This window comes from Rattus norvegicus, chromosome 19 (assembly GCF_036323735.1).
Source record: "Rattus norvegicus strain BN/NHsdMcwi chromosome 19, GRCr8, whole genome shotgun sequence".
NCBI lineage: Eukaryota > Metazoa > Chordata > Mammalia > Rodentia > Muridae > Rattus > Rattus norvegicus.
This window is the reverse complement of record NC_086037.1, coordinates 27,972,429-28,115,841: the sequence shown is the minus strand read 5'-3', so window position 1 is coordinate 28,115,841 and position 143,413 is coordinate 27,972,429. Positions and strand designations below refer to the sequence as shown.

At 44.4% G+C, this 143,413-nt stretch overlaps 4 protein-coding genes, 3 long non-coding RNA genes and 1 pseudogene across 8 annotated transcripts; 3 read left to right on the top strand and 5 right to left on the bottom strand.

The window, feature by feature from the left end:
• The first annotated feature begins 1,114 nt into the window (after positions 1-1,114).
• LOC134483584 (uncharacterized) lies at positions 1,115-4,986 on the top strand. The gene is made up of 4 exons (XR_010060385.1): positions 1,115-1,301; positions 2,368-2,527; positions 3,796-3,939; positions 4,571-4,986. It is a non-coding gene; the product is annotated as an uncharacterized LOC134483584 (long non-coding RNA).
• Positions 4,987-17,141: 12,155 nt separating this feature from the next.
• LOC134483583 (DNA-directed RNA polymerase II subunit GRINL1A-like) lies at positions 17,142-17,932 on the top strand (annotated as a pseudogene).
• Positions 17,933-38,190: 20,258 nt separating this feature from the next.
• LOC134483488 (disks large homolog 5-like) lies at positions 38,191-42,912 on the top strand. Its single transcript, XM_063278737.1, has 5 exons — positions 38,191-38,327; positions 39,393-39,552; positions 40,766-40,909; positions 41,542-41,704; positions 42,419-42,912. The coding sequence occupies exons 1-5, from the start codon at positions 38,246-38,248 to the stop codon at positions 42,446-42,448; spliced, it is 579 nt and encodes a 192-aa protein (XP_063134807.1). The 5' UTR covers positions 38,191-38,245; the 3' UTR covers positions 42,449-42,912.
• A 17,300-nt stretch (positions 42,913-60,212) lies between these two features.
• On the bottom strand, positions 60,213-61,760 carry LOC134483487 (uncharacterized). Its single transcript, XR_010060326.1, has 3 exons — positions 61,318-61,760; positions 60,494-60,598; positions 60,213-60,370 (listed from the first exon to the last, which is right to left on the bottom strand). It is a non-coding gene; the product is annotated as an uncharacterized LOC134483487 (long non-coding RNA).
• Positions 61,761-62,014: 254 nt separating this feature from the next.
• LOC134483486 (uncharacterized) lies at positions 62,015-64,180 on the bottom strand. Its single transcript, XR_010060325.1, has 3 exons — positions 63,910-64,180; positions 62,727-62,877; positions 62,015-62,261 (listed from the first exon to the last, which is right to left on the bottom strand). It is a non-coding gene; the product is annotated as an uncharacterized LOC134483486 (long non-coding RNA).
• Positions 64,181-79,615: 15,435 nt separating this feature from the next.
• On the bottom strand, positions 79,616-84,297 carry LOC134483580 (disks large homolog 5-like). The gene is made up of 6 exons (XM_063278817.1): positions 84,135-84,297; positions 82,952-83,111; positions 81,638-81,781; positions 80,840-81,006; positions 80,012-80,117; positions 79,616-79,889 (listed from the first exon to the last, which is right to left on the bottom strand). Exons 1-5 carry the CDS (start codon positions 84,259-84,261, stop codon positions 80,053-80,055), a joined length of 663 nt encoding a protein of 220 aa, XP_063134887.1. The 5' UTR covers positions 84,262-84,297; the 3' UTR covers positions 79,616-79,889; positions 80,012-80,052.
• A 10,551-nt stretch (positions 84,298-94,848) lies between these two features.
• On the bottom strand, positions 94,849-98,831 carry LOC134483579 (disks large homolog 5-like). The gene is made up of 6 exons (XM_063278816.1): positions 98,668-98,831; positions 97,474-97,633; positions 96,865-97,008; positions 96,065-96,231; positions 95,240-95,345; positions 94,849-95,119 (listed from the first exon to the last, which is right to left on the bottom strand). The coding sequence occupies exons 1-5, from the start codon at positions 98,792-98,794 to the stop codon at positions 95,281-95,283; spliced, it is 663 nt and encodes a 220-aa protein (XP_063134886.1). The 5' UTR covers positions 98,795-98,831; the 3' UTR covers positions 94,849-95,119; positions 95,240-95,280.
• A 38,886-nt stretch (positions 98,832-137,717) lies between these two features.
• LOC134483578 (uncharacterized) lies at positions 137,718-141,807 on the bottom strand. 2 transcript variants are annotated; one of them, XM_063278814.1, is made up of 6 exons: positions 141,532-141,807; positions 140,339-140,498; positions 139,730-139,873; positions 138,928-139,097; positions 138,112-138,217; positions 137,718-137,988 (listed from the first exon to the last, which is right to left on the bottom strand). In XM_063278814.1, the coding sequence occupies exons 1-5, from the start codon at positions 141,656-141,658 to the stop codon at positions 138,153-138,155; spliced, it is 666 nt and encodes a 221-aa protein (XP_063134884.1). In that variant the 5' UTR covers positions 141,659-141,807; the 3' UTR covers positions 137,718-137,988; positions 138,112-138,152. The 2 variants fall into 2 exon arrangements, with proteins under 2 accessions (XP_063134884.1, XP_063134885.1); XM_063278815.1 differs by lacking the exon at positions 138,928-139,097.
• Between the last annotated feature and the right edge of the window lie 1,606 nt (positions 141,808-143,413).

The following is a 143,413-nucleotide window of genomic DNA, read 5'->3' as shown; positions in this document are numbered from 1 at the left end:
AGCTTTATATAGGACCCATCAAATTAAGGGTCAATATGCACTGTCATAGCTAAAATGGCCTGGTCAGAAGTGACCACTGGATCACTCTTCTGTAACTTCACATGAGAGGCTTGTGCTTTTTGTGTTTTTTATTTTTCTGTTTTATTTATTTATTTATTTATTTACTTATTTATTTATTGTTTTATATGTTGTCAGGAAGATAGTTCAAGTCATGGATCTGCCCCCAAAATCTGAGCTTTGCTACCAATACTGTAAACAGTATTAGTGTATGCATTCAATAAAATAACTTGGTTTTTTTTTTTTTTTAAGTAGGATAGATGCTTTTGTGTTTTGTGGGGTGATCCATGAAACAGGAGTGAAGATGCTTGTTTCTTACTCTGTCCACTGAGTTATGTCTCTAGGCTTGTCCTACTCCTTTGGCTGCATTCCCCCCCCCACATCTGCTGACTATTTTATTTTTCAGATGAAATCACACGTTATAGCTTAGAGAGGCCTGTAAGCAATACTGCTTTGGTAACTTAGGTGCAGAGAGGAGAGCCCCACACTCAGCCTGAGGGTGCATTCACTGGTGGATCCAATATTTCAGTTTCCTCTGCTAACAGATCAGCACATTGTTGCCAGGACCATAATAAATGCAATTCTTTCTCCTAAGGAATCCGGTGGCAACTGTTAAATGTTAAGCACAAAGCTTCAGGTTGTACCTATAACACACACCCACATCGCAACCTACCCTACAGGCTATTTCTGGGTGTGATTTCATGCACCTGCACATGATGAGACAGGAGACCTCTTTGGCTACTTATAGGAACTGGTGTGATTTCTCAGTAATCTTTAATGGGTAATATTGCTGACTGAGGAGAATTTGAGGTAGGATGAAACATTTCTGTGCAGGGATTGGGGAGGAAGCACTCATTTAGATACATAGCAATGACTTAGGTTTTTCCAATCAAGCCTAGAGCCAAATTTGGCTTTGGAAGCATGTGGTGCTCAGTGGCTATGACACAGGGAAGTCTCCTGAAAAGGGCACATCAGCTTTTGCTCAGTACAGGGAGAACATTAGTAAGGAGGCAAAGTCTGTTCTCGGTGACATCAGCAGACCCTTCGTGGACATTCTATTGTCTCCTAGAGAGACCTTGGAATCCCTGTGATGTCACCAGTATCGTTGTGACAACCAATTCCCTACTTTTTCTCTTAGTGTCCAAAGGATATATCCACAGGAATGTTTGTCCATCTTCTCAGGCGCTTTGGCAGAGTTGATGTTGGTAGAGAAGAGTCTAGAGTGAAGCAAACGAAACCTAAAGGTAATGATGGACACAGGACATGGGGAATGTGGAGTAAGTTCTGGGCAGTGTATGTTGAGCTTCCTCTCAGGGGTGAGTGTGGGGGCCTTCAGCTGGCCTTTATAGCAATGGGCCACAACCACTGGAACATCTCCACAGATATTGAATTCCATGATTATCACAATTCCTGAAAGTCAAGGTTTTCACATTATTAGTTTCTCCATAACCACATGGAGGATATGGCAATGCTTATGCTATTATTGGGTGAACTTCTAGTCTTTACTTTTATAGTGCATTCGGTATGTTAAATAGATATAATAACACCATAAGTAGTCATGGAGGGTATAACTTTTCTGAATTAAACAGGGCATCAATGTACTTCACTTTCATTGCTTCTTTAAATTCAGTGACTATCTGACAGTAGTAAGAGGGAGAGAACTGTGCTCCTGGCATGACCTTATATTTTTAGAACTCCTCTGACTACCTCTGGCTGACGGGGCCAATCTTACCTTCATATATTAGAGGTTTTGTGTGGCAGATATTTTTCTACAGTAGCTAAACTATATGGAGCAGGTAGAGAAAGAGCCTGTAACCTATTGGCACTTCTGGGGCATTTGTCATTTCAGTAGGGGGAATTAATAAGTCTGTTGACCATGTCCTCCCCCTACATGACTTTTTAATGCAAAGTTATTGGACTAGAGTAACAGTGTAGGATATCTGAGTATCCCTGATCAATCAAGTCATTGTGGATGCTGAATTGATGATCTGACTTCTGAAACCAGAGGGGTGAGGGTCCTGAAACCAGGTTGTAGCCTGCGTACCTGATAATAATCCTGGAGAAGGCATCTCTCTGGTACTTGTAAGCCTGTGTGGGCGGGCATGGGGAACACCTGGCTGCTTACATCTCTTGGTCTCTATATAGTAGTGGGGGAACTGTGATCCACTTAGGATGCCTCTTACACATAGACCAAACTCCTTGCAGTGACATTGGCTTCCAAGCATGTTCTCCTGTTTGGACCTCACTGTGGTCTGTGTATGCTCTATGCATTTGCCCCATGCGGGTTCACTTGTGTTCTTCTACCTACAGAGGCCTGCAGACAGATGTCATCCCCTTAAAATGTCCTAAACAAGGTGCAGGCCAATGAGGAAGAGGAGAGGCTGAATAGAGAACTGGAGCTAACTACCAAGGAGAGAAATGAGCTGACAGATCGCCTCCTTTATGTGACAGGTGGATCCATGAGCAAGAGGTATGCATTGCTCCAAACAAACGACCTTGTTCTAAACCTCATCTCCCATAGAGAGGAGATTCAGAACCTGACCCTTACTGAGGAGTGAGATTGAAAATGGACTCTCTGATTCTGCCTGTTGAAAATCTGAACTTGCAATCTGAGTAAAGATTTCAGGGATAAAGTCACTGGAGCATGAGTTCCCAGTGTACAATTGGAAAGCCCTTGACAGGTGGTAGTTTTGCAAGGTTCTAGGTGCTGTGAGTTTGTGGAGAGTGTTTGTACTTGCTAGGAAGGTGACTGAACGCTATCATCTCCTGGCAGCAGCCTTAGGTGACAGGTCCCACAGTGTTCATATCAATGCTTAAGTATAAGGCCTGAGGCTCTGGCCTGCTCCTTCTTGTCTCTGTGCTTTACACTCTGAGACAGTAATGGTGCATGCATTTCTACTGATTCTCATTGTGCTCCTTCCATATTTGTCTCTCTTTCTCATTCTCTGAGTCTGTTTACTTTTCTTTTCTTTTTCTTTCTTTTTTTTTTTTTTTTGGTTCTTTTTTTCGGGGCTGGAGACCTTACTTTTCTTTTCTTGTGGGTGTGCCCCAGTTTGTGTGTCTGTGTGTGCACAACTCTGCATGCATATGCACAACTTTTATATGTTTCTCTATCCCTCCACCTTTGGAATTTAGGGGTCTGTTTTTTGACCTCAGGATTTACCTTTATATTAGTTCCATGGAGGTGTAAGTGCTTTATTTTGGAAGCCCCACTTTCAACAGCACAGTTCTTTGCCTGTGTAGTCACATTTGTCTATACATTTGTATGCCTTGGGCAGATTATAAGTTTGTGGCAATATCTGGTCTCATCTCCAGAATTATGTGTACTGTCTGCCTCTAGAATATTAGTTATTCGGCTTGTAGCATTCCACTTGTCAAAACAGGAAAAATGAAATCAGAGGATTCTGGATGTGTGTGTGTGTGAGTGTGTGTGTGTGTGTGTGTGTGTGTGTGTGTGTGTGGTTGGGTAAGCTCTGTGGCCTAGTCTCTTGACAGCATAACAGGTTTGAATGCAGATCCAGCCCTCCTGATTGAAAAAAGTGAGCCAGGGGACCCTTTATCTGGGTGCTTAGTTTTTGTTGTCCTGGGCACACAATTCCAAGTTTCTGAAGCTGAAGAAGATCCAAATATGTAGAATTCAGAAAGTGTCCTTCCAGGGTTGGGGTAGTACAGGACACAGCCTGAGTTCCTATAATCCTAAACCTCGATGTTCATTGGGATCTATCTTCCTGGGGCCAGCCCATACTTCAGGCCAAATCCATTTTATGAAAACTTGAAGATAAAGGAGAAAGAGGTCATGTCATTACTGCACAACTTAGACACAAAGAACATTGAACATCGTGAGAAATTTCAGGAGCTCAAGAAGGAGATTAACTTCTATCGGTAAGTACTGGTCAGAAGGGCCCATCACTTGTGGACTATCCATTCCTGCCTCTCTTTGTTCTGGACTGGAGAGCCTGTAGCTCTGGGCCCATCTCCTCTGCTGTTTAAATATCACTGTGCCGTGGGTCTTTTGGACTCAGATTCAGTTCCATAAGAGACTGTCAGTTATCACCACAGTGTCTATGCATCTTTAGAAGGCTCTGGATAGAACTACACTGATTCAGGCATCAGAGTGTTATCAGGCCGACCTGGGCCTCTGGGGTCATACCAGGTTTAACAAAGCTCAATGTGTGGACCACATGGTTAGCATGACCTCCCTTGGTTCTACTGTCCTCCTGTGGTTATTTGCCGCCTACTAATTGATGTTGCCCGATGCACTGGGCTCTCATGGGTAGTTGTAGATCCCTTGTTCTTTTGGAGAGACATGGACTCTTATTGGTGCTTGGGTCACAGAAACAATTTATTCTTCCCTGGATTGGCCGTTTGCTGTTTGTGCAGCAGCCTTACATGTATGGAGATGTATTCTATGAAGTCTTTATGGGTATCTGGGTCCTGGTGGACTTTGTGGGATTTGGCAGTTGGAATGGGAGGAAGAGGCTTCAGGATCTTACTATGCAGAGTGTGTTTCCAGCAACCTGCACAGCCGGCTCCTGATGGACCAGGCATGTATGAAGTAGAAGTTGGTCACATTGAAGCAGGAGAGCAAGGAGTTACAGCGATATTTGTTTGAGTTGAACCCGAATGCTGAAGACGAACAGGAGAAGACCAGCAACCTCCAGACCCATCAAAATGTGGTAGGAACAAGCAGCTGAGTCAGATTAACAATGTCTGATACCATTTGCCTATTGGATACATCTTTGCTTCCCCTATCATCTTCCTAATCTCCCCACACCCAGTCAGTCACCCACCTCATGTGATAGAGTTATTCATTGCTCTGTCTATGCAAAGTATTCAGGGATGTTAACCACTCTTCAGAAACTGAATTATGGGCAAGTACACTTCTGTGCCCTTTTTGTAACTGCAGTCCAGAAATGGTGACAGAGGAATAACATATCACATGACTGCATCTCCCTGTCATAGATTGGATGCTATGAAGAGTTTTGAAAGAGTTCTTGGTCGTGTGACAAAGGTCATACAGGGGTCATGTGATGGTTGGAAGCACTTTGTAGGGATAAGAAACAAATGCAAATGGCAAATGAGTCCTGGTCATTGGCTTTGATCTCAGTATCATGTGGCCTTCTCCTTTCTTCCTGCAACCCAGTTAGGTCTCTTCTCCTTTCCCCGTTCTTGGTTTTCACTGGTAGAAGTTTGAGGAGCAGCTTGTTATCCCACAGTACTGTGAGGGTTGTTGGTGACTTTCCCCAGGCTGCAGAGATATCAGCAATGATTTCAGTGAAAAGATCAGTGCTGTCTATCCAATGCAGCTGAAGGGACAGAAGGCAGCAACTTGACAGCTGGTATGCGTGTCCCCACCAAATCAGTGTCTTAATAGCTGCCTTCTCCTCCCAGGTCTCAGGAACTGCAGGAGACATGGAATAGGACAGATCCCAGGAAGACAGCCCCCTGAAGAGTGAGTTTCTCTGTCAGGAGTTCCCTGCTGACGACAATCCTCAACAGTCAAAGACTTTTTTGGGGAGAATATTCTTCTTCTCAGTTAATTTCCTCATTGTATAGAGACCCTAAATTTATGTATCCGTATGCCAGCCTGTCTCGTTGAGGTCTTTCTCCTCTCTCATACCGACAACACCATTTGAGAGACATCTGAGGGGACTGCCTTGACATCTCGTGTCCTTGAGGATAAACAGCACTACAACTGTGTTTCTAAATGTTCATTAAGAAAATGCTGTTAAGAAATATTTTTGGTTATGATTTTCATTGAAGTTTTCTTTTGTTATATCATAGTTATATATTCTTGTTACTGTTTTTCATTTTTATACCATTTTAGTTGTTCATTTTATGCCTGTTTTTTGTAAATTGTATTCCTTATGAATAAAAATTGATTTGTAACTCTTGACTCTTAAGACCATCTTATTCAAGGGTCCTTTCCCCTCCTGTAGACTTAGAACTGACAGCTGGATATGGATCTTTGCATGGTCCAGGCAGCATGAGTAAATAGGGAATTTAAAGCCACTAAGGTGTACACAGGGTGATAGTGTCTTTTGTGTGGATAATGTAACTTTTTTTATGGACACACACTTTATGATGTAATCACTGACATACTACATCCATGCTGTCATGTGTTCTGCTCATCCTAATCTATGTCAGTCTACAACACCCATTCCTTATTGACTGTTTGCCCAGATATTGAGTAACACACACTCATGCCTGTGGAGCTGCAGAAAAAATGACAACTTTCACAAAGGAATATAGAATAATCCTAATCGAGAACCATGTGCCTCGGTTTTTCTTACAATACAGCATTAGTATTAAACCACAAAGATAATGACCATCAACGTCATTTTGGGAAATAGGTTTTTATAGGTGCTGTTTCACTTGATCATTCATATGCTGTGTTTTTTATTGTTGCTGATTATATTTATTTTTATCATGTAACTCAATGGATCTTTTTTTTTCAAATGTATGTCTGGGCCACTCCTGAGTGCATTTCCCTCATGATCCAAAAGAGGGAATAGCATTCCCCATTGTAGATGATTGTTAGGGTCCATGTGGTTCTTCTGAGAGAGCAGCAGATGCTCTAACCTGTGAGCCATCACCACAGCTCCTGTAGGTAGCTTTTGTCCTTCCAGGGCATGTGCTATACTAGATGGACGCCATCATCTCCCATTAAGGAGAGAGATCTCAGGAGATTTGTATGTACAGGTGGTTGAGCAGTGCCTGTTCAATGTGGTAGCCTGCTAGGCATCCACACCGGGCTCTGGTGCCTCCACTGCTCATTGTGCATTCAGGATCACCCTCCAGCATCACTCAGTTTCAATTCCAAACAGAGCTTTCACTTACTATCGATGATCATATAGATTATGCACATCTGATAAAATACAGAAGAGACTAGCCTCCTTCTACAGGCCAACTTGGCATAATGAATTCTTTTGATAGAAAGCAAGATAATTATCTTAATCTATGCAGTTTAGGGAGGACCTCAAGAGCATCCATAGTGAATGCAGACTGCAGCTGTGACCAGATGTTTCTTTTGCAGAGCAGGTCTGTGCAAGCCCAGAACTTAGGTGGGATAGTTCATGTTTCACCTTTTACATGGAAATCTGTGATCGTATTGAGAAATATATTTTCCACGTGACTCATTTACAATTTATGGAATTAAACTGACTTACTGAGAGTGGAGGTGACTCAGAGAGATAAAGTGCAGAAGACTTATCCAGTATGTCTGCAAACAGATGCTGTCTCATTAGGGCTTTTCAATGCTCAGCAGCTGGAGAAGCAAGGGAGAGGCATTGGTGACTCTCAAGCTTAAGTCCTCTAGTCATTATAAGCTGAGCATGACACAAAAAGTCATAGGTATCACACTAGAATCTAGTAACTAGATTTAACCAACCTATCACATTAATGCTATGTTTGGTGGTATTTTTTGCCCTCTTAGGACCTGGAAGAGGCTTGGGGTTTTCTAATCCTACTCATAATTTATTATCCTTCCCAACACTATGGGCTTTGTTCTGTAAATGCTAACAGCGGCATCCAGTACCTAGGATATTTTCTACTGACATGTGTGACGTGAGACAAAACAGTCCCTGTCATCCCTCACCTGAATAAACTTCCTTAGAGGACAGTGTAGTTGGAGGGTCCTTCTTTCCTCTCCAAGATCGAGAAACATTTCCAGTCTTCAGACAAGTGTGTCAGCCATTGTCCAGTGACTGTCCTGAGATGTCCACATTGTCAGCTGAGTGAGGGCAGGGCACGGCAGGGCAGGGCAGGGGATTGGGGCAGGGCAGGGCAGGGCTGGGCAGGGTATTGAGGCAGGGCAGGGCAGGGCAGGGCATTGGGGCAGGGCAGGGCAGGGCAGGGCAGGGCAGGGTAGGGCAGGGGATTGGGGCGGCGCAGGGCAGGGCAGGGCAGGGGACTGGGGCAGAGTCCATGAGATGTCAGTAGGCAACAGGCCAGCTGGGGCTAGTGTGGGTACAGGGCTTCTAGTGTGGGTGTGAGAGGAGGAAATTAGGAATGGTCAGATTCTGATGCAGCATATAGGCGGGAAGCAGCTTAGACCATCTCAGTGCCATATAGGGACATTGTAGACACTGATGGGCAGTGTGGGGATGGTAGGGTCCGATATACTGCTCTCTGCAGGTGTCAGGAGAGCATACAGTGGCTCTGTCAGACTTATGACAATCAGGCAGGCACTGGGTGCAAGTGAGAATCATGGGACAAGCCCTGTCTGCAGCCTGGATTTGGGACATTCCCAGGTGCCCCATGGACTGCAAATAAAAAGGCAAAGGACACAGGGAAGCCAGCAATTCCCATGCACATGACATAAATACTTGTAGATCTTTCTAGAATTTCCATAGACTATCTGTCACTAGTCCTCATTATAGAAGGCACCAACACTCTGCCCTCTACTTCAACTTGGTGAGACAGCTATTCTAACTCCAGCAGGAAGGCCTCAGGGAAGACAGTAAGAACTCGAAGGTGATTCCTTTTACTATTGAAACAGGGTCTTCCTATGGAGCCCAGAGTGGCCGTAGGGTCCTAATGCTCCTGCCTCACAGTGACTAGAATTCCAGTCCACCCTCAAGAGCAGTTGATTCATCACTAGATCAGACTAAGGACATGTGAGGCCCCAGGGTGCTAGGATTACCAGGGTCCTAGTAAGTTTCTCCAGCCTAAATTACAACCTGAGTCAGTGCTGCTATTTGGGACACCGCCTGATGCCCAGTGACATCACACCTTGGAACTCTTTGTCAAACATAAGCTGTTATGGGAATGAAGTACCCACACAATAAAAACTGGTCTGGAGGGGTTGGGGAGGTTGGGGATTTAGCTCAGTGGTAGAGCACTTGCCTAGGAAGCGCAAGGCCCTGGGTTTGGTCCCCAGCTCCGAAAAAAAAAAAAAAAAAAGAACCAAAAAAAAAAAAAAAAAAAACTGGTCTGGATACTCCTAGGTCAAGAATCCCCTGTTGGAAATGCTTTGGACGCAAAATTTTAAATTCTAGATCCTTCTGGCTTTTAGAAGATTTATAAATACAAAAAAAGAAAGATGGGCATAGTAATTTAAGCCAGTGATCCCGGTCATTGGAAACTGAGTCAGGGTGATGGAAGACTGTAAGTTCCAGGGCAACCTGTGTTTCAAGAAAAAAAAAAAAGGCATGGTGAAGATTCCACTCAAGTAGAAAACAAAACGGTTTCACCTGGGCCCTGCCATCCACTGGTCAGCACTCTCATTACCACAGCCACAGGCAGACACTGGGGAACATTTCCCACTGTCTCTCTTTGGGATGCAATCCACCCCATGATTCTATGTGAGGAATCCCCCAAAGGTTGCATCATGTGAGGGACCTAGAAAGTTCCAGGATTGGGAGAATTTAGGAGTTTATAATTAGGGATGATCTACAGCTGTGGCAAAGCCTTTTCCCAGCACATGGCAGCCCTAGGTTTGTCCCCAACAGTAAAAATAAAATCCCCCAAAATAATTCAAACAAAATGTCCTGAAACCTGCGCCCTGACCAGTCTCCTCAAAAGTGCGCAGGAACCTGGGTCCACATTTAGGACCCAGCACGACCTCTGTGACCCGTGAGAAGGGATCTAATATGGGAATTAGTACAGTATGACTTATCCTTGTGGATACCTTTAGTGAAAATAACCACCTGACCCCTGAAAACCCATCTACCTGGGGGGTCAGCATCATGTCACCCAAAAAGCCCAGATCCTAGGGCCAGCATGGGCAGGTGGTGAAGAAAGTTTGTCTCTCGTGAACATCAGTTGCTGCTCCTGACCTGACTCTATCCTCAGGAGACAATATCACCCCAGAAAGTGTGGGTGTCAACGGCTCTTCCCAGGCCAAGGCTGGGATACTGCTTAAGTTCCACAATGCACAGCAGTGCTCACTCTAGAGCTAAATGTTCTACAGCTGAAAGGGGTGGGTGCTCTGCTGGCCACGCCCCTCCCCTGCAGTATTTACTGCACTCAGAGTGGTGCTTCAGATGTGAGGGACTTCTTGAGGCTACTCCCATGGAGAATGGCAGATTCATCAGAACGGGGCACAGGGTGAGTTCAGAGCACAGCTGGGAGGAATTTAGGGATGCCAAGCCATGACTAAGACCAGATCCTGGGCTGACAGGCAGTTGAGCTGGAGAACTGGCATCCAAAGAGTGACTGCCTGAATTCCTCTTAGACCAAAAGCCCTGAAACTGAGCTACTTTGGTGCGTGCTCCTAAGTGGGGTCCCAGACACAGCTCAGAATTGGGGCTGTGCATGGACTTTGGTGCTGGCAGCAGGTGGCTTAGCCATAAAGTGCTGAGCTTTCCCATCTGTACCCACTCAAACTCCTCTGTTTCATTTTAGGTGTGTTTGGTATAGTTTTGAGACAGGGTATCTTGTAGCAGCCCAACTCGCTTTGAGCAACAATGTAACATAAAAATAACCTTGAATTCAGGATCCTCCGACCCCTCTGTCCCAAGTCCTGGAATTAAGACCTCCAGCTGTGACCATTTTACTGTAGCATAGGATCCATCTGTATTAGAGTGAGCTTTGGAAATACTGGAGCTCCGACTGTTCCTTAGAATTCAGGTTTCCTTAATTCTTAGCAGGAGTTTTGTGATGATGCTGATGAGAGAGTCAGGAGTTACACTGGGAGAGGTAACAGTCCTGGCAGCCCTGAGTGCTCAGTGAAAGTCAAGACAGAAGCCTGCTGATTAGCACCTGAGTGAAAGTGGGAGGATTCAGAGTTCAAGAACAGACTCAGTTACATACCTAAGACCATATTGCAACATTTTTGTTTCATTTTTGGCTTGTTTTCTTTGAGACAAGGTGTTAATTTATAGCCCTGGCTGTCCTGGAACTCACAATGCCTCTGCCTCCCAAGGGATGGAATTAAAGGCATGTGCCAACATGCACTGCCACTAATTAATTTTTAATTAAACATGCTGGCACAATCCAGTAATCCCAGTGCTTAAGAGGCCGAGGCAGGCAGATATCTGGCTTCCTGACAAGTCTGATCTACAGAGAGCCTGTCAGAATAGCCAGGGCCAAACAGAGAAACCCTGTCTCAAAAAATAAACAACAAAATGAATTTGTTTTAAAGAAGAGAGGAACTATTTAACAGAATTAGAGGCAGAGAACCAAAAGGTAAAGGGCAGTGCAGAGTCTAGCTTCTGAGATGAAACTGGACACCATGGGGTTAGGGTGGGGATTCTCATCTTGGACTGGGAGACAGAGGGTGACTTCAGGCATGGAAGGCTCAGTCAGTCATTAGTCAGGATTCTCAATCAAGAGGGTGTTGTAAGATCCAAAATGTGTGAGCAGTGTTCTACATGAGACTAGAAGAACCCGCCTACCCATACAAAACAGCCAATGAAGATTAATCACAAGCATACGTCTGGAGGTCCACAAGAGGTTAACGTCCACCTTAGTGTGGATTATTCAGAGCACAGGTGGAGAGGAGTAGAAGAGCTGATGGTGGCTGAGGCAGGAGAGGAGTTCGGGTGTGAATTTGAGCCAGTAAAGGAGCTTGTAGGTCGGGCAGAGCAATGAGAGGTCTAACAGCATAGCTGTTGATATCCTTCAGATTAATTTGTCTTAAGAGCCTCATGCCATAGCCAAGGGCAGGAATAGATCTGACTATTGGGTGGGTGGGCTCACATAGCCCAACAGGTTTGGCCTTACATCTGTGGGATTCCAAGTCTCTCCCTTTAGACACAGCCATGGAGAAGGTGTAGCAGTGAAGGTGCAGATGGCTTTGCAATGCTTGGCTTATGGTTTTGAGTACTTCATGCTCCACAGAGCTAGGGAATGTCCTAGAAGCCAGGGAGGCTGAGCCATGAGGAAGACAGGTCTCCAGGAGAGAGAAATGATAACCAAAGTCACTAAGAACTTCCTGAATCACAGTGTCTGTTAAGCATATATTTTATTTACTTACTTTTATGGGCCTGAGTGTTTCACCTAATAAATGCTTGTGCACAATGTGGTATGTGTGGTGCCCGTGAAGTCCAGACTGATTCCCTAGAACTGCAATTACAGCCTAATAGGAGCCACCATGTGGGCACTGGGAACTGAACCCTGGTCTTCTGCTCTTAGCCACTAAACCAACATTCTCTTCAGCACACCCCCTCATTGTATTGTCATTAATATTTACCCATTTAGCCTTCAGTATTTGAATTAATGAAGATGTGACAAGAGTCATAGTTACCATGATGGTTCAGGCATAGACAGGCAGGCATCTCATTGTATACAAAATATAATTTCTTTCTTTCTTTCTTTCTTTCTTTCTTTCTTTCTTTCTTTCTTTCTTTCTTTCTTTCCTTCTTTCTCTTTCTTTGTTTTACTCTTGGAAACAGGGGTTTTTTGTGTAGCTGACCTGGAACTAGCTCTGTAGAGGGAGCTGGCCTAGAATTCACAGAGATCTGTCTGCCTCTGCCTCCCAAGTGTTAGGATCAAAGGCCTGTGCCACCACCACCACACATCCTTCTGTTTTAAAGGAAAAATGTAGCCCTACATGGCAGCACGAGTTTAGTCCCAGTATAGACATTTTTCTAGAGTTCCTGAAGGGCTTGCTGCCTTCCCCTTTAGCCCTGGCTAACATGAGAGCTCCACACCTATGGGGTTTGCTTCATAAGAGTCTGGAGGATGAGGGTCACAGGCTGATATATCTGTGTACAGCAAAGGATGCGTGGTGAAGGTCAAGTGGGTACAGATCAGCAGGTAAAGGCTCTGCCACCCAGCCTCATGGCCTCAGTTTGATCATGGATGAAAGCAGAGAACTGAGTCCACATTGTGTCCTCTGCTCTCCATGTGCATATCATGGCACAGGAACACCACAAACTACATAAAATGTAAAATGCTGAAATGCTGACAGAAGAGGCCTATGGTAGGCGCCTCCTACACCTGAGACTTCCAACCCCGAAAAGCAGGAGGTAGAGAGTGAGGATGCAGAGTGCACACAGGTCAGGACAAGGCCATGTTACTGAAGCCTCCATGTGTGGTGAGCAGGCTCTGGGGCACCATGAGGAAAATCAGGAGCTTCTGCACTTTAATGAATTACAGGGTTCCATGTTACCTCACATGCCCATGATTTGCCCCCTACTGCAGGGAGAAGCCAACACCAGAAGCCTCCAGCTCCCAGCCCTGCTTTTGCCATGTAGGTTGATCCAGAAGAGCTTGGAAGTCCCTGGACCTGGAGTCTCAGGTGGTTGTGAGCCACCTGACCCGGGTGCTGGAGACTGAACTCAAGTCTTCTGCAAGAGCAGCAAAGACCCGTGCGCTGCCTTGCCCAGCCAGGGCTGTGAAATGATGTTTATTTTCATCTGAACAAACCCAACAACAGTTTAGGTCCCTAGAAGCCACATGAACCTGGATGCAGTAGAGTCTGTCATCCAGCCCTTCCCACAGGGAGATAGGAGCCTAAAGTGGACAGTCTCTAGGATTAGGGGAAGGGCTAGCCTAGCATACACAGCCATGGACGAGAGGTAGAAGGTGAGGACCTGTGCTCAGGTTGTCCCTGACCTTTACACAGGCACATCAGTACCTGTACTCACAGAAACACCATACAGACATAGGTGAGAAAAGAAATAAAACAAACAATATTGAAAATACAATATACTGGGGCTGGAGGGATGGCTCAGTGGTTAAGACCACTGACTGCTCTTCCAGAGGATCTGAGTTCAATCCCCAGCAACCACACTGTGTCTTATAACCATTTCTAATCTCATCTACTACCCTCTACTGTTGTGTCTGAAAACAGGGACAGTGTACTCACTCATATGGACAAAATAAATAGTTTTTGTTTTAATCCTTTTCTAAAAAAAGAAACCCATCTGTGACACATGATCATTGTGTGATTCCAAATGTCGCTAAGTCAGTACAGTCCTATTGCTACATGGTCCACCAGTTGTGTCAGCCTTGGTAGTAGAGTGGCACAGTTGAAAAGATGCTGGTAACAGTGACCAGGCAGCCTAGAAAGCTAACCATGAGCAGAGAAGGCTGTGCTGTGTCCTAGTCCTCTACCCCACACTGCCACCTCATCCCTACGAATAGAGCAAAAAAGAACAGATGAGGAATCTTCCAGGTTTCTTTCTTCTTTGACTTCTTTATTAACCTAGCCCCTGTGCTACATGTAACCTTGTCACATCCTCTGTCCCATCCCTAAGCCCACATACCTGTCAGATAAGACAGGGATCTTGCTTTGGGGAGAAGCTCTGGTCCCTCTCTGTCCTAAGAGGCTCTGAGCCATCGCTGAAAGAGAGTCTTCTGAGGATTGAGGGAAGTCCATAGCCCGTACTCTGACTTCCAGGAAGGTTTGAGGAAGGTGGTCCTCTTCTTGTGGTTCCTCTAGTAGGAGCAGCCCACACTTGGGCCCAGCTCCCACTATCAGGAAAAGACAGGTGGCTCTGGTCTTTGCACAGCTCCAGCGGAATGAACAGTGCATCTCTCCTCTCTCTCTTGCAGGAAGTCTCAGCCTCTGGTGCAGGTGATGTTCCCAAGGCAAAGGAAAGGGAAGTGCAGAGTGAGGACTCCCAGGATCCTTTAAAACATTGTCTGCATTGTCTTCATTAATTTTTATGTTTAATTTTTATTCCATGTGTATTGATCTCATTGTAGGGGTGTGCATTCCAAAGCATGAGTGTTGAAGGTAGAGCAGAAAGCATGGGAGTCACTTTATCCTACCGCATGGGGTCCCAGGCTCTGAACCGGGTTGTTGAGCTTGTCTACAAAGAGCTTTCATACTGAATTTCCTGCTGGCTCTGATTTCAGCGAGAGCGTCTCATAGAGCCCAGATTGGCCAGTAAACTACTGATCATCCTGCCTCAAGTATTGCCATCTAGTTCATGAAAGGGTTGAGTTATTGAAACGAGGGACTGGGGATGGGCAGAGGTGCATGACTGAGGCTATCTCTGCTCAGTGGCATGCCTTTGGGGACTGATAGTTTTCATCACTGAGATGTCATTTGACTGCAGTGCTCCTCTGGAGAGAAGGAATCTCTTTTGCCAGGGCATCAGGCTCTCCAGACAGGCCTGGAAGGTGGAGGTCTAGAGGCCAGGCCTGCATTCCTCTTCAGAAGCTGCATTTACCACTCTGGACAGTGCTATAGCACAGGGTCACATATCCAGTTCTACCCTGAGACCTGCTGATAAAGAATGTCTATCCTGGGACAATGTCTATCATCGGTTCAAGGTGTGGCCCAACCAACTTATTATAAAGGATGATAGTGGTTGGTTGAAAAAGGCAGTAACTTTCTATGAACCATATATTAAGTTTTTATGTATATTAAAATTAACATTGGAAAGAACGATGGTAGGAGAGGAAGCTGGAGGACAACTGCTGCAAATGCTTGCTTTTGAAAATGCTAATGAAGAGTATAGGAGAGCATAATTACCTATAAAGGAGACTGGGGATATTAATGCTTATATGAAGGCATGTAAGTATATCTTCTCTGAAAATGGAAAGATGCATTTTTGGCACGTATTGATCCAGATAGAGTTATTAAATTATACATTGAAATACTCTTGAATATCCTATAGGCACTTTAGCTCAAGATGAGTTGCCTTTAGAATGGATATATATTAAATTTAACTTTAACAAAACATTAACAACATATGAGGAACAAATTTCTTTAATTATTCAGCAAGGCATACAAAGACCTGTTACACTGTGGGGATATGATTGTGCTGATTTTGTTTTCTCATTAAGCAAAAATAAAGTGGAATATTTAATGCAGACGTCTGAAGTTTTTCAATTAGCCATGATTTCTTACACTAGAAATACTGAATTTCATTTTCCCCATAGTAAATTCTGGGATTGCTTAAGAAAACAAAAAAAAAATGTGATACATACACTAATTTCTGTTGATCCATTACCATCTGCCGTTACTGTGTTTACAGATGGCTCCAAGACCAAAGATCTAAGACAGATGGCTTATTGGACCAAAGATAAATTTTGGGGACAAGAATCTTCTTTTGGGTCAGTACAACAAAATGAAGTATTAGCAGTAATTAATGTATTGCCGGATTTTACTCATGATGTAAAAATATTATAGCCGAGTCAGCTTATGTTGTAGTAGTAGTACAGAATATTGCAACTGCTGTTGTTTCTACATCTAAGCCTATATTAAATGTTATTCTCACATATTAAAGGACTATTGTTATTCTGAAACTCTAGAATATTTATTACACATATTAGATCACATCCAAGATTGCCAGGATCTTTAACACATGGCAATCATATGGTAGATCAATTAGTGGCATTTGCTACCCCAGAAGAAAGCAGTCATAATCATGCCAATACAGGATATTTGCATATTAAATATAAGGTTCCCTATTCTGAAGCCAAACAAATTATTGCTAATTGTCGTATTTGTGAGCCTTCACTTATAAAATGTATTCCATCTGAAATTAATCCCAGAAGAATGCAACCTAATACATCGTGGCAGATGGATGGAACCCATATTTCTGAGTTTGGTCGCCTTTCATATATACATGTAAGCATAGATAATTTTTCAAAATTTGTATGGGCTACACCATTGCCAGGAGTATGCACTGCTCATGTTATACAGTATCTATTGGAAACTTCTGCTGTTATGGGACCGCCTTCTAAAATTAAAACTGATTATGGACCAACATATATTTCTTATCAATTTAAACAATTTTGTTGGCTCTTCTGGGAAAATGGCGACTCCTGCGCGTGCTCCAGAGTTGCCGCCGCCACGGGGCCTGCGACCACCAGGGGCCCTGCTGGGGAACCCTGCCTGCGGGGCCAGCCTCAGCCCATGCACAATGTGCTCCCTGCCCCACGGCTTCGAGCCCCCAGTTCCTGAGGATGTGGGGCGGCAGAGTTTGGCTGAGCTGCGGGAGAGGTTGAGGCGCCAGAAGAGACTTTTGCACAAAGAAAAATTCATTTGCAAATTGCCCGACAAAGGTAAAAAGATCTCAGACGACGCCACTGCCAAACTGAGAGCTGCCATTTCAGAAAGTGAAGAGGTCAGAGGGAGAACTGAACTACTTCATCCTGTTAGTGTTGACTGTAAGCTAAGGCATAAAGCAAACACAAGAGTTGATACCGTCATAGACAAGGCTCAGAATTCTGACCTGATGCTTGATACTTCATCATTAGTTCCTGAATGTTCGTCAGTAGACATTGAATCATCGAAAACAACCTCAGAAACTCAGGGACCTACACAGCTCACTCACAAAGACAATGAAGAGACTTTGGAGACTGGCTGCACAGTGAGTACCAGCCCGTCTGTCAGCATCACAGCCCAGGCTCCCCCATCTGAAGTTAATGAACATCTCCCCCAGCATTCAAGTCAAGCGGAAGAGGTTTCCAGCAGCGTCGACAGTCTGTTTATCACTAAATTGCAAAAGATCACAACTGCAGACCAGACTGAACCCTCAGAAGAAAACACCAGCACTGAGAACTTTCCAGAACTGCAGAGTGAGACTCCTAAGAAGCCTCATTACATGACAGTGCTAGAAATGCGAGCTAGAAACCCAGTGCCCCCCTCCTCATAAGTTTAAGACCAATGTGTTACCCACACAACAGAGTGACTCACCAAGTCATTGTCAGAGGGCTCAGTCTCCTGCTTCCTCAGAAGAGCAGCTATGCAGGGCTAGGCAGCATCTTGATGATGTCACAGCAGCTCGCCTTCTTCTGCTCCACCCCCTGCCTGCACAGCTGCTCTCCATAGAAGAGTCGCTGGCTCTGCAGAAAGAGCAGAAGCAGAATTATGAGGAGATGCGGGCAAAGCTCGCAGCACAGAAACTAGCCGAGAGACTGAATATTACAATGCAGAGCTACAATCCAGAAGGGGAGTCTTCAGGGAGATACCGAGAAGTGAGGGATGAAGATGATGCCCAGTCCTTGGACGAATGCTGAAAATGAGCGCTGGGAGATCCCGGGAGTTGACTGTTGAGCTTACATTGTCTCATCCAACTTCCTAACAAGTACCAAGACAGTGTCAGACCTTGTTGAGGGACAGCAGTTGAAGTTACACAAAGGTAGCTACAAAATAAGAACCAAGTTTGTCTTTCAGAAGATGATCTTCACATGCTTGAACAGTTCAATATTTGAACATTGTGTTTGGCCGTATTGTGTTACAGTTTTGCAGTATATTGTGCATTGGTCTGATATTTTACTGTGAGTAGAACACACGTTTTCTTTAAGATATCTGCTTTTTCCTTCTTCGTATTCTTATCGGATAGCACTGCTTACACCCCTTCTGGTGAAATACTTTGTTATTCCAGGCACCTAAAGTGAATTAGGAAGGCCTGGTCCCCTCACTCGAGAAATTAGGGGAGCAGTCTAAAGAATGGTACGCATGCTTGCATGGACACGTTCCTGAGACGCTGGATGTGAAATGCTGCACACAACACTCGGGAACCACCACCACTGTGTCTGCTGCTCTGTCCTCTCTTGGGGCGACTGCTGTGACCTGTGATGAGGTTAAAGAGCACTTGGAAGAAGTGCTGGGTGGGGAGGGTCTTCTGAGCTGGTGTGGGGAGCTGCTCCTGGCTGCCCTAGGCTTGAACTCATTGCCATCTGGGATGATAGGTCCCTGTACAGGACACTCGTGCTTGGTAAGGAAACCGGTGTTTTTCTAAGAGTTACAGTTGAATTGTCAGTTAATTGCTTTTTTTCCTTGTTAAACCCACAGAGGTGTTTACAGGCTGCAGAAACCTCAGTCCTGTATGTGCACATTTGTGCTGTTTCAAATGATTATATGATCATTTCCAGCAAAGATAACAATGTTATCAAAAAGCCTTTGTCTATTATGTGGAACTTGTAAAGGAGAAATAAAATACCAATCAGAGCAAAAAAAAAAAAAACCATTTTGTCAATGATATCATACTGTACATATTACTGGCATAGAACGCCATCCACAAGGACAAGCTTTTGTTGAAAGAGTTCACCATACCCTGAAATGACAAATTATAAAATTAAAAAGGAGGAAAAGAGATGACCTTACACAGCCTGAATGGAGTTGGCATACCAGTCCCAGAGTAATATTGGCATAAGCATTATTTTTTATTAATATTCTTAATCTTAAATTTCATAATTATAAGCTTCATGTAGGACCAATAAAATTAAAGGTCAATATGAGGGCTGCAGACATGACTCCATGGTTAAGAGCACTGACTTCTCTTCCAGAGGTCCTGAGTTCAAATCCCAGCAACCACATGGTGGCTCACAACCATCTGTAATGAGACCTGATGCCCTCTTCTGGTGTGTCTGCAGACAGCTACAGTGTACTTATATATAAATAAATAAATCTTTAAACAGATAAAAAGTCAGTATGAACCTTTGTTGTCTAAAATGGCTTGAGTCAGGGCTGACAACGAGACAGCCCTTCCAGTACCTGCCTATGAGCTAACAGTTTTAGGCTTTATAAACTGACATAGAAAAATGTCCAGGGTCCTAGCCTGACAAATTCTCTGATGATCAGTCTTAGGGTGGGCATTCAAAAAACCATCCCTCTCTAAGTGATGTCAGAGTTTGTGTGGTTTATGGGGCAACTCCTGGACCCCATAAGGCTGGATATTTCAGCTGCTCTTCAGTACATGCAGGAATCCTGAAGAAGTAGGCAAATTAATATAGCAAACTTCCTTCTTCCATGTCCTTGATATGAGCTGCCAGCAGAAGGTGTGGTCCAAACAACAACCAACGGATTGGGTAAAGATCTTTACCAATCCTACAACAGATAGAGGGCTTATATCCAAAATATACAAAGAACTCAAGAAGTTAGACCTCAGGGAGACAAATAACACTATTTAAAAAATGGGGCTCAGAGCTAAACAAAGAATTCACAGCTGAGGAATGCCAAATGGCTGAGAAACACCGAAAGAAATGCTCAACATCTTTAGTCACAAGGGAAATGCAAATCAAAACAACCCTTAGATTTCACCTCACACCAGTCAGAATGGCTAAGATCAAAAACTCAGGTGACAGCAAATGCTGGCCAGGATGTAGAGAAAGAGGAACACTCCTCCATTGTTGGTGGAATTGCAGACTGGTACAACCATTCTGGAAATCAGTCTGGAGATTCCTCAGAAAATTGGACATTGAACTACCTGAGGATCCAGCTATACCTCTCTTGGGCATATACCCAAAAGATGCCCCAACATATAACAAAGACACATGCTCCACTATGTTCATAGCAGCCTTATTTAGCCAGAAGCTGGAAAGAACCCTGATGCCCTTCAAGAGAGGAATGGATACAGAAAATGTGGTACATCTACACAATGGAATATTATTCAGCTATCAAAAACAATGACTTTATGAAATTCATAGGCAAATGGATGGAACTGGAAAATATCATCCTGAGTGAGGTAACCCAGTCACAGAAAAACACACATGGTATGCACTCATTGATAAGTGGATATTAGCCCAAATGCTTGAATTACCCTAGATGCACAGAACACATGAAAATCAAGAAGGATGACCAAAATGCAGATGCTTCACTCCTTCTTTAAAAGGGGAATAAGAATACCCTTGGCCGGGAATAGGGAGGCAAAGTTTAGAACAGAAGCAGAAGGAACACCCATTCAGAGCCTGCCCCACATGTGGCCCATACCTATACAGATATTAGATAAGATGGATGAAGCAAAGAAGTGCAAGCCGACAGGAACTGGATGTAGATCTCTCCTGAGAGACACAGCCAGAATACGACAAATATGTAGCTGAAGGCCATCATTAAACCACTGAACTGAGAACGGGGCCCCCGTTGAAGTAATCAGAGAAAGGACTGGAAGAGCTCAAGGGGGTTAAGACCACATATGAACAACAATTCCAACCAACCAGAGCTTCCAGGGACTAAGCCACTACCCAAAGACTGTACATGGACTGACCCTGGACTCCAACTGCATACGTAGCAATGAATAGCCTAGTAAGAGCACAAGCAGAAGGGGAAACCCTTGGTCCTGCCAAGACTGAACCCCCAGTGAACATGATTGTTGGGGGGAGGTTGCTAATGGGGGAAGGATGGGGAGGGGAACACCCAAATAGAAGGGGAGGGGAAAGGGTTGAGGGATGTTGGCCTGGAAATCGGGAAGGGGAATAACAATTGAAATGTAAACAAGAAATACTCAAGTTAATAAAGATGAAAGAAATAAAAATAAAAAAGAAGGTGTGGTCCAGATTAGAGGTGGGCCTTTCCATCTCAAAAGATCTGAATTAAAGATTTATCTTCTGATCTCCAAGATTTGGAATACAAGTAGGTCTTCTTGCTTCAGAAAATTTAATTAAGAAAAAAAATCCAGTGGTGCTTATGCCTTTAGCCTCAGCATCCAGGAGGTAGAGGCAGGTGGATCTCTGAGTTCAAGGCCAGCCTGGTCTACAAAATGAATTCCAGGACAGCCAGAGCTACACAGGGAATCCCTGTCTCAAAAAAAACAAAGAAGAGGAGGAGGACCAAGAGGAGGGGGTTGAAGAGAGCAAAACAGAAAGAAGGAGGAGAGAGAGGGAGAGAGAGAGAGAGAGAGAGAGAGAGAGAGAGAGAGAGAGAGAGAGAGAGAGATCCCCCTCACAGGGCGTCAAGCCATTTGGCATTAGTTAATTCCAGGTACACTCAAGTTGACAACCAAGAACAGCAATCACATTACCCGTGGTTGTGATCTCACCCTGGTAGGCTCCTGAGTAGGAGGCTGAAGCAGGAGAATTGCCATAAGTCTGATGCCAGCATGAACTACACACGTGTTCCAAGCCAAGCCAATCTCAGCTACAGTTTGAGATTCTGTCTGAAAAATATGAAAGAGAAAGAAAACATAATTTCCTAGAGCAGTGTTTCTCAACCTTCCTATGGCCTCAACCCTTTAGAACAGTTCCTCATGCTGTGGTGACACCAACTACAAAATTATTTTGTCGCTACTTCACAACTGTAAATTTGCTACTGTAATGAATCTTTATTGTAGTGTTAACTATCTGATAGGAGACCCCGTGTGGGTCACGACCCACAGGCTGAGGGCCTTTGCCCTAGAGGCGGTCTTGGCCTAGATTATATAGTTCATATTAAAAGTGGGCTCTCTCAGTTTTTGAAGGTCAAGTATATTCACTTGTACCATCAAAACTTAAAAATTCAGTTGAGCTGCTGGCTGGTACGGTGTGACATCCCCCAGAATACCTTTGCCATTTTGTTCCATGCCTGCCAGCCATTTCATATTGTTGCTGTAACACGCCTGCTGTCACTGAGGAGGAGAAGGGACTTGGCTCAAGGACATGCTGACCACACACCTTGTTTTGTTCTGAATGTTCTGTATGCGGTTTGCTAATCTAGAGAAATTCTACACCTGAAGGAGTGGTTCCCTGAAGTGGACACAGGTGAAAGGCTAAGGCAGATGTGTGAAGGAACGTTTCACTGAGGCAGATGCAGGTAAAAGGATGTTCTGCTAAAGCACGCATGTGAAAGGACATGTGATGAAGGGTTCTGCACTAAGGACACACATGCATTGGTCTGCCTTGCATTCTGTAGTTGAGCTGCATTTGTTGGGACTTCATAGAACCACAGGAAAAACCCTTCTGGTTGGCTGTGTGGTTTCTCGCTGTTTCCTTGGGCTCGGGCTGATGGGCAGACTGATGTCAGCTGAGACAGACACATGTGCTGACGCAGGACACACGCTGAGGCCAGGCCCATGGAGGACACGGGATATTGAGAGGGAGTTTGGATAGAGTTATGCTTGAGTAGCTTGTTGGTCTGGGGTCTCTGCTGATCTCTGCTCGCTTGAGAGCTGCTCTTACTGACTGTGTAGCATCTTGACTGTTTTTGTTCCACTTGGACAGCCCTCAGGATCAGGATCTCCTCTCCCTTAACCATGGCTGCTGTCCTCTTCCTCTCTCCTCTCCATCACACATGCTCTTCATTTATACTATGGCAGCTTCTTCCTCCTCCTTCCCTCCTCATGATCCTCTCTAGCAAAGCCCTCAAAGCTCACCTCCCCCATCTCTCTGCTGTGCAGCTGTTGGCTGTTGGCTTCTTTACAATCACAGTTAACTGGGAGCAGGGTCAGTTATTTGGGTTTAACCAGTCTTGAGTTCTACAAATTAGCATTAAAATACAAGCAGCATTAGGCCAATCCTCTACAGGAGTTTTTGTTTGTTTGGTTGGTTGGTTTGGTTTAATTTTCATTTACCTTTTTACTTGTTATTTTATTTTTGGCTATTTTTTATTAATTAGTTATTTTATTTATTTACATTTCAAATATTGTCCTACTTTCCACACTCCCTTCATCAAACCTTACATTCCATTTCTGCTCAGCTTTGCCTATGTGACAGTGCTCCTGCACCCACAAATATCCATACCTACCTCACACCTCTAGGATCTGCGTTTGGTGGGGCAATAGGCCTCACCTTGAACCATAGAGCATCCTTGCATACACTTTGGCTGGCAGTTTGGCCCCTAGAAGCTTGGGGATTAGGGAAAGAGGATCTGGTCAGATATTAAAGCCAATGATTGCTGCATTCTCTTCTTTTTCTGGTTGTAGGTGAAATTATGTTTGTGTGCTTCTCTTTTTTGAAATTATTGAGAGATGATTAATTTCTTGGTTTTTCTTGGGTATAGTTTAGTTTATTGTCTTGGATTTTCCTCCTATTATCCTCTTTTGTGCTTTCTTAGAGAAAAGTATTGTTTATATTTGGTTTTGTAGGGTTGGGGATTTAGCTCAGTGGTAGAACGCTTACCTGGCAAGCTCAAGGCCCTGGGCTCGGTCCTCCGCTCCGGAAAAAAAAAATTATTCATTAAAATTGTTTTGACAAGAAATATCTTGGTTTCTCCATTTATGGTGATTGAGGATTATGCTGGATATAGGAGCCTGGGTCTGCATTACATCTGCCCAAGATTTTCTGACCTTTAGAGTCTCTGTTGAGAAGTCTGGTGTAATTCAGATACGTCTGAATTTTTTTTTGTTACTGGATGTTTATACTGAAAGAACCCCAAATTTGGGGAGACTCTCGCTCCAGTCTCGGGATGGTGTGCCCCAGGAAACACGCATAGCGGATCTTGATGTAATAACAAGAGGTAGCTTTATTAACAAGATCTGGGGCCGACACGTATCTCACGGAGCCGACCTCGAGCCTCTAAAGGCAGGGGTTTATATAGGGAAAGCCAGGGGATTTCGCGCTGTTACACATAATTGGCTGATTCAAATGGTGCACATTTACTTTTAGTGCGGAGTTACATCAGCAATGAATACGTGTAATCTAGCATCTCAGCAATGTGGGTAGGGTGACTCATCTCACTCAGCAGGGGGATGACTCATCCTCAGGGAGTGAAGGAAGGGGAGGGGGTGGCTCCAGATGGCCAGTGTCCTTGGGGGCTGATAGCCGGGTCCTTGAACCCTATCTCAAATTCTCTCAGGCATGTCAGCACTTTGTTTGTGACTGACTTTTTAAATTTAGCTCTTCAATACCTTACCCCTTTTAATGTTCTTTCTTTGATCTGTGCATTTAGTGTTTTAATTATTGTGTGAATGGAGGAATTCTTTCTGGTATAATTAATTTGATGTTCTGTAAGCTTGTTGTACCTTTATGGTCTTTTCTTTCTTTACCTTATGGAAGTTTTCTGCTATGATTTGTTGAAGGTGTTTACTGGACCTATGAACTCGAAATCTTAATTCTCTTCACTATCTATTATCCTTAGGTTTCGACATTTAATTGTGTCCTGAAATTCATTGATGTTTAGATTCAATGAACCATACATGTTTATCTGAGATGGGTGTTTTGTGCTTTGTGGGTGACCTCCTTTACCCCAACTGTTCTATTTAGTAGCACGTTGGATAATGAGACATGGTCAGCAATGGTGACCTCTTCCCATAAACTATATGAAAATAGGGAGGGGAATTGATGTGTGTCAAGTATTAGTAGTCTCCTGGGTGGTTTTGGTTCCCAGTTGGCCACATGCAACAGTTTCAAAAGCCCAGGTTTGATGTTCCTTGTGATTCCCATGATGATGTACTCAGACATGACAGAAAAAGACCAGAATACACATGAGAGAACTTGATTTCTATAATAGAGAGAACATTACAATGTTATGTTACAAAATATTAGATCACACGGTGATCTCTATGAATGTATTATTTAGTGAAAAACTAGTGTGTGGTATAGCATTGCCATGGCACAGACATTTAAAGAAAAAGTTGTTTGTTTACTGCAAACATGGACTTTATTACCGTATGACTCACCTACCACACACCTTCATTGCAAAGGTAAAACATGCACTTAGGTCCAGAGGAGATCAAGGCATATCTTGAAAGGCAATGAAGATGACTAATGCAATGGAAAGTCTTTGAATTGAAGGATTTTTAAGAAAGTGTGCAGAGGGAACAAGAATGCTCTTCTTCTGAGAGGTCAGTGAATTAGGAAGGATAGTTGGGAGCTTTACTTGACTTCAGCATCTGATTCCTGAGAGTTCATTGGTAATCTTAATGTCTGGAATTTTGTGTTGTAAAACAACACATTGGCTCTGCAGCTTTTGGGAAGGCCCATGGACAGAGAGATCACACCCGCTGGGAACCATTTGTGTGGCCATCACATTTTGGAAAGACACTTGAGAAGTCCTCAAGGAGAAAAGGATGAAAAACTAAATGTCTTCACAGGAATTACCTCAATTCTGACTATGATTTTTTCATATTAGTAATTTATACTTGATTCTTTTTTTTTTTTTTAATTTAAAACAAGAGCCTTCGGTTTTAATCTGTGGTGGTCGTAGAGTCACAAAATGCTTACAATACCTGTATGGCACCAGTGCCGTCTCCGTCTCCGTCCTGCAGATAGGAGAGACACCACGAAGTTCTTCTCAAAGCAGTTTATTCAGGAACCTTTCTTTCTCCATGCAAGCAGCAATCTCCTACCCCCAAGGACACTCCCTACTAAAAACCAGTAACCACGCCCCATCAGTCCAGTCTACATAGTCTCAGTTCATAGGTCCACGCCAAATGGCCTGATCTTGTGTCATGGTGCGCCTGGGCAGCTCTCACGATGGGCGTGGCTTACTTTTGGATGTATGAGGAAGTCAGGTGCTAGTCATAAGACTTGGCAGCAGTCCCGGGCGCCATCTTGGTTTTGCCGCCACACCCGCTCCCCACAACCCGACATCTAACACTATGGGGCTAGAGATTCTTCTTTTAAATGCATCACCATGGACAACTTCCATTTAACCAGCAGGGTCCATGCCAGGCAGACACTGAGCAGGTTGTATGTTCTGTTAATCTCCACAACAACCCAATTCAGCAGAAACACGTCCATTTTACAGGTGAAGAAACCACAGCTCAAAGCAAATGAGTGTCAGGGTCCCCTCAGTCTCACTGGCTGTCACTTAGACCCACATCCTTCTCTGTACAGGGAAGCCATGGGCATGATGTGGCTGTGCAAGCTGACTCTGCTGAGATGATCAATGCTATTCTTGACCCTGGAAGAATTTAAGACAAGGTGACCCACAGACTCCTGGGGTAGATTCTGCCTCTGGGTTCTAGGGTGTGACACAGTATCCCTTGCCATGGGTCTCTACTCATCTGAGGAGTGTGCTCCCATCTGTCAGCTTCTATGGCAGTGGCTCAAATCACTCCTAATGATGCAACCCTTTAATACAGCTCTTCATGCTGTGGTCACCCCCACCATAAAATTATTTCATTACGACTTTGTAACTAATATTGCTGTTCTTGTAAGTCATAATATGCAACATATCTGATAGGGAAAGTATCAGAAAAAAAGGGGCTGGGAAGGGGTCTCGACCCACAGGTTGAGAAACATTGCTCTGTGAAATACTTTTAAAGTAAGGCCTTCTTCTCAGGAGAACCCAGAACAGTTGTCAGAGCAGAGATGCCCTGAACTAGTTACATGATTTAGCAGGCCTTAATGACAACAGAGATTCCCGGCTAAAGGCACAATCTGAAATCACTGTCCCCAGGATATTTCTTGCCTCAGGTTTTCCCCATAACAATGTGAGTCTGCTTGAACATGTCTGTCCAGGAAGCCAGTCCCTGTAGACTGTTATACAGACAGAATGCTAAAGTCAAGAATGGTTTCCCTCTGACGGCCCATAGTCACTTCTCTAGAAGTAAGTTCAAGTCCCCTGTGTGTAAAGTAACATAGTGTGTGAGACTTGAAATGTCATCAGTTTGAGTTGACAAAAAACAATTCTCACTGGAACTGGAAAATATCATCCTGAGTGAGCTAACCCAATCACAGAAAGACATACATGGTATGCACTCACTGATAAGTGGCTATTAGCCCAAATGCTTGAATTACCCTAGATGCCTAGAACAAATGAAACTCAAGATGGATGATCAAAATGTGAATGCTTCACTTCTTCTCTAAAAGGGGAACAAGAATACCCTTGGCAGGGAAGAGAGAGGCAAAGATTAAAACAGAGACTGAAGGAACACCCATTCAGAGCCTGCCCCACATGTGGCCCATACATATACAGCCACCCAATTAGACAAGATGGATGAAGCAAAGAAGTGCAGACTGACAGGAGCCGATGTAGATCGCTCCTGAGAGACACAGCCAGAATACAGCAAATACAGAGGCGAATGCCAGCAGCAAACCACTGAACTGAGAATAGGACCCCCGTTGAAGGAATCAGAGAAAGAAATGGAAGAGCTTGAAGGGGCTCGAGATCCCATATGTACAACAATGCCAAGCAACCAGAGCTTCCAGGGACTAAGCCACTACCTAAAGACTATACATGGACTGACCCTGGACTCTGACCTCATAGGTAGCAATGAATATCCTAGTAAGAGCACCAGTGGAAGGGGAAGCCCTGGGTCCTGCTAAGACTGAACCCCCAGTGAACTAGACTGTTGGGGGAAGGGCGGCAATGGGGGGAGGGTTGGGAGGGGAACACCCATAAGGAAGGGGAGAGGGGAGGGGAATGTTTGCCCGGAAACCAAAGAATTATTATTAAGTATTAAATAAATTAAAAAAAAACAATTCTCACTTCAGATTTACAGCTGACCAACAGTTATTTTCAGGAGAACACAGAGGGTGGCCAGGCCTTCAGAGTCAGATCCCCTCCCTGCCTGGGACAATCCCACACACAGTAGACTTCTGCTTCTCCTAACAGTGTTATCAGAAAATGTGACCTTAAGGTTCTGAAGTACACAATATGCACAAACCCTAAAGTTGTTAGATGGCCGATATGGGGCTTTTCTCTGCTTTAAGATCATTCTGGCCTCTCCTCTCCCCTGGACTGCATTCTGTTCTCTCTGGTCCGTTGATCTTTAAGTACCTGGGTTCAACTCAAGGCCTGGGTGGGGAGGAGGACCTTTTCTTGTAGGAATGAGCATGGATCAAGAATGTATCCCCACTGTGACTGGGCAACAAAGTACCAGAATATCTTCTCCAGTCACAGACCTGGGTCATGTGGGAGCCTACACTGTTTCAAAGGGAGAGCTGGTTGCTTTGTCCTGGAAGAAGCACTTGGGGGTTGACTGTCACTTCTGAACCTTCTGTTCTAAGTCACATCTCAGAAGGGGCACTTTGCTCTAAGTCCTTTGGGGGACTCACCCAGCACTGGGGCTGGAGGATCCTATGGTGTTGCAGCTCTGAGCTGGGAGGGGGAGCTCGCACACTGACTTGAAGAAGCCTGTTTTCACAGCTGATCTAAGTCTGAGGAACAGGTGCTTTTAAAGAAGCATGTGAAAGCATCTCCTGCAGGATAGCCCAGTCTGCAGGGAAAGTCACACAGGACATCGAAAAGTGGATTCCCACCTTCCACGGGGTGGGTGAACCAGGGAGGGCACTGGATGGTCAGAGAGTTTGAGAAAAGCCTGAATTTTCTGAAAGACTTCCAGCACTTTACATCCCACCACTATCCCAGGCTCACATGTGAGGCTCAGCAAATAGCGCCACCTGCTGGGATCCCTGAAAACTAAACTTGGAGTGGAGAACTGTGGAATACACCTCTGGGTAGGGGGAGATGCACGACTCCAGGGCCAGGCCTGGGGTCTGTCCCTTTGGGTCTCCTTGCTTCCCAGAGGCTCTGAGTGCAGGGCCAGGGAGCCCAAATCTCAAATTCTTTGGCCTAAGTAGTGAGAGCCAACAGGGCAGGGCAAGGCAGGGCAGGGATGGGCAAAGGAGGGCCAGGCACAGGAAAGCCAAGCCCAGCCAGCCAGTGGATAGGCTCTGGGCATGAGGGACTGGGGACAGCAGGACCGACCCTCACTCTCCAGGCTGGGCATGGCACCCCAGCAGGGATGTGGAGAGTCCTGGAACCGACAGCCCCTTGTCCTCTGGCTGCATCTGACAGTGCATGGAGGGCTAGAAGTCAGAGAGGCTCCTGGAATCCCCCGATTTCCTAATCACATTGTGCTCACAAGAACACTATTAATCTTCTACAAAATTACAGAGCAGGCTGTATGAAGACTCTCAGCTGACAATGGGGACATAAATTATGAGTATGTGTAGCAAGACCCAGGCCTCTTCCAGGTTCTTAGATATTAACTGAGAACCTCAAATACAGTAGTAATGTGATAGTGTGGTGTGAATCTAGTTACTTTCTCTATTTTGATGTAGATGACTCTTTTTGTGTCATGGTCAGCGTATAATGACTAGAAGACCTAAGCTTCAGAATGACCAAAGACTACATTGCTTCTCTAGCAGCTGAGATTTTAAAAGTCCTGGTGTGACAGCAACTGTTGGTGGACATTCTGGATTATTCCTTCTGTACTTTAACTCTCTGTGTCACTTCCACCATCAGTAAGTTAGTTCAATTCCATAAATTGGAAATCCATCACCTGGAAGAAATACTCTATTTTTTAAAGATTTATTTATTTATTTATTTATTTATTTATTTATTATATACAAGTACACCGTGACTGTCTTCAGACACACCAGAAGAGGGCATCATATCTCATTACAGATGGTTGTGAGCCACCATGTGGTTGCTGGGATTTGAACTCAGGAACTCTGGAAGAGCTGTCAGTACTCTTAACCACTAAGCCATCTCTTTAGCCCAAGAAATACTTTCTGAATATGATCTGAGATTGGCCATGGAAAAAGGGTAGCTTGAACTGTCCCACCTAGGTTCTGGGCCTGCACAGGCCTGCTCTCCAAAAGAAACCTGTGTTCACAGCTGTTGGCTGGCTAAGAAAGATTTCACGAGACGTGATACACAGCCCTCGGACTTCTGCTTCAGTCATCTGCACAATTTTTCCCGGACGATATCCTCATACGTCCAGCAGGCGGGTGATGAAGCTGTCTGCTCTCAGCTCCCCTTCAGCCATCTTGTGGGCACCAGACTCTCCTCCCTGCAACAGGAACAAGGGCTTCTCCATGGTGGCTGCAGCAGCAGCTTGACATTCTCACCTAGGAGGCCCTATGCCTTTCTACCCCAGTTCCAACTCACCTCAGGCCCGGGCCTTCCCCCCATCCACTTCCCACGGAGCAGGGAGAGCAGCACCCACTAGAAATAAAAGGGAAGCCCTTGGTCCTGCCAAGACTGAACCCCCAGTGAAGGGGCTTGTTGGGGGGAGGGTGGTAATGGGAGGAGGATTGAGGAGGGGAACACCCATAGAGAAGGGGAGGGGGGTTAGGGGGATGTTTGCCTGGAAACCCAGAAAGGTAATAACAATTGAAATGTAAATAAGAAATTCCCAATTTAATAAAGATGGAGAAAAAAATAGAAAGAAAAGGCACACATTCAAAACAGAAGAATATGTACCCTAATTTTAAACCACAGCTCTGTCAATTAACTATATCTTTAAGGAAGCTCAGAAAAGCAGGCCAAACAATTAATATTTTCTCGGTTTAAGTATTTGTAATGTTGCATAAATAATAATGTCCGTTTCTTGCTATTGTGGAGGGAATAAAATAGATAATATGTAATCACGGAAATTTTGAAGTACCATCCATGTTTCTGTTCATTAAATCAATCTTCCTCATTTCATTGATCAAATATGTATGTTTTCTGTTTCATAGTTATATGTATAATAAAACTAGTATAAAAACCTTCAGAATTATGTATGCTTTCACTTTTAACAAATTAAATTAGCTATTCGTTGTATTTCAGCTGAACATTTAAATGTTCTTCATATGTCCCAATGCTAGTTTATTAGGTACCTATAAACTTTAAACTCTTTGCCTGAGAGCATGAGTACTATTTAATTACATAGTAACTACACTCAGGCTGTCTTTTTATTAGAACCAATTATATCAGACTATAAGAAAAATTACTTTTGTTTTAAAGTTTGTGTGTGTATGAGTGTGAGTGTGAGTATGAGTATGAGTGTGTGTGTGTGAATGTGTGTGTGTGTGAGTGTGTGTGTGTGTGTCTGTGTGTGTTTGTGTGTGTGAGTGTGTGTGTGTGTGTGTGCAGCACATGACCAAACAACTTTCAGGAGCCATTTCTCTCCTTCTGTCATTTGGGTCCCAGGATGTAACCCAGATGTTTGACTTTGGCAATAAATAATATTACCCACTAAATAAATAAATAAACAAACAAAAAACAAGCCACAAATCAACTTTAAAAGTAAAGGCCAGAAGTTCACAGAAGAGTAGCATTGGCCTTACCATATCCTTTCTTTGGGGATGGGAAAATTAATGTTCTGAAATCCATGACCTTCAGGAAATGTGATATTCATGGAAATTCAATTCCTTTGCAGATGCTCCAGTTGTTGTGGCCAATTGCTAGAAAGGTCAGCTTAAGCTTGCAGGACCCCCACCATCCCTCCCCCCACCCCACCTCCACAGAAAGCTCAAAAGACACTGCCCAGAACTTACTCCACATTTCCCAGAACCACTTTCTTTGTCCATCATTTCTGTGAGACGAAAGGTCAGACTCCTTCACCCTAGTCTCTCCACAATCGACATCCCCCCTCCCAAAACACTTCTAAGACTGGAAAACATGTCTTAGGATGTATCTGCCAGACTCGGACTGAGAGAAACTAGGGCACTGGTTGTCACTACAACATTGGTGACAGAGGACGCCAAGTACTCTGTAGGAGATAATAGAATGTCCAAGAAGGGACAGCTGATGTCATGGGGAGCAGACTTTGCCTCCCTGCTAATGTTCTCCCTGTACTGAGCATAAGCTGAGGTGTCATTTCCAGGAGACTTTCCCGGGGCAGTGCCACTGAGCACCTCCTGCTTCCAAAGCCAAATTTTCCTCAAGGCTTGATTATAAAAACCTTAGTAATTCCTATGCATCTAAATGAATGTTTCCTTCCAAATCCTGCCCAAAAATGTCTCATCCTAACTCAAATTATCCTCCTTCACCAATATTAGCCATTAAAAATTCCTGAGAAATAATACCAGTTTGAATATGCAGTCAAAATGTTCTCCTGTCTTATTATGTACAGGTGCTTGAAATCACATCAAGAAATAGCCTGCATGGAAGGTTGCAACATGGGTGTGTGTTAGGGGAACACTCATGAAGCCTTGTGCTTAGCATTCAAAGGTTGCCACAAAATTCCTTATGAGGAAGACTTGAAATCATTATGGTCCTAGAAACAGTGTGGAGGCCAGTTGGCAGAGGAAAGTGAAACATTAGAGCCACCAGTGAAGACTCCTGTTGGGCCCTACCTTGGTGTTTCCCTCCCCCCTCGCTGAGCCTTTCAGCCTGCTATAGCAAGAAATTGTTTACACCTTTGACAGCTGCTCTTAGCCCCTGATTTGGGGCTGGGATTTTCCATGGCACCCTTCCTCCCCACTGAGCTTTCCTGCTTCTTGTTTTTAAGAAGCTGTTTATGCCCCTGATTGGGCTGGAACTTTCACCACACAGACTTGTCCTATTTTCCTGTTTGGGGATTTTCACCTGCCTTGTTGATTTTCCATGGCTTTTGCCTCTGGTATATGAGGAGATCTCAGTAAAGCCTTGGTGGCACTCGCTAAAAAGGGGTGACCCCTGTACGTGTTTTCTTTCAACCCCACAAACCTACACCCGATATTCACACACTGTTGGCGCAGGCACTGACAATAGGTATCACAATAGAAACTAGTAACTAGATTTAACCAAACTATCACATTAATGCCATATTTCGTGGTATTTTTTTTTTTTTTGCTCTCCTAGAACCTGGAAGAGGCTTGGGGTTTTCTAATCCTACTCATAATTTATTATCCTTCCCAACACTATGGGCTTTGTTCTGTTAATGCTAACAGCGGCATCCAATACCTAGGATATTTTCTACTGACATGTGTGACGTGAGACAAAACAGTCCCTGTCATCCCTCACCTGAATAAACTTCCTTAGAGGACAGTGTAGTTGGAGGGTCCTTCTTTCCTCTCCAAGATCGAGAAACATTTCCAGTCTCCAGACAAGTGTGTCAGCCATTGTCCAGTGACTGTCCTGAGATGTCCACATTGTCAGCTGAGTGTCGTCATCCAGCCTGCCCTGTAATTGTTGTCGATGATTAATAGGGTTCCAGCCCTAGGATTTAATTCAGTGCTACAGAACTTGCCAAACACACTCAAAGCCCTACCTGCCACCCTAGTCCTGTGTGCTCTAGAGAAAGAAAATAAAGAACCACATTGTCTATCAAGTTTCTCCTCCAATAGAAGGAGAATGTGCATCGGGTCTTTTAAGTAACTCTAAGCCCCAGCTTCCCCACAGCTCCCTCCATCGATTTCATTATTGGTGCATTTTCAGCAACGCTCACTTTATTTTTGGTGTGCAAAGAATATGCACCATGTCAGTAAAGTGTGTGTGTGTGTGTGTGTGTGTGTGTGTGTGTTCATCCATGAACTCAATATAAATTATTATCAAATGACCCATAAGACTGTGGAGAAACCTGTCTATGTGCATGCAGAATTATGTTACTACTGTTCCATGGCACCTTGCAGGGAACACTGAAATAGTGGGCCGCTTTAATAGAGCCTAAAACCAGGGTATGCATGGTTTTCGGTGAGATTGTGATGTGCAACACCACAACAGAGATCAGCAGAAGCTTCATTTATTCCATGCTGCTGTTACCAAGAGGAGGCAAAGCCTCATCCCATAGAGAGTCTGGTAGGATCTGATGAAAGGAAATAAATTCAGGGTTGAAATCAAGCCTTTAGAAACAAAGAGAAAAATACAAAGTCAAGGAAAGCAAGAGCTGTCTTTTCTTCCTCTTTTTTTTTTTTTTGAGAAGATCCACAATAGAGACAACCCCTTCCTCAAACTAACAATGCACAAGAGAGACAATACATGAATTAAAAATCAGAAATGAAATGAGGGACATAACAATAGACACCGAGCAAATTCCAAAATCATTAGTTCTTACTCCCGAGGACTTTATGCCAGAAAACTGGAATATTTATTCGATATTGTTGATTTTGTAGACAGATAACAATTACCAAAGTTAAATCCAGATCTGGGAAGGTATCTGAATAATACCCCTAAGAAAATAGATACACTCATTAAAGGTTGCATACATTATATATTATATTGCTTTCTTTTTGCATGATTAAAACCCTTCAAGGACATTTAGCTATGTTATAGAAAGTGTTACTTTTAAAACAAAAGGACAAAGAGAGAAATTGAGGAGTCACTGAGAGACACTTCCCAGACAGGATCAAGGAAAGACGGCTGAGAGATGCAAGCAGGGGCTGCAATGCTGCCCTTGAGAAGAAAATGTTTTTCTCACTTTACCTTACACTATGCTGTACTGTGTCCGTTTTTTGTGGAAGCGGCTCTCATGTTCTCTGGGTTATGACAAGCATATTGTGATACTAGGAAGAGGGGTGATTTGCTATACAGATATTTTAAGGAGAAGCCTTTGCTTAGTCTCACTTCTTTGCCTAGTCTTGCCTCAGTCGTTCCTGGTATCATGGGAATAACGATCTTATTATATCTTGCCAAAAGGGAAAGTGAGGTAATCCATATTCATGCCTGTATAAGGGTTAATAAGCTTGCAGCTGCATGCAGTTGCATCTGCCTTTGCTCTGCATCCCCTGTGTCCTGGTTATTTGTGACCGTACCTGGGCCGCCAACGCACTAGATGTTGACAGGCATCACCCTTCTCAGTGTCAGGTTTATTTTCTTTCTTTTTTGAAATCTATGATGTGGAGGCGTATTACAGCAACAATATGAAATAGCAGGCTGGCATGTATGAAAATTGCTGTGTTTAAGCTAGGTGTGGGGACAAGTCCTCAAAGGGAGCTGTTAAGATGGGAAACAAATAATGCATTTGTTGCTGGAATTGAGTTGCCTCAGCTGTGTTGCTCTGCCTGCTCAGTGTCCATTCAACATCACTCTGTTTCTACAGAGGAACTCAAGGTTTGCCCCAGCCGCCTGTGAGCTGTGATATGGGCAGAGAAAGGCCAGGACACTGTGGTGATTTCCCACTCCTCAGTTATGCTGAATTTTCCACTACTGTACTTGTATACCCAAGTACAGTGTGGTCAGTTATTATAGATATTTGTCATTTCTTACAGAGGGCAACTATGATTGACTACACCCAATTCTATAAAAAACAAAACTCAGGAAACCTGGCCCTTGGCAGCAATGAATCAAGAAATATCTAGGATGGTGGGGCATGAATTCTGCCAAGCAATGAACTCAGATAGGTGGGGTTGTGAGGAAGATGTATGGTTGAATATCCCAATAGATTAACGTTGTATCATCTTGATTTAATCTAAGGACAAAGAAGTGCAGTATCTCTGATGGCTTTCTTCTAAAACCTTGAAAGGTTCACTGGGGTTTGACCTCAGTTCTTCATTCTTCTTGCTGGGGCAGCAACACTCAGGGAAGCTTGAGATTACCATAGGCACAGTATTAGGCTAGAAATGCTGAGTAGGTGATACTAAGTTGTTCAGATGGTGATACCCATTTCATTTGTTCTTAACGTGGACCAAAGGAAAGACAGATCAAGATCCTTAGAATAAAAAGATCATTTCCAGTTTTTTTCTACCTTTCCTGAATGAAAGACTGGTTGGTAGAGAATGGTAAAAATTCAAGAATTGGTAGATGATGCTTTGAATGAAGGGTGGGTTTCTGTGCTGGTTTTAGACAGGTTCTCAATTACCCCATCTTGTTCTCTACGTTGCTCGTCAGGTTCACTTTGAGCTCAAATAAAGCTGCTTCTACTTTCCAAAAGGTAGTCTTACAAAGGGGCCTCCAAGGACTGTGAGGACAGCATTAGCCAATGAGAATTGAGGTGTGTAACCCACAACTATAGCTTTATCTGAAAGACCCTCAGACAGAGGAGACTCTCGCTCCAGTCCTGATGACAATCACCACCCCATGAACACACAGGACTCAGTCTTGATGTAAAAACAAGAGGTTTACTTTGGGATACCAATGCACTGGGGCTCGACACGGTCCTCACGAGGAGGGATGTAAGGAGCCTCAAACAACAGAAATGTACAGCTTAAACCGTCATTTATGATCACACAGTTTCATTAGCTCAGCTATTTCGGTGCCAAGAATAACTAGGCAGATGTTTCTCGGCCTGGGATAAGGCCGTAACCACATCAATGTAGCTATTTCAATAGGAAGGATTTCTGACTTGATATATGTTTTCTTATCCTGGGGTTCCCAGGACAAGGACCAAGGATATCTGTCTTGGTAGGTGTTTCTCTTCTGGAGTTCCCAGGACAAGGCTATAGTGATGTCAGCCTATAGCACAGCTGCATTCAGTACCAAGGATATCTCACTTCTATAGTGGTCAGTCAGCTTCCCAGAGATGTTTCCTGTCTTGTAATTGCCCTGCAGTAAATATGTTCTATACCCTCTGTTCTTATGGTCGGGCAGCTTCCTAGAGAGTGGGTGGGAAATTGCTTTCTGTACTTTCTGGTCTATTGTCTAACGTCTAGGGGCTAAGCGTGGGCCAGCTTAAAAGATTCTCATGCTTACGAAATGGCTGTACTGATATCAAACGGGGATCATTCATATCCACTTTCTTCCAAGTCTACCAGCCATCTCAGATTGTTGCTGTAATATGCCTGACAATCAAGGACACAGAAAAATAACTTGATACACAGCAAGGACATGGCAATCATATCCTGTGTCGTTATGTATGTTCTGGATGAGGTTTGTTAAAATGACAATTTGCACAAAGCTTTATATAGGACCCATCAAATTAAGGGTCACTATGCACCGTCATAGCTAAAATGGCCTGGTCAGAAGTGACCACTGGATCACTCTTCTGTAACTTCACATGGGAGGCTTGAGCTTTTTGTGTTTTTTATTTTTGTGTTTTTTTCTTATTTATTTATTTATTTATTTATTTATTTATTTATTTATTTATTGCTTTATATGTTGTCAGGAAGATAGTTCAAGTCATGTATCTGCCCCCAAAATCTGAGCTTTGCCACTAATACTGTAAACAGTATTAGTGTATGCATTCAATGCATTCAATAAAATAACTTGTTTTTTTTTTTTAGTATGATAGATGCTTTTGTGTTTTGTGGGGTGATCCATGAAACAGGAGTGAAGATGCTTGTTTCTTACTCTGTCCACTGAGTTATGTCTCTAGGCTTGTCCTACTCCTTTGGCTGCATCCCCCCCCACATTTGCTGACTATTTTATTTTTCAGATGAAATCACACGTTATAGCTTAGAGAGGCCTGTAAGCAACCCTGCTTTGGTAACTTAAGTGCAAAGAGGAGAGCCCCACACTCAGCCTGAGGGTGCATTCACTGGTGGATCCAATATTTCAGTTTCCTCTGCTAACAGATCACCACATTGTTGCCAGGACCATAATGAATGCAATTCTTTCTCCTAAAGAATCTGGTGGCAACTGTCAAATGTTAAGCACAAAGCTTCAGGTTGTACCTATAACACACACCCACATTGCAACCTACCCTACAGGCTATTTCTGGGTGTGATTTCATGCACCTGCACATGATGAGACAGGAGACCTCTTTGGCTACTTATAGGAACTGGTGTGATTTCTCAGTAATCTTTAATGGGTAATATTGCTGACTGAGGAGAATTTGAGGTAGGATGAAACATTTCTGTGCAGGGATTGGGAGGAAGCGCTCATATAGATACATAGCAATGACTTAGGTTTTTCCAATCAAGCCTAGAGCCAAATTTGGCTTTGGAAGCATGTGGTGCTCAGTGGCTATGACACAGGGAAGTCTCCTGAAAAGGGGACATCAGCTTTTGCTCAGTACAGGGAGAACATTAGTAAGGAGGCAAAGTCTGTTCTCCGTGACATCAGCAGACCCTTCGTGGACATTCTATTGTCTCCTAGAGACTTCTTGGAATCCCTGTGATGTCACCAGTATCGTTGTGACAACCAATTCCCTACTTTTTCTCTTAGTGTCCAAAGGATATATCCACAGACATGTTTTCCCGTCTTTGTAGGCGCTTTGGGAGAGTTGATGTTGATAGAGAAGAGTCTAGAGTGAAGCAAACGAAACCTAAAGGTAATGATGGACACAGGACATGGGGAATGTGGAGTAAGTTCTGGGCAGTGTATGTTGAGCTTCCTGTCAGGGGTGAGTGTGGGGGCCTTCAGCTGGCCTTTATAGCAATGGGCCGCAACCACTGGAACATCTCCACAGATATTGAATTCCATGATTATCACAATTCCTGAAAGTCAAGGTTTTCACATCATTAGTTTCTCCATAACCACATGGAGGATATGGCACTGCCTCTGCTATTATTGGGTGAACTTCTAGTCTTTACTTTTACAGTGCATTCGGTATGTTAAATTGATATTATAACACCACCAGGAGTCATGGAGGGTATAACTTTTCTGAATTAAACAGGGCATCAATGTACTTCACTTTCATTGCTTCTTTCAATTCAGTGACTATCTGACAGTAGTAAGAGGGAGAGAACTGTGCTCCTGGCCATGACCTTATATTCTTAGAACTCCTCTGACTACCTCTGGCTGACGGGGCCAATCTTACCTTCATATATTAGAGATTCTGTGTGGCAGATATTTTTCTACAGTAGCCAAACTATATGGAGCAGGTAGAGAAAGAGCCTGTAACCTATTGGCACTTCTGGGGCATTTGTCATTTCAGTAGGGGGAATTAATAAGTCTGTTGACCATGTCCTCCCCCTACATGACTTTTTAATGCAAAGTTATTGGACTAGAGTAACAGTGTAGGATATCTGAGTTTCCCTGATCAATCAAGTCATTGTGGATGCTGAATTGATGATCTGACTTCTGAAACCAGAGGGGTGAGGGTCTTGAAACCAGGTTGTAGCCTGCGTACCTGATAATAATCGTGGAGAAGGCATCTCTCTGGTACTTGTAAGCCTGTGTGGGCGGGCATAGGGAACACCTGGCTGCTTACATCTCTTGGTCTCTATATAGTAGTGGGGGAACTGTGATCCACTTAGGATGCCTCTTACACAGACCAAACTTCTTGCAGTGACACTGGCTTCCAAGCATGTTCTCCTGTTTAGACCTCACTGTGGTCTGTGTATGCTCTATGCATTCACCCCATGCGGGTTCACTTGTGTTCTTCTACCTACAGAGGCCTGCAGACAGACGTCATCCCCTGAAAATATCCTAAACAAGGTGCAGGACAACGAGGAAGAGGAGAGGCTGAATAGAGAACTGGAGCTAACTACCAAGGAGAGAAATGAGCTGACAGATCGCCTCCTTTATGTGACAGGTGGATCCATGAACAAGAGGTATGCATTGCTCCAAACAATCGATCTTGTTCTAAACCTCATCTCCCATAGAGAGGAGATTCAGAACCTGACCCTTACTGAGGAGTGAGTTTGGACATGGACTCTCTGATTCTGCCTGTTGAAAATCTGAACTTGTGATCTGAGTGAAGAATTCAGGGATAAAGTCACTGGAGCATGAGTTCCCAGTGTACAATTGGAAAGCCCTTGACAGGTGGTAGCTTTGCAAGGTTCTAGGTGCTGTGAGTTTGTGGACAGTGTTTGTACTTGCTAGGAAGGTGACTGAACGCTATCATCTCATGGCAGCACCCTTAGGTAACAGGTCCACATTGTTCATATCAATGCTTAACTAGAAGGCCTGAGGCTCTGGCCTGTTCCTTCTTGTCTGTGTGCCTTAAACACTGAGACAGTAATGGTGCATACATTTCTAATGATTCTCATTGTGCTCTTTCCATATTTGTCTCTCTTTCTCATTCTCTGAGTCTGTTTAATTTTCTTTTCTTGTGGGTGTGTCCCAGTTTGTGTGTCTGTGTGTGAACAGGTCTGCATGCATATGCACAACTTTTATATGTTTCTGTGTCCCTCCACCCTTGGAATTTAGGGGTCTGTTTTTTGACCTCAGGATATACCTGTATAATAGTTTCATGGAGGTGTAAGTACTTTATTTTGGAAGCCCCACTTTCAAAAGTACAGTTCTTTGTCTGTGTGGTCACATTTGTCTATACATTTGTATGCCTTGGGCAGATTATAAGTTTGTGGCAATATCTGGTCTCATCTCCAGAATTATGTGTACTGTCTGCCTCTAGAATATTAGTTATTCGGCTTGTAGCATTCCACTTGTCAAAACAGGAAAAATGAAATCAGAGGTTTCTGGATGTGTGTGTGTGTGTGTGTGTGTGTGTGTGTGTGTCTGTGTGTGTGTTTGTGGGTGTGTGTGTGTGGTTGGGTAAGCTCTGTGGCCTAGGCTCTTGACAGCATAACAGGTTTGAAAGCAGATCCAGCCCTCCTGATTGAAAAAAGTGAGCCAGGGAACCCTTTATCTGGGTGCTTAGCTTCTGTTGTCCTGGGCACACAATTCCAAGTTTCTGAAGCTGAAGAATTCAAATATGTAGAATTCAGAAAGTGTCCTTCCAGGACTGGGGTAGTACAGGACACAGCCTGAGTTCATATAATCCTAAACCTGGATGTTCATTGGGTCCTATCTTCCTGGGGCCAGCCCCTACTTCAGGCCAAATCCATTTTATGAAAACTTGAAGATAAAGGAGAAAGAGGTCATGTCATTACTGCACAACTTAGACACAAAGAACATTGAACATCGTGAGAAATTTCAGGAGCTCAAGAAGGAGATTAACTTCTATCGGTAAGTACTTGTCAGAAGGGCCCCTCACTTGTGGAATGGCCATTGCTGCCTCTCTTTGTTCTGGACTGGAGAGCCTGCAGCTCTGGGTCCATGTCTTCTCCTGTTTAAATATCACTGTGCCGTGGGTCTTTTGGACTCAGTTTCAGTTCTTTAAGAGACTGTGACTTCTCACCACAGTGTCTATGCATCTTTACAAGGCTCTGGATAGAACCACACTGATTCAGGAATCAGAGTGTTATTAGGCCAACCTGCGGCTCTGGGGTCATACCAGGTTTAACAAAGCTCAATGTGTGGACCACATGGTTTGCATGACCTCCCTTGGTCATACTGTCCTCTTGTGGTTATTTGCTGCCTACTAATTGATGCTGTCCCGATGCATTGGGCTCTCATGGGTAGTTGTAGATCCCTTGTTCTTTTGGACAGACATGGACTCTTATTGGTGCTTGGGTCACAGAAACAATTTATTCTTCCCTGGATTGGCCATTTGCTGTTTGTGCAGCAGCCTTACATGTATGGAGATGTATTCTATGAAGTCTTTATGGGTATCTGGGTCCTGGTGGAGTTTGTGGGATTTGGCAGTTGGAATGGGAGGAAGAGGCTTCAGGATCTTACTATGCAGAGTGTGTTTCCAGCAACCTGCACAGCCGGCTCCTGATGGACCAGGCATGTATGAAGAAGAAGTTGGTCACATTGAAGCAGGAGAGCAAGGAGTTACAGCGATATTTGTTTGAGTTGAACCCGAAGGATGAAGATGAACAGGAGAAGGCCAGCAACCTCCAGACCCAGCAAAATGTGGTAGGAACAAGCAGCTGAGTCAGATTAAAAATGTCTGATACCATTTGCCTATTGGATACATCTTTGCTTCCCCTATCACCTTTCTAATCTCCCCACACCCAGTCAGTCACCCACCTTATGTGATAGAGTTATTCATTGCGCTGTGTATGCACAAGTATTCTGGGATGTTAACCATTCTTCAGAAACTGAGTTATTGGCAATTATACTTCTCTGCCCTTTTTGAAACTGCAGTCCAGAAATGGTGACAGAGGAATAACATATCATATGACTGCATCTCCCTATCACAGCTTGGATGCTATGAAGAGTTTTGAACGAGTTCTTGGTCGTGTGACAAAGGTCATACAGGGGTCATGTTATGGTTGGAAGCACCTTGTAGGGATAAGAACCAAGTGCAAATGGCAAATGAGTCCTGGTCATTGGCTTTGATCTGGGTATCATGTGGCCTTCTCCTTTCTTCCTGCACCCCAATTAGGTCTCTCCCCATTTCCCCATTCTTGGTTTGCACTTGTAGAGTCTGAGGAGCAGCTTGTTCTCCCACAGTACTGTGAGGGTTGCTGGTGATGTTCCCAGCCTGCAGAGATATCAGCAATGATTTCAGTGAAAAGATCAGTGCTGTCTGTCCAATGCAGCTGAGGGGACAGAAGGCAGCAACTTGACAGCTGGTATGCATGTCCCCACCAAATCAGTGTCTTAATAGCTGCCTTCTCCTCCCAGGTCTCAGAAACTGCAGGAGACATAGCATAGGACGGATCCCAGGAAGACAGCCCCCTGAAGAGTGAGTTTCTTCCTCAGGAGTTCCCTGTGATGACAATCCTCACAGTCAAAGACTTTTTGGGGGAATATTCTTCTTCTCAGATAATTTCCTCAATGTATAGAGACCCTAAATTTATGTATTCGTATGCCAGCCTGTCTGGTTGAGGTCCTTCTCCTTTCCCATAATGACAACACCATTTGAGAGACATCTGAGGGGACTGCCTTGACATCTTGTCCTAGAGGAGAAACAGCACTACAACTGTGTTTCTAAATGTTCATTAAGAAAATGCTGTTAAGAAATGTTTTTGGTTATGATTTTCATTGAAGTTTTCTTTTTGTTATTTCATAGTTATATATTCTTGTTACTGTTTTTCATTTTTTATACCATTTCAGTTGTTCATTTTATGCCTGTTTTTTGTAAATTGTATTCCTTATGAATAAAAATTGATTTGTAACTCTTGACTCTTAAGACCATCTTATTCAAGGGTCCTTTCCCCTCCTGTAGACTTAGAACTGACAGCTAGATATGGATCTTTGCATGGTCCAGGCAGCATGAGTAAATAGGGAATTCAAAGCCACCAAGGTGTACACAGGGTGATAGTGTCTTTTGTGTGGATAATGTGCCTTTTTTTATGGACACACACTTTATGATGTAATCACTGACATACTGTATCCATGCTGTCATGTGTTCTGCTCATCCTAGTCTATATCAGTCTACAACACACATTCCTTATTGACTGTGTGCACCAGATATTGAGTAACACACACTCATGCCTGTAGAGCTGCAGAAAAAAATGACAACTTTCACAAAGGAATATAGAATAATCCTAATGGAGAACCATGTGCCTCAGTTTTTCTTACAATACAGCATTAGTATTAAACCACAAAGATAATGACCATCAACGTCATTTTGGGAAATAGGTTTTTATAGGTGCTGTTTCACTTGATCATTCATATGCTGTGTTTTTTATTGTTGCTGATTATATTTATTTTTATCATTTAACTCAATGGATCTTTTTTTTTCAAATGTATGTCTGGGCCACTCCTGAGTGCATTTCCCTCATGATCCAAAAGAGGGAATAGCATTCCCCATTGTAGATGATTGTTAGGGACCATGTGGTTCTTCTGAGAGAGCAGCAGATGCTCTAACCTGGGAGTCATCACCACAGCTCCTGTAGGTAGCTTTTGTCCTTCCAGGGCATGTGCTGTACTAGGTGGACACGATCACCTCCCATTTAGGAGAGAGATCTCAGGAGATGTGTATGTACAGGTGGTTGAGCAGTGCCTGCTCAATGTGGTAGGCTGCTAGGCAACCAACTGAACCCCAGCCCTGCTCCACCTGCATTCTTTGAGGCAGAGTTTCTATAGCCCAGGATGGTCTAGAATGCATCATCTACCTATGTCTTTTTTCCACTAATGCTAGGATGAGGAGCATATGTCCTCCACACCCTTCTTTCCAAACAATGAACATGCTCATGGTCTGGTTATCACATGGCCATGAGGGAGGTAAATAACACTCAGCCAAAACAGAGGCGCATTCCACAGTCACACAGACAGCCTGGACAGATCTGACACGATCAGCACCAGGTTTGACTGCCACTACTTGAAGCAAGGTCCTCCAGTGTTAGGACAACCATTCAAACAGCAAAGAATGAACCTGTTCCCAGCATCCGAGGAGTGGGACACCCAGAAACCCATGTGTCAATGTGGCCATTTGGAAAATGGAAGTGGGGAGGCAGGGAAGCAGCCAGAACTGGACACAGTTGCAGGGACCCAGGCAAAGAGGGAATATTGGGGCAGAGTCCATGAGATGTCAGTAGGCAACAGGCCAGCTGGGACTAGTGTGGGTACAGGGCTTCTAGTGTGGGTGAGAGAGGAGCAAATCTAGCAATGGTCAGATTCTGATGCAGCATAAAGATTGGAAGGAGCTTAGACCGTCTCAGTGTCGTATAGGGACATTATAGACACTGATGGGCAGTATGGGGATTGCAGGGTCCCTTATAGTGGTCTCTGCAGGTGTCCGGGCTCTGTCAGACCTATGACTATCAGGCAGGCTCTGAGTGCAAGTGAGAGTCACGGGACAGGTCCTGTGTACAGCCTGGTTTGGGGACATTTCCAGGTGCCCCATGGACTGCAAAATAAAGGCAAAGGACACAGGGAAGCCAGTAGTTCCCATGCACAGGACATATACTAGTAGACCTTTCTAGAATTTCCATAGACCATCTGTCACTAGTCCTCACTATAGAAGGCACCAGCATTCTGCCCTCTACTTCAATTGGTGAGACAGCTAGTCTAACTCCAGCAGTAAGGCCTGAGGGAAGACAGTAAGAACTCACAGGTGACCTCTTTTACTATTGAAACAGGCTCTTCCTATGGAGCTCAGAGTGACCGTAGGGTCCTAATTCTCCTGCCTCACAGTGACTGTAAATTCAAATCTACCTTCAAGAGCAATTGATTCATAGCACAGGGGGATGATCAGACTAAGGCTATCTAAAGGCCCCAGGATGGTAGGATTACCAGGGTCCTAGTAAGTTTCTCCAGCCTTAATTACAACCTGAGTCAGTCCTGCTGTGTGGGATATCGCCTGCTGCCCAGTGATATCACAACTTGGAATTCTTTGTCAAATATAAGCTGTTATGGGAATGAAGTAGCCACACAATAAACACTGGTCTGGATACTCCTAGGTCAAGAATCCCCTGTTGGAAATGCCTTGGACCGCACCATTTTACATTCCGGATCCTTCTGGCTTTTTAGCAGATTTATAAATACAAAAAAGAAAAATGGGCATAGTAATTTAAGCCTATGATCCCATTCATGGGAAACTGAGTCAGGGTGATGGAAGAATGTTAGTTCCAGGGCAACCTGTGTTTCAAGAAAAAAAAAAAGGCATGGTGAAGATTCCACTCAAGTAGAAACCAAAAGGCTTTCACATGGGACCTGCCATCCACTGGTCAGCACTCCCATCGTCACAGCCACAGGGAGACACTGGGGAATTTTTCCCACTGTCTCTCTTTGGGATGCAGTCCACCCCATGATTCTATGTGAAGAATGCCCCAAAGGTTGCATCACATGAGGGACCTAGATAGTTCCAGGATTGGGAGAATTCAGGAGTTTATAATTAGGGATGATCTACAGCTATGGCAAAGCCTTTTCCCTCCATATGGCAGCCCCAGGTTTGGCCCCAGCAGTAAAAATAAAATCCCCCCAAAATAATGCCAACAAAATATCACGAAGCCTAAACGTCTGACCAGTCTCCTCAAAAGTGCACAGGAACCTGACTCCACATTTAGGACCCACTATGGCCTCTGTGACCTGTGAGAAGGAATCTAATATGGGAATTAGTACAGTATGACTTATCCTTATGGATATCTTTGGTGACAATCACCACCTGACCCCTGAAAACCCATCTACCTGGGAGGCTCAGCACTCATGTCACCAAAAAAGCCCAGATCCTAGGGCCAGCATGGGCAGGAGGTGAAGAAAGTTTGTCTCTCGTGAACATCAGTTGCTGCTCCTGGCCTGACTCTATCCTCAGGAGACAATGTCGCCCCAGAAAGTGTAGGTGTCAATGGCTCTTCCCAGGCCAAGACTGGGATACTGCTTACGTTCCACAATGCACAGCAGTGCTCACTCTAGAGCTAAATGTTCTACAGCTAAAAGGGGTGGGTGCTCTGTTGGCCACGCCCCTCCCCAGCAGTGTTTAGTGCACTCTGAGTGGAGCTTCACATGAGAGGGACTTCTTGAGGCTACTCCCGTGGAGAATGGCAGATTCATCAGAACGGGGCACAGGGTGAGTTCAGAGCACAGCTGGGAGGAATTTAGGGATGCCAAGCCATGACTAAGACCAGATCCTGGGCTGACAGGCAGTTGAGCTGGAGAACTGGCATCCAAAGTGTGACTGCCTGAATTCCTCTTAGACCAAAAGCCCTGGATCTGAGCTACTTTGGTGCGTGCTCCTGAGCAGGGTCGCAGACGCAGCTCAGAATCAGGGTTGTGCATGGACTTTGGTGCTGGCAGCAGGTGGCTTAGCCACAAAGTGCCCAGCTTTCCCATCTGTGCCCACTCAAACTCCTCTGTCTCATTTTAGGTGTGTTTGGTATAGTTTTAGACAGGGTATCTTGTAGCAGCACAAACCTGCTTTAACCAACACTGTAAGGTAAAAGCAACCCTGAATTCAAGATCCTCCAACCCCTCTGTCCCAAGTCCTGGAATTAAGACCTCCAGCTGTCACCATTTTACTGCAGCATAGGATACATCTGTGTTAGAGTGAGCTTTGGAAATACTGGAGTTCGTTAGAATTCACGTTTCCTTAATTCTTGACAGGAGTTTTGTGATGATGCTGATGAGAGAGTCAGGAGTTAACACTGGGAGAGGTAACAGTCATGGCAGCCCTGAGTGCACAGTGAAAGTCAAGACAGAAGCCTGCTGATTAGCACCTGAGTGAAAGTGGGAGGAATCAGAGTTCAAGAACAGACTTAGTTACATACCTAAGACCATATTGCAACATTTTTGTTTCATTTTTGGCTTGTTTTCTTTGAGACAAGGTGTTAATATATAGCCCTGGCTGTCCTGGAACTCACAATGCCTCTACCTCCCAATGGATTGAATTAAAGGCATGTGCCAACATGCACTGCCACTAAATAATTTTTAATTAAACTTTCGGGCAAAATCCAGTAATGCCAGTGCTTAAGAGGCCGAGGCAGGGAGATATCTAGTTTCCTGACAAGTCTGGTCTACAGAGAGCATATCAGAACTGCCAGGGCCGAACCGAGAAACCCTGTCTCAAAAAATAAACAATAAAATGTGTTTTTTTTTTAAAGAAAAGAGGACAGCGGGGGGGTTGGGGATTTAGCTCAGTGGTAGAGCGCTTGCCTAGGAAGCACAAGGCCCTGGGTTCGGTCCCCAGCTACGGAAAAAAAAAATAGGAACGATTTGTCAGAGAATTAGAGGCAGAGATCCAAAAGATATTGGGCAGTTCAGAGTCTAGCTTCTGAGATGAAACTGGATACCCTGGGGTTAGGGTGGGGATTCGCATCTTGGACTGGTAGACAGAGGGTGGCTTCAAGGATGGAAGGCTCAGTCAGTCATTAGTCAGGATTCTCAATCAAGAGGGTGTTGTGTGATCCAAAATGTGTGAGCAGTGTTCTGCATGAGACTAGAAGAACCCGCCTACCCATACAAAACAGCCAATGAAGAGTAATCACAAGCATACGTCTGGAGGTCCATGGAGAGGTTAATGTCCACCTTAGTGTGGATTCTTCAGAGCACAGGTGGAGAGGAGTAGAAGAGCTGATGGTGGCTGAGGCAGGAGAGGAGTTTGGGTGTGAATTTGAGCCAGTAAAACGAAGCTTGGAGGTCGGGCAGAGCAATGAGAGGTCTAACAGCATAGCTGTTGAGATCCTTCAGATTAATTTGTCTTAAGAGCCTCATGCCATAGCCAAGGACAGGAATAGATCTGACTATTGAGTGGCTGGGCTCACATAGCCCAACAGGTTTGGCCTTGCCTCTGTGGGATTCCAAGTCTCTCCCTTTAGACACAGCCATGGTGAAGGTGTAGTAGTAAAGGTGCAGTTTGCTTTGCAATGCTTGGCTTATGGTGTTGAGTACTTCATGCTCCACAGAGCTAGGGAATGTCCTAGATGCCAGGGAGGCTGAGCCATGAGGAAGACAGGTCTCTGGGAGAGAGAAATGATAACCAAAGTCACTAAGAACTTCCTGAATCACAGTGTCTGTTAACCATATATTTTATTTACTTATTTTATGTGCCTGAGTGTTTCACCTAATAAATGCTTGTGCACCATGTGGTATGTGTGGTGCCCGTGAAGTCCAGACTGATTCCCTAGAATTGCAATTACAGGTTAATAGGAGCCACCATGTGGCCACTGGGAACTGAACCTTGGTCTTCTGCTCTTAGCCACTAAACCAACCATCTCTTCAGCACCACCCACCAATTGTATAGTCATTAAGATTTAACCATTTGGCCTTCAGTATTTGAATTAATACAGATGTGACAAGAGTTATAGTTAACATGGTGGTTCAGGTATAGACAGGCAGGCATCTCATTGTATACAAAATATGAATCCTTCCTTCCTTCCTTCCTTCCTTCCTTCCTTCCTTTCTTTCTTTCACTTCTTTCTTCCTTCCTTCCTTTCTTTCTTTCTTTCTTTCTTTCTTTCTTTCTTTCTTTCTTTCTTTCTCTTTTTGTTTTACTCTTGGAGACAGTGTTGTTTTTTCTGTAGCTGACCTGGAATTAGCTCTGTAGAGGAAGCTGGCCTAGAATTCAGAAATCTGTCTGCCTCTGCCTCCCAAGTGTTAGGATCAAAGGCCTGTGCCACCACCACCACACATCCTTCTGTTTAAAGGAAAAATGTAGTCTTACAGGTCAGCATGAGTTTAGCACCGGTATAGACATTTTCCTAGGCCTCAGGAGCTCTAGAGTTCATGAAGGATTTGCTGCCTTCCCTTTAGCCCTGGCTAACTATGAGAGCTCCACACACATGGGTGTTTGCTTCATTAGAGTCTGGAGGATGAGGGTCACAGGCTGAGGTAACTGTGTAGAGCAAAGGATGCCTGGTGAAGGTCAAGTGGTTAAAATGCTGAAATGCTAAGGGAAGAGGCCTATGGTTGGCGCCTCCTACCCCTGAGACTTCCAACCCAGAAAAGCAGGGGGTAGAGAGTGAGGATGCAGAGTGCACACAGGTCAGGACAAGGCCATGTTCCTGAAGCCTCCATGAGTGGTGGACAGGCTCTGGGGTACCATGAGGGACATCAGGAGCTTCTGTACTTTGTAGAATAACAGGGTTCCATGTTGTCTCATATGCCCACGTTTTGCCCCCTGCTACAGGGAGAAGCCAACACCAGAGGCTTCCAGCTCCCAGCCCTGCTTTTGCCATGTAGGTTTATCCAGAAAGAGCTTGGAAGTCCCTGGACCTGGAGTCTCAGGTGGTTGTGAGCCACCTGACCCGGGTGCTGGAGACTGAACCCAAGTCTTCTGCCAGAGCAGCAAAGAACTGTGTGCTGCCTGGCCCAGCCAGGGCTGTGAAATGGTGTTTATTTTCATGCTGAACAAGCCCAACAACAGTTTAGGTCCCTAGAAGCCACATAAACCTGGATGCAGTAGTGTCTGTCATCCAGCACTTCCCACAGGGAGATAGGAGCCTAAAGTGGACAGTCTCTAGGATTAGGGGGAAGGGCTAGCCTAGCATACACAGCCATGGACGAGAGGTAGAAGGTGAGCACCTGTGCTCAGGTTGTCCCTGACCTTTACACAGGCACACACACCTGTACTCACAGAAACGCCATACATACATACGTGAAAAAGGAAATAAAAACAAACAATATTGAAAATACAATATACTGGGGCTGGAGGGATGGCTCAGTGGTTAAGACCACTGACTGCTCTTCCAGAGGATCTGAGTTCAATCCCACACATTGTGTCTCATAACCATTTCTACTCTCATATACTACCCTTTACTGTTGTGTCTGAAAACAGGGACAGAGTACTCAGATGGACAAAATAAATAATTTTTTAAAATCCTTTTCTTAAAAAGAAAAAAAAAACTCTTCTGTGACACATGATCATTGTGTGATTCCAAATGTTGCTAAGTCAGTAAAGTCCTATTGCTACATGGTGCACCAGTTGTGTCAGCCTTGGTAGTAGAGTGGCACAGTTGAAAAGTTGCTGGTCACAGTGACCAGGCAGCCTAGAAAGCTAACCATATGCAGAGAAGGCTGTGCTGTGTCCTAGTCCTCTACCCCACACTGCCCCTCATCCCTACGTACAGAGCAAAAAGAACAGATGAGGAATGTTCCAGGATTCTTTCCTCTTTGCCTTACTAACCTAGCCCTGTGCTACATGTAACCTTGTCACATCCTCTGTCCCATCCCTAAGCCCTCATAACTGTCAGATAAGACAGGGATCTTGCTTTGGGGGGAAGCTCTGATCCCTCTCTGTCCTAAGAGGCTCTGAGCCATCGCTGAAAGAGAGTCATCTGAGGATTGAGGGACGTCCATAGCCAGTGCTCTGACTTCCAGGAAGGTTTGAGGAAGGTGGTCCTCTTCCTGTGGTTCCTCTAGGAGGAACAGCCTACACTTGGGCCCAGCTCCCACTATCAGAAAAAGGCGGGTGGCTCTGGTCTTTGCACAGCTCTCCAGCTGAATGAACAGTGCATCTCTCCTCTCTCTCTTGCAGGAAGTCTCCAGTCTCTGCTGTTCCCAAGACAAAGGAAAGGAAAGTGCTAAGTGAGTGTTCCCGGGATCCTTTAATACATTGTCTGCATTGTCTTCATTAATGTTTCTGTTTAATTTTTTATTCCATGTGTATTGATCTCCTTGTAGGGGTGTGCATGCCAAAGCATGAGTGTTGAAGGCAGAGGAAAATCCATGGGAGTGACTTTATCCTACCGTGCGGGGTCCCAGGCTCTGCTCTGGGTCATTGAGCTTCTTTACAAAGAGCTTTCATGCTGAATTTCTTGCTGGCTCTGATTCCAGGGAGAGCATCTCATAGAGCCCAGACTGGCCAGTAAACTACTGATCATCCTACCTCATGCATTGCCATCTACTTCATGAAAGGTTGAGTTATTGATATGAGGAACTGGGGATGGGCAGAGGTGCATGAAGGAAGCTATCTCTGCTCAGTGGCATGCCTTTGGGGACTGATAGTTTTCATCACTGAGGTGTCATTTAAGTGCAGTGCTCCTCTGGAGAGAAGGAGTTTCTTTTGCCAGGGCATCAAGACAGGACTTGAAGATGGAGGTCTGGAGGCCAGGCCTGCATTCCTCTTCAGAAGCTGCAGTCCCCACTCAGGACAGTGGTATAGCACAGGGTCACATATCCAGTTCTACCCTGAGACCTGCTGAGTCACATGCAGTTTGTGCTGAGAAGCAAACTGGGGTCTCCTGCAAGGGCAGTGAGTGCCTCTCAACCACTTACTCATGCTTTCCTTAATTGTACACTCGAAGTGGGGCGGGCATGACACATGTGGGGGTCAAGCACAAATCAGGCGAGTTTTTTCTCTTTTTGTATCAGAGAGGGCCTGAGGATCAAACTCAAGCCCTCAGGATTGACAGTGATGCCTGGACCTGGTGAGTTCAGGGTAGGGGATGAGGGTTTAGTCCTAGGGATGGAGCCCAGGACCTCACATACACTAGGCAAATGCCTAATCACTGAGCTACATCCCCAGCAGATGTTGGTTGCAAGAGAACTTGGGCCCTCACCAAGCCAAAGGAGCACTCTATCACTTAGTGGCCCCAGCCTGGTAGTCTTGTTTGTAACCTCTGCTGTGTTTGCATGCTGCCTGAGCTTATTAATATAGCCACATCCTCAGGGTGACAAAAACTTCATGGAGACTCCCACTGTCATATACCTGAAGACAGGTTTCAAAGAGAAGAGGTAACCAGTGCAGAAGTCTCACAGTGTTCGTGTGAAGTACATGGAATATAAGTCCTAGATGACAGAATGCTCAGAACACTGGTGTCCCCACTGTTGGAAGTAACCAGGACCACAGATCCCAGTCTTTCATCACACCTGAAGACCCCTAGCTGGCATGGTGGCACATACTTCTCATCCCAGCACTTGGGGGGCTTAGTCAGGAGAATCTCCTGAGAACAGGAGTAGGAGGACAGCCTGGCCAACCCATCAGATGTTACCTGCAGGTCTAGTTCCAGACATAATCCTAGCATGCAGTCATCCCCGGCCATGCAGGAAAAGTATCATGGCACACCAGGAAGCCAGTGAGGCCCATGTTGCTTGACTGGGCAGCTACTTGTTAGCCATAAGGACTAGGGCTCAGAGTGCCCAGAGGCTGTGAGACTGAGGGTTTCAAGGACCCAGCAGCAGGCCAGATGGTCTCAGCCTGGACTCGATACTGAAGAAGGAAGGAGCCCTGAGTCCTGGGCCAAAGCTGTTAGTAGCCCCATGACCTGGGCTGCTGGTGGCTGCTGGGGTCAGGAGCAGTGTCTTGGTGGGTCCTGCTGTGGTGAGAGAGAGCAGCAGAACTTCTGGAGGACAGAGAGGGAGCAAAATAGAATGGGAAGCCAGTGTAGAGATCTCAGAGTGTTTGTGTGAAGCAGAGCTAGGAAGTGGGTTGCAGGGGCAGGGGAGCAGCAGGCTGTGCCTGTAGAGATGAGTCAGCCCAAGGGCAGAGTTGTCAGAGCCCAGCAGCATGGGGTAGGGGAGTATCTCAGGGGAGGGGCTCCTGTCCTCCATCAGAGACTGTAGGGCTGGGCCTGAGAGGCAAGGGGAATTAGGGATGAGGGAGAGACTGGAGAGATGTGGGAAAAGAATGCACCTAGGAGTGAAGCAGGGCCCCCAATGTGGGATGGCTGAGGCCCGACAGAGTTGGATGTTGCTGATCCTACATTAGGCCAGGCCAGAGGGCCCAAGCTCCAGCAGCCAGAAAGGAAGCCAAAGTGTCTGAGGAGGCCTGCATCAGATTGAGTCTCATGAGGGTCCCACCAATGGCCAAGGCAGGATTTGTTGAAAGCAAGGTTGTGGGTATAATTGTCCTCACCTCGGAAGGGAATAAGTGGCCATGGCTCTCACAGGTACTGACGGTGCAGGGACAGGAGACCTATGGACTGACCTTACTGCCACAGGGCGGCTGAAGGCTCTTGTTGCCTTCAGTTTGTGGTTGTATTAACCTGGTAGCTTCATTTCTTGAGAAGCTTGGGTGGATGAGGTGTAGCAGATCAAGGTCCAGCTGAGAGGAGGGATCCAGAGTGTTCCATGGTTGGCAAACATGTTCTGAGATCTGGCCTGTGCACTCAGGCCAGTGTAACTGTTTGTCTTAGCTGCAGGCTCAAGAGGGTTGAACTGACCCAGGATCAAACACCACATGTGCCCTGTGTTTTCCAAGCATTCTCATAGTTGCAAGCTCTGGGCGAACTCACATGGACTTTTCCATCATTCCCTGAGCTCTAGGTGACTTGGATGGATCATGGAGATATCTCTAAGCCTATGCCAGCACAGCAGTGACATCATGGCAGTGTCCTCTAGGGTTCCAGGACTGGATCTTTTTTTTCTTTCTCTGCTGATATAAGGAATAAGACATCCTATAAAACAAGGCCAAGCTTTCCTAGAGTTGAAGCCCAGAACACACAAGACTCCCCCAGGGATGGGCCCATCCAAGAAGGTGTGGGATGTTTTGTGGCTTAGGTTGTTTCACGGTGAGTGAGAAGTGTCTGAGACGCACACATGTAGCTGCTTGGGAGCTGGGGAGGTCATGGGACCCCCTAGATCTGATTCTGCAGATGACTGTGAACATCCATGTGCTGGGATCTGAACTCTGGTCCTCAATCACTGAGCCATCCCACTGGCCCCTGTCTGTCCCTTCCTAGAATGTTTCTGTATTTCCTCCTACTTGATGCCTTGATGCTGTCTCCTAGCCCAATGGCCTATATACAAGATGAATTCTATAAATGTCTTATAAACACTAAGTATCCTGTGAAGGGTACTAGTGCCCTGTTCATAACAGGAAGGCTGAGGAATCCAGTCTGCAACAAAGAGAAGGCCGGTGCTTTTCCTGTCATTCAGCATGAAGGGCCAGTCCTGCTTTTCACTGCAGGGTCCTGGTTATGCAATGGGTGTTCCTGGTGCAGCAGTTGTATCCTATGACACACGATGTGTCTCCTGCAGGAGGAAGAGTGGTCGAGTCACAGTACCTGCAATATGACAAGAAAACGAAAAAGGTGATGAAGTCCTTGACTCCCAGAGCCACTGGGAGTGGTTGAGGTGGAGGGCAAGTAGGGAGACAGTGGAATCCTGGAGGACACTGTTGGGGCCTTTACCAGGTGCCTCTGTGACATCCAGGCTTGGACACAGGGATGAGTCTGGGTAGTCTAGCATCAGCATATGTCAGTCTCCATGGTCTACGGCCCCTGCACCTCTTCACTGCTCCTCTTGCTTTGGAGACCTCAATTTTGCCAAGCCTTTTCTTCAGGACCATCCCCTGAATCATCCAGTGGCTCCCAAGAGACAGGCACTGACAGCAGACATTTGGTATGGATCACAGGCGAAATTGTTATGGGGCTTTTGCCATCCTACCCAGAATGCTGTGAAAGGCCCCACTTTGGTGGTGTTCACTTCTGGAATGCCCTGTGTGATAGTTTCAGCTGTGAATAACAAGGCTAGCAGTTTCTACTGCTGCCCACACAGGCCTCCAGCACCCTGAAAGCTGCAGTGCTCACCTAGAAGGGAAGCACATTCAGGACAGGGAGAGCCCTGAGGAGCTCAGTCAGCTTCCTGGTCATCCCTGCAGGGACACCTCACCCCTGCAGTGTGGTCATCCCCGCAGTGACACCTCACCCCTGCAGTGTGTGGTCATCCTCACAGTGACGTCTCACCCCTGCAGTGTGTGGTCATCCCCGCAGTGACACCTCACCCCTGCAGTGTGTGGTCATCCCCGCAGTGACACCTCACCCCTGCAGTGTGTGGTCATCCCTGCAGTGATGCCTCACCCCTGCACTGTGTGGTCATCCCTGCAGTGATGCCTCACCCCTGCACTGTGTGATCATCCCCGCAGTGACACCCCACCCCTGCAGTGTGTGGTCATCCCTGCAGTGACACCTTACCCCTGCAGTGTGTGGTCATGCCCGCAGTGACTCCTCACCCCTGCAGTGTGTGGTCATCCCTGCAGTGATGCCTCACCACTGCAGTGTGTGGTCATCCCTGCAGTGATGCCTCACCCCTGCAGTGTGTGGTCATCCCTGCAGTGATGCCTCACCCCTGCAGTGTGTGGTCATCCCTGCGGTGACACCTCACCCCTGCAGTGTGTGGTCACCTCTGCAGTGACACCTCACCCCTGCAGAGTGTGGTCATCCCTGCAGTGACACCTCACCCCTGCACTGTGTGGTCATCCCTGCAGTGACACCTCACCCCTACAGTGTGTGGTCATTCCTGCAGTGACACCTCACTCCTGCAGTGTGTGGTCATTCGTGCAGTGACACCTCACCCCTGCAGTGTGTGGTCATCCCCTGAGTGACTCCTCACCCCTGCACTGTGCGGTCATCCCTGCAGTGATGCCTCACCCCTGCAGTACAGACCTTTGGGCCTGTGGCCTTCAGGTTCCGGATTATCTGTTAAACTCAGTTCATAATCAGAATGTTTTGTGTTCAGCCTCTGCCTGGACTGTACTCCAAGAAGAGTTCAAGGGTTTCTGTGGCAACATCTAGCGATCAAGCCTGAGCAAAAGGATTCTCACATCACCCTGCAGGCAGATTCCCATAGTCATCCCTAGTCCATTTAAGCTGCTGCTGAAGATGCCTTGAAGGCATAGCCACAGCGACCCCGTGTGTTCAGAGGTGATGTTTTCGTTCAGGAACCTGATGCTGAGTCTTCTAACCCAGCAGGCGGTCCCTGCATCAGGCTGGAGTCTTGAGTTTCTGTGTTGTCCTGATACCACCTGCTGTGTTCTCCTGGGGCAGAATGGATCTCAGAAGGTCTGGGCCAGTCTCACTGGTTGAGGATTCTTGCAAGGCCTCATCTCCAATTCCTGAGGGAAGGTGTAGGTTAGGAGAACGCCTGGATTTGAAATTCAGTGTTTTCAGATTTCAGGATTGGATGAGGGGTACTCAGCATGTGCATGTGTCCATGTCTCTGTATGCATGCACATGCAGCACATGCAGGCCAGGGATGGACACCAGCAACCTTCCTCAGTCACCCTATGCCTCTCACACAAAGGAGCTCTCACACAGAAGCTGTGGCTCACAGATGAGGCTGGTCAGGCTTAGAGTCCCAGAGATTCTTCTGCTGTGCTTCAAAACTTTGAGTGTGTGTGTGTGTGTGTGGGTGTGTATGTGTGTGTGTGTGTGTGTGTGTGTGTGTGTGTGTGTGAAAGAGAGAGAGAGAGAGAGAGAGAGAGAGAGAGAGAGAGAGAGATTCTACCAGCTTGTACAACCACGCATGCACATATGGATGCCAGAGGGAAATATCCGGTGTCTTCCTTTTCGAACAGGGTCCTAATGAACTATCAGGTCTCTATATCTTAATATCTAGCAGGGGTCCCAGCGTGAGCATAGCCAGGGCATACACATGCTTGTCTGTCAGGCAGGCAAGAGGCAGAGGTCTTGTTCTATTTTTCATGGTTAATGCTCTTAGTGCCCTTGAGGGCCTGGCTGACACCTGCCTGGAGACGGCTGGATCTGATGCTGGCCTAGACAGCCAGGGCTATTGATGATGGATGTCCAAAGTGGCCCTCATTCTTGGCAAACTTCTCTCTTCTAGTCTAAATGTGCTTGGGTGTTTAATGCAAGGACTGGGTTTTAGTTTTCCTCTTCCATCCTGCTGCCTCCTTGTTTTCTCCAGCGTGTCACCTGCCCTAGTGAGGAAAGAGAAGTGTGTGAACCACAGCACCACCCGCCCATGCTTCTGCTTGCTGGTCTGTGGTATCTGTTGATGGAGAACCGTTCCTGTGGCGGTCCTGTTGCTGTTTGTGAGTTTTGAGGATTTACGCCAGTGTAGTAATGTGCATAGTCACCCTGGGAAACCCCACAGGAAGTTGGTCCCCAGGTTTCAGCACACAGAAGCACAGGCCAGAAGAGATGCCCAGGTGTTGAAGGAGGTCCGGTAGATGTGCTGTTCGTTTCCTGTGTCTGATGCATGATTGTCCCTTGCTTAGTAAAATGTACACACAAAACTCTTTAAGTGTCCCACTGACCTCTGAGAAAGAACATCAATGGGAAGATGGCTTTGAACTCTTAACTCCCTGTTCCTGTCCTCATAACAGGTTTCTGTAGCAACCAAAGGAGAGAAGCCACCTGAGGGAAGGAAGTTCAAGACAGTGCCTAGGAGCAGAAGTAGGGTCTGGCTGTAGAGGGGACAAGTGGCTGGGTATAGGGACTCTAGGATCAGAAAAGAGGTTGCCTGGCATCTCCCAGAGCAGTGAACACAGCCACGCATAGTCATGCTCAAAGGCCAGTCTGATCCACACAGTCCCTCATTTCCCAGGTGATTATAGATTGTGTCAGGTAGCAATTGAAAACTGGCCACTATGGGGTCTCTGTAAGAAAGGGCGTGATTCAAGTGTTTATTAAGGTATCATGGGATCAAGAGTATATGAGGGAATAGCCATATGTACACAGAACGACTTGCAGATCCAGAGAGCAGGGAGGGAATAGTCAGGAGCTCCTGCTTGCTGCTGCCTTAGGGGTTCTACAGAAATCCCAGTGGCACTTGGGAAGTGGAGGCCATATCAATTGGGGATTGTGGCCACAAGGGGAGAGTGAGACCAGCCATGTGCTGTGGCATCAGAACACTGACCAGCGATGACAAAATGGAACATAAAACACTGGTTGCTCCCCTTTGATACTGCTGACTGCTGACGTGGCCAGGGGCCATCCGGTTCACCAAAGGCTCAGGCAACAGTTGTCTCACCACTCACCAAAAGTCAAAGAGTGGCCCAGCTCCACAACCAAATGTGTGCCCACATTGCAATGGCTCCGGTACTGTTTCACCTCAGCTGCAGAGATCTCAGGATCCATGAGTGTAAAGCACGCACACACCCGAAAGAGACAGTCTTAGGGGTCTTAGGCAGCACTGAGGGTGGTGAGCCTCTGCCTCATGGCTCAATGGCCCCGAACTTAGCATTGTTTGGGCACAAGAGAGCAAAGTGATGGGGACAGACAACCTGCAGTCTACCATGCTGGAAGGGCATGACTAACACTGATTGATCACATCCATGTGACTACTGAAGCTTTTCCTGCTCTCTGTAGTGGTGATCTTACAGAAACCATGCACACCCGGTTTAGACTGTATTAAAGTAGCCACCATTTCAGGGTTCCCTGCAAGGTACCATGGGACAGTAGTAGCATGAGTCTGCATGTATCTCGACAGTTTTCACTAGGGACCAAACACACACACACACACACACACACACACACACACACACACTTTACTGACATGGTCACATTCTTTGCACACAGAAGAAAGTGAGTAGTAGTGAAAACACACCAATCATGGAATTGATTGAGGGAGTTGTGGGGAAGCTGGGGCTTAGAGTTACTTAAAGGCCCTATGCAGGCTCTCCTTCTGTTGGAGGAGAAACTTCAAGTGCAATGTGGTTCTTTATTTTCTTTCTCTAAAGCACAGAGGGCTAGGGTGGATCACAGGGCTCTGAGCATGTTCGGCAAGAACAGTCACACTGAATTAAATCCTAGGGCTGGAACCTACTAATCTTCTACAGAATTACAGAGCAGCCTGGATGAAGACTCTCAGCTGAAAATGTGGACATCTCAAGACAAGCACTGGACAATGGCTGACAGACTTGACTGAAGACCGGAACTGTTTTGCTATCTCATAGGAAAAGAAGGCCCCTCCTACAACACGGTACTCTAAGGACAGTTTATGCAGGTTAGGCATGACATGAACTATTGTCTCATGTCACAGATGTCAGCACAAAGTATCCAAGGTATTGTATGCCAATGGTAGCATCAACAGAACAAAGCACACAGTGTCATGAAGACATAAATCATGAGTTTGTGTAGCAAGACCCAAGCCTCTTCCAGGGTCTTAGATAGTAACTGAGAACCTCAAATACGGTAGTGATGTGATAGTGTGGGGTGAATCTAGTTACAACTAGTTTCTATTGTGACACAGATGACTCTTTTTGTGTCATGTTCAGCTTATAATGAATGACTAGACCTAAGCATGAGAATAACCAAATACTACATTTCTTCTCTAGCTGCTGAGCTTTTAAAAGCCCTGGGGTGACAGCAAGCTTTTGTGGACACTCTGGATTATTCCTTCTGTACTTTAACTCTCTGAGTCACCTCCACTCTCAGCAAGTTAGATCAATTCCACAAATTGGAAATCAGTCACCTGGAAAAAATACATTCTCAATACGATCCCAGATTGGCCATGGAAAAAGGGTAGCTTGAACTGTCCCACCTTGGTTGGGCTTGCACAGGCCTGCTCTCCAAAAGAAACCTGTGTTCACAGCTGCAAGCTACATTCACTATGGATGCTCTGGAGGTTCCTTCCTAAACTGCTTAGATTAAAATAATTTTCTTGCTAACAGTCAAAAAACTGATTATGCCAATCTGGCCTACAAGAAGCTAGATTCTATTCTGTATTTTATCAGATGTGCAGAATACATATGGTCATCACTGATAATAGGTGAAAGATCTGAGCTAATATGAGAACTAAGTGATACTGGAGGATGATCCTGACCCACAATGAGCAGTGGGAACACCAGAGCCCTGTAGGGATGCCTGGCAAGCTAACTCGGAGAGCACGCACGGCTCTGTAAGTTCCCTGTGAACACACATCTCCTGAGATCTCTCTATTTAATTGGAGGTGATCCTGTCCACCTAATACAGCACCTCATGTGGAATAACAAAAGCCACCTGCAGGAGCTGTGGTGATGACTCACAGGGTAGAGCATCTGCTGCTCTCTCAGAAGAACCACATGGACCCTAACAATTGGGTAAAGTGTGTCAGTGATTACATCATAAAGTGTGTGTCAGAGACACAGACACATTATCCACACAAAAGACACTGTCACACTGGGTATACCTTGGTGACTTTGAATTCACTTATTAGCCCAGGCTCCATGGAACATGCAGAGATCCATCTCCACCTGTCAGTTCTAAGTCCACAGGAAGGGACAGAACCCTTGAATAAGAAAGATGGTCTTAAGAGTCAAGAGATAGAATTCAGTTTTTATTCATAACAAATACATTTTTACAACAAAACAGGATTAAAAAGAATAAAAATATTTAAAAATATTTGAAAGTAAAAATAGTAACAAGAACATATAAATATGAAACAACAAAAAGAAAACTTCAATTAAAATCATAACAAAAATATTTCTAAAAGCATATTCTTAACGAACATTTAGAAGCACAGACGTATTGCTGTTTCTCCTCTACCATACATAATGAAAGGCGATACCCCAAGTTGTCTCTCAAGTGCTGTTTTCTGAAGAAGAAAGTGAGTAAGACCTCAATCAGTCAGGATGGCTTAGTGGTATATAAATTTATGGTCTCTAAGAAATGACAAATTAACGCAGAGGATGAATACTCATCCAAAAAATGTTGTTACCATTAGGATGTTGGTCATCAGGGACTCCTGAGAAAGCAACTTATTCTTCAGGAAGCTCTCTTCCTGGTGTGTGTCCAATTCCAGGTCTCTTGCACTTTCTGAGACCTGGGAGAGGAAGGCAGTTTTTCAGACACTGATTTGGTGGGGAAATGCAAGGCAGCTGTCAGAAGGCTGCCTTCTACCACCTCAGTTCTATTGGACAGTCGACATGGACCTTTTAACTGATATCATTGTTGCTAACTCTATGGGCAGGGCAAAATCTCCAGCAAGCCACACAGTAATGTGGGCTGCCAATCTGGGACCCAGACTTATACCAGTGCAAACCAAGAACAGGGCAATGGGAAAAGACCTCATCGGGTTGCAGGAAGAAAGGAGATGTCCATATGTCACCAAGGTTAAAGCCAATGACAAGTACTAATTTGACATTTGCACTTCGTTCTTATCCCAAAGGTGCTTCCTACACAAGAGGTCACATGACCACAGAGTGTCAATTGTTCAAGAACCAAGAAATTGTACAAAACTCTACATAGGATCCAATCTATCACATGGATATGCAATAATGAGATATGTTATTCATCTGTCACCATTTCTAGACTGCAGCTTCAAAAAGAGCAGCAAAATATGCTTGCACAATAATTCAGTTTCTGAAAAGTGGTTAACTTCCCAGAATACTTGTGCATAGGCAGAGCAATGAACAATTCCATTACATGAGGTGGTTGGCTGGTTGTGAGTGTAAATTAGAAAGGTCGTAAGAGAAGCAAAGATGTATCAAATTGGCAAATTTTATCAGATATTGTTAAGCTAACACATCTGCTCGTCCCTACCTGATAATGCTGGTTCTGGCCGTTGATGGTCTTTATCTTTCTTGTTGAAGTCAACCAAATATTTCTGGTTCAGTGCACAATCAAGATGTCCCTCCTTGCTCTCCTGCTTCAGTGGGACCAACTTCTTCCTGCATGTGTTCTCCATCAGGAGCTGGCTGAGCAGGTTTCTGGAAATACAGTCTGCATAGTAAGATCATGCTGCCCCTTTCTCCCATTCCTACTCCCAAGTCCCACTAACTCTACCAGGTCCCACATACCCATGAAGACTTAATAAAATGCATCTTGATACATATAAGGCTGCTGCACAAACCATAAAGAGTTAATTCGGGGAAGAATAAATTGTTTGCTTGTCCTGACACCAATTAGTGTCCACACCAATGAGAAAGAACATGGATCTACAACTATCCATGAAAGCCAAATGCATGGGGCCAACATCAATTAGTAGTGGGCCAACACCTTCAAAGGAGGTCAGTAGAACCAAGAGAAGGTCATGCTAACCATGTGGTCCACGCACTGAGTTTTGTAAAACCTGGTGTGACACCATAGGTCCAGGGCAGACTAATAACCTTTTGCTGACTTCAATCAGTACTGTTCTCTCTAGAGCCTTCTGAAGATGACTAGACAATCCTGGGATGAGGAACAGTCTTTTATGGAACTGAAAACTGAGTCCTAATGACCCTGGAACACTGATGGGTAAATAGCACAAGAGATAGAACCAGAGCTGAAGACCGTCCAATCCAGAACAAAGAAAGTCAGAAATGGCCATTCCACAGGTGATAGGCTTTCTGACCAGGACTTACCTAGAGAAGGTAATCTCCTTCTTCAGCTTATGGCTGTTCTCATGGACCTCAGTGTTCTCCATCTCTAAGTTGTGCAGAATTGACATGACCGCCTCCTCCATTCTCTCCAGGTCTTCATAATATGGATTTGGCCTGAAGTGTGGCCTGGCCCCAAATGATAGAATACAATGAACATCGGCATTTAGGAATATATGAACTCAGGGTGGGTCCTATATTACCCCAGGCTGCTGCCTGGATCTTCCAGCACTCAGTCCCCCGCCTAGCAAGTACAGAGACTCACCATAAACTCACTGCAATTACAATCTTGCAAAGCCACCAGCTGTCAAGGGCTTTGCAAATGCACACTGGGAACTCACTCTCCCTGACTTTATCCCTGAATTCTTCATTCAGACCACAAGTTCTGCTTTTAAATAAATGGAAGCAGATGAGTCCATTTTCAATCTCACTCCTCAGGAAGGGTCAGGTTCTGAATCTCCACTATATGGGAGGTGAGGTTTAGCACAGGGTGGTTAGGGAGGCACAGCTTTCTAGAACCCAAAACCTTAATAGGATAAGAAGGTGACCTTGCAGACCCAGGAATGAAACAAGAGCATTTGGAGTGATTCATACCTTTTCTTCATGGATCTCTCTGTCAGAAACCTCAGGCGATCTCTCAGGTCATTTCTCTCCTAGGTAATGAGCTGCAGCTCTTTAATCAGCCTCTCCTTTTCCTGATTCTTGCTTAGTTCAGTGCCAGGGGATGATGTTTCTCTCCCAGAGTCTGTAGGTAGAAGAACACAAGTGAACCTGCATGGGGAGAATGCAGAGAGTGTTCATAGACCTCAGTGAGGCCTAAACAGGAGAACAGGCCAGGAACCCAGTGTCACTGCTAGGCGATTGGTCTATGCTTAAGAGACCTCCTCAGGGGATCTCAGTTCTCCCACTACTCTATAGAGACCAAGAGACGTAAGCAGCTAGGTGTTCCCTATGCCGGACATCAGGTGCTTACATGGACCACGGAGATGGCTTCTCCTGGATTATTATCAGCTGAACAGGGTACAGCTTGGTTTCAGGACCCTCACTCCTGTGGCTTCAGAACTCAGATGATAAATTCACCATCCACAAAACTTGAGTGATTGGAGACACTCAGATGTCCTACCCTGATACTCTAAGCCAACAACTTTGGATTTAAAATGCATTTCCAGGGAGGATAGGTTCAACAGACTTATCAGTGTCCCTATGTGAAATACCAAATGCCCCAGAAGTGCGAATAGGTTACAGGCTGAATCTTGGTCTACACATTCCAAATAGTTTTGCTATTTTAGAAACATGTTTGTAACACACATCTCTAATATTTAAAGCTAACGATGACCCTGCCAGTTAGAAGAAATCAGAGAAGGTCTAAGAACATAAGGTTATTGCCTGGAGCACAATCTCTCCCTGTTACTACTGTCAGATACCCACTGTATTTTGAGAAGCAATGATAGTGAAATACATTGCTGCCCTGTCTAAACTCAGAAAAGGTGGACCCTCCATGACTACTGATGGTGTTATTATATCAATGTAACAGAACAAATGAACTGAAAAGTAAAGACAAGAAGTTCACAGTATAATAGCATTGGCCTTACAATATCCTCCCAGTGGGGATGGGGAAACTAACGTTCTGAAATCCTTGACTTTAAGGAATTGTGATATTCATGGAAATTCAATTCCTTTTCAGATGCTCCAGTTGTTGTGGCCCATTGCTAGAAAGGTCAGCTTAAGCATGCAGCCCCCCTGACAGGAAGCTCAAAATATACTGCCAGGAACTTACTCTACATTCCCCGGAAGTGCTGTCTTTGTCCATCATTACTTTGAGACGAAAGGCCAGACTCCTTCACTCTAGTCTCTCCAGAATCGACGTTCCCCCTCCCAAAACGCTTGCGAAGACGGGAAAACATGTCTTAGCTTGTAACCGCCAGACTCAGACTGAGAGAAACTAGGGCACTGGTTGTCACTACAACACTGGTGACATCACAGAGGATGCCAGAACTCTCTAGGAGACAATAGAATGTCCAAGAAGGGACAGCAGATGTCATGGGGAGCAGACTTTGCCTCCCTGCTAATGTTCTCCCTGTACTGAGCATAAGCAGAGGTGCCCTTTCCAGGAGACTTTCCTGGGGCAGAGCCACTGAGCATCTCCTGCTTCCAAAGCCAAATTTTCCTCAAGGCTTGATTATAAAAAACCTTAGTAATTCCTATGCATCTAATTGAATGTTTCCTGTCAAATCTTGCCCAAAAAATGTCTCACTAACTCAAATTGTCCTCATTCACCAATGTAAGCCATTAAAACTTCCTGTGATTTCACACCAGTTTGAATATGCAGTCAAAAGTTCTCTTGTCTCATTATGTACAGGTGCTTTAAATCACATCAAGAAATAGTCTGCATGGTAGGTTACAACATGGGTGTGTGTTAGGGGAACACTCATGAAGTCATGTGCTTAGCAATCGACAATTGCCAGAAAATTCCTTAGGAGAAGGAGTTGAAGTCTTTATGGTGCTAGGAAAAGTGTGGAGACCAGTTGGCAGAGGAAAATGCAATATTGGAGACACCAGTGTAGGGAACCTCATGCTGCTTGTGGAGTTCTGCTCTTTGCACCAATGTCGCTAAAGGAGCACTGCTCACAGGCCTGAGTAAGATATACCATGAGCTTTTATCAGAAAAATTAAATACACAAGAGATATAGAGGGTGGCACAGAAACGTCTAAAATGAGGCTATAAACATCATTAAGTGGATAGAGCAAGGTCCCAGCACCTGTACACTGGGAAATGGCCACCCCACCAAACACAAAAGCATCTATCATAGTAAAAAATGAATACTTTATAGAATGCACACACTAACATTGATTGATCACATCCATAGTTCAAATTTTGGGGGCAAATTCATGGCCTTAACTATCTTTGTCTCAACTTATATAGCAAAAAATAAGAAAGAACGAGAAAAGAAAAAGTCAAAACTAAAAGCTCAAGCTTCTCATATGAGGATTGCAGGAAGTGTTATATGGGAGTCAGTTCTGATTAGGCCATTTGAGACAGAACAGTGCATAGTGACCCTTAATGTGATGGGCCCTATATAAAGCTTTTTGCAATATTGGAATTTTAACAAACCTCATCCAGAACGTACGGAAGAGGCAAAGATGTGATCAGCATGTGATCACCATGTCCTTACTCTGTATCAGGTTATTATTCTGCATCCTTGATTGTCAGGCATATAACAGCAACAATCTGAAATAGCTGGTAGTCATGGAAAAACATGGCTAAAACTATAGTTGTGGGTTACACACCTCAACTGTGAAAGGCTAATGCTGTCTGCACAGTCCTTGGAGGCCACTCTTATAAGCCTATTTATTACAAACTGAAAGGAGGTTTATCTGAGCTCAAAGTGATCCTGGCCAGCCAGGTAGAGGGCAACATGTGATACTTGAGACCCTGTTTTAAACCAGCACAGAAATCCACACTTCATTCAAAGCATCATCTACGAATTCTCGATTATTTACCATTCTCTCCCTACCAGTCGTTCTGTTTGGAATGGTAGAAAACAACTGGAACTTTCTATTCTAAGGACCTTGATCTCTCTTTTTTTAGGTCCACATTAAGAGTGCATACAAATGGACATCACCATCTGAACATCTTAGTATTATCTACTCTGTATATATAGCATAATACTGTGCCTATGACAGTCTTAAGCTTCCTTGAGTGTAGTTGCCCCATCAAGAAGTGTGAAGTTCTGAGGTCAAACCCCAGTGATGCTTTAAAGGGACTAGAAGAAAGCCATCAGAGATACTCCACTTCTTTTCCTTAGATTAAATCAAGTTGACACAATGTGAACCTGGTGGGCTATTTAACCATGCATCTTTCTCCCAACCCCACTTCCAGGAGTTCAGTCCATGGCAGAATTCATCCCCCACCATCCTAGATATTTCTTTGTATATTTCTACAAGAGCCAGGTTTCTTTTTTTTAATAGAATTAGTTGTAGTCAATCAACTGCTGCCCTATGTGAGAAATGATTAGTATCTATTGTATCTTACCGCACTGTATTTGTGTATTGTGTGTACAAGTACATTATTGGAAATCCAGCATTACTGAGGGATTGGAAACCAGTGCTGTATCCTTGCCTTTCTGTGCCTAGTCCTGGATCACAGGCAGCAGGGGGCAGACCTTGAGTTCCTCTTCAGGGACAGAGTGATGTTGAATGGGCACTGAGCAGGCAGAGAAACACAGCTGAGGCAGCTCCTTTCAGTTATCAAACACATCATCTCCTTCCCATCTTAAGGGCTACTGCTGAGGTCTTGCCCCCATACCTACCTTAATAGCAGCGAATTTGTTACACAGCAGCCAGCTCTTTCCTATTGTTCTGTAATATGCCTCCACATCATGGATGCCAAGAAAAACACTAACAAAGAACAAAAAACTCTGACGTTGACCTGTGTGGTGCTGGTCACATACCGTGTTATGTTCTGTATGTTATGAGGTTTGTTAATCTTAACAAGTTCCCCAAGTGTATTCTTCACATAGGACCCAATAGATTCAAGGAAAATAGGAAAAATTATGTGTAAAATGGCCTGAGTCAGGGCCCATAGACCGAAGCATTTCCAACACTTGTGCACGAGCCCATGTGGATTTTGCAATGAGCGGGGCCTAGCAATGTCCAGTACACAGTTGTGAGCTGTTGCTCTGGTTGAACTGTATTGGTGTGTGCATTAATAAACTACACCTATTTAAATGAATTCAGTGTTCCTGTGGTTTGAATCCACACCCCTTGACACCAGATCTTCCCTTATGCATCACCTGGGAAAAAGGCTAAGTTTAGGAAAGGTGACGTCTTGCCATAAGTTATGTGACAAGAGGGATGGTGAATGATCCCTTGAGATAAGAATCAAGGTTTCCTCTGTGGTATTTAGATCTATACTGGCCCTGTGCAACAGCTTCAAGAACCCATTTCTGATTTTCCTTGGGATTCCCGTGATGATGCACTCAGACATGATTGGAAACAACCAAAACGGTGGTCAGACTTGATTTATAAAATGTAGGTAACATTGCAAACTTATGTTGTAGGATATTTGATCATATTGTCATCCCCAATATTGTGTTATTTACTTAGAAAAATACCTTCTGGATGTGTAGTTCTGTACTAGCACCAATATTTAACCCTAGAGCTATTTTTGTTTGTTTGTTTGTTTGTTTTTTGTTTTTGTTTTTGGATGAACAAGTACTTTCCTATTTTGTGGCCCAGCCCTAGCTCTTACTTCTTTGCACAGTCATAGAGAGCCCTCAAACATATACTCAGACAAAGCCAGGGGAGTGTATAAAAGGGCCTAAGGCAATACCACATAATGACATTGAAAGTGGGCTCTCTTCTTGATCCACGCCTCCAGCTCTCCTGACATCTACATGAATTATAACTCCTAATGCAGTGTAAATGATGTCTGCGCTATTGCTGAAGGAATCCTGAGAATAACAACTGTAAACATCCCACCATGGATAGAATTTGTGGAAAGAGGTGACTGGCAGACAACAAGAGGGCTCTACAGTTAAAGGGGCTTGCTGTCAAGTCTGATGAGCTTGACTCAATCCCCAGGACCCATGTGGTAAAAAGGAGAGAAACAAGGGCCCAGCTGTCCTCTGGCTTCCACTCATGTGCTTACATGTATGTGAGTATATATGTATATGTCTGTATGTACGTGTGGATATGAATGTGTGTATGCATGTATGTGTATACGTGTATATGTATATGTGTGTATATGTCTGTCTATATGTGTGTATAGGTGTATTTGTATGTGTGTATATGTATTGTATGTGTGTGTATGTGTGTATGTATATGTGTATGTGTGTATGCATGTATGTGTGTATGTGTTTATGTGTGTGTATGTGTGTGTGCATGTGTGTATGCATGTAGGTGTGTATATATGTGTGTGTCAGCATGAACGTGTATAGTCATGTATATGCATGTGTTTTCATGTACGTGTATTCGTGTATATGTACGAATGTATGTGTGTATATGTATGTATGGACACACAAACACACACAATGTTAAAACATCAAAAGCTCCTTGGAGTATTCACCGTGCCTGGATAAGTGGTGACCATGTGGGGGAAACACATGTCCATGTAAGCACACCTGTTCACATGTGCTGAGCAATGCCCACCCTGGTCTTGAGCTCACTACCTGCCCAACGATGAGTTTCTGCCCACCTGGTCTTCTCAGAGCCAGGTGACAATTGTTCCTGCCATTCCAGTTCTGTTCCAGTTTCTCATGCCACAAACCTTCTAGCTTGAATCTCACCTACTGACGCAGGAACCTAACAGCCTCCAACCCAGTGAAGTAAGTAAACTTCTTCTTGACATCCTCCGGCTTGGTGTCCCCCATGAGTCACAGGGAGGAAGGATGGCATGCACCAAGGAGAAGGGCCATGGGCAAGGAGGACAGGATCATAAGTCAGTCATCACTGACACCAGCAAAGTGTGTGCTTCAGAGCTGGCTCTGCTCACTCTTGTCCCAGTGGCAGGACTTAAGAGTGGTGCATACCTGTCACCCAGCACTCAGAGACGTCTGAGGCATGAGAACCAGGAGTTCATGGCCATCTTAACTAATGGTGAGATCAAAGCCAGCCTGGGCTGCATGAGACTCAGTCTCAAAGCAGGCAAGGAGGAACTTGCTATATTTGAGCAAGGCAGCTGGAATCCTCCTGGGTTCTAAACATTCACTGCAATACAGAAAGATGCTAGGGCTAGTGTGGCAGAAAGTAGGAGACAGAGAAGCCAGGTTAACCCTCCCTAATCTTCTCATGCTGTGTGAGCTATGAGTAGATGGTGCCCTATACACTGTGGACAGGATGGTCTCTCAGACGGTTCAGAAAGCCATGGAGGACTCCAGCAATTCTCCACTTGGGTGTCACTTGAGTCTTATATGTGTGTGTTTACAAGCCAAAATATAAGATCCATAGGTGACTGTGTAAATTCAACATGGCACAGCCATGTGCTGGAATATTATTCAGCCTTACATAGGATTCAGATTCTGACCCTTGAACAGGAATGAGAATGGTAGCCATTCTCCTAAGTCAGACCTCCAGGCAGTGCAAAGAAAAACTAACACTGTATGACACCACTGAGGGCTGCAGTGTCACCAGTTATATAAAGACAGAAAGCAGGAAGGTCTACAGAGCTCCAGGGGTGACATGGAGTGGGGAGGTTGGAGGGTAGGTGTGTAAGTGGGACTGAGCCTCAGAGGAGTCAGACATGGCTGCAGAATATGCATGTGGCTGCCTCCCATACCTGTGAGTCCTGCCTCCTCAGAAAGGCAAATACAGCAAAAGAAAGGAACAGAGGGGACAGGCTCTGACCACCTGTAGACACACACAAATGACATAACAGAATGTGCACACTGATGCCTTGCTGCAGGAGCAGTTGAGCATCCAGAAGGGTTGAAAGAGGCTGGAAGGGCTGAGCACGGCACTTAGTTCAAGGACATAGCTTTAGGTCCTGGGGAACCTACGGTACCCACGCCCCATCCTGCTGATACTGAGGGACATCGCTGACATTCAGGGTGATGGCCGGGCTGGGCTGGGGAATAGGTGTCCACTCTCACCTGCCTCAGCTTGAAGATGCGCTGGGTGAAGTAGGACTGCAACTGCTTGTTGGATTCATTGATGCAAATCTGCTGGAAGCTATTCTGTTCAAAGTCCTCAAATCTGAATATGGCCAAGACACCAATGGGCAAGCACTGGGAGACAAGGTTTGGTTATAGCCGGGGCCTCCTGGAAAGATTAGCCCTCCTGAGAGGAGTTGCAGCAGAGGTGGTGTGTTTTCCTGACGTGTTTGGTACCCAGTGTTTTTTTGCCAAGGGTTCCTTTATTACTTCTTGATGGAACCAGGCCTGCACATATCCAGTAAGCATTGGGGTGGAACCTGGGCTTGGTGCCCACATGCTGGCATCGCTGAGGGTGAAGCCTAGCCTATCACACTTCCAGACACCGAGTGCAGATGCCTGGGTTCCTATAGAATGGCGGTTCTTACCCTTCCTAACACTGTGACTCTTTATTTCAGTTCCTCATGTCGTTGTCATCCCAACATAAACTTATTGGAGAGCTACTTCATGAGTGTAACTTTGTTACTGTGAGGAACTGTAATGTAAATGTCTGGTGTGCAGGAGCTCTGATGTAGAACCCACAGATTGAGAGCAGCTGCTGTAAAGGATCAGAGTCCCCTGCCAGCCCTGGTGTTTGCAGAGATCCCCTGGGTTCCTAGTCTCCATGGCTTTCCCAAGGACAGGGTTTATTCTTGGCCATCTCAGGGCCCGGGACCTCACAGAAACAGCCTCTCCCATGTCCTTCCTGTTGAGGAGAGCGTGGTTGGTCCTCAGCACAGACCAGTCAAACAGGGCGCTGTATAGACACTTGGCCAGGGGTCTCCTGCAGTTATGGCCTCTGGACAGAGGGGTTTCTTCCCTGGGGTGGGGCAACCATGCCAGGTACAGGCAGTGATGCTCAGAGTCAAGACCTAGTTTTGTCTTATTTTCATAGACAAAGTTGCCCAGGCTGGCCTCGAACTTGCCGTGTAGCCAAGGATAATTAAACAACTGATCCTACTGCCTCTACCCCCCATGGCCTGGCATTGCAGATGAGTGTCACCAGAGCTGGTTTGTCACAGCTGCTATACGGCTCTAAGTCAGGTGCCTCATGTGCAGGAGTGTTATGACTGTGCCATCCCTACCCTGCAACCAGGGTTTTCACCTTTCTCCTGCTGAAGTCTGCTTAATCCTACCCTGGACCCAGGACACAGCAGCTGTGGGAGACTCAAAGCCTGGGGCTTCAGCACAGCATGGGTACACAGCATGGCATGCAGCCTACACGGCTGTGAAAAAGCCAAGGAAGTGCTTCTCAGCTCACCCCCTGTAGGAGTGTCTAGTCCATCCTTCTCTCCATGGACGCAGACATCTGCTTCCAACTGCCCGACATGTCCCTCTGGTTTTGACTTTCCTGGATGCCATGTCAATGCCACCACACAGAGTGCTGCCTCTACTGGGGACACACACACAACCTCTCTGGGGGACATCTGAGCCAAGCAGGGATTGGGTGCACTGCAGAGAGGTCAAGTCATGTCGTGAAGTACCTTGTCCCACAAAGGCTCACTGTTCAGGGAGTTGACTGGAAAAGTAAGCTTATGCCCCTGGGCAGGGTTCCCCATAGGGAGTGTCCCACACCCTGCTATCAGGTCTATTCCTGGTGCCATGCAAATTCAATTTGCAAGACCCAATGCTCTGGAAATGTCAAGAGCTAACGGAAATGTACCAGGAAGTGCACACCACAGCAAAGGGAGAGGATGGCACAGAGACCTATGCTATGGGTTAAAGGGCACGGAAAGGCCACCTCGAGCACAAGGGTCAGTCACCTCTTTCACAAACAAGGCAAAGGTCAATGCTCTCAGCTCTGGGAGCCTAAAGCGCTCTGTGGCTCCTAAGCCCTGCAGCTGCAGCCAGAAGCAAAACTGAACAGGATGTAAATGCTGAGGATGGCGATGTCAATAAAACTTTATTTACAAATCCAAACTGGTGGTGGTGCTGGTGGTGGTGGTGGTGGTGGTGGTGGTGGTGGTGGTGGTGGTGGTGGTGGTGGTGGTTGCGGACTGGTTCATTTCAAAGCATGCTGGAGTGGCATGGCCACTGAGCATCGGGAAACACAGAAAGGAATGCTACCAGACGCAGGGCTCCCAACACCCTAGACATCGACCTATGGCACTGGAACAGGGTCCCTGAAGGTAAGTCTGGACAGTCAGATAAGGTAAGTACATTTTATTACAAGGAAATGGGACAAGATAAATCTTCTCTTCATCTCGCTATGCTTAAGCATCTTTAAAAGTGCAGGGAATTCATGTCTATCAGTCTGGTTTAGAAAAGTGTTTAGAGACAGCAAGAGTAAACTCCATGGTTCCCTGACGAGGGTTCCAGGGATTCTGATATCTGGGTCAAAGTGGAAGTTAAGGTGAAAAAGGCTGTCAGGCAGAGCAAAAAGATTCCAATTTCTGGTCTCTTTGGGCTGTAATTTTTACTGTGTTCAAGGCCATGAATGCAGACAGGGTAATAACGAATACAGAACAAGAAGCTACAGCTTCATTAAGACAAAACGTAAGTAAAAGTTTTGCGCTCTGCACCATTGCCTGAAGCAGGTTTTTCTAAGTCGTTTCCCGAGGATGGCATGTTGACCATTAGATTCACAAGATGATAATGACGAATTCACCTGCCTTTTCTTTTCCTATAATTAGGCCAGCATCGATTCAAGGTGTGGCCCAACCGACTTATTATAAAGGATGATACTGGTTGGTTGAAAAAGGTAGTAGCTTTCTATGAACCATATATTAAGTTTTTATGTATATTAAAATTAACATTGGAAAGAACAATGGTAGGAGAGGAAGCTGGAGGACAACTGCTGCAAATGCTTGCTTTTGAAAATGCTAATGAAGAGTACAGGAGAGCATTATTACCTATAAAGGAGGCTGGGGATATTAATGCTTATATGAAGGCATGCAAGGGTATCTTTTCTGAAAATGGAAAGATGCATATTTGGCACGTATTGATCCAGATAGAGTTATTAAATTATATGTTTAAATACTCTTGAATATCCTACAGGCGCTTTCGCTCAGGATGTGTTGCCTTTAGAATGGGTTTATATTAAATAAAACTTTAACCAAACATTAACAAATAATGAGGAACAAATTTCTTTAATTATTCAGCAAGGCATACAAAGACCTGTTACTCTGTGGGGATATGATTGTGCTGCTATTGTTTTCCCATTAAGCAAAGATAAAGGGGAATATTTAATGCAGATGTCTGAGGTTTTTCAATTAGCCATGATTTCTTACACTGGAAATATTGAATTTCATCCTCCCCATAGTAAATTGTGGGATTGCTTTAAAAAACAAAAAAAATTGATAAATACACTAATTTCTGTTGATCCATTACCATCAGCCCTTACTGTGTTTACAGATGGCTCTAACACCAAGATGGCTTATTGGACCAAAGATTAATTTTGGGGACAAGAATCTTCTTTTGGGTCAGTACAACAAAATGAATTATTAGCGGTAATTAATGTATTCCAGGATTTTACTCATGATGTAAAAATATTATAGCTGAGTCCGCTTATGTTGTAGGAGTAGTACAGAATATTGCGACTGCTGTTGTTTCTACATCTAAGCATATATTAAATGTTATTCTCACATATTAAAGGACTATTGTTATTATGAAACTCTAGAATATTCATTACACATACTAGATCACATTCAAAATTTCCAGAATCTTTAACACTTGGCAATCCTATGGTAGATCAATTAGTGGCATTTGCTACCCCAGAAGAACACAGTCATATTCATGCCAATACAGGATATTTACATATTAAATATAAGCTTCCCTATTCTCAAGCCAAACAAATTATTGCTAATTGTCCTATGTGTCAGTCTTCACGTATAAAATGTATTCCATCTCAAATTAATCCCAGAAGGATGCAACTTAATACATCGTGGCAGATGGATGGAACCCATATTTCTGAGTTTGGTCGCCTTTCACATATAGATGTAAGCATAGATAATTTTTCAAAATTTGTGTGGCTACACCATTGCCAGGAGTACGCACTGCTCATGTTATACAGCATCTATTGGAAACTTTTGCTGTTATGGGACTGCCCTCTAAAATTAAAATTGATAATGGACCAACATATATTTCTTATCAATATAAACAATTTTGTCAACGATATCATATTGTACATATTACTGGTACAGAACACAATACACAAGGACAAGCTTTTGTTGAAAGAATTCACCATACCCTGAAATGACAAATTATAAAATTAAAAAGGGGGAAAAGAGATGGCCTTATGCAACCTGAATGGAGTTTGCAGACCAGTCCCAGAGCTATATTGGCACAAGCATTATACGTTATTAATTTTCTTAATTTACCACAAGGTGAAGTTATATCAAGAGCAGATAGACACTTTGTTGAACTTCCCCCCAGAAGGCATGGAACAGACAGTATGGATAAAAATTGCCTGGGATGCTGAATGGCAGGAAGGGACATCATTGTATATAGGGGAGAGGGTTTTGTCTCATTACAGGATGGGAGACTATTCTGGTTACCTGGGAGATGGATCCAAGCACAGAATAATAAGAACTGCTCTCTACCCTCAAAGGAATCCAGTTAAACCTGCTACATTTTCTCCTGATGGATGTTCTCAGGAGATGAGGAGGTGTCCTCCATTACTGAGGCCCTGGCTTCTCTTAGTGTCCACAAACAACAATGGATAAGGATCCGTGTAGTGACAACCCTATTACCTATATGGTGTAAGGTGAAGCGATTAAGCACTGAAAGGAATAATTTTGTCCCCTTCAGGAAAGTCCTTTACTTCTGAGCACTTATTCTTAGCAATGTGTGTTTTAGTCATGGTTTCTTCTGCTGCGGCCAATGCCAGTTATCGGGCTTATATTGCTTATCATGATGAAATTCTACTACTTTTCTGTTAGTAAATATATGGATAATGACACAGAACATGATTGGAAGTTAATTCAAGCCTATTTAGAGGGTAATGAAAGTGCTTCAAAAGTAATTAATGCCTTGAAATATGATGTTCGAATGTCTTTTGGTAAACAGCTAGAAGATACTACCCCTATGGAAATAGCGAAATTATTGGCTGATCAATTGACAGGATTAGATCCCAAGGCTTGGCTTCAAAGGATTTTCCATAGCTTGGGAGGAGCTAGTTTTGCCATAATCTTATGTACATTATGTATTATGTTGCTTTATTTTTACATGACTAAACCCCTACAAGGACCTTTAGCTATGTTATGTAAAGTGTTACTTTAAAACAAAAGAAAAAAGAAGGAATTGTTAAGACATAGAGATGCAGCTCCCAGGCAGGGTCAAGAAAGGCCTGGTGACAGATTCAAGTAGGGGCTGGAATGCCGCCCTGGAGAAGAAAATGTTTTTCTCACTTGGCCTTAAATTATGTTCTGCTGTGTCCCATTTCTGTGGAAGTGGTTCTAACGCTCTCTTGGTAATGGTGAGTATATTTTGATTATAATAAGAGAGGTGATTTGTTATATGAATATTTTTAGAAGAAGCTTTTGTTTATTCGTTTTTCTTTGTTTAATCTTCCCTCATTGTTCCTGGTATCCTGGGAATAATGATCTTATGGTATCTTGACACAATGAAAATTGTAGTAATGCATATTCTTAGCTTAATAAGGATTAATAAAGCTTGCAACTGCATGCAGTTTCTTCTGCCTTTGCTCTGCACTCCCTGTGTCCTGGGGTATGCGACCATACCCAGCGCCCCAACTCACTACACATTGACAATGGGTCACCCCACAAAACACAGAAGCATCTACCTTAGTCAAAAATGGACATTTTATTGAATGCATACACTAACACTGATTGATCACATCCATAGCTAAGATACTAGGGGCAGATCCGTGGCCCCAAATACATTCCTCTAAACCTATAAAGAAAGAAAGAAAGAAAGAAAGAAAGAAAGAAAGAAAGAAAGAAAGAAAGAAAGAAAGAAAGAAAGAAAGGAAGGAAGGAAGGAAGGAAGGAAGGAAGAAGAAAAAACACAAAAAACTTAAGCTTCTCATAGGAACTTCGCAGGAAGTGTTGTCTGGCGGTCAGTTCTGATTACGCCATTTTAGATGAAACAGTGCATAGTGACCCTTAATGTGATGGGCCCTATATAAAGCTTTTTGCAATATTGGAATTTTAACAAACCTCATCCAGAACATACAGCAGAGGCAAGGATGTGATCACCATGTCCTTGCTCTCTATCAGGTTATTTTTCTGTGTCCGTGATTGTCAGGCATAGAACAGCAACAATCTGAAATAGCTGGTAGACATGGAACAAAGTGGCTAAAACTATAGTTGTGGGTTGCACACCTCAACTGTCAATGGCTAATGCTGTCCTCACAGTCCTCGGAGGCCCCTCTTTTAAGACTATATATTGGAAAGTGGAAGCAGGTTTATCTGAGCTCAAAGTGAACCTGGCCAGCCAGGGAGAGGGCAACATGGGATACTTGAGACCCTCCCTTAAACCAGCACAAAAACCAACCCTTCATTCAAAGCGTCATCTATTAATTCTTTATTATTTACCACTTTCTCCCTACCAGCCTTTCAGTCTGGAATGGTAGAAAAGGACTGGGAATGTCCCTTCTATTCTAAGGACCTTGATCTCTCTTTCCTTAGGTCCACATTAAGAACACATGCAAATGGGTATCACCATCTGAACAACTTAGTATCATCTACTCAGTATATCTAGCCTAATACTGTTGTATGACAATCTCAAGCTTCCCTGAGTTTCGCTGACCTAGCAAGAAGTATGAAGTACTGAGGTCACACCCCAGTGATCCTTTCAAGGGGTTAGAAGAAAGCCATGAGAGATGCTCCACTTCTTTGTCCTTAGATTAAATCACATTGACACAATGTGGGTGGACTATTTAACCAGACATGTTTCTCCCAACCCCACCTTTCTGAGTTCAGACCTTGGCAGAATTCATGCCCCACCACCCTAGATATTGAGTTTAGTGATATGTAATTATTATTTAAACCTATGTATTAAATTTTGTCATTTTGTTAATTTTTGTGGTTTTCACAGTCTTCTTTGATTAACTTTCCTAGTTTTATTAATTTATCCCCTGTGTTCTCTGGTGTTTTGTCCTTCCCTTCAAACTAAAGTATTCCTTTTAGGATCCGCTACAGAGCTGTCTTACTGGTTACTCATATTGTGTTAAATTTATTTTTAGTGTGCATTAGTCAGCACAGTAGCTGTGCAGCTGCCTGACCTCCATGGACCAGATCTACTTTCCAAACAATAAGGCTCAACTCTTACAGGCTATGTAATCACAGTTAACTGGGAGCAGGGTCAGTTATTTAGGGGTTAACCAGTCTTGAGTTCTACAATTAGCATTAAAATACAAGCAGCATTAGGCCAATACACTACAGGGGTTTTGTTTGTTTGTTTGGTTGGTTTGGTTTAATTTTCATTTACCTTTTTATTTGTTTTTTATTTTATTTTATTTTATTTTTGGCTATTTTTTATTAGACGGTTATTTTATTTATTTACATTTCAACTGTTGTCCTGCTTTCCACACTCCCCTCATCAAACCTTACATCCCTTTTCTGCTCAGCTTTGCCTATGTGACAGTGCTTCCCCACCCACACATATCCATTCCCACCTCACACCTCTAGGATCTCCATTTGGTGGGCAACAGGCCTCACCTGAACCATAGAGCATCCTTGCATACACTTTGGCTGGCAGTTTGGCCTCTGGGAGCTTGGGGATTAGGGAAAGAAGATCTGTTCAGATATTAAAGCCAATGATTGCTGCATTCTCTTCTTTTTCTGGTTATAGGTGAAATTATGTTTGTGTGCTTCTCTTTTTTTAAATTATTGACAGAAGATTAATTTCTTGGTTTTTTTGGGGTATAGTTTAGTTCATTGTCTTGGAGTTTTCCTCCTATTAGCCTCTGTTGTGCTTTCCTACAGAAAAGAATTCTTTAAATTTGGTTTTGTCATGAAATATCCTGGTTCCTCCTTTTATGTTGATTGAGGATTATGCTGGATATAGGAGCCTGTGTCTGCATTACATCTGCCCAAGATTTTCTGACTTTTAGAATCTCTGTTGAGAAGTCTGGTGTAATTCAGATATGTCTGAATTTATTTGTTACTAGATATTTATACCTTACCCCTTTTAATGTTCTTTCTTTTTTTTTGGTTCTTTTTTTTCGGAGCTGGGGACCAAACCCAGGGCCTTGTGCGTCCTAGGTAAGCGCTCTACCACTGAGCTAAATCCCCAGCCCCTTTAATGTTCTTTCTTGATCTGTGCATTTAGCGTCTTAATTATTATGTGAATGGAGGAATTTTTCTGGTACAATTAGTTTGAATTTCTGTAGGCTTGTTTTACCTTTATGGCCTTTTCTTTCTTTACCGTACGGAAGTTTGCTGCTATGATTTGTTGAAGGTGTTTACTGGATCTATGAACTAGAAATCTTAATTCTCTTCTCTATCTATTATCCTTAGGTTTCAACATTTAATTGTGTCCTGAAATTCATGGATGTTTTGGATTCAATAAACCATACATGTTTATCTGAGATGGGTGTTTTGTGCTTTGTGGGATGACCTCCTTGACCCCAGGCTGCATGAAGAATCTCAGCTGACAATGGGGACATAAATTATGAGTATGCGTAGCAAGACCCAGGCCTCTTCCAGGTTCTTAGATATTAACTGAGAACCTCAAATATAGTAGTAATGTGATAGTGTGGTGTGAATCTAGTTACTATTCTCTATTTTGATATAGATGACACTTTTTGTGTCATGGTCACCTTATAATGACTAGAAGACCTAAGCTTGAGAATGACCAAAGACTACCTTGCTTCTCTAACAGCTGAGCTTTTAAAAGCCCTGGTGTGACAGCAACTGTTGGTGGACACTCTGGATTATTCCTTCTGTACTTTAACTCTCTGTGTCACTTCCACCATCAGTAAGTTAGTTCAATTCCATAAATTGGAAATCCATCACCTGGAAGAAATACTCTTTTTTTTAAAGATTTATTTATTTATTTATTTATTTATTTATTTATTTATTTATTTATTTATAGTATACAAGTACACCGTGACTGTCTTCAGACAGACCAGAAGAGGGCATCATATCTCATTACAGATGGTTGTGAGCCACCATGTGGTTGTTGGGATTTGAACTCAGGACCTCTGGAAGAGCTGTCAGTGCTCTTAACCACTAAGCCATCTCTTTAGCCCAAGAAATACTTTCTGAATATGATCTGAGATTGGCCATGGAAAAAGGGTAGCTTGAATTGTCCCACCTAGGTTCTGGGACTGCACAGGCCTGCTCTCCAAAAGAAACCTGTGTTCACAGCTGTTGGCTGGCTAAGAACGATTTCACGAGACGTGATACACAGCCCTCGGACTTCTGCTTCAGTCATCTGCACAATTTCTCCCAGACGATATCCTCATACCGCCAGCAGGCGGGTGATGAAGCTGTCCAGAACACCAGAGCTCTGTAGGGATGCCTGGCAACCTAACACGTTGAGCAGGCAAGCTCAGTAAGTTCCCTGTGAACACACATCTCCTGAGATCTCTCTATTTAATCATAGGTGATCTTGTCCACCTAATACAGCACCTCATGTGGAATAACAAAAGCCACCTGCAGGAGCTGTGGTGATGACTCACAGGTTAGAGCATCTGCTGCTCTCTCAGAAGAACCACATGCCCCTAACAATTGGGTAAAGTATGTCAGTGATTACATCATAAAGTGTTTGTTGGAGACACAGCCACATTATCCACACAAAAAACACTATCACACTGGGTACCCCTTAGTGAGTTTGAATTCACTTATTAGCCCAGGCTCCATGGAACATGCAGAGATCCATCTCTAGCTGTCAGTTCTAGGTCCACAGAACCCTTGAGTAAGAATGATGGTCTTAAGAGTCAAGAGATAGAATTCAATTTTTATTCATAACAAATACATTTTTACAACACAGCAGGATTAAAATGAATAAAAAATTTAAAAATATTTGAAAGTGAAAAATAGTAACAAAACACATAAATATGAAACAACAAAAAGAAAACTTCAATTAAAATCATAACAAAAAAATTTCTAAACATAAGCATATTCTTAACGAACATGTAGAAGCACAGACGTATTGCTGTTTCTCCTCTAGCACACATAATGAAAGGCGGTCCCCCAAGCTGTCTCTCAAGTTGTGTTTTCTGAAGAAGAAAGTGAGTAAGACCTCAATCAGTCAGGCTGGCTTAGTGTTATATAAATTTAGGGTCTCTAAGAAATGACAAATTAACTCTGAGGAAGAATATTCATCCAAAAATATTTTTACCATTCAGGATGTTTGTCATCAGGGACTCCTGAGAAAGCAACTCATTTTTCAGGAAGCTCTCTTACTGGTGTGTGTCCAATTCCAGCTCTCTTGCACTTTCTGAGACCTGGGAGAGGAACACAGTTTTTAAGACACTGATTTGGTGGGGAAATGCTAGCCAGCTGTCAGAATGCTGCCTTCTACCACCTCAGTTCTATTGGACAGTCGACATGGACCTTTTAACTGATATCATTGTTGCTAACTCTGCAGGCAGGGCAAAATCCCCGGCAAGCCTAACTGGAATGTGGGCTGCCAATATGGGACCCAGACTTATACCAGTGCAAACCAAGAACAGGGCAATGGGAAGAGACCTCATTGGGTTGCCGGAAGAAAGGAGATGTCCATATGTCACCAAGGTTAAAGCCAATGACAAGTACTAATTTGACATTTGCACTTGGTTCTTATCCTGGAAAGGTGCTTCCTACACAAGAAGTCACATTAACACAGAGTGTCATTTGTCAAAGAACCACGAACTTGTTCAAAACTCTGCATAGGATCCAATCTATCACATGGATATGCAATAATGAGGTATGTTATTCATCTGTCACCATTTCTAGACTGCAGCTTCAAAAAGATCAGCAAAATATACTTGCAATATAATTCCATTTCTGAAAAGTGTTTAACTTCCCAGAATACTTGTGCATAGGCAGAGCAATGAACAATGCCATTACATGAGGTGGTTGGCTGGTTGTGAGTGTAAATTAGAAAGGAGGTAGGAGAGAGCACAGATGTATCAAATTGGCAAATTTTATCAGATATTATTAAGCTAACACAGCTGCTCGTCCCTACCAGATGATGCTGGGTCTGGACGTTGCTGGTCTTTATCTTTCTTGTTGAAGTCAACCAAATATTTCTGGTTCAGTGCACAATCAAGATGTCCCTCCTTGCTCCCCTGCTTCCGTGGGACCAACTTCTTCCTGCATGTGTTCTCCATCAGGACCTGGCTGAGCAGGTTTCTGGAAATACAGTCTGCATAGTAAGATCAGGCTGGCCCTTTCTCCCATTCCTACTCCCAAGTCCCACTAACTCTACCAGGTCCCAGATACCCATGAAGACTTAATAAAATACATCTTGATACACATAATGCTGCTGCACAAACCACAAAGAGTTAATTCAGGGAAGAATAAATTCTTTGCTTGGCCCGAGCACCAATTAGTGTCCACATCTCTCAAAAAGAACACAGATCTACATCTATCCATGAAAGCCCAATGCATGGGGGCAACATCAATTAGTAGTGGGCCAACACCCTCAAAAGAGGTCAGTAGTACCAAGAGAAGGTCATGCTAACCATGTGGTCCACACACTGAGTGTTGTAAAACCTGGTGTGACCCCAGAGGTCCAGGTCAGCCTAATAACCTGCTGACTTTAATCAGTGCTGTTCTATCTAGAGCCTTCTGCAGATGCCTAGACAATCCTGGGATGAGGAACACTCTTTTATGGAACTGAAAACTGAGTCCTAATGACCCTGGCACACTGATGTGTAAACAGCACAAGAGATAGAATCATAGCTGAAGACTGTCCAATCCAGAACAAAGAAAGTCAGAAATGGCCATTCCACAAGTGATAGCCTTTCAGACCAGGACTTACCTAGAGAAGGTCATCTCCTTCTTCAGCTTCTGGCTGTTCTCATGGATCTCAGTGTTCTCCATCTCTAAGTTGTGCAGAATTGACATGACCGCCTCCTCCATTCTCTCCTGGCCTTCATAATATGGATTTGGCCTGAAGTGTGGCCTGGCCCCAAATGATAGAATACAATGAACATCAGCATTTAGGAATATATGAACTCAGGGTGGGTCCTGTACTACCCCAGTCCTGGAAGGACACCTTCTGAATTCTACATAATGGGATCTTCTTCAGCTTCAGAAACCTGTTTTTCTGCGTCCAGGACACCAGAATCTCAGCATCCAGATGGAGGGCTCCCTGGCTCCCTTTGTTCAATCAAGAGGAAATCTGCAGTCAAGCCAGTTAAGCTATCAAGTGCCTAGGCCACACCTCTCCATGCTCCCCCACCCCAACACAGCCAGAAACCTGTGATTTCTTTTCTCCTGTTTTGATAACAGACCATATATCAAAACAAAATTATAATCTGCACAAAGAATAAAAATAAACAGACAAACGTGGTCACATAGTCAAAGAACTGTGTTGTTGACAGTGGGGCTCCCAGAACAGAGCATTCACATCACCATGAAGGTGTTACAAGTAAATACTCAGGCCAAGACATAGACCCCTAGATTCCAATGTGGAGGGAAATAAAAACATTTAAAAGTTGTCCATATGCATTTGGATGTATGCACACACAGACTCACAGACTAAGACACACCCAAAAAAAGTGAAATGTAAACAGAGTCAGAGAAAGACAAATAGGGAAACAGAGAGCACTGTGAGAACTAGGAGAAATGCATGCACCATTGCTGTCTCAGAGGGCAAGACACACAGACAATAACAAACAGGCCTGAGCCTGAGACCTTCTAGTCAAGCATTGAGATGAACAGTTTGGGACCAGGCCCCTCAGGCTGCTGCCTGGATCTTCCAGCACTCAGTCCCCTGCCTAGCAAGTACAGAGACTCACCATAAACTCACTGCAATTCCAATCTTGTAAAGCCACCAGCTGTAAAGGGCTTTGCAAATGCACACTGGGCACTCACTCTCCCTGACTTTATCCCCGAATTCTTCATTCAGACCACAAGATATGCTTTTCAATAAATGGAAGCAGATGAGTCCATTTTCCATCTTGCTCCTCAGGAAGGGTCAGGTTCTGAATCTCCTCTATATGGGAGGTGAGGTTTAGCACAGGGTGGTTAGGGAGGAACAGCTTTCTAGAACCCAAAACCTTAATAGGATAAGACGAAGGTGACCTTGCAGACCCAGGAATGAAACAAGAGCCTTTGGAGTGATTCATACCTGTAGTTCTTGGATCTCTCTGTCAGGAACCTCAGGCGATCTCTCAGGTCATTTCTCTCCTCGGTAATGAGCCGCAGCTCTTCAATCAGCCTCTCCTTTTCCTTCTTGGCCTGATTCTTGCTTAGGGCAGTTTCAGGGGATGATGTTTCTCTCCCAGCGTCTGTAGGTAGAAGACCACAAGTGAACCTGCATGGGGAGAATGCATAGAGTGTACATAGACCACGGTTAGGCCTAAACAGGAGAACAAGCCTGGAACCCAGTGTCACTGCTAGGCGATTGGTCTATGCTTAAGAGGCCTCCTCAGTGGATCTCAGTTCTCGCACTACTCTATAGAGACCAAGAGATGTAAGCAGCCAGGTGTGCCCTATGCCGGACATCACGTGCTTACATGGACCATGGAGATGGCTTCTCCAGGAGTATTATCAGCTGAACAGGGTACAGCTTGGTTTCCTCACCCCTGTGGTTTCAGAACTCAGATGATAAATTCACCATCCACAAGACTTGAGTGATTGGAGACACTCAGATGTCCTACCCTGATACTCTAGGCCAACAACTTTGGTTTTAAAACGCATTTCCAGGGAGGACATGGTCAACAGACTTATCAATTCCCCTATTTGAAATACCCAATGCCTGAGAAGTACCCATAGGTTACAGGCTGAATCTTTTTCTACACGTTCCAAATAGTTTTGGTATTGTAGAAACATGTTTGTAACACACATCTCTAATATATAAAGCTAACAATGACCCTGCAATTAGAAGAAATCAGAGAAGGTCTAAGAACATAAGGTTATTGCCTGGAGCACAATTCTCCCTGTTACTACTGTCAGATGCCCACTGTATTTAAAGAAGCAAAGATAGTGTAGTACATTGCTGCCCTGTCTAAACTCAGAAAAGTTGGACTCTCCATGACTCCTGATGGTGTTATTATATCAATGTAACATACCAAATGAACTGAAAAGTAAAGGCCAGAAGTTCACAGTGTAATAGCATTGGCCTTACCATATCCTCCCAGTGGGGACAGAGAATCTAAAGTTCTGAGATCCTTGACTTTCAGGAATTGTGATATTCATGGAAATTCAATTCCTTTTCAGATGCTCCAGTTGCTGTGGCCCATTGCTAGAAAGGTTAGCTTAAGCCTGCAGACCCCTGACAGGAAGCTCAAAATATACTGCCCAGAACTTACTCCACATTCCCCAGAAGTGCTGTCTCTGTCCATCATTACTTTGAGACGAAAGGCCAGACTCCTTCACTCTAGTCTCTCCAGAATCAACGTTCCCCCTCCCAAAACGCTTGCGAAGAAGGGAAAACATGTCTTAGGTTTTAACCGCCAGACTCAGTCTGAGAGAAACTAGGGCACTGGTTGTCACTACAACACTGGTGACATCACAGAGGATGCCAGAACTCTCTAGGAGACAATAGAATGTCCAAGAAGGGACAGCTGATGTCATGGGGAGCAGACTTTGGCTCCCTGCTAATGTTCTCCCTGTACTGAGCATAAGCAGAGGTGCCCTTTCCAGGAGACTTTCCTGGGGCAGAGCCACTGAGCATCTCCTGCTTCCAAAGCCAAATTTTCCTCAAGGCTTGATTATAAAAAACCTTAGTAATTCCTATGCATCTAAATGAATGTTTCCTTCCATATCTTGCCCAAAAATGTCTCATCATAACTCAAATTATCCTCATCCACCAATGTTAGCCATTAAAACTTCCTGAGATTTCACACCAGCTTGAATATGCAGTCAAAAGTTCTCCTGTCTCATTCTGTACAGGTGCTTTATATCACATCAAGAAGTAGTCTGCATGGTAGGTTACAACATGCGTGTGTGTTAGGGGAACACTCATGAAGTCATGGGCTTAGCAATCGACAATTGCCAGAAAATTCCTTAGGAGAAAGAGTTGATGTCTTTATGGTGCTAGGAAAAGTGTGGAGACCAGTTGGCAGAGGAAAGTGCAATATTGGGACCACGAGTGAAGGGAACCTCATGTTGCTTATGGGGTTCTCTTCTCTTTACCAATGTTACCAAAGGAGCATTGCTCACAGGCCTGAGTAAGATACATCATGTGCTTTTATCAGAAAAATAAAATAGTCAAGAGATATAGGGGATGCACATAAACGGCTAAATGGTGCTTATCCTTTAAGTGGATAGAGCAAGGTCCCAGCACCTGTACACTGGGAAATGGCCACCCCACCAAACACAAAACCATCTATCATAGTAAATAATGAATACTTTATAGAATGCACACATTAACACTGATAGATCACTTCCGTAGTTCAAATTTTGGGGGCAAATTCATATAGCAACTTATATAGCAAAAAATAAGAAAGAAAGAGAAGAGAAAAAGTCAAACCAAAAAGCTCAAGCTTCTCTCTCATATGAGGACTGCAGGAAGTGTTATATGGTAGTCAGTTCTGATTAGGCCATTTTAGATAGAACAGTGCATAGTGACCCTTAATGTGATGGGCCCTATATAAAGATTTTTGCAATATTGGAATTTTAACAGACCTCATCCAGAACATACAGAAGAGGCAAGGATGTGATCACCATGTCCTTGCTCTCTATCAGGGTATTATTCTGCGAGCTTGATTGTCAGGCATCTAACAGCAACAATCTGAAATAGCTGGTAGACATGGGAAAACGTGGCTAAAACTATAGTTGTGGGTTACACACCTCAACTGTCAAAGGCTAATGCTGTCCTCACAGTCCTTGGAGGCCACTCTTGTAAGCCTATGTATTGGAAAGTGGAAAGAGGTTCATCTGAGCTCAGAGTGGACCTGGCCAGCCAGGGAGAGGGCAACATGTGATACTTGAGATCCTGTCTAAAACCAGCACAGAAACCCACACTTCATTCAAAGCATCATCTACTAATTCTCGATTATCTACCATTCTCTCCCTACCAGCCGTTCAGTTTGGAATGGTAGAAAAAAAAACTGTAACTGATCTTTCTATTCTAAGGACCTTGATCTCTCTCTTTCCTTACGTCCACATTAAGAGTGCATACAAATGGATACCACCATCTGAACATCTTAGTATTATCTACTCTGTATATGTAGCATAATACTGTGCCTATGACAGTCTCAAGCTTCCTTGAGTGTTGTTGCCCCATCAAGAAGTGTGATGTACTGAGGCCAATCCCCAGGGATCCTTTCAAGGGATTAGAAGAAAGCCATCAGAGATACTCCACTTCTTTGTCCTTAGATTAAATCAAGTTGACACAATATGAACCTGGTGGGCTATTTAACCATGCATCTTTCTTCCAACCCCTCTTTTCTGAGTTCAGTCCATGGCAGAATTCATTCCCCAACACCATAGATATTTCTTTGTATATTTCCACAAGAGCCAGGTTTCTTTCTCTTTTCTTAAATAGAATTAGTTGTAGTCAATCAACTGCTGCCCTATATGAGAAATGATTAGTATCTTTTGCAACTTACCACACAGTATTTGTGTATACAAGTACATTATTGGAAATCCAGCATTACTGAGGGATTGTAAACCAGCACTGTGGCCTTGCCTTTCTGTGCCTAGTCCTGGCTCACAGGCAGCAGGGGGCAGACCTTGAGTTCCTCTTCAGGGACAGAGTGATGTTGAGTGGGCACTGAGCAGGCAGAGAAACACAGCTGAGGCAGTTCCTTTCAGTTATCAAACACATCATCTCCTTCCCATCTTAAGGGCTACTGCTGAGGTCTTGCCCCCATACCTACCTTAATAGCAGCAAATTTGTTACACAGCAGCCAGCTCTTTCCTATTGTTCTGTAATATGCCTCCACATCATGGATGCCAAGAAACAAACTAAGAAAAACAAAAAAATCTGACATTGAACTGTGTGGTGCTGGTAACATACCCTCTTATGTTCTGTATGTTATGAGATTTGTTAATCTTAACAAGTTCCCCAACTATGAGTTTCACGTAAGACCCATTAGAATCCAGGAAAATAAGAACAATTATATGTAAAATGGCCTGAGTCAGGGCCATAGACAGCAGCATTTCCAGCACTTGTGCATGAGCCCATGCGGATCTTGCAATGAGCTGGGCCATAGCAATGTCCAGTACACAGTTGTGAGCTGTTGCTCTGGTTGAACTGTATTGGTGTGTGCATTCAATGAACTACACCTATTTAAATGAATTCAGTGTTGGTGTGGTTTGAATCCAGAACCCTTGACACCAAATCTTCCCTTCAGCAGCATTTAGGAGAAGAAGCTAAGGTCAGGAGAGGTGACATCTTGCCATAAGTTATGTGACAAGAGGGATGGTGAATGATCCCTTGTGATAAGAATCAAGGTTTCCTCTGTGGTACTTAGGTCTATACTGGCCCTGTGCAACAGCTTCAAGAACCCATTTCTGATTTCCCTTGGGATTCCCTTGATGATACACTCAGACAGGATTGGAAACAACCAAAATGGTAGTCAGACTTGATTTAAAAAGTGTAGGGAACACTGCAAACTCACGTTTCAGGATATTTGATTACATTGTAAGCCCCATGATTTTGTTATTTACTTAAAAGAAAATATATGTCTGGTGGTGTAGGTCAGCACTAACACAAACATTTACCTCTAGAGCTTGTTGGTTTTTATTGATAGAGAAACTGCACAGAATTGCTATAGGGACCTGTGTCTTAGGTCTGTTTCCCTAGTATATCCTCTACATCTCTCATGATGGTGATCCTGTTTCTGGCTAAATGTATGTCTGTTTACTGGGGAATTGAGTTTAGTGACATGCAAATATTATTTTTTTTTTTTTGGTTCTTTTTTTCGGAGCTGGGGACTGAACCCAGGGCCTTGTGCTTCCTAGGTAAGCGCTCTACCACTGAGCTAAATCCCCAGCCCCCGAGTATTTAAAACTATGTATTAAATTTTGTCATTTTGTTAATTTTTGTGGTTTTTATTGGCTTCTTTTGATTGACTGTCACAGTTTTATTAAATTATTTCCTGTTTCCTCTGGCATTTTATCCTTCCCTTCAAACTAAAGTAATCCTTTTAGGATCCTCTACAGCGCTGTCTTACTGGTTATACACATTGTGTTAAATTTATGTATACTATGCCCTAATCAGCACAGTAGCTGGGCAGCTGCCTGCCCTCCATGGTATCAGATCTACTTTCCAAACAATAACGCTCATCTCTTACTGACTGTGTAGCATCTTGGCTGCTCTTTGTTCCACTTGGACAGCCCTCAGGGCCAGGCTCTCCTCTCCCTTAACCCATGGCTGCTGTCCTCTTCCTCTCTCTTCTCCATAACACTCGTTCTTCCTTTATTCTTTGGCAGCTTCTTCTTCCTTCTTCCCTCCTCATGATCCTCTCTAGCAAAGCCCTCAAAGCTCACCTCCCCCATCTCTCTGCTGTGCAGCTGTTGGCTGTTGGCTTCTTTATAATCACAGTTAACTGGGAGCAGGGTCAGCTTCTTTGGGGTTAACCAGTCTTGAGTTCCACAAATTAGCATTAAATACAAGCAGAATTAGACCAATACACTACAGGGATTTCTTTAGTTTTGTTTTGGTGTCAGTTTTCTTTTACCTTTTCACTTTCTATTTTATTTTCGGCTATTTTTTTATTAATTGGTTATTTTATTTATTTATATTTCAAATGTTTTCCCTCTTTCCAGACTCCCCTCATCAAATCTTACATCCCATTTCTGCTCAGCTTTGCCTATATGACAGTGTTCCCCCACCCACACATACCCATTCCCACCTCACACCTCTAGGATCTCCTTTTGGTGGGGCAACAGGCCTCAGGGTAGTCAATGGCCTCCCACCACATGGATTCCACTTAAGTCACTCCTCTTCTACACAGTTACCTAGAACCATAGACCCATCCTTGTATGCACTTTGGCTGGCAGTTTTGTCCCTAGGAGCTGGGGGGTTGGTAACAGAGGGTCTGGTTAGATATTAAAGACCAATAGTTGCTGCTTTCTCCTCTTTTTCTGGTTTTGGGGAAATTATGTTTGTGTGCTTCTCTCTTTTTTTTTTAAATTATTGTGAGGTGATTAATTTCTTGGTTTTGTTCTTGGGTATAGTTTAGCTCATTTTCTTGGAGTTTTCCTCCTATTGTCCTCGGTTATGCTTTCTTAGAGAAAAAATATTGTTTAAATTTGGATTTGTCATAAAATGTCTTGGTTTCTCCATTCGTGGTGATTGCGAATTATGCTGGGTATAAGAACGTGGGTCTGCATTACATCTGTCCAGGATTTTTGGCTTTTTGAGTCTCCGTTGTGCAGTCTGGTGTAAATCAGATAGGTCTGAATTCATTTGTTACTGGATATTTATACCTTACCCCGTATAATATTCTTTCTTTTATGTGTGCATGTAGTGTTTTAATTATTATGTGAATGGAGGAAATTTTTCTGGTTAAATTAATTTGCGTTCTGTAGGCTTGCTGTACCTTTATGGCCTTTTATTTCTTTACCTTATGGAAGTTTTCTGCTATGATTTGCTGAAGATGTTTACTGGACCTATGAACTGGAAATCTCAATTCTCTTCTATGTCTCTTATCCTTATGTTTGGACTTTTAATTGTGTCCTGACATCCATGGATGTTTGAATTCAAAAAAGCATACATATTTATCTGAGATGGGTGTTTTGTGCTTTGTTAGTGACCTCCTTGACCCCAACTCTTCCATTTAGGAGCACGTTGGATAATGAGACATGGTCAGCAATGGTGAATTCTTGCCATAAAGTATATGAAAATAGGGAGGTGACTTTATGTGTGTCAAGTATCAGTAGTCTCCTGGGTAGTTTTGGTCCCCGGTTGTATGCAACAGTTTCAAAAGCCCAGGATTGATGTTCCTTGGGATTCCCATGGTGATGAACACAGACATGACAGAAAAAGACCAGAATACACAGGATAGTACTTGACTTATGTAATAGAGAGAACATTACTAAGTTATGTTACAAAATATTTGATCACACTGTGATCTCCCTGAATGTATTATTTAATGAAAAAGTATTGTGTGGTATAGCATCGACAGGGCACAGACATTTAATGCAAGAGCTCTTTGTTTACTGTGAACATGGACTTTATTACTGTTCAGCTCACCTACCTCACACCTTTACTGCAAAGCTAAAGGGCACTTAGGTCTAGAGCAGATCAAGGCACAACTTGATAGGAAATGAAGATAAGTAGGGCAATGGAAAGTCTTTGAGTTAAAGGATTTTTAAGAAAGCGTGCAGAGGGAGCTACAATGCCCTTCTTCTGGGGGAACAGTGAATTAGGAAGGACAGTTGGGAGCTTTACTTGAATTCAGCATCTGATTCCTGAGACTTCATTGGTAAAATTGATGTCTGGAAATTTTGTGTTGTAAAACAACACATTGGCTCTGCAGCTTTTGGCAATGCCCATGGACAGAGAGATCACACCAGCTCAGGACAATCTGTAAGGAAATCAGGTTTTCTTAAGTCACCTGAGAAGTCCTCAATGAGAGAGGAAAGAATGGGCAGCACCATAAGAGAAGGTTTTAGGATCTCGTACAGTGCTACTCTAGATGCCTTGAAAATAGAAGCAGAAAATGTAAAACTAAATGACTTCCAGGAATTAGCTCATTTCTGTTTATGATTATTTCATATTGGAACTTTATACTTGATTTTTTTTAATTTAAAACAAGATGCTTTGGTTTTAATTCAAGGCTCTCTTGGAATCACAAAACCCTTACAACCCCTGTATGTCTCCTGACATCTAACACTATGGGGCTCGAGATTCTACTTTTAAATGCATCACCATCGAGAGCTTCCATTTAACCAGCAGGTGTCCATGCCAGGCAGACACTGAGCAGGTTGTATGTTCTGTTAATCTCCACAACAACCCAATTCAGCAGAAACACGTCCATTTTACAGGTGAAGAAACCACAGCTCAAAGCAAATGAGTGTCAGGGTCCCCTCAGTCTCACTGTCTGTCACTCAGACCCACATCCTTCTCTGTAAAGGGAAGCCATGGGCCTGATGTGGGCTGTGCAAGCTGACTCTGCTGAGATGATCAATGCTATTCTTGACCCTGGAAGAATTTAAGACAAGGTGACCCACAGACTCCTGGGGTAGATTCTGCCTCTGGTTCTTAAGGTAGGACACAGTATCCCTTGCCATGGGTCTCTACTCACATGAGGAGTCTGCTCCCATGTGTCAGCTTCTATGGCAGTGGTTCAAATCCCTCCTAACGATGCAACCCTTTAATACAGCTCTTCATGCTTGGTGACTCCCAGCACAAAATTATTCCATTACTACTTCATAACAAATATTGCTACTCTTATAAGTTATAATATCTGATATAAATTTGTGAGTGGTTTCACCCCACAGGTTTAGAAACATTGCTATATATATATATATATATATATATATATATATATATATATATATTTTTTTTTTTTTTTGAGAAGCCTTCATCTGAGGAGGACCTGATGCAGGTGTGAGAGCAGAGACACCCTGACGTAGTGACAAGTTTAGGAGGCCCAAGGCTGCTTGACTTAATGGCAACAGAGATTTTTGGCTGAAGGCACAATCTGAAATCACTGTCCCCAGGACATTTCTTACCTCAGTTTTCCCCCATTACACGGTGTGTCTGCTTGGACATGTCTGTCGAGGAAGCCAGTCCCCATTGTCTCTGATACAGACAGAATGCTAAAGGTGAGAATGCTTTCCCTCTGTTCGCCCCAGTCACTTCTATAGAAGTAAGTTCAAATCCCCTGTGGGTAAATGTGTGTCTCACATAGTGTGTGAGACTTGAAATTCATCCATTTGAGTTGACAAAAACCAACTCTCACTTCAGATTTACAGCTGACCAACACTTAGTTTCAGGAGAATGAAGAAGCTGGCCAGGCCTGCAGAGTCAGATTCCCTCCCTGCCTGGGACAACCCCACCCACAGCAGACTTCATCTTCACCAGGAGCTGTTATCAGAAAATCTGACCTTAAGGTTCTGAAGTCCACATATGCACAAACCCTAACGTTGTTAGATGGCGGATATGGGGTTTTTCTCCCATTTAAAATTATTCAGGCCTCTTCTCTCCCCTGAGATGCACTCTGTTCTCTCAGGTCTGTTGGTCCTGGAAGGACCTCGGTTCAACTGAAGGCCTGGGAGGGAGGGGGAGGACCTTTTGTTGTAGGAATGAGCATGGATCAAGAATGTAGCCCCATTGTGACTGGGCAACTAAGCTCCAGAAAATCTTTCCCAGTCACAGACCTGGGTCATGTGGGAGCCTACACTGTTTCATAAGAAGAGCTGGTTGCTTTCTCCTGGAAGAAGCACTTGGGGGTTGACTGTCACTTCTGAACCTTCTGTTCTAAGTCACTTCTCAGAAGGGGCACTTTGCTCTGACTTCTCCATGGGACCCACAGAGCACTGGGAGTGGAGGATCCTATGGAGTTGCAGCTCTGAGCTGGGAGGGGTAGCTCTCACACTATCTTGAAGAAGCCTGTTTTCACAGCTGATCTGGATCTGAGGAACAGGTGGTTTTAAAGAAGCATGTGAAAGCATCTCCTGCAGGAGAGCTCACTATGCAGGGAAAGTCACACAGGATAGGGAAAAATGGCTTCCCAACTTCCCCGGGGCACTCAAACCAGGGAGGATTGTTGAATTTGTTCGTTGTCTATTGTTATATCCCCCTTTTATTTCTAATTTTGTCATTTAGGTATTGTCTCTCTGGTGTATAGTTTGTTTGAGGAAGAGGTTGTCTCTCTGGTGGACCTTCTCAACAAAAAAAAAAAAAAAAAAAAAAAAGAAAAAGGAACCAAAAAAAAAAAAAAAAAGCAAGCAAGCAAACAAACAAACAAACAAAAAACCAACACACAGCTCTTGGTTCCCTTGACTCTTTGTAGTTTTCTCTTTGTTTGTAATTGATTGATTTGATTTGAGCCTTGAATTAATTTCCTGCTGTCAAATCCTACCAGACACTCTATAAGATGAGGCTTTGCCTCACCTTGGTAAAAGTAGCATGTAATAAATGAAGCTTTTGCTGCTCTCTCCAGTGGGGATGACATCACAATCTCACTGCAAACCATGCACACCCGGTTTAGGTTGTATTAAAGTAGCCACCATTTCAGTGCTCCCTGCAAGGTGCCATGGGGCAGTAGTAACATGAGTCTGCCTGCATCTCGACAGTTTCTACTATGGACCCTTCCCCATACAAACACACACACACACACACACACACACACACACACACACACACACTTTACTGACATGGTCATATTCTTTGCACACCAAGAATTTAGTGAGCTGTTATGAAACACATCAATAATGGAAACAATGGAGGGAGCTGTGGGGAAGCTGGGGCTTAGAGTTACTTAAAGGCCCTATACAGGCTCTTCTTTTGTTGGAGGAGAAATTTCAAGTGCAATGTCGTTATTTATTTTTTTTTCTCTAAAGCACAGAGGGCTAGGGTAGATCATAGGGCTTTGAGAATGTTCGGCAAGTACAGTCACACGGAATTAAATCCTAGAGCTGGGACCTATTTAATCTTCTACAAAGTTACAGAGCAGCCTGGATGAAGACTCTCAGCTGACAATGTGGACATCTCAAGACAGGCACTGGACAATGGCTGACAGACTTGTGTGAAGACTGGAAATGTTTTGCTATCTCATAGGAAAAGAAGGCCCCTCATACCACATTGTACTCTAAGGACAGTTTATTCAGGTTAGGCATGACATGAACTATTGTCTAAGGTCACAGATGTCAGCACAAAGTATCCAAGGTGTTGTATGCCAATGGTAGCATCAACAGAACAAAGCACACAGTGTCATGAAGACATAAGTCATGAGTATGTGTAGAAAGACCCAGGCCTCTTCCAGGTTCTTAGATAGTAACTGAGAACCTCAAATACGGTAGTGATGTGATAGTGTGGGGTGAATCTAGTTACAACTAGCTTCTATATTGACACAGATGATTCTTTTTGTGTCATGTTCAGCTTATAATGAATGACTACCCAAGCATGAGAATAACCAAATACAACATTGCTTCTCTTGCTGCTGAGCTTTTAAAGCCCTGGGGTGACAGCAAGTTTTTGTGGACATTCTGGATTGCTCCTTCTGTACTTTAACTCTGTGAGTCACCTCCACTCTCAGTAAGTTAGTTCAATTCCATAAATTGGAAATCAGTCACCTGGAAAAAATATATTCTCAATATGATCCCAGTTTGGCCATGGAAAAAGGGTAGCTTGAACTGCCCAACCTAGGTTCTGGGCCTGCACAGGCCTGCTCTCCAAAAGAAACCTGTGTTCACAGCTATAGGAAGCATTCACTATGTATGCTCTTGAGGTTTCTCCCTAAACTGCTTAGATTAAGATACGTTTCTTGCTATCAATAGAACACAATATGCCAAGCTGGCTTACAGGATCTAGTTTCTATTCTGTATTTTATCAGATGTGCATAATACATATGGTCATCATTGATAACAGGTGAAAGATCTGCTCTAATATGAAAACTAAGTGGTGCTGGAGGATGATCCTGACCCACAATGAGGAGTGGGAACACCAGAGCTCTGTAGGGATGCCTGGCAAGCTAACACATTGAGCATGTACGGCTCAGTAAGTTCCCTGTGAATACACATCTCCTGAGATCTCTCTATTTAATCATAGGTGATCTTGTCCACCTAATACAGCACCTCCTGTGGAATAACAAAAGCCACCTGCAGGAGCTGTGGTGATGACTCACAGGGTAGAGCATCTGCTGCTCTCTCAGAAGAACCACAAGGACCCTAACATTTGGGTAAAGCATGTCAGTGATTACATCATAAAGTGTGTGTCCGAGAAACAGCCACATTATCCACACAAAAGACACTGACACACTGGGTACACCTTGGTGACTTTGAATTCACTTATTAGCCCAGGCTCCATGGAACATGCAGAGATCCATCTGTAGCTGTCAGTTCTAGGTCCACAGGAAGGGACAGAACCCTTGAGTAAGAAAGATGGTCTTAAGAGTCAAGAGATAGAATTCAATTTTTATTCATAACAAATACATTTTTACAACAAAACAGGATTAAAATGAATAAAAATATTTAAAAATATTTTAAAGTAAAAATAGTAACAAGAACATATAAATATGAAACAACAAAAAGAAAACTTCAATTAAAATCATAACAAAAATATTTCTAAAAGCATATTCTTAACGAACATTTAGAAGCACAGACGTATTGCTGTTTCTCCTCTAGCACACATAATGAAAGGCGGTCCCCCAAGTTGTCTCTCAAGTGCTGTTTTCTGAAGAAGAAAGTGAGTAAGACCTCAATCAGTCAGGCTGGCTTAGTGTTATATAAATTTAGGGTCTCTAAGAAATGACAAATTAACGCAGAGGATGAATACTCATCCAAAAAATGTTACCATTCAGGATGTTGGTCATCAGGGACTCCTGAGAAAGCAACTTATTCTTCAGGAAGCTCTCTTACTGGTGTGTGTCCAATTCCAGCTCGCTTGCACTTTCTGAGACCTGGGAAAGAAAGGCAGTTTTTCAGACACTGATTTGGTGGGGAAATGCAAGCCAGCTGTCAGAATGCTGCCTTCTACCACCTCAGTTCTATTGGACGGTCGACATGGACCTTTTAACTGATATCATTGTTGCCTACTCTGCAGGCAGGGCAAAATCTCCAGAGAGCCTCACAGTAATGTGGGCTGCCAATAGGGGACCCAGACTTATACCAGTGCAAACCAAGAACAGGGCAATGGCAAGAGACCTCATCGGGTTGCAGGAAGAAAGGAGATGTCCATATGTCACCAAGGACAAAGCCAATGACAAGTACTAATTTGACATTTGCACTTGGTTCTTATCACAAAGGTGCTTCCTACGCAAGAGGTCACATGACCACAGAGTGTCAATTGTTCAAGATCCAAGAAATTGTTCAAAACTCTACATAGGATACAATCTATCACATGGATATGCAATAATGAGATATGTTATTCATCTGTCACCATTTCTAGACTGCAGCTTCAAAAACAGCAGCAAAATATGCTTGCACAATAATTCAGTTTCTGAAAAGTGGTTAACTTCCTAGAATACTTGTGCATAGGCAGAGCAATGAACAATTCCATTACATGAGGTGGTTGGCTGGTTGTGGGTGTAAATTAGAAAGGTGGTAAGAGAAGCAAAGATGTATTAAATTGGCAAATTTTATCAGATATTGTTAAGCTAACACATCTGCTCGTCCCTACCTGATAATGCTGGTTCTGGCCGTTGATGGTCTTTATCTTTCTTGTTGAAGTCAACCAAATATTTCTGGTTCAGTGCACAATCAAGATGTACCTCCTTGTTCTCCTGCTTCAGTGGGACCAACTTCTTCCTACATGTGTTCTCCATCAGGAGCTGGCTGAGCAGGTTTCTGGAAATACAGTCTGCATAGTAAGATCATGCTGGCCCTTTCTCCCATTCCTACTCCCAAGTCCCACTAACTATACCAGATCCCAGATACCCATGAAGACTTAATAAAATGCATCTTGATACATATAAGGCTGCTGCACAAACCATAAAGAGTTAATTCGGGGAAGAATAAATTGTTTGCTTGGCCTGACACCAATTAGTGTCCACACCTCTGAGAAAGAACATGGATCTACAACTATCCATGAAAGCCCAATGCATGGGGCCAACATCAATTAGTAGTGGGCCAACACCTTCAAAGGAGGTCAGTAGAACCAAGAGAAGGTCATGCTAACCATGTGGTCCACCCACTGAGTTTTGTAAAACCTGGTGTGACACCATAGGTCCAGGGCAGCCTAATAACCTTCTGCTGACTTCAATCAGTACTGTTCTCTCTAGAGTCTTCTGAAGATGCCTAGACAATCCTGGGATGAGGAACAGTCTTTTATGGAACTGAAAACTGAGTCCTAATGACCCTGGAACACTGATGGGTAAATAGCACAAGAGATAGAACCAGAGCTGAAGACCGTCCAATATAGAACAAAGAAAGTCAGAAATGGCCATTCCACAAGTGATAGCCTTTCTGACCAGGACTTACCTAGAGAAGGTAATCTCCTTCTTCAGCTTATGGTTGTTCTCATGGACCTCAGTGTGCTCCATCTCTAAGTTGTGCAGAATTGACATGACCGCCTCCTCCATTCTCTCCAGGTCTTCATAATATGGATTTGGCCTGAAGTGTGGCCTGGCCCCAAATGATAGAATACAATGAACATCGGCATTTAGGAATATATGAACTCAGGGTGGGTCCTATATTACCCCAGGCTGCTGCCTGGATCTTCCAGCACTCAGTCCCCTGCCTAGCAAGTACAGAGACTCACCATAAACTCACTGCAATTACAATATTGCAAAGCCACCAGCCAAGGGCTTTGCAAATGCACACTGGGAACTCACTCTCCCTGAATTTATCCCTGAATTCTTCATTCAGACCACAAGTTCTGCTTTTAAATAAATGGAAGCAGATGAGTCCATTTTCCATCTTGCTCCTCAGGAAGGGTCAGGTTCTGAATCTCCACTATATGGGAGGTGAGGTTTAGCACAGGGTGGTTAGGGAGGCACAGCTTTCTAGAACCCAAAACCTTAACAGGATAAGAAAAAGGTGACCTTGCAGACCCAGGAATGAAACAAGAGCATTTGGAGCGATTCATACCTGTTCTTCATAGATCTCTCTGTCAGAAACCTCAGGCGATCTCTCAGGTCATTTCTCTCCTCGGTAATGAGCTGCAGCTCTTTAATCAGCCTCTCCTTTTCCTTCATGGCCTGATTCTTGCTTAGGTCAGTGCCAGGGGATGATGTTTCTCTCCCAGCGTCTGTAGGTAGAAGAACACAAGTTAACCTGCATGGGGAGAATGCATAGAGTGTTCATAGACCTCAGTGAGGCCTAAACAGGAGAACAAGCCAGGAACCCAGTGTCACTGCTAGGCGATTGGTCTATGCTTAAGAGGCCTCCTCAGGGGATCTCAGTTCTCCCACTACTCTATAGAGACCAAGAGACGTAAGCAGCCAGGTGTTCCCTATTCCGGACATCACATGCTTACATGTACCATGGAGATGGCTTCTCCAGGATTATTGTCAGCTGAACAGGGTACAGCTTGGTTTCAGGACCCTCACCCCTGTGGCTTCAGAACTTAGATGATAAATTCACCATCCACAAAACTTGAGTGATTGGAGACACTCAGATGTCCTACCGTGATACTCTAAGGCAACAACTTTGGATTTAAAATGCATTTCCAAGGGAGGATATGTTCAATAGACTTATCAGTGTCCCTATGTGAAATAACAAATGCCCCAGAAGTGCGAATAGGTTACAGGCTGAATCTTGGTCTACACGTTCCAAATAGTTTTGGTATTGTAGAAAAATGTTTGTAACATACAACCTCTAATATATAAAGCAAACGATGACCCTGCCAGTTAGAAGATATCAGAGAAGGTCTAAGAACATAAGGTTATTGCCTGGAGCACAATCTCTCCCTGTTACTACTGTCAGATACCCACTGTATTTAAAGAAGCAATGATAGTGAAATACATTGCTGCCCTGTCTAAACTCAGAAAAGGTGGACCCTCCATGACCACTGATGGTGTTATTATATCAATGTAACAGAGCAAATGAACTGAAAAGTAAAGACCAGAAGTTCACAGTATAATAGCATTGGCCTTACCATATCCTCCCAGTGGGGATGGGGAAACTAAAGTTCTGAAATCCTTGACTTTAAGGAATTGTGATATTCGTGGAAATTCAATTCCTTTTCAGATGCTCCAGTTGCTGTGGCCCATTGCTAGAAAGGTCAGCTTAAACCTGCAGCCCCCCTGGCAGGAAGCTTAAAATACACTGCCCAGAACTTACTCCACATTCCCCAGAAGTGCTGTTTTTCTCCATCATTACTTTGAGACGAAAGGCTAGACTCCTTCACTCTAGTCTCTCCAGAATCGACGTTCCCCCTCCCGAAACGCTTGGGAAGACGGGAAAACATGTCTTAGGGTGTAACCGCCAGACTCAGACTGAGAGAAACTAGGCCACTGGTTGTCACTACAACACTGGTGACATCACAGAGGATGCCAGAACTCTCTAGGAGACAATAGAATGTCCAAGAAGGGACAGCAGATGTCATGGGGAGCAGACTTTGCCTCCTGCTAATGTTCTCCCTGTACTGAGCATAAGCTGAGGTGCCCTTTCCAGGAGACTTTCCCGGGGCAGTGCCACTGAGCATCTCCTGCTTCCAAAGCCAAATTTTCCTCAAGGCTTGATTATAAAAAACCTTAGTAATTCCTATGCATCTAAATGAATGTTTCCTGTCAAATCTTGCCCAAAAAATGTCTCATCATTTTGTCCTCATTCACCAATGTTAGCCATTAAAACTTCCTGAGATTTCACACCAGCTTGAATATGCAGTCAAAAGTTCTCCTGTCTCATTATGTACAGGTGCTTTATATCACATCAAGAAATAGTCTGCATGGTAGGTTACAACATGCGTGTGTATTAGGGGAACACTCATGAAGTCATGTGCTTAGCAATCGACAATTGCCAGAAAATTCCTTAGGAGAAAGAGTTGAAGTCTTTAAGGTGCTAGGAAAAGTGTGGAGACCAGTTGGCAGAGGAAAGTGCAATATTGGAGCCACCAGTGAAGGGAACCTCATGCTGCTTGTGGGGTTCTGCTCTTTGCACCAATGTCGCCAAAGGAGCACTGCTCACAGGACTGAGTAAGATATACCATGAGCTTTTATCAGAAAAATAAAATAGTCAAGAAATATAGGGGGTGCACAGAAATGTCTAAAATGAGGCTATAAACATCATTAAGTGGATAGAGCAAGGTCCCTGCACCTGTACACTGGGAAATGGCCACCACACCAAACACAAAAGCATCTATCATAGTAAAAAATGAATACTTTATAGAATGCACACACTAACATTGATTGATCACATACATAGTTCAAATTTTGGGGGCAAATTCATGGCCTTAACTATCTTTGTCTCAACTTATATAGCAAAAAATAAGAAAGAACGAGAAAAGAAAAAGTCAAAACTAAAAGCTCAAGCTTCTCATATGAGGATTGCAGGAAGTGTTATATGGGAGTCAGTTCTGATTATGCCATTTTAGATAGAACAGTGCATAGTGACCCTTAATGTGATGGGCCCTATATAAAGCTTTCTGCAATATTGGAATTTTAACAAACCTCATCCAGAACGTACGGAAGAGGCACCATGAGATCACCATGTGATCACCATGTCCTTACTCTGCATCAGGTTATTTTTCTGCATCCTTGATTGTCAGGCATATAACAGCAACAATCTGAAATAACTGGTAGACATGGAAAAACATGGCTAAAACTATAGTTGTGGGTTACACACCTCAACTGTGAAAGGCTAATGCTGTCCGCACAGTCCTTGGAGGCCACTCTTAGAAGCCTATTTATTGCAAAGTGAAAGGAGGTTTATCTGAGCTCAAAGTCATCCTGGCCAGCCAGGTAGAGGGCAACATGTGATACTTGAGACCCTGTTTTAAACCAGCACAAAAATCCACACTTCATTCAAAGCATCATCTACAAATTCTCGATTATTTACCATTCTCTCCCTACCAGTCGTTCTGTTTGGAATGGTAGAAAACAACTGGAACTGATCTTTCTATTTTAAGGACCTTGATCTCTCTTTTTTTAGGTCCACATTAAGAGTGCATACAAATGGACATCACCATCTGAACATCTTAGTATTATCTACTCTGTATATATAGCATAATACTGTCCCTATGACAGTCTCAAGCTTCCTTGAGTGTAGTTGCCCCATCAAGAAGTGTGAAGTTCTGAGTTCAAACCCCAGTGATGCTTTAAAGGGACTAGAAGAAAGCCATCAGAGATACTCCACTTCTTTGTCCTTAGATTAAATCAAGTTGACACAATGTGAACCTGGTGGACTATTTAACCATGCATCTTTCTCCCAACCCCACTTCTACGAGTTCAGTCCATGGCAGAATTCATCCCCCACCATCCTAGATATTTCTTTGTATATTTCTACAAGAGCCAGGTTTCTTTTTTTTAATAGAATTAGTTGTAGTCAATCAACTGCTGCCCTATGTGAGAAATGATTAGTATCTATTGCAACTTACCGCACTGTATTTGTGTATACAAGTACATTATTGGAAATCCAGCATTACTGAGGGATTGGAAACCAGTGCTGTGGCCTTGCCTTTCTGTGCCTCTTCCTGGCTCACAGGCAGCAGAGGGCAGACCTTGAGTTCCTCTTCAGGGACAGAGTGATGTTGAATGGGCACTGAGCAGGCAGAGAAACACAGCTTAGGCAGCTCCTTTCAGTTATCAAACACATCATCCCCTTCCCATCTTTTTTTTATTTTTTTATTATTTTTTTTATTAACTTGAGTACTTCTTATATACATTTCAAGTGTTATTCCCTTTCCCGGTTTCCCGGCAAACATCCCCCTCCCCCCTCCCCTTCCTTATGGGTGTTCCCCTCCCAACCCTCCCCCCATTGCCGCCCTCCCCCCAACAGTCTAGTTCACTGGGGGTTCAGTCTTGGCAGGACCCAGGGCTTCCCCTTCCACTGGTGATCTTACTAGGATATTCATTGCTACCTATGGGGTCAGAGTCCAGGGTCAGTCCATGTATAGTCTTTAGGTAGTGGCTTAGTCCCTGGAAGCTCTGGTTGCTTGGCATTGTTGTACTTTTGGGGTCTCGAGCCCCTTCAAGCTCTTCCAGTTCTTTCTCTGATTCCTTCAACGGGGGTCCTATTCTCAGTTCAGTGGTTTGCTGTTGGCATTCGCCTCTGTATTTGCTGTATTCTGGCTGTGTCTCTCAGGAGCAATCTACATCCGGATCCTGTCGGTCTGCACTTCTTTGCTTCATCCATCTTGTCTAATTGGGTGGCTCTATGTGTATGGGCAACATGTGGGGCAGGCTCTGAATGGGTGTTCCTTCAGTCTCTGTTTTAATCTTTGCCTCTCCTTTCCCTGCCAAGGGTATTCTTTTTCCTCATTTAAAGAAGGAGTGAAGCATTCACCTTTTGATCATCCGTCTTGAGTTTCGTTTGTTCTAGGGATCTAGGGTAATTCAAGCATTTGGGCTAATAGCCACTTATCAATGAGTGCATACCATGTATGTCTTTCTGTGATTGGGTTAGCTCACTCAGGATGATATTTTCCAGTTCCAACCATTTGCCTACGAATTTCATAAGCTCGTTGTTTTTGATAGCTGAGTAATATTCCATTGTGTAGATGTACCACATTTTCTGTATCCATTCCTCTGTTGAAGGGCATCTGGGTTCTTTCCAGTTTCTGGCTATTATAAATAAGGCTGCGATGAACATAGTGGAGCATGTGTCTCTTTTATATTTTGAGGCATCTTTTGGGTATATGACCAAGAGAGGTATAGCTGGATCCTCAGGCAGTTCAATGTCCAATTTTCTGAGGAACCTTCTTCCCATCTTAAGGGCTACTGCTGAGGTCTTGCCCCCATACCTACCTTAATAGCAGTGAATTTGTTACACAGCAGCCAGCTCTTTCCTATTGTTCTGTAATACTTCTCCACATCATGGATGCCAAGAAAAACACTAACAAAGAACAAAAAACTCTGACGTTGAACTGTGTGGTGCTGGTCACATACCCTGTTATGTTCTGTATGTTATGAGGTTTGTTAATCTTAACAAGTTCCCCAAGTGTATTCTTCACATAGGACCCAATAGATTCAAGGAAAATTGGAACAATTATGTGTAAAATGGCCTCAGTCAGGGCCCATAGACCGAAGCATTTGCAACACTTGTGCATGAGCCCATGTGGATTTTGCAATGAGCGGGGCCTAGCAATGTCCAGTACACAGTTGTGAGCTGTTGCTCTGGTTGAACTGTATTGGTGTGTGCATTCAATGAACTACACCTATTTAAATGAATTCAGTGTCCTGTGGTTTGAATCCAGACCCCTTGACATCAGATCTTCCCTTCTGCAGCACTTGGGAAAAAGGCTAAGTTTAGGAAAGGTGACGTCTTGTCATAAGTTATGTGACAAGAGGGATGGTGAATGATCCCTTGTGATAAGAATCAAGGTTTCCTCTGTGGTATTTAGGTCTATACTGGCCCTGTGCAACAGCTTCAAGAACCCATTTCTGATTTTCCTTGGGATTCCCGTGATGATGCACTCAGACATGATTGGAAACAACCAAAACGGTGGTCAGACTTGATTTATAAAATATAGGTAACATTGTAAACTTATGTTGTAGGATATTTGATCATATTGTCATCCCCAATATCGCGTTATTTACTTAGAAAAATACCTTCTGGCTGTGTAGTTCAGTACTAGCACCAATATTTAACCCTAGAGCTATTTTTGTTTGTTTGTTTGTTTGTTTTTTGTTTTTGTTTTTGGATGAACAAGTACTTTCCTATTTTGTGGCCCAGCCCTATCTCTTACTTCTTTGCACAGTCATAGAGAGACCTCAAACATATACTCAGACAAAGCCAGGGGAGTGTATAAAAGGGCCTAAGGCAATACCACATAATGACATTGAAAGTGGGCTCTCTTCTTGATCCACGCCTCCAGCTCTCCTGACATCTACATGAATTATAACTCCTAATGCAGTGTAAATGATGTCTGCGCTATTGCTGAAGGAATCATGAGAATAACAACTCTAAACATCCCACCATGGATAGAATTTGTGGAAAGAGGCAACTGGCAGCCAATGAGAGGGCTCTACAGTTAAACGGGCTTGCTGTCAAGTCTGATGAGCTTGACTCAAGACCCCAGGACCCACGTGGTAAAAGGGAGAGAACTAAGGGCCAAGCTGTCCTCTGGCTTCCACTCATGTGCTTACATGTATGTGAGTATATATGTATATGTCTGTATGTATGTGTGGATATGAATGTGTGTATGCATGTATGTGTATACATGTATATGTACATGTGTGTATATGTCTGTCTATGTGTGTGTATAGGTGTATTTGTATGTGTGTATATGTATTGTATGTGTGTATATGTGTGTATGTATATGTGTATGTGTGTATGCATGTATGTGTGTATGTGTGTATGTGTGTGTATGTGTGTGTGTATGTGTGTATGCATGTAGGTGTGTATGTATCTGTGTGTGAGCATGAATGTGTATAGTCATGTATATGCATGTGTTTTCATGTACGTGTATTCGTGTATATGTACGAATGTATGTGTGTATATGTATGTATGGACACACAAACACACACAATGTTAAAACATAAAAAGCTCCTTGGAGTATTCACTGTGCCTGGATAAGTGGTGACCATGTGGGGGAAACACATGTCCATGTAAGCACACCTGTTCACATGCACTGAGCAATGCCCAGCCTGGTCTTGAGCTCACTACCTGCCCAACGATGAGTTTCTGCCCACCTGGTCTTCTCAGAGCCAGGCGACGATTGTTCCTGCCATTCCAGTTCTGTTCCCGTTTCTCATGCCACAAACCTTCTAGCTTGAATCTCACCTACTGACGCAGGAACCTAACAGTCTCCAACCAAGTGAAGTAAGTAAACTTCTTCCTAACATCCTCAGGCTTGGTGTCCCCCATGAGTCACAGGGAGGAAGGATGGCATGCACCAAGGAGAAGGGCCATGGGCAAGGAAGACAGGATACATAAGTCAGTCATCACTGACACCAGCAAAGTGTGTGCTTCAGAGCTGGCTCTGCTCACTCTTGTCCCAGTGGCAGGACTTAAGAGTGGTGCATACCTGTCACCCAGCACTCAGAGATGTCTGAGGCATGAGAACCAGGAGTTCATGGCCATCGTAACTAATGGTGAGATCAAAGCCAGCCTGGGCTGCATGAGACTCAGTCTCAAAGCAGGCAAGGAGGAACTTGCTATATTTGAGCAAGGCAGCTGGAATCCTCCTGGGTTCTAAACATTCACTGCAATACAGAAAGATGCTAGGGCTAGTGTGGCAGAAAGTAGGAGACAGAGAAGCCAGGTTAACCCTCCCTAATCTTCTCATGCTGTGTGAGCTATGAGTAGATGGTGCCCTATACACTGTGGACAGGATGGTCTCTCAGACGGTTCAGAAAGCCATGGAGGACTCCAGCAATTCTCCACTTGGGTGTCACTTGAGTCTTATATGTATGTGTTTACAAGCCAAAATATAAGATCCATAGGTGACTGTGTAAATTCAACATGGCACAGTCATGTGCAGGAATATTATTCAGCCTTACATAGGATTCAGATTCTGACCCTTGAACAGGAATGAGAATGGTAGCCATTCTCCTAAGTCAGACCTCCAGGCAGTGCAAAGACAAACTAACACTGTATGACACCACTGAGGGCTGCAGTGTCACCAATTATATAAAGACAGAAAGCAGGAAGGTCTACAGAGCCCCAGGGGTGACATGGAGTGGGGAGGTTGGAGGGTAGGTGTGTAAGTGGGACTGAGCCTCAGAGGAATCAGACATGGCTGCAGAATATGCATGTGGCTCCTCCCATACCTGTGGGTGCTGCCTCCTCAGAAAGGCAAATACAGCAAAAGAAAGGACCAGAGGGGACAGGCTCTGACCACTTGTAGACACACACAAATGACGTGACAGAATGTGCACACTGCTGCCTTGCTGCAGGAGCAGTTGAACATCCAGAAGGGTTGAAAGAGGCTGGAAGGGCTGAGCATGGCACTGAGTTCAAGGACATAGCTTTAGGTCCTGGGGAACCTACGGTGCCCAGGCCCCATCCTGCTGATACTGAGGGACACAGCTGACATTCAGGGTGATGGCTGGGCTGGGCTGGGGAATAGGTGTCCACTCTCACCTGCTCCAGCTTGAAGATGCGCTGGGTGAAGTAGGACTGCAACTGCTTGTTGGTGTAGTGGATGCAAATCTGCTCGAAGCTGTTCTGTTCAATGTCCTCAAATCTGAATATGGCCAAGACACCAATGGGCAAGCACTGGGAGACGAGCTGTGGTTATAGCCGGGGCCTCCTGGGAAGACCAGCCTTCCTGAGAGGAGTTGCAGAAGAGGGGGTGTGTTTTCCTGACCTGTTTGGTACCCAGTGTTTTTTACCAAGGGTTCCTTTATTACTTCTTGATGGAACCAGGCCTGCACATATCCAGTAACCATTGGGGTGGAACCTAGGCTTGGTGCCAACATGCTGGCATTGCTGAGGGTGAAGTCTAGCCTACCACACTTCCAGACACCGAGTGCAGATGCCTGGGTTCCTATAGAATAGCGGTTCTTACCCTTCCTAACACTGTGACTCTTTATTTCAGTTCCTCATGTCGTTGTCATCCCAACATAAACTTATTGGAGAGCTACTGCATAAGTGTCACTTTGTTACTGTGAGGAACTGTAGTGTAAATGTCTGGTGTGCAGGAGCGCTGATGTAGAACCCACAGATTGAGAGCAGCTGCTGTAGAGGATCAGAGTCCTCTGCCAGCCCTGGTGTTTGCAGAGATCCCCTGGGTTCCTAGTCTCCATGGCTTTCCCAAGGACAGGGTTTATTCTTGGCTGTCTCAGGGCCCGGGACCTCACAGAAACAGCCTCTCCCATGTCCTTCCTGTTGAGGAGAGCGTGGTTGGTCCTCAGCACAGACCAGTCAAACAGGGCGCTGTATAGACACTTGGCCAGGGGTCTCCTGCAGTTATGGCCTCTGGACAGAGGGGTTTCTTACCTGGGGTGGGGCAACCATACCAGGTACAGGCAGTGATGCTCAGAGTCAAGACCTAGTTTTGTCTTATTTTCACAGACAAAGTTGCCCAGGCTGGCCTCGAACTTGCCGTGTAGCCAAGGATAATTAAACAACTGATCCTACTGCCTCTACCCCCTATGGCCTGGCATTGCAGATGAGTGTCACCAGAGCTGGCTTGTCACAGGTGCTATACGGCTCTAAGTCAGGGGCCTCATGCGCAGGTGTGTTATGACTGTGCCATCCCCACCCTGCAACCAGGGTTTTCACCTTTCTCCTGCTGAAGTCTGCTTAATCCTACCCTGGACCCAGGACACAGCAGCTGTGGGAGACTCAAAGCCTGGGGCTTCAGCTCAGCATGGGTACACAGCATGGCATGCAGCCTACACGGCTGTGAAAAAGCCAAGTAAGTGCTTCTCAGCTCACCCCCTGTAGGAGTGTCTAGTCCATCCTTCTCCCAATGGACGCAGACATCTGCTTCCAACTGCCCGACATGTCCCTCTGGTTTTGACTTTCCTGGATGCCATGTCAATGCCACCACACAGAGTGCTGCCTCTACTGGGGACACTCACACAACCTCTCTGGGGGACATCTGAGCCAAGCAGGGATTGGGTGCACTGCAGAGAGGTCAAGTCATGTCGTGAAGTACCTTATCCCACAAAGGCTCACTGTTCAGGGAGTTGACTGGAAAAGTAAGCTTATGCCCCTGGGCAGGCTCCCCATAGGGAGTGTCCCACATCCTGCTATCAGGTCTATTCCTGGTGCCATGCAAATTCAATTTGCAAGACCCAATGTTCTGGAAATGTCAAGAGCTAATGGAAATGTACCAGGAAGTGCACACCATAGCAAAGGGAGAGGATGGCACAGAGACCTATGCTATGGGTTAAGGGGCACGGAAAGGCCACCTCGAGCACAGGGGTCAGTCACCTCTTTCACAAACAAGGCAAAGGTCAATGCTCTCAGCTCTGGGAGCCTAATGGGCTCTGTGGTTCCTAAGCCCTGCAGCTGCAGCCAGAAGCAGCACTGAACAGGATGTAAATACTGAGTATGGCGATGTGAATAAAACTTTATTTACAAAACCAAATTGGTGTTGGTGCTGGTGGTGGTGGTGGTGGTGGTGCTGGTGGTGGTGGTGGTGGTGGTGGTGGTTGCGGACTGGTTCATTTCAAAGCATGCTGGAGTGGCATGGCCACTGAGCATCGGAAACACAGAAAGGAATGCTACTGGACCCAGGGCTCCCAACACCCTAGACGTCGACCTATGGCACTGGAACAGGGTCCCTGAAGGTAAGTCTGGACAGTCAGATAAGGTAAGTACATTTTATTACAAGGAAATGGGACAAGATAAATCTTCTCTTCATCTCGCTATGCTTAAGCATCTTTAAGAGTGCAGGGAATTCATGTCTATGAGTCTGGTTTAGAAAAGTGTTTAGAGACAACAAGAGTAAACTCCATGGTTCCCTGACGAGGGTTCCAGGGATTCTGATATCTGGGTCAAAGTGAAAGTTAAGGTGAAAAAGGCTGTCAGGCAGGGCAAAAAGATTCTAATTTCTGGTCTCTTTGGGCTGTAATTTTTACTGAGTTCAAGGCCATGAATGCAGACAGGGTAATAACGAATACAGAACAAGAAGCTAGAGCTTCATTAAGACAAAACGAAAGTAAAAGTTTTGTGCTCTGCACCACTGCCTGAAGCAGGTTTTTCTAAGTCCTTTCCCGAGGATGGCATGTTGACCATTAGATTCACAGGGTGATAATGACGAATTCACCTGCTTTTTCTTTTCGTATAATTAGGCCAGCATCGATTCAAGGTGTGGCCCAACCGACTTATTATAAAGGATGATACTGGTTGGTTGAAAAAGGTAGTAGCTTTCTATGAACCATATATTAAGTTTTCATGTATATTAAAATTAACATTGGAAAGAACAATGGTAGGAGAGGAAGCTGGAGGACAACTGCTGCAAATGCTTGCTTTTGAAAATGCTAATGAAGAGTACAGGAGAGCATTATTACCTATAAAGGAGGCTGGGGATATTAATGCTTATATGAAGGCATGCAAGGGTATCTTTTCTGAAAATGGAAAGATGCATATTTGGCACGTATTGATCCAGATAGAGTTATTAAATTATATGTTTAAATACTCTTGAATATCCTACAGGCACTTTCGCTCAGGATGAGTTGCCTTTAGAATGGGTTTATATTAAATAAAACTTTAACCAAACATTAACAAATTATGAGGAACAAATTTCTTTAATTATTCAGCAAGGCATACAAAGACTTGTTACTCTGTGGGGATATGATTGTGCTGCTATTGTTTTCCCATTACGCAAAGATAAAGTGGAATATTTAATGCAGATGTCTGAGGTTTTTCAATTAGCCATGATTTCTTACACTGGAAATGTTGAATTTCATCCTCTCCATAGTAAATTGTGGGATTGCTTTAAAAAACAAAAAAAATTGATAAATACACTAATTTCTGTTGATCCATTACCATCAGCCCTTACTGTGTTTACAGATGGCTCTAACACCAAGATGGCTTATTGGACCAAGGATTAATATGGGGACAAGAATCTTCTTTTGTGTCAGTACAACAAAATGAATTATTAGCGGTAATTAATGTATTCCAGGATTTTACTCATGATGTAAAAATATTATAGCTGAGTCCGCTTATGTTGTAGGAGTAGTACAGAATATTGCGACTGCTGTTGTTTCTACATCTAAGCCTATGTCAACTGTTATGCTCACATATTAAAGGACTATTGTTATTATGAAACTCTAGAATATTCATTACACATACTAGATCACATTCAAAATTTCCGGAATCTTTAACACTGGCAATCATATGGTAGATCAATTAGTGGCATTTGCTACCCCAGAAGAACACAGTCATAATCATGCCAATACAGGATATTTACATATTAAATATAAGCTTCCCTATTCTCAAGCCAAACAAATTATTGCTAATTGTCCTATGTGTCAGTCTTCACGTATAAAATGTATTCCATCTCAAATTAATCCCAGAAGGATGCAACTTAATACATTGTGTCAGATCGATATAACCCATATTTCTGAGTTTGGTCGCCTTTCACATATAGATGTAAGCATAGATAATTTTTCAAAATTTGTGTGGGCTACACCATTGCCAGGAGTTCGCACCGCTCATGTTATACTGCATCTATTGGAAACTTTTGCTGTTATGGGACTGCCTTCTAAAATTAAAATTGATAATGGACCAACATATATTTCTTATCAATATAAACAATTTTGTCAACGATATCATATTGTACATATTACTGGTACAGAACACAATACACAAGGACAAGCTTTTGTTGAAAGAATTCACCATACCCTGAAATGACAAATTATAAAATTAAAAAGGGGGAAAAGAGATGGCCTTATGCAACATGAAAGGAGTTTGCAGTCCAGTCCCAGAGCTATATTGGCACAAGCATTATACATTATTAATTTTCTTAATTTACCACAAGGTGAAGTTATATCAAGAGCCGATAGACACTTTGTTGAACTTCCCCCCAGAAGGTATGGAACAGACAGTATGGATAAAAATTGCCCGGGATGCTGATTGGCAGGAAGGGACATCATTGTATATAGGGGAGAGGGTTTTGTCTCATTACAGGATGGGAGACTATTCTGGTTACCCGGGAGATGGATCCAAGCACAGAATAATAAGAACTGCTCCCTACCCTCAAAGGAATCCAGTTAAACCAGCTACATTTTCTCCTGATGGATGTTCTCAGGAGATGAGGAGGTGTCCTCCATTACTGAGGCCCTGGCTTCTCTTAGTGTCCACAAACAACAATGGATAAGGATCCGTGTAGTGACAACCCTATTACCTATGTGGGGTCAGGTGAAGCGATTAAGCACTGAAAGGAATAATTTTGTCCCCTTCAGGAAACTCCTTTACTGCTGAGCGCTTATTCTTAGCAATGTGTGTTTTACTCATGGTTCCTTCTGCTGCGGCCAATGCCAGTTCGGGCTTATATTGCTTATCATGATGAAATCCTACTACTTTTGTGTTAGTAAATATATGGATAATGACACAGAACATGATTGGAAGTTAATTCAAGCCTATTTAGAGGGTAATGAAAGTGCTTCACAAATAATTAATGCCTTGAAATACGATGTTCGAATGTCTTTTGGTAAACAGCTAGAAGATACTACCCCTATGGAAATAGCGAAATTATTGGCTGATCAATTGACAGAATTAGATCTCAAGGCTTGGCTTCAAAGGATTTTCCATAGCATGGGAGGAGGTAGTTTTGCCATAATCTTATGTACATTATGTATTATGTTGCTTTATTTTTACATGACTAAACCCCTACAAGGACCTTTAGCTATGTTATGTAAAGTGTTACTTTAAAACAAAAGAAAAAAGAAGGAATTGTTAAGACATAGAGATGTAGCTCCCAGGCAAGGTCAAGAAAGGCCTGGTGACAGATTCAAGTAGGGGCTGGAATGCCGCCCTGGAGAAGAAAATGTTTTTCTCACTTGGCCTTAAATTATGTTCTGCTGTGTCCCGTTTCTGTGGAAGTGGTTCTAACGCTCTCTTGGTAATGGTGAGTATATTTTGATTATAATAAGAGAGGTGATATGTTATATGAATATTTTTAGAAGAAGCTTTTGTTTATTCGTCTTTCTTTGTTTAATCTTCCCTCATTGTTCCTGGTATCCTGGGAATAATAATCTTATGGTATCTTGACACAATGAAAATTGTAGTAATGCATATTCTTAGCTTAATAAGGATTAATAAAGCTTGCAACTGCGTGCAGTTTCTTCTGCCTTTGCTCTGCACCCCCTGTGTCCTGGGGGTATGCGACCATACCCAGGGCCCCAACTCACTACACATTGACAATGGGTCACCCCACAAAACACAGAAGCATCTACCTTAGTCAAAAATGGACATTTTATTGAATGCATACACTAACACTGATTGATCACATCCATAGCAGAGATACTAGGGGCAGATCCGTGGCCCAAAATACATTCCTCTAAACCTATAAAGCGAAAGAAAGAAAGAAAGAAAGAAAGAAAGAAAGGAAGAAAGAAAGAAAGGAAGGAAGGAAGGAAGGAAGGAAGGAAGGAAGAAGAAAAAACACAAAAAACTTAAGCTTCTCATAGGAACTTCGCAGGAAGTGTTGTCTGGCGGTCAGTTCTGATTACGCCATTTTAGATGAAACAGTGCATAGTGACCCTTAATGTGATGGGCCCTATATAAAGCTTTTTGCAATATTGGAATTTTAACAAACCTCATCCAGAACATACAGCAGAGGCAAGGATGTGATCACCATGTCCTTGCTCTCTATCAGGTTATTTTTCTGTGTCCTTGATTGTCAGGCATAGAACAGCAACAATCTGAAATAGCTGGTAGACATGGAACAAAGTGGCTAAAACTATAGTTGTGGGTTGCACACCTCAACTGTCAATGGCTAATGCTGTCCTCAGAGACCTCGGAGGCCCCTCTTGTAAGACTGTCTATTGGAAATGGAAGCACTGACTTCAAAGTGAACCGGGCCAGCCAGGGAGAGGGCAACATGGATACGTGAGACCCTGTCTAAAACCAGCACAAAAACCAACCCTTCATTCAAAGCATCATCTATTAATTCTTTATTATTTACCACTTTCTCCCTACCAGCCTTTCAGTCTGGAATGGTAGAAAAGGACTGGGAATGTTCCTTCTATTCTAAGGACCTTGATCTCTCTTTCCTTAGGTCCACATTAAGAACACATGCAAATGGGTATCACCATCTGAACAACTTAGTATCATCTATTCAGTATATCTAGCCTAATACTGTGCTATGACAATCTCAAACTTCCCTGAGTTTCGCTGACCTAGCAAGAAGTATGAAGTACTGAGGTCAAACCCCAGTGATCCTTTCAAGGGGTTAGAAGAAAGCCCTGAGAGATGCTCCACTTCTTTGTCCTTAGATTGAATCACATTGACACAATGTGGGTGGACTATTTAACCAGACATGTTTCTCCCAACCCCACCTTTCTGAGTTCAGTCCATGGCAGAATTCATGCCCCACCACCCAAGATATTGAGTTTAGTGATATGTAACTATTATTTAAACCTATGTATTAAATTTTGTCATTTTGTTAATTTTTGTGGTTTTCACAGTCTTCTTTGATTAACTTTCCTAGTTTTATTAATTTATCCCCTGTGTTCTCTGGTATTTTGTCCTGCCCTTCAAACTAAAGTATTCCTTTTAGGATCCTCTACAGAGCTGTCTTACTGGTTATACATATTTTGTTAAATTTATTTTAGTGTGCATTAGTCAGCACAGTAGCTGTGCAGCTGCCTGCCCTCCATGGTATCAGATCTACTTTCCAAACAATAACGCTCAACTCTTACAGGCTGTGTAGCATCTTGGCTGCTCTTTGTTCCACTTGGACAGCCCTCAGGACCAGGCTCTCCTTTCCCTTAACCATGGCTGCTGTCCTCCTTCCTCCCTCCTCTCCATCACACACGTTCTTCCTTCATTCTCTGGCAGCTTCTTCCTCCTTCTTCCCTCCTCATGATCCTCTCTAGCAAAGCCCTCAAAGCTCACCTCCCCCATCTGTCTGCTGTGCAGCTGTTGGCTGGTGGCTTCTTTATAATCATAGTTAACTGGGAGCAGGGTCAGTTATTTGGGGTTAACCAGTCTTGAGTTCTACAAATTAGCATTAAAATACAAGCAGCATTAGGTCAATACACTACAGGGATTTTTGTTTGTTTGTTTGGTTGGTTTGGTTTAATTTTCATTTACCTTTTTACTTGTTATTTTATTTTTGGCTATTTTTTATTATCGGTTATTTTATTTATTTACATTTCAACTGTTGTCCTGCTTTCCACACTCCCCTCATCATATTTACATCCCATTTCTGCTCAGCTTTGCCTATGTGACAGTGCTCCCCCACCCACACATATCCATCCCCACCTCACTCCTCTAGGATCTGCATTTGGTGGGGCTACAGGCCTCACCTTGAACCATAGAGCATCCTTGCATACACTTTGGCTGGCAGTTTGGCCCCTGGGAGCTTGGGGATTAGGGAAAGAGGATCTGTTCAGATATTAAAGCCAATTATTGCTGCATTCTCTTCTTTTTCTGGTTATATGTGAAATTATGCTTGTGTGCTTCTCTTTTTTTAAATTATTGAGAGAAGATTAATTTCTTGGTTTTTCTTGGGTATAGTTTAGTTCATTGTCTTGGAGTTTTCCTCCTATTAGCCTCTGTTGTGCTTTCTTACAGAAAAGAAATGTTTAAATTTGGTTTTGTCATGAAATATCCTGGTTCCTCCTTTTATGGTGATTGAGGATTATGCTGGATATAGGAGCCTGTGTCTGCATTACATCTGCCCAAGATTTTCTGACTTTTAGAATCTCTGTTGAGAAGTCTGGTGTAATTCAGATACGTCTGAATTTATTTGTTACTAGATATTTATACCTTACCCCTTCTAATGTTCTTTCTTGATCTGTGCATTTAGCGTTTTAATTATTATGTGAATGGAGGAATTTTTCTGGTACAATTAGTTTGATGTTCTGTAGGCTTGTTGTACCTTTATGGCCTTTTCTTTCTTTACCTTATGGAAGTTTGCTGCTATGATTTGTTGAAGGTGTTTACTGGATCTATGAACTAGAAATCTTAATTCTCTTCTCTATCTATTATCCTTAGGTTTCAACATTTAATTGTGTCCTGAAATTCATGGGTGTTTTGGATTCAATAAACCATACATGTTTATCTGAGATGGGTGTTTTGTGCTTTGTGGGATGACATCCTGACCCCAGGCTGCATGAAGAATCTCAGTTGACAATGGGGACATAAATTATGAGTATGTGTAGCAAGACGCAGGCCTCTTCCAGGTTCTTAGATATTAACTGAGAACCTCAAATACAGTAGTAATGTGATAGTGTGGTGTGAATCTAGTTACTATTCTCTATTTTGATGTAGATGACTCTTTTTGTGTCATGGTCAGCTTATAATGACTAGAAGACCTAAGCTTGAGAATAACCAAAGACTACATTGCTTCTCTAGCAGCTGAGATTTTAAAAGTCCTGGTGTGACAGCAACTGTTGGTGGACATTCTGGATTATTCCTTCTGTACTTTAACTCTCTGTGTCACTTCCACCATCAGTAAGTTAGTTCAATTCCATAAATTGGAAATTCCTCACCTGGAAGAAATACTCTTTTTTTTAAAGATTTATTTATTTATTTAATATATACAAGTACACCGTGACTGTCTTCAGACTCACCAGAAGAGGGCATCATATCTCATTACAGATGGTTGTGAGCCACCATGTGGTTGCTGGGATTTGAACTCAGGACCTCTGGAAGAGCTGTCAGTGCTCTTAACCACTAAGCCATCTCCTTAGCCCAAGAAATACTTTCTGAATATGATCTGAGATTGGCCATGGAAAAAGGGTAGCTTGAACTGTCCCACCTAGTTTCTGGGCCTGCACAGGCCTGCTCTCCAAAAGAAACCTGTGTTCACAGCTGTTGGCTGGCTAAGAAAGATTTCACGAGACGTGATACACAGCCCTCGGACTTCTGCTCCAGTCATCTGCACAATTTTTCCCGGACGATATCCTCATACCTCCAGCAGGCGGGTGATGAAGCTGTCCACTCTCAGCTCCCCTTCAGCCATCTTGTGGGCACCAGACTCTCCTCCCTGCAGCAGGAACAAGGGCTTCTCCATGGTGGATGGAGATAAATGTACGATAAATGCTTTTGTGTTTTGTGGGGTGATCCATGAAACAGGAGTAAAGATGCTTGTTTCTTACTCTGTCCACTGAGTTATGTCTCTAGGCTTGTCCTACTCCTTTGGCTGCACCCCCCCCACACACACACACATCTGCTGACTATTTCATTTTTCAGATGAAATCACACGTTATAGCTTAGTGAGGCTTGTAAGCAATCCTACTTTGGTAACTTAAGTGCAAAGAGGAGAGCCCTACACTCAGCCTGGGGGTTCATTCACTGGTGGACCAATATTTCAGTTTCCTCTCCTAACAGATCACCACATTGTTGCCAGGACCATAATGAATGCAATTCTTTCTCCTAAGGAATCTGGTGGCAACTGTCAAATGTTAAGCACAAAGCTTCAGGTTGTACCTATAACACACACCCACATTGCAACCTATCCTACAGGCTATTTCTGGGTGTGATTTCATGCACCTGCACATGATGAGACAGGAGACGTCTTTGGCTACTTATAGGAACTGGTGTGATTTCTCAGTAATCTTTAATGGGTAATATTGCTGACTGAGGAGAATTTGAGGTAGGATGAAACATTTCTGTGCAGGGATTGGGGAGGAAGCACTCATTTAGATACATAGCAATGACTTAGATTTTTCCAATCAAGCCTAGAGCCAAATTTGGCTTTGGAAGCATGTGGTGCTCAGTGGCTATGCCACAGGGAAGTCCCCTGAAAAGGGTCCATCAGCTTTTGCTCAGTACAGGGAGAACATTAGCAGGGAGGCAAAGTCTGTTATCCATGACATCAGCCGTCCCTTCGTGGACATTCTATTGTCTCCTAGAGAGACCTTGGAATCCCTGTGATGTCACCAGTATGGTTGTGACAACCAATTCCCTACTTTTTCTCTTAGTGTCCAAAGGATATATCCACAGACATGTTTTCCTGTCTTTGTAGGTGCTTTGGGAGAGTTGATGTTGTTAGAGAAGAGTCTAGAGTGAAGCAAACGAAACCTAAAGGTAATGATGGACACATGGGGAATGTGGAGTAAGTTCTGGGCAGTGTATGTTGAGCTTCCTCTCAGGGGTGAGTGTGGGGGCCTTCAGCTGGCCTTTATAGCAATGGGCCACAACCACTGGAACATCTCCACAGATATTGAATTCCATGATTATCACAATTCCTGAAAGTCAAGTTTTTCACATCATTAGTTTCTCCATAACCACATGGAAGATATGGCAATGCCTATGCTATTATTGGGTGAACTTCTAGTCTTTACTTTTACAGTTCATTCGGTATGTTAAATTGATATTATAACACCACCAGGAGTCATGGAGGGTATAACTTTTCTGAATTAAACAGGGCATCAATGTACTTCACTTTCATTGCTTCTTTCAATTCAGTGACTATCTGACAGTAGTAAGAGGGAGAGAACTGTGCTCCTGGCCATGACCTTATATTCTTAGAACTCCTCTGACTACCTCTGGCTGACGGGGCCAATCTTACCTTCATATATTAGAGGTTCTGTGTGGCAGATATTTTTCTACAGTAGCCAAACTATATGGAGCAGGTAGAGAAAGAGCCTGTAACCTATTGGCACTTCTGGGGCATTTGTCATTTCAGTAGGGGGAATTAATAAGTCTGTTGACCATGTCCTCCCCCTACATGACTTTTTAATGCAAAGTTATTGGACTAGAGTAACAGTGTAGGATATCTGAGTTTCCCTGATCAATCAAGTCATTGTGGATGCTGAATTGATGATCTGACTTCTGAAACCAGAGGGGTGAGGGTCCTGAAACCAGGTTGTAGCCTGCGTACCTGATAATAATCGTGGAGAAGGCATCTCTCTGGTACTTGTAAGCCTGTGTGGGCAGGCATAGGGAACAACTGGCTGCTTACATCTCTTGGTCTCTATATAGTAGTGGGGGGAACTGTGATCCACTTAGGATGCCTCTTACACAGACCAAACTTCTTGCAGTGACACTGGCTTCCAAGCATGTTCTCCTGTTTAGACCTCACTGTGGTCTGTGTATGCTCTATGCATTCACCCCATGCGGGTTCACTTGTGTTCTTCTACCTACAGAGGCCTGCAGACAGACGTCATCCCCTGAAAATATCCTAAACAAGGTGCAGGCCAACGAGGAAGAGGAGAGGCTGAATAGAGAACTGGAGCTAACTACCAAGGAGAGAAATGAGCTGACAGATCGCCTCCTTTATGTGGCAGGTGGATCCATGAACAAGAGGTATGCATTGCTCCAAACAAACGACCTTGTTCTAAACCTCATCTCCCATAGAGAGGAAATTCAGAACCTGACCCTTACTGAGGAGTGAGTTTGGACATGGACCCTCTGATTCTGCCTGTTGAAAATCTGAACTTGTGATCTGAGTGAAGAATTCAGGGATAAAGTCACTGGAGCATGAGTTCCCAGTGTACAATTGGAAAGCCCTTGACAAGTGGCAGCTTTGCAAGGTTCTAGGTGCTGTGAGTTTGTGGACAGTGTTTGTACTTGCTAGGAATGTGACTGAACGCTATCATCTCATGGCAGCACCCTTAAGTAACAGGTCCCACATTGTTCATCTCCATGCTTAACTAGAAGGCCTGAGGCTCTGGCCTGTTCCTTCTTGTCTGTGTGCCTTAAACACTGAGACAGTAATGGTGCATACATTTCTAATGATTCTCATTGTGCTCTTTCCATATTTGTCTCTCTTTCTCATTCTCTGAGTCTGTTTAATTTTCTTTTCTTGTGGGTGTGTCCCAGTTTGTGTGTCTGTGTGTGCACAGGTCTGCATGCATATGCACAACTTTTATATGTTTCTGTGTCCCTCCACCCTTGGAATTTAGGGGTCTGTTTTTTGACCTCAGGATATACCTGTATAATAGTTTCATGGAGGTGTAAGTACTTTATTTTGGAAGCCCCACTTTCAACAGTACAGTTCTTTGCCTGTGTGGTCACATTTGTCTATACATTTGTATACCTTGAGCAGATTATAAGTTTGTGGCAATATCTGGTCTCATCTCCAGAATTATGTGTACTGTCTGCCTCTAGAATATTAGTTATTCGGCTTGTAGCATTCCACTTGTCAAAACAGGAAAAATGAAATCAGAGGTTTCTGGATGTGTGTGTGTGTGTGTGTGTGTGTGTGTGTGTGTGTGTGTGTGTGTGTGTTAGCGTAAGAGCTGTGGCCTAGGCTCTTGACAGCATAACAGGTTTGAATGCAGATCCAGCCCTCCTGATTGAAAAAAGTGAGCCAGGGAACCCTTTATCTGGGTGCTTAGCTTCTGTTGTCCTGGGCACATAATTCCAAGTTTCTGAAGCTGAAGAATTCAAATATGTAGAATTCAGAAAGTGTCCTTCCAGGACTGGGGTAGTACAGGACACAGCCTGAGTTCATATAATCCTAAACCTGGATGTTCATTGGGTTCTATCTTCCTGGGGCCAGCCCCTACTTCAGGCCAAATCCATTTTATGAAAACTTGAAGATAAAGGAGAAAGAGGTCATGTCATTACTGCACAACTTAGACACAAAGAACATTGAACATCGTGAGAAATTTCAGGAGCTCAAGAAGGAGATTAACTTCTATCGGTAAGTACTGGTCAGAAGGGCCCATCACTTGTGGAATGGCCATGTCTGCCTCTCTTTGTTCTGGACTGGAGAGCCTGCAGCTCTGGGTCCATGTCTTCTGCTGTTTAAATATCACTGTGCTGTGGGTCTTTTGGACTCAGTTTCAGTTCTTTAAGAGACTGTGACTTCTCACCACAGTGTCTATGCATCTTTACAAGGCTCTGGATAGAACTACACTGATTCAGGCATCAGAGTGTTATTAGGCCAACCTGCGGCTCTGGGGTCATACCAGGTTTAACAAAGCTCAATGTGTGGACCACATGGTTTGCATGACCTCCCTTGGTCATACTGTCCTCTTGTGGTTATTTGCTGCCTACTAATTGATGCTGTCCCGATGCATTGGGCTCTCATGGGTAGTTGTAGATCCCTTGTTCTTTTGGACAGACATGGACTCTTATTGGTGCTTGGGTCACAGAAACAATTTATTCTTCCCTGGATTGGCCATTTGCTCTTTGTGCAGCAGCCTTACATGTATGGAGATGTATTCTATGAAGTCTTTATGGGTATCTGGGTCCTGGTGGAGTTTGTGGGATTTGGCAGTTGGAATGGGAGGAAGAGGCTTCAGGATCTTACTATGCAGAGTGTGTTTCCAGCAACCTGCACAGCCGGCTCCTGATGGACCAGGCATGTATGAAGAAGAAGTTGGTCACATTGAAGCAGGAGAGCAAGGAGTTACAGCGATATTTGTTTGAGTTGAACCCGAAGGATGAAGATGAACAGGAGAAGGCCAGCAACCTCCAGACCCAGCAAAATGTGGTAGGAACAAGCAGCTGAGTCAGATTAACAATGTCTGATACCATTTGCCTATTGGATACATCTTTGCTTCCCCTATCACCTTTCTAATCTCCCCACACCCAGTCAGTCACCCACCTTATGTGATAGAGTTATTCATTGCTCTGTGTATGCACAAGTATTCTGGGATGTTAACCACTCTTCAGAAACTGAGTTATTGGCAATTATACTTCTCTGCCCTTTTTGAAACTGCAGTCCAGAAATGGTGACAGAGGAATAACATATCATATGACTGCATCTCCCTATCACAGATTGGATGCTATGAAGAGTTTTGAACGAGTTCTTGGTCGTGTGACAAAGGTCATACAGGGGTCATGTTATGGTTGGAAGCACCTTGTAGGGATAAGAACCAAGTGCAAATGGCAAATGAGTCCTGGTCATTGGCTTTCATCTGGGTATCATGTGGCCTTCTCCTTTCTTCCTGCACCCCAATTAGGTCTCTCCCCATTTCCCCATTCTTGGTTTGCACTGGTAGAGTCTGAGGAGCAGCTTGTTCTCCCACAGTACTGTGAGGGTTGCTGGTGATGTTCCCAGCCTGCAGAGATATCAGCAATGATTTCAGTGAAAAGATCAGTGCTGTCTGTCCAATGCAGCTGAGGGGACAGAAGGCAGCAACTTGACAGCTGGTATGCATGTCCCCACCAAATCAGTGTCTTAATAGCTGCCTTCTCCTCCCAGGTCTCAGAAACTGCAGGAGACATGGCATAGGACGGATCCCAGGAAGACAGCCCCCTGAAGAGTGAGTTTCTTCCTCAGGAGTTCCCTGTGACGACAATCCTCACAGTCAAAGACTTTTTGGGGGAATATTCTTCTTCTCAGATAATTTCCTCAATGTATAGAGACCCTAAATTTATGTATCCGTATGCCAGACTGTCTGGTTGAGGTCCTTCTCCTTTCTCATACGGACAACACCATTTGAGAGACATCTGAGGGCACTGCCTTGACGTCTTGTCCTAGAGGAGAAACAGCACTACAACTGTGTTTCTAAATGTTCATTAAGAAAATGCTGTTAAGAAATGTTTTTGGTTATGATTTTCATTGAAGTTTTCTTTTTGTTATTTCATAGTTATATATTCTTGTTACTGTTTTTCATTTTTTATACCATTTTAGTTGTTCATTTTATGCCTGTTTTTTGTAAATTGTATTCCTTATGAATAAAAATTGATTTGTAACTCTTGACTCTTAAGACCATCTTATTCAAGGGTCCTTTCCCCTCCTGTAGACTTATAACTGACAGCTAGATATGGATCTTTGCATGGTCCAGGCAGCATGAGTAAATAGGGAATTCAAAGCCACCAAGGTGTACACAGGGTGATAGTGTCTTTTGTGTGGATAATGTGCCTTTTTTTATGGACACACACTTTATGATGTAATCACTGACATACTGTATCCATGCTGTCATGTGTTCTGCTCATCCTAGTCTATATCAGTCTACAACACACATTCCTTATTGACTGTGTGCACCAGATATTGAGTAACACACACTCATGCCTGTAGAGCTGCAGAAAAAAATGACAACTTTCACAAAGGAATATAGAATAATCCTAATGGAGAACCATGTGCCTCAGTTTTTCTTACAATACAGCATTAGTATTAAACCACAAAGATAATGACCATCAACGTCATTTTGGGAAATAGGTTTTTATAGGTGCTGTTTCACTTGATCATTCATATGCTGTGTTTTTTATTGTTGCTGATTATATTTATTTTTATCATGTAACTCAATGGATCTTTTTTTTTCAAATGTATGTCTGGGCCGCTCCTGAGTGCATTTCCCTCATGATCCAAAAGAGGGAATAGCATTCCCCATTGTAGATGATTGTTAGGGTCCATGTGGCTCTTCTGAGAGAGCAGCAGATGCTCTAACCTGGGAGTCATCACCACAGCTCCTGTAGGTAGCTTTTGTCCTTCCAGGGCATGTGCTGTACTAGGTGGACACGATCACCTCCCATTTAGGAGAGAGATCTCAGGAGATGTGTATGTACAGGTGGTTGAGCAGTGCCTGCTCAATGTGGGAGGCTGCTAGGCAACCAACTGAACCCCAGCCCTGCTCCACCTGCATTCTTCGAGGCAGAGTTTCTATAGCCCAGGATGGTCTAGAATGCATCATCTACCTATGTCTTTTTTCCACTAATGCTAGGATGAGGAGCATATGTCCTCCACACCCTTCTTTCCAAACAATGAACATTCTCATGGTCTGATTATCACATGGCCATGAGGGAGGTAAATAACACTCAGCCAAAACAGAGGCGCATTGCCACAGTCACACAGACAGCCTGGACAGATCTGACACGATCAGCACCAGGTTTGACTGCCACTACTTGAAGCAAGGTCCTCCAGTGTTAGGACAACCATTCAAACAGCAAAGAATGAACCTGTTCCCAGCATCCGAGGAGTGGGAGACCCAGAAACCCATGCGTCAATGTGGCCATTTGGAAAAAGGAGGTGGGGAGGCAGGGAAGCAGGCAGAACTGGACACAGTTGCAGGGACCCAGGCAAAGAGGGAATATTGGGGCAGAGTCCATGAGATGTCAGTAGGCAACAGGCCAGCTGGGACTAGTGTGGGTACAGGGCTTCTAGTGTGGGTATGAGAGGAGCAAAAGTAGCAATGGTCAGATTCTGATGCAGCATAAAGATGGGAAGGAGCTTAGACCGTCTCAGTGTCATATAGGGACATTATAGACACTGATGGGCAGTATGGGGATTGCAGGGTCCCTTATAGTGGTCTCTGCAGGTGTCAGGGCTCTGTCAGACCTATGACTATCAGGCAGGCTCTGAGTGCAAGTGAGAGTCACGGGACAGGCCCTGTGTTCAGCCTGGTTTGGGGACATTTCCAGGTGCCCCATGGACTGCAAAATAAAGGCAAAGGACACAGGGAAGCCAGCAGTTCCCATGCACAGGACATAAATACTTGTAGACCTTTCTAGAATTTCCATAGACTATCTGTCACTAGTCCTCACTATAGAAGGCACCAGCATTCTGCCCTCTACTTCAATTGGTGAGACAGCTAGTCTAACTCCAGCAGGAAGGCCTCAGGGAAGACAGTAAGAACTCACAGGTGACCTCTTTTACTATTGAAACAGGCTCTTCCTATGGAGCCCAGAGTGACCATAGGGTCCTAATTCTCCTGCCTCACAGTGATTGTAAATTCAAATCTACCTTCAAGAGCAATTGATTCATAGCACAGGGGGGAAGATCAGATTAAGGCTATCTAAAGGCCCCAGGGTGGTAGGATTACCAGGGTCCTAGTAAGTTTCTCCAGCCTTAATTACAACCTGAGTCAGTCCTGCTGTGTGGGATATCGCCTGCTGCCCAGTGATATCACAACTTGGAATTGTTTGTCAAATATAAGCTGTTATGGGAATGAAGTAGCCACACAATAAACACTGGTCTGGATACTCCTAGGTCAAGAATCCCCTGTTGGAAATGCCTTGGACCGCAGCATTTTACATTCCTGATCCTTCTGGCTTTTTAGCAGATTTATAAATACAAAAAAGAAAAATGGGCATAGTAATTTAAGCCTATGATCCCAGTCATGGGAAACTGAGTCAGGGTGATGGAAGACTGTAAGTTCCAGGGCAACCTGTGTTTCAAGAAAAAAAAAAAAAGGCATGGTGAAGATTCCACTCAAGTAGAAACCAAAAGGCTTTCACATGGGGCCTGCCATCCACTGGTCAGCACTCCCATCGTCACAGCCACAGGGAGACACTGGGGAACATTTCCCACTGTCTCTCTTTGGGATGCAGTCCACCCCACGATTCTATGTGAGGAATGCCCCAAAGGTTGCATCATGTGAGGGACCTAGATAGTTCCAGGATTGGGAGAATTCAGGAGTTTATAATTAGGGATGATCTACAGCTATGGCAAAGCCTTTTCCCTCCACATGGCAGCCCCAGGTTTGGCCCCAACAGTAAAAATAAAATCCCCCCAAAATAATGCCAACAAAATATCACGAAGCCTAAACGTCTGACCAGTCTCCTCAAAAGTGCACAGGAACCTGACTCCACATTTAGGACCCACTATGGCCTCTGTGACCTGTGAGAAGGGATCTAATATGGGAATTAGTACAGTATGACTTATCCTTATGGATATCTTTGGTGACAATCACCACCTGACCCCTGAAAACCCATCTACCTGGGAGGCTCAGCACTCATGTCACCAAAAAAGCCCAGATCCTAGGGCCAGCATGGGCAGGAGGTGAAGAAAGTTTGTCTCTCGTGAACATCAGTTGCTGCTCCTGGCCTGACTCTATCCTCAGGAGACAATGTCGCCCCAGAAAGTGTGGGTGTCAATGGCTCTTCCCAGGCCAAGACTGGGATACTGCTTAAGTTCCACAATGCACAGTAGTGCTCACTCTAGAGCTAAATGTTCTACAGCTAAAAGGGGTGGGTTCTCTGTTGGCCACGCCCCTCCCCAGCAGTGTTTAGTGCACTCTGAGTGGAGCTTCACATGAGAGGGACTTCTTGAGGCTACTCCCGTGGAGAATGGCATATTCATCAGAACAGGGCACAGGGTGAGTTCAGAGCATAGCTGGGAGGAATTTAGGGGTGTCAAGCCATGACTACGACCAGATCCTGTGCTGACAGGCAGTTGAGCTGGAGAACTGGCATCCAAAGAGTGACTGCCTGAATTCCTCTTAGACCAAAAGCCCTGGATCTGAGCTACTTTGCTGCATTCTCCTGAGCAGGGTCCCAGACGCAGCTCAGAATCGGGGTTGTGCATGGACTTTGGTGCTGGCAGCAGGTGGCTTAGCCACAAAGTGCCCAGCTTTCCCATCTGTGCCCACTCAAACTCCTCTGTCTCATTTAAGTGTGTTTGGTATAGTTTTACACAGGGTATCTTGTAGCAGCACAAACCTGCTTTAACCAACACTGTAAGGTAAAAGCAACCCTGAATTCAAGATCCTCCAACCCCTCTGTCCCAAGTCCTGGAATTAAGACCTCCAGCTATCACCATTTTACTTCAGCATAGGATCCATCTGTGTTAGAGTGAGCTTTGGAAATACTGGAGTTCCTTAGAATTCAGGTTTCCTTAATTCTTAGCAGGAGTTTTGTGATGATGCTGATGAGAGAGTCAGGAGTTACACTGGGAGAGGTAACAGTCCTGGCAGCCCTGAGTGCGCAGTGAAAGTCAAGACAGAAGCCTGCTGATTAGCACCTGAGTGAAAGTGGGAGGATTCAGAGTTCAAGAACAGACTCAGTTACATACCTAAGACCATATTGCAACATTTTTGTTTTATTTTTGGCTTGTTTTCTTTGAGACAAGGTGTTAATTTATAGCCCTGGCTGTCCTGGAACTCACAATGCCTCTACCTCCCAATGGATTGAATTAAAGGCATGTGCCAACATGCACTGCCACTAAATAATTTTTAATTAAACTTTCGGGCAAAATCCAGTAATCCCAGTGCTTAAGAGGCCGAGGCAGGGAGATATCTGGTTTCCTGACAAGTCTGGTCTACAGAGAGCATATCAGAACTGCCAGGGCCGAACAGAGAAACCCTGTCTCAAAAAATAAACAACAAAATGTGTTTTGTTTTTTTTTAAAGAAAAGAGGACGGGGTGGGGGGGTTTGGGGATTTAGCTCAGTGGTAGAGCGCTTGCCTAGGAAGCCCAAGGCCCTGGGTTCGGTCCCCAGCTCCGGAAAAAAAAAAATAGGAACGATTTGTCAGAGAATTAGAGGCAGAGATCCAAAAGATATTGGGCAGTTCGGAGTCTAGCTTCTGAGATGAAACTGGACACCCTGGGGTTAGGGTGGGGATTCTCATCTTGGACTGGTAGACAGAGGGTGGCTTCAGGGATGGAAGGCTCAGTCAGTCATTAGTCAGGATTCTCAATCAAGAGGGTGTTGTAAGATCCAAAATGTGTGAGCAGTGTTCTGCATGAGACTAGAAGAACCCGCCTACCCATACAAAACAGCCAATGAAGAGTAATCACAAGCATACGTCTGGAGGTCCATGGAGAGGTTAACGTCCACCTTAGTGTGGATTATTCAGAGCACAGGTGGAGAGGAGTAGAAGAGCTGATGGTGGCTGAGGCAGGAGAGGAGTTCGGGTGTGAATTTGAGCCAGTAAAACGAAGCTTGGAGGTCGGGCAGAGCAATGAGAGGTCTAACAGCATAGCTGTTGAGATCCTTCAGATTAATTTGTCTTAAGAGCCTCATGCCATAGCCAAGGACAGGAATAGATCTGACTATTGAGTGGCTGGGCTCAAATAGCCAAACAGGTTTGGCCTTGCCTCTGTGGGATTCCAAGTCTCTCCCTTTAGACACAGCCATGGTGAAGGTGTAGTAGTAAAGGTGCAGTTTGCTTTGCAATGCTTGGCTTATGGTGTTGAGTACTTCATGCTCCACAGAGCTAGGGAATGTCCTAGAAGCCAGGGAGGCTGAGCCATGAGGAAGACAGGTCTCTGGGAGAGAGAAATGATAACCAAAGTCACTAAGAACTTCCTGAATCACAGTGTCTGTTAACCATATATTTTATTTACTTATTTTATGTGCCTGAGTGTTTCACCTAATAAATGCTTGTGCACCATGTGGTATGTGTGGTGCCCGTGAAGTCCAGACTGATTCCCTAGAATTGCAATTACAGGTTAATAGGAGCCACCATGTGGCCACTGGGAACTGAACCTTGGTCTTCTGCTCTTAGCCACTAAACCAACCATCTCTTCAGCACCACCCCCCAATTGTATAGTCATTAAGATTTAACCATTTGGCCTTCAGTATTTGAATTAATACAGATGTGACAAGAGTTATAGTTAACATGGTGGTTCAGGTATAGACAGGCAGGCATCTCATTGTATACAAAATATGAATCCTTCCTTCCTTCCTTCCTTCCTTCCTTCCTTCCTTTCTTTCTTTCACTTCTTTCTTCCTTCCTTCCTTTCTTTCTTTCTTTCTTTCTTTCTTTCTTTCTTTCTTTCTTTCTTTCTTTCTCTTTTTGTTTTACTCTTGGAGACAGTGTTGTTTTTTGTGTAGCTGACCTGGAATTAGCTCTGTAGAGGAAGCTGGCCTAGAATTCAGAAATCTGTCTGCCTCTGCCTCCCAAGTGTTAGGATCAAAGGCCTGTGCCATCACCACCACACATCCTTCTTTTAAAGGAAAAATGTAGTCTTACAGGTCAGCATGAGTTTAGCACCGGTATAGACATTTTCCTAGGCCTCAGGAGTCTAGAGATCATGAAGGATTTGCTGCCTTCCCATTTAGCCCTGGCTAACTATGAGAGCTCCACACACATGGGTGTTTGCTTCATTAGAGTCTGGAGGATGAGGGTCACAGGCTGAGGTAACTGTGTAGAGCAAAGGATGCCTGGTGAAGGTCAAGTGGGTAAAATGCTGAAATGCTGACAGAAGAGGCCTATGGTTGGCGCCTCCTACACCTGAGACTTCCAACCCAGAAAAGCAGGGGGTAGAGAGTGAGGATGCAGAGTGCACACAGGTCAGGAAAAGGCCATGTTCCTGAAGCCTCCATGAGTGGTGGACAGGCTCTGGGGCACCATGAGGGACATCAGGAGCTTCTGCACTTTGTAGAATAACAGGGTTCCATGTTACCTCACATGCCCACGTTTTGCCCCCTGCTACAGGGAGAAGCCAACACCAGAGTCTTCCAGCTCCCAGCCCTGCTTTTGCCATGTAGGTTTATCCAGAAAGAGCTTGGAAGTCCCTGGACCTGGAGTCTCAGGTGGTTGTGAGCCAACTGACCCGGGTGCTGGAGACTGAACTCAAGTCTTCTGCAAGAACAGCAAAGACCTGTGCGCTGCCTGGCCAGCCAGGGCTGTGAAATGGTGTTTATTTTCATCTGAACAAGCCCAACAACAGTTAAGGTCCCTAGAAGCCACATAAACCTGGATGCAGTAGTGTCTGTCATCCAGCACTTCCCACAGGGAGATAGGAGCCTAAAGTGGACAGTCACTAGGATTAGGGGGAAGGGCTAGCCTAGCATACACAGCCATGGACGAGAGGTAGAAGGTGAGGACCTGTGCTCAGGTTGTCCCTGACCTTTACACAGGCACACACACACCTGTACTCACAGAAACGCTATACATACATACGTGAAAAAGGAAATAAAAACAAACAACATTGAAAATGCAATATACTGGGGCTGGAGGGAAGGCTCAGTGTTTAAGACCACTGACTGCTCTTCCAGAGGATCTGAGTTCAATCCCCAGCAACCACACATTGTGTCTCATAACCATTTCTACTCTCATATACTACCCTTTACTGTTGTGTCTGAAAACAGGGACAGCGTACTCAGATGGACAAAATAAATAGTTTTTTAAAATCCTTTTCTTAAAAAAAAAAACTCTTCTGTGACACATGCTCATTGTGTGATTCCAAATGTTGCTAAGTCAGTAAAGTCCTATTGCTACATGGTGCACCAGTTGTGTCAGCCTTGGTAGTAGAGTGGCACAGTTGAAAAGTTGCTGGTCACAGTGACCAGGCAGCCTAGAAAGCTAACCATGTGCAGAGAAGGCTGTCCTGTGTCCTAGTCCTCTACCCCACACTGCCCCTCATCCCTACGAACAGAGCAAAAAGAACAGATGAGGAATGATCCAGGATTCTTTCCTCTTTGATTGCCTTACTAACCTAGCCCTGTGCTACATGTAACCTTGTCACATCCTCTGTCCCATCCCTAAGCCCTCATACCTGTCAGATAAGACAGGGATCTTGCTTTGGGGGGAAGCTCTGGTCCCTCTCTGTCCTAACAGGCTCTGAGCCATTGCTGAAAGAGAATCATCTGAGGACTGAGGGACGTCCATAGCCCTTGCTCTGACTTCCAGGAAGGTTTGAGGAAGGTGGTCCTCTTCCTGTGGTTCCTCTAGTAGGAGCAGCCCACACTTGGGCCCAGCTCCCACTGTCAGAAAAAGCCGGGTGGCTCTGGTCTTTGCACAGCTCTCCACCTGAATGAACAGTGCATCTCTCCTCTCTCTCTTGCAGGAAGTCTCCAGTCTCTGGTGCAGGTGCTGTTCCCAAGACAAAGAAAAGGAAAGTGCTAAGTGAGTGTTCCCAGGATCCTTTAATACATTGTATGCATTGTCTTCATTAATGTTTCTGTTTAATTTTTTATTCCATGTGTATTGATCTCCTTGTAGGGGTGTGCATGCCAAAGCATGAGTGTTGAAGGTGGAGGAAAATCCATGGAAGTCTCTTTATCCTACCGTGCGGGGTCCCAGGCTCTGCTCTGGGTCATTGAGCTTCTTTACAAAGAGCTTTCATGCTGAATTTCTTGCTGGCTCTGATTTCAGGGAGAGCATCTCATAGAGCCCAGACTGGCCAGTAAACTACTGATCATCCTACCTCATGCATTGCCATCTACTTCATGAAAGGTTGAGTTATTGACATGAGAAACTGGGGATGGGCAGAGGTGCATGGCGGAAGCTATCTCTGCTCAGTGGCATGCCTTTGGGGACTGATAGTTTTCATCACTGAGGTGTCATTTGAGTGCAGTGCTCCTCTGGAGAGAAGGAGTTTCTTTTGCCAGGGCATCAAGACAGGACTTGAAGGTGGAGGTCTGGAGGCCAGGCCTGCATTCCTCTTCAGAAGCTGCAGTTCCCACTCAGGACAGTGCTTTAGCACAGGGTCACATATCCAGTTCTACCCTGAGACCTGCTGAGTCACATGCAGTTTGTGCTGAGAAGCAAACTGGGGTCTCCTGCAAGGGCAGTGAGTTCCTCTCAACCACTTACTCATGCTTTCCTTAATTGTACACTCGAAGTGGGGCGGGCATGACACATGTGGGGGTCAAACACAAATCAGGGGAGTTTTTTCTCTTTTTGTATCGGAGAGGGCCTGAGGATCAAACTCAAGCCCTCAGGATTGACAGTGATGCCTGGTCCTGGTGCGTTCAGGGTAGGGATGAGGGTTTAGTCCTAGGGATGGAGCCCAGGACCTCACATACACTAGGCAAGTGCCTAATCACTGAGCTACATCCCCAGCAGATGTTGGTTGCAAGAGAACTTGGGCCCTCACCATGCCAAAGGAGCACTCTATCACTTAGTGGCCCCAGCCTGGTAGTCTTGTTTGTAACCTCTGCTGTGTTTGCATGCTGCCTGAGCTTATTAGTATAGCCACATCCTCAGGGTGACAAAAACTTCATGGAGACTCCCACTGTCAGATACCTGAAGACAGGTTTCAAAGAGAACAGGTAACCAGTGCAGAAGTCTCCCAGTGTTCGTGTGAAGTACATGGAATATAAGTCCTAGATGACAGAATGCTCAGAACACTGGTGTCCCCACTGTTGGAAGTAACCAGGACCACAGATCCCAGTCTTTCATCACACCTGAAGACCCCTACCTGGCATGGTGGCACATACTTCTCATCCCAGCACTTGGGAGGCTTAGTCAGGAGAATCTCCTGAGAACAGGAGTAGGAGGACAGCCTGGCCAACCCATCAGGTGTTACCTGCAGGTCTAGTTCCAGACATAATCCTAGCATGCAGTCATCCCCGGCCATGCAGGGAAAGCATCATGGCACACCAGGAAGCCAGTGAGGCCCATGTTGCTTGACTGGGCAGCTACTTGTTAGCCATAAGGACTAGGGCTTAGAGTGCCCAGAGGCTGTGAGACTGAGGGTTTCAAGGACCCAGCAGCAGGCCAGATGGTCTCAGCCTGGACTCGATACTGAAGAAGGAAGGAGCCCTGAGTCCTGGGCCAAAGCTGTTAGTAGCCCCATGACCTGGGCTGCTGGTGGCTGCTGGGGTCAGGAGCAGTGTCTTGGTGGGGTCCTACTGTGGTGAGAGAGAGCAGCAGAACTTCTGGAGGACAGAGAGGGAGCAAAATAGAATGGGAAACCAGTATAGAGATCTCAGAGTGTTTGTGTGAAGCAGAGCTAGGAAGTGGGTTGCAGGGGCAGGGGAGCAGCAGGCTGTGCCTGTAGAGATGAGTCAGCCCAAGGGCGGAGTTGTCACAGCCCAGCAGGGGAGGGGCTCCTGTCCTTCCAGGACAGTCTCTATTAGAGACTGAAGGGCTGGGCCTGAGAGGCAAGGGGAATTAGGGATGAGGGAGAGACTGGAGAGATGTGGGAAAAGAATGCACCTAGGAGTGAAGCAGGGCCCCCAATGTGGGATGGCTGAGGCCAGACAGAGTTGGATGTTGCTGATCCTACATTAGGCCAGGCCAGAGGGCCCAAGCTCCAGCAGCCAGAAAGGAAGCCAAAGTGTCTGAGGAGGCCTGCATCAGATTGAGTCTCATGAGGGTCCCACCAATAGCCAAGGCAGGATTTGTTGAAAGCAAGGTTGTGGGTATAATTGTTCTCACCTCGGAAGGGAATAGGTGGCCATGGCTCTCACAGGTACTGATGGTGCAGGGACAGGAGACCTATGGACTGACCTTACTGCCACAGGGTGGCTGAAGGCTCTTGTTGCCTTCAGTTTGTGGTTGTATTAACCTGGTAGCTTCATTTCTTGAGAAGCTTGGGTGGATGAGGTGTAGAGGAAGAAGGTCCAGCTGAGAGGAGGGATCCAGAGTGTTCCATGGTTGGCAAACAGGTTCTGAGATCTGGCCTGTGCACTCAGGCCAGGGTAACTGTCTGTCTTAGCTGCAGGCTCAAGAGGGTTGAACTGACTTCGGATCAAACACCACATGTGCCCTGTGTTTTCCAAGCTTTCTCATGGTTGCAAGCTCTGGGCAAACTCACATGGACTCTTCCATCATTCCCTGAGCTCTAGGTGACTCGGATGGATCATGGAGATATCTCTAAGCCTATGCCAGCACAGCAGTGACATCATGGCAGTGTCCTCTAGGGTTCCAGGACTGGATCTTTTTTTTCTTTCTCTGCTGATATAAGGAATAAGACATCCTATAAAACAGCGCCAAGCTTTCCTAGAGTTGAAGCCCAGAACACACAAGACTCCCCCAGGGATGGGCCCATCCAAGAAGGTGTGGGATGTTTTGTGGCTTAGGTTGTTTCACGGTGAGTAAGAAGTGTCTAAGACGCACACATGTAGCTGCTTGGGAGCTGGGGAGGTCATGGGACCCCCTAGATCTGATTCTGCAGATGACTGTGAACATCCATGTGCTGGGATCTGAACTCTGGTCCTCAATCACTGAGCCATCCCACTGGCCCCTGGCTGTCCCTTCCTAGAATGTTTCTGTATTTCCTCCTACTTGATGCCTTGATGCTGGCTCCTAGCCCAATGGCCTACATACCAGATGAATTCTATAAATGTCTTATAAACACTAAGTATCCTGTGAAGGGTACTAGTGCCCTGTTCATAACAGGAAGGCTGAGGAATCCAGTCTGCAACAAAGAGAAGGCCGGGTGCTTTTCCTGTCATTCAGCATGAAGGGCCAGTCCTGCTTTTCACTGCAGGGTCCTGGTTATGCTCTGGGTCTTCCTGGTGCAGCAGTCCTGTTCTGTGACAAACGATGTGTCTCCTGCAGGAGGAAGAGTGGTCGAGTCACAGTACCTGCAATATGACAAGAAAACGAAAAAGGTGATGAAGTCCTTGACTCCCAGAACCACAGGAAGTGGGTTAGGTGGAGGGCAAGTAGGGAGACAGCTGAATCCTGAAGGACACTGTTGGGACCTTTGCCAGGTACCTCTATGACATCCAGACTTGGACACAGGGATGAGTCTGGGTATCTAACATCAGCATATGTCAGTCTCCATGGTCTACAGCCCCTGCACCTCTTCACTGCTCCTCTGGCTTTGGGGACCTCTATTTTGCCAAGCCTTTTCTTCAGGACCATCCCCTGGATCATCCAGGTGGCTCCTAACAGACAGGCACTGACAGCAGACATTTGGTATGGATCACAGGCGAAATTGTCATGGGGCTTTGTGCCATCCTACCCAGAATGCTGTGAAAGGCCCCACTTTGGTGGTGTTCACTTCTGGAATGCCCTGTGTGATAGTTTCAGCTGTGAATAACAAGGATAGCAGTTTCTACTGCTGCCCACACAGGCCTCCAGCACCCTGAAAGCTGCCGTGCTCACCTAGAAGGGAAGCACATTCAGGACAGGGAGAGCCCTGAGGAGCTCAGTCAGCTTCCTGGTCATCCCTGCAGGGACACCTCACCCCTGCAGTGTGTGGTCATCCCCGAAGTGATGCCTCACCCCTGCAGTGTGTGGTCATCCCCGCAGTGACACCTCACCCCTGCAGTGTGTGGTCATCCCCGCAGGGACACCTCACCCCTGAAGTGTGTGGTCATCCCCGCAGTGACACCTCACCCCTGCAGTGTGTGGTCATCCCCGCAGTGACTCCTCACCCCTGCAGTGTGTGGTCATCCCTGCAGTGACAACTCAACCCTGCAGTGTGTGGTCATCCCCGCAGTGACACCTCATCCCTGCAGTGTGTGGTCATCCCTGCAGTGACTCCTCACCCCTGCAGTGTGTGGTCATCCCTGCAGTGATGCCTCACCCCTGCAGTGTGTGGTCATCCCTGCAGTGACTCCTCACTCCTGCAGTGTGTGGTCATCCCTGCAGTGATGCCTCACCCCTGCAGTGTGTGGTCATCCCCGCAGTGACACCTCACCCCTGCACTGTGTGGTCATCCCTGCAGTGACTCCTCACTCCTGCAGTGTGTGGTCATCCCTGCAGTGATGCCTCACCCCTGCAGTGTGTGGTCATCCCCGCAGTGACACCTCACCCCTGCACTGTGTGGGCATCCCTGCAGTGATGCCTTACCCCTGCAGTGCAGACCTTTGGGCCTGTGGCCTTCAGGTTCCGGATTATCTGTTAAACTCAGGTCATAATCAGAATGTTTTGTGTTCAGCCTCTGCCTGGACTGTACTCCAAGAAGAGTTCAAGGGTTTCTGTGGCAACATCTAGCTATCAAGCCTTAGCAAAAGGATTCTCACATCACCCTGCAGGCAGATTCCCATAGTCATCCCTAGTCCATTTAAGCTGCTGCTGAAGATGCCTTGAAGGCATAGCCACAGCGACCCCGTGTGTTCAGAGGTGATGTTTTCGTTCAGGAACCTGATGCTGAGTCTTCTCCTAACCCAGCAGGTGGTCCCTGCATCAGGCTGGAGTCTTGAGTTTCTGTGTTGTCCTGATACCACTTGCTGTGTTCTCCTGGGGCAGAATGGATCTCAGAAGGTCTGGGCCAGTCTCACTGGTTGAGGATTCTTGCAAGGCCTCATCTCCAATTCCTGAGGGAAGGTGTAGGTTAGGAGAATGCCTGGATTTGAAATTCAGTTTTTTCAGATTTCAGGATTGGATGAGGGGTACTCAGCATGTGCATGTGTCCATGTCTCTAAGCATGCACATGCAGGCCAGGGATGGACACCAGCAACCTTCCTCAGTCACCCTATGCCTCTCACACAAAGGAGCTCTCACACAGAAGCTGTGACTCACAGATGAGGCTGGTCAGGCTTAGAGTCCCAGAGATTCTTCTGCTGTGCTTCAAAACTTTGAATGTGTGTGTGTGTGTGTGTGTGTGTGTGTGTGTGTGTGTGTGTGAGAGAGAGAGAGAGAGAGAGAGAGAGAGAGAGAGAGATTCTACCAGTTTGTACAACCATGCATGCACATATGGATGCCAGAGGGAAATATCCGGTGTCTTCCTTTTTGAACAGGGTCCTAATCAACTATCAGGTCTCTATATCTTAATATCTCGCAGGGGTCCCAGCGTGAGCATTGCCAGGGCATACACATGCTTGGCTGTCAGGCAGGCAAGAGGCAGAGATCTTGTTCTATTTTTCATGGTTAATGCTCTTAGTGCCCTTTAGGGCCTAGCTGACACCTGCCTGGAGACTGCTGGATCTGATGCTGGCCTAGACAGCCAGGGCTATTGATGATGGATGTCCAAAGTGGCCCTCATTCTTGGCAAACTTCTCTCTTCTAGTCTAAATGTGCTTGGGTGTTTAATGCAAGGACTGGGTTGTAGTTTTCCTCTTCCATCCTGCTGCCTCCTTGTTTTCTCCAGCGGGTCACCTGCCCTAGTGAGGAAAGAGAAGTGTGTGAACCACAGCACCACCCTCCCATGCTTCTGCTTGCTGGTCTGTGGTATCTGTTGATAGAGAACCGTTCCTGTGGCAGTCGGTCCTGTTGCTGTTTGTGAGTTTTGAGGATTTACGCCAGTGTAGTAATGTGCATAGTCATCCTGGGAAACACCACAGGAAGTTGGTCCCCAGGTTTCAGCACACAGAAGCACAGGCCAGAAGAGATGCCCAGGTGTTGAAGGAGGTCCAGTAGATGTGCTGTTAGTTTCCTGTGTCTGATGCATGATTGTCCCTTGCTTAATAAAATGTATACACAAAACTCTTTAAGTGTCCCACTGACCTCTGAGAAAGAACATCAGTGGGAAGATGGCTTTGAACTCTTAACTCCCTGTTCCTGTCCTCATAACAGGTTTCTGTAGCAACCAAAGGAGAGAAGCCACCTGAGAGAAGGAAGTCCAAGACAGTGCCTAGGAGCAGAAGTAGGGTCTGGCTGTAGAGGGGACAAGTGGCTGGCTATAGGGACTCTAGGATCAGAAAAGAGGCTGTCTGGCATCTCCCACAGCAACGAAGACAGTCACGCATAGTCATGCTCAAAGGCCAGTCTGATCCAGACTGTCCCTCATTTCCCAGGCGATTATAGATGGTGTCAGGTAGCAGTTGAAAACTGGCCATCAGGGCATGATTCAAGTGTTTATTAAGGTATCATGGGATCAAGAGTATATGAGGGAATAGCCATATGTACACAGAACGACTTGCAGATCCAGAGAGCAGGGAGGGAATAGTCAGGAGCTCCTGCTTGCTGCTGCCTTAGGGGTTCTACAGAAATCCCAGTGGCACTTCGGAAGTGGAGGCCATATCAATTAGGGATTGTGGCCACATGGGGAGATTGAGACCAGCCATGTGCTGTGGCATCAGAACACTGACCAGCGATGACAAAATGGAACATAAAACACTGGTTGCTCCCCTTTGATACTGCTGACTGCTGACGTGGCCAGGGGCCATCCGGTTCACCAAAGGCTCAGCCAACAGTTGTCTCTCCACTCAACAAAAGTCAAAGAGTGGCCCAGCTCCACAACCAAATGTGTGCCCACATTGCAATGGCTCTGGTACTGTTTCACCTCAGCTGCGGAGATCTCAGGATCCATGAGTGTCCAGCACGCACACACCCGAAAGAGACAGTCTTAGGGGTCTTAGGCAGCACTCAGGGTGGTAAGCCTCTGCCTCACGGCTCAACGGCCCTGACCTTGGCATTGTTTGGGCACAAGAGAGCAAAGTGATGGGGACAGACAACCTGCAGTCTACCATGCTGGAAGGGCATGACTAACACTGATTGATCACATCCATGTGACTACTGAAGCTTTTCCTGCTCTCTGTAGTGGTGACCTTACAGAAACCATGCACACCCGGTTTAGACTGTATTAAAGTAGCCACCATTTCAGGGTTCCCTGCAAGGTGCCATGGGACAGTAGTAGCATGAGTCTGCATGTATCTCGACAGTTTTCACTAGGGACTACACACACACACACACACACACACACACACACACACACTTTACTGACATGGTGCACATTCTTTGCACACAGAAGAAAGTGAGTAGTAGTGAAAACACACCAATCATGGAATTGATGGAGGGAGCTGTGGGCGGAAGCTGGGGTTTAGAGTTACTTAAAGGCCCCATGCAGGCTCTCCTTTTGTTGGAGGAGAAACTTCAAGTGCAATGTGGTTCTTTATTTTCTTTCTCTAAAGCACAGAGGGCTAGGGTGGAACACAGGGCTTTGAGCATGTTCGGCAAGTACAGTCATGCAGAATTAAATCCTAGGGTTGGAACCTATTAATCTTCTACAGAATTACAGAGCTGCCTGGATGAAGACTCTCAGCTGAAAATGTGGACATCTCAAGACAGGCACTGACAATGGCTGTCAGACTTGACTGAAGACTGGAAATGTTTTGCTATCTCACAGGAAAAGAAGGCCCCTCCCACTACACTGTACTCTAAGGACATTTTATTCAGGATAGGATGACATGAACTATTGTCTCAGGTCACAGATGTCAGCACAAAGTATCCAAGGTGTTGTATGCCAATGGTAGCATTAACAGGACAAAGCACACAGTGTCATGAAGACATAAATCATGAGTTTGTGTAGCAATACCCAGGCCTCTTCCAGGTTCTTAGATAGTAACTGAGAACCTCAATACGGTAGTGATGTGATAGTGTGGTGTGAGTCTAGTTACAACTAGTTTCTATTGTGACACAGATGACTCTTTTTGTGTCATGGTCAGCTTATAATGAATGACTAGACCTAAGCATGAGAGTAACCAAATACTACATTGCTTCTCTAGCTGCTGAGCTTTTAAAAGCCCTGGGGTGACAGCAAGCTTTTGTGGACATATTGGATTGGTTCTTCTGTACTTTAACTCTCTGAGTCACCTCCACTCTCAGCAAGTTAGATCAATTCCACAAATTGGAAATCAGTCACCTGGAAAAAATACATTCTCAATACGATCCCAGATTGGCCATGGAAAAGGGTAGCTTGAACTGTCCCACCTAGGTTGGGCTTGCACAGGCCTGCTCTCCAAAAGAAACCTGTGTTCACAGCTATAGGCTGCATTCACTATGGATGCTCTGGAGGTTCCTCCCTAAACTGCTTAGATAAAGATAAGTTTCTTGCTAACAATCAAAAGAATTCATTATGCCAAGCTGGCCTACAAGAAGCTAGTTTCTATTCTGTATTTTATCAGATGTGCAGAATACATATGGTCATCATTGATAACAGGTGAAAGATCTGCTCTAATATGGACACTAAGTGATGCTGCAGGATGATCCTGACCCACAATGAGCAGTGGGAACACCAGAGCCCTGTAGGGATGCCTGGCAACCTAAAACGTTGAGAACGCACGGCTCAGTAAGTTCCCTGTGAACACACATCTCCTGAGATCTCTCTATTTAATCATAGGTGATCCTGTCCACCTAATACAGCACCTCATGTGGAATAACAAAAGCCACCTGCAGGAGCTGTGGTGATGACTCACAGGGTAGAGCATCTGCTGCTCTCTCAGAAGAACCACATGGACCCTAACAATTGGGTAAAGTGTGTCAGTGATTACATCATAAAGTGTGTGTCCGAGGAACAGCCACATTCTCCACACAAAAGACACTGTCACACTGAGTACCCCTTGGTGACTTTGAATTCACTTATTAGCCCAGGATCCATGGAACATGCAGAGATCCATCTGTAGCTGTCAGTTCTAAGTCCACAGGAGGTGACAGAACCCTTGAGTAAGAATGATGGTCTTAAGAGTCAAGAGATAGAATTCAATTTTTATTCATAACAAATACATTTTTACAACAAAACAGGATTAAAATGAATAAAAATATTTAAAAATATTTTAAAGTAAAAATAGTAACAAGAACATATAAATATGAAACAACAAAAAGAAAACTTCAATTAAAATCATAACAAAAATATTTCTAAAAGCATATTCTTAACGAACATTTAGAAGCACAGACGTATTGCTGTTTCTCCTCTAGCACACATAATGAAAGGCGGTCCCCCAAGTTGTCTCTCAAGTGCTGTTTTCTGAAGAAGAAAGTGAGTAAGACCTCAATCAGTCAGGCTGGCTTAGTGGTATATAAATTTAGGGTCTCTAAGAAATGACAAATTAACTCAGAGGATGAATACTCATACAAAAAATGTTGTTACCATTCAGGATGTTGGTCATCAGGGACTCCTGAGAAAGCAACTTATTCTTCAGGAAGCTCTCTTACTGCTGTGTGTCCAATTCCAGCTCTCTTGCACTTTCTGAGACCTGGGAGAGGAAGGCAGTTTTTCAGATACTGATTTGGTGGGGAAATGCAAGCCAGCTGTCAGAATGCTGCCTTCTACCACCTCAGTTCTATTGGACAGTCGACATGGACATTTTAAGTGATATCATTGTTGCTAACTCTGTGGGCAGGGCAAAATCTCCAGAGAGCCTCACAGTAATGTGGGCTGCCAATATGGGACCCAGACTTATACCAGTGCAAACCGAGAACAGGGCAATGGCAAGACACCTCATCAGGTTGCAGGAAGAAAGGAGACGTCCATATGTCACCAAGGTTAAAGCCAATGACAAGTACTAATTTGACATTTGCACTTGGTTCTTATCCCAAAGGTGCTTCCTGCACAAGAGGTCACATGACCACAGAGTGTCATTTGTCAAAGAACCAAGAAATTGTTCAAAACTCTACATAGGATCCAATCTATCACATGGATATGCAATAATGTGATATGTTATTGATCTGTCACCATTTCTATAATGCAGCTTCAAAAAGAGCAGCAAAATATGCTTGCACAATAATTCAGTTTCTGAAAAGTGGTTACATTCCCAGAATACTTGAGCATAGGCAGAGCAATGAACAATTCCATTACATGAGGTGGTTGGCTGGTTGTGAGTGTAAATTAGAAAGGTGGTAAGAGAGGCAAAGATGTATCAAATTGGCAAATTTTATCAGATATTGTTAAGCTAACAGTCCCTACCTGATAATGGTGGTTCTGGCCATTGATCTTTATCTTTATCTTTCTTGTTGAAGTCAACCAAATATTTCTGGTTCAGTGCACAATCAAGATGTACCCCCTTGCTCCCCTGCTTCGGTGGGACCAACTTCTTCCTACATGTGTTCTCCATCAGGAGCTGGCTGAGCAGGTTTCTGGAAATACATCGGCATAGTAAGATCATGCTGGCCCTTTCTCCCATTCCTACTCCCAAGTCCCACTAACTCTACCAGGTCCCACATACCCATGAAGACTTAATAAAATGCATCTTGATACATATAAGGCTGCTGCACAAACCATAAAGAGTTAATTCGGGGAAGAATAAATTGTTTGCTTGGCTTGACACCAATTAGTGTCCACACCTCTGAGAAAGAACATAGATCTACAACTATCCATGAAAGCCCAATGCATGGGGGCAACATCAATTAGTACTGGGCCAACACCCTCAAAAGAGGTCAGTAGAACCAAGAGAAGGTCATGCTAACCATGTGGTCCACGCACTGAGTTTTGTAAAACCTGGTGTGACACCATAGGTCCAGGTCAGCCTAATAACCTTCTGCTGACTTCAATCAGTACTGTTGTCTCTAGAGCCTTCTGAAGATGCCTAGACAATCCTGGGATGAGGAACAGTCTTTTATGGAACTGAAAACTGAGTCCTAATGACCCTGGAACACTGATGGGTAAATAGCACAAGAGATAGAACCAGAGCTGAAGACCGTCCAATCCAGAACAAAGAAAGTCAGAAATGGCCATTCCACAAGTGATAGCCTTTCTGACCAGGACTTACCTAGAGAAGGTAATCTCCTTCTTCAGCTTATGGTTGTTCTCATGGACCTCAGTGTTCTCCATCTCTAAGTTGTGCAGAATTGACATGACCGCCTCCTCCATTCTCTCCAGGTCTTCATAATATGGATTTGGCCTGAAGTGTGGCCTGGCCCCAAATGATAGAATACAATGAACATCGGCATTTAGGAATACACGAACTCAGGGTGGGTCCTATATTACCCCAGGCTGCTGCCTGGATCTTCCAGCACTCAGTCCCCTGCCTAGCAAGTACAGAGACTCACCATAAACTCACTGCAATTACAATCTTGCAAAGCCACCAGCTGTCAAGGGCTTTGCAAATGCACACTGGGCACTCACTCTCCCTGACTTTATCCCTGAATTCTTCATTCAGACCACAAGTTCTGCTTTTAAATAAATGGAAGCAGATGAGTCCATTTTCAATCTAACTTCTCAGGAAGGGTCAGGTTCTGAATCTCCACTATACGGGAGGTGAGGTTTAGCACAGGGTGGTTAGGGAGGCACAGCTTTCTAGAACCCAAAACCTTAATAGGATAAGAAGGTGACCTTGCAGACCCAGGAATGAAACAAGAGCATTTGGAGCAATTCATACCTGTTCTTCATGGATCTCTCTGTCAGAAACCTCAGGCGATCTCTCAGGTCATTTCTCTCCTCGGTAATGAGCTGCAGCTCTTTAATCAGCCTCTCCTTTTCCTTCATGGCCTGATTCTTGCTTAGGTCAGTGCCAGGGGATGATGTTTCTCTCCCAGCGTCTGTAGGTAGAAGAACACAAGTGAACCTGCATGGGGAGAATGCATAGAGTGTTCGTAGACCTCAGTGAGGCCTAAGGAGGAAAACAAGCCAGGAACCCAGTGTCACTGCTAGGCGATTGGTCTATGCTTAAGAGGCCTCCTCAGGGGATCTCAGTTCTCCCACTACTCTATAGAGACCAAGAGACGTAAGCAGCCAGGTGTTCCCTATGCCGGACATCACGTGCTTACATGTACCATGGAGATGGCTTCTCCAGGATTATTATCAGCTGAACAGGGTACAGGTTGGTTTCAGGACCCTCACTCCTGTGGCTTCAGAACTCAGATGATAAATTCACCATCCACAAAACTTGAGTGATTGGAGACACTCAGATGTCCTACCCTGATACTCTAAGCCAACAACTTTGGATTTAAAACGCATTTCCAGGGAGTATATGTTCAACAGACTTATCAGTGTCCCTATGTGAAATACCAAATGCCCCAGAACTGTGAATAGGTTACAGGCTGAATCTTGGTCTACACGTTCAAAATAGTTTTGGTATTGTAGAAAAATTTTTGTAACATATAACCTCTAATATATAAAGCAAACGATGACCCTCACAGTTAGAAGAAATCAGAGAAGGTCTAAGAACATAAGGTTATTGCCTGGAGCACAATCTCTCCCTGTTACTACTGTCAGATACCCACTGTATTTAAAGAAGCAATGATAGTGAAATACATTGCTGCCCTGTCTAAACTCAGAACAGGTGGACCCTCCATGACTACTGATAGTGTTATTATATCAATGTAACAGAACAAATGAACTGAAAAGTAAAGACCAGAAGTTCACAGTATAATAGCATTGGCCTTACCATATCCTCCCATTGGGGATGGGGAAACTAAAGTTCTGAAATCCTTGACTGTAAGGAATTGTGATATTCATGGAAATTCAATTCCTTTTCAGATGCTCCAGTTGTTGTGGCCCATTGCCAGAAAGGTCAGCTTAAGCCTGCAGCCCCCCTGACAGGAAGCTCAAAATACACTGCCCAGAACTTACTCCACATTCCCCAGAAGTGCTGTCTTTGTCCATCATTACTTTGAGACAAAAGGCCAGACTCCTTCACTCTAGTCTCTCCAGAATCGACGTTCCCCCTCCCAAAAAGCTTGCGAAGAAGGGAAAACATGTCTTAGCTTGTAACTGCCAGACTCAGACTGAGAGAAACTAGGGCACTGGTTGTCACTACAACACTGGTGACATCACAGAGGATGCCAGAACTCTCTAGGAGACAATAGAATGTCCAAGAAGGGACAGCAGATGTCATGGGGAGCAGACTTTGCCTCCCTGCTAATGTTCTCCCTGTACTGAGCATAAGCAGAGGTGCCCTTTCCAGGAGACTTTCCTGGGGCAGAGCCACTGAGCATCTCCTGCTTCCAAAGCCAAATTTTCCTCAAGGCTTGATTAAAAAAACCTTAGTAATTCCTATGCATCTAAATGAATGTTTCCTGTCAAATCTTGCCCAAAAAAATGTCTCACTAACTCAAATTGTCCACATTCACCAATGTTAGCCATTAAACTTCCTGAGATTTCACACCAGCTTGAATATGCAGTCAAAAGTTCTCCTGTCTCATTATGTACAGGTGCTTTATATCACATCAAGAAATAGTCTCCATGGTAGGTTACAACATGCGTGTGTATTAGGGGAACACTCATGAAGTCATGTGCTTAGCAATCGACAATTGCCAGAAAATTCCTTAGGAGAAAGAGTTGAAGTCTTTATGGTGCTAGGAAAAGTGTGGAGACCAGTTGGCAGAGGAAAATGCAATATTGGAGACTCCAGTGAAGGGAACCTCATGCTGCTTGTGGGGTTCTGCTCTTTGCACCAATGTCGCCAAAGGAGCACTGCTCACAGGCCTGAGTAAGATATACCATGAGCTTTTATCAGAAAAATAAAATACACAAGAGATATAGAGGGTGGCACAGAAACGTCTAAAATGAGGCTATAAACATCATTAAGTGGATAGAGCAAGGTCCCAGCACCTGTACACTGGGAAATGGCCACCACACCAAACACAAAAGCATCTATCATAGTAAAAAATGAATACTTTATAGAATGCACCCACTAACACTGATTGATCACATCCGTAGTTCAAATTTTGGGGGCAAATTCATGGCCTTAACTATCTTTGTCTCAACTTTTATAGCAAAAAATAAGAAAGAACGAGAAAAGAAAAAGTCAAAACTAAAAGCTCAAGCTTCTCATATGAGGATTGCAGGAAGTGTTATATGGGAGTCAGTTCCGATTAGGCCATTTTAGATAGAGCAATGCATAGTGACCCTTAATGTGATGGGCCCTATATAAAGCTTTTTGCAATATTGGAATTTTAACAAACCTCAACCAGAACGTACGGAAGAGGCACCATGTGATCACTATGTCCTTATCAGGTTATTTTTCTGCATCCTTGATTGTCAGGCATAGAACAGCAACAATCTGAAATAGCTGGTAGACATGGAAAAACATGGCTAAAACTATAGTTGTGGGTTACACACCTCAACTGTGAAAGGCTAATGCTGTCTGCATAGTCCGTGGAGGCCACTCTTTTAAGCCTATTTATTGCAAAGTGAAAGGAGGTTTATCTGAGCTCAAAGTGATCCTGGCCAGCCAGGTAGAGGGCAACATGTGATACTTGAGACCCTGTTTTAAACCAGCACAGAAATCCACACTTCATTCAAAGCATCATCTACGAATTCTCGATTATTTACCATTCTCTCCCTACCAATCGTTCTGTTTGGAATGGTAGAAAACAACTGGAACTGATCTTTCTATTTTAAGGACCTTGATCTCTCTTTTTTTAGGTCCACATTAAGAGTGCATACAAATGGACATTACCATCTGAACATCTTAGTATTATCTACTCTGTATATGTAGCATAATACTGTG

Excerpts from the sequence above, each read along its gene's own strand:
- LOC134483488 (XM_063278737.1), top strand. The coding sequence starts at position 38,246 with ATGTTTTCCCGTCTTTGTAGGCGCTTTGGGAGAGTTGATGTTGATAGA. Across the intron at positions 39,553-40,765 it reads GGTGGATCCATGAACAAGAG|CCCCTACTTCAGGCCAAATC; the intron begins GTATGCATTGCT and ends TCCTGGGGCCAG. Across the intron at positions 40,910-41,541 it reads AAGGAGATTAACTTCTATCG|CAACCTGCACAGCCGGCTCC; the intron begins GTAAGTACTTGT and ends GTGTGTTTCCAG.
- LOC134483580 (XM_063278817.1), bottom strand. The coding sequence starts at position 84,261 with ATGTTTTCCCTTCTTCGCAAGCGTTTTGGGAGGGGGAACGTTGATTCT. Across the intron at positions 81,782-82,951 it reads GAGAGATCCAAGAACTACAG|GCCACACTTCAGGCCAAATC; the intron begins GTATGAATCACT and ends ATTTGGGGCCAG. Across the intron at positions 80,118-80,839 it reads TCCAGACCCAGCATCATCTG|GTCTCAGAAAGTGCAAGAGA; the intron begins GTAGGGACGAGC and ends TTCCTCTCCCAG.
- LOC134483579 (XM_063278816.1), bottom strand. The coding sequence starts at position 98,794 with ATGTTTTCCCGTCTTCCCAAGCGTTTCGGGAGGGGGAACGTCGATTCT. Across the intron at positions 96,232-96,864 it reads AAGGAGATTACCTTCTCTAG|AAACCTGCTCAGCCAGCTCC; the intron begins GTAAGTCCTGGT and ends CTGTATTTCCAG. Across the intron at positions 95,346-96,064 it reads GCCAGAACCAGCATTATCAG|GTCTCAGAAAGTGCAAGCGA; the intron begins GTAGGGACGAGC and ends TTTCTTTCCCAG.
- LOC134483578 (XM_063278814.1), bottom strand. The coding sequence starts at position 141,658 with ATGTTTTCCCTTCTTCGCAAGCTTTTTGGGAGGGGGAACGTCGATTCT. Across the intron at positions 140,499-141,531 it reads GCACTTCTGGGGAATGTGGA|ACGCTGGGAGAGAAACATCA; the intron begins GTAAGTTCTGGG and ends TTCTACCTACAG. Across the intron at positions 139,874-140,338 it reads GAGAGATCCATGAAGAACAG|GCCACACTTCAGGCCAAATC; the intron begins GTATGAATTGCT and ends ATTTGGGGCCAG.